Genomic DNA, 127,578 nt, shown 5'->3' with positions numbered 1-127,578 from the left:
ATTAGTGTTTAAGCCTAGCTTAACAGTTTTAAAAGCATGCAGTGTAAGTTCCTTAATAAATAATTCCTTAAGATGTAAAATACTTCCAATTTCCACTCTCACACAGGTTTCAGAGTAACAGCCGTGTTAGTCTGTATTCGCAAAAAGAAAAGGAGTACTTGTGGCACCTTAGAGACTAACCAATTTATTTGAGCATGAGCTTTCGTGAGCTACAGCTCACTTCATCGGATGCATACCGTGGAAACTGCAGCAGACTTTATATACACACAGAGAATATGAAACAATACCTCCTCCCACCCCACTGTCCTGCTGGTAATAGCTTATCTAAAGTGATCATCAAGTTGGGCCATTTCCAGCACAAATCCAGGTTTTCTCACCCTCCATCCCCCCCACAAATTCACTCTCCTGCTGGTGACTCTCACACAGTCAAATTAGGTAGATGTGGTATATCTTGACTTCAGTAAAGCTTTTGATATGGTCTCATATGACTTTCTCATAAACAAACTAGGGATGCAACCTAGATGGAGCTACTATAAGGAGGGTGCAAGATCCCGACGGGGGTGAAGAGTTGCCCGGCCTGGGACCTTGCTCGCACGCAGTCTTATCCTTTCCTTTGTGGGAGGTTGGAGATCGACCTAGCACTGTCTTCTTGGGCTTCTTGGTTGGAGCCGTATGGGGACCGGTGCTGGCCAGTGGATGGTCCCGGTGGGGCACTGTGTACTGAGGTCACAGTGCTTGGCATCAAGTGGGAGCATTACTTGCGAATTTTGCACTTTTGACTAATGTGCCCTTTGCCCAAGCAACGCAAACAACTGCTGTGTGGATCACTAATGGGCATGGGCCTCTTGCAGCAATCACAGGGCTTAAAGCCTGGGGACCAAGGCATGCCCCGTCCCAAGGCAAAGTCCCATTCAGGACCTATAAAGCCTCTTAACTATAGCTAAGGGATTTACAAATACTAACAGAAAACTATATACACTATAATTCAAGAATTAACTAGTTCGTACAAACGAGCAGCAACAGCACTAGCTGAAGCAGCAACGGTTCCAGCACCGTCACTGGCAGCAAGAAGGAACTGAGGGTGGGGCGAGCCCAATGGCGCCCTATATACCGCAGCATGTGAGCACCACTCCAGGGGGCGCCGGAGTTAGTCCCTTACAAATACTGCTGAGGAAAAAACTTCTGGCAAGGGTGCATATGGCAAGCACACCTAAGTTGAATGGACATGAGCAAGCACTCAAAGAAGAAATTGGGTTTATTTAGACTGGAAAAGAGAAGACAGAGGGGACATGATAACAGTTCTCAAGTATTTGAAAGGTTGTTACAAGGAGGAGGAAGAAGGAAAAACGTTTGCTTAACCTCTGAGAATAGGACAAGAAGCGATGGGCTTAAATTGCAGCAAGGGAGGTTTAGGTTGGACATTAGGAAAAACTTCCTCTCCGGGTGGTTAACCTCTTCCTTCTCTGGGTGGAATAAATTGCCCAGGGAGGTTGTGGAATCTCTGTCATTGGAGATTTTTTAGAGCAGGTTAGACAAAATGTCAGGGATGGTCTAGTCCTGCCACAAGTGCAGGGGACTGGACTAGATGACCTCTCGAAGTCCCTTTCAGTCATTTGATTCCATGATTACCCCAAAGCCCCTCATGAAATAAAGAGATTCAAACTCAAATATGCTTCATTCTATTTATTACATGTTAGAAATATTAACATCTCATGGTATCCGGTTTACCATCTAAATCCAGTCATAACCAACAAAAGAAAAATGTTAACCATGTTTCAAAATGAGCACTCTTACATTCATTTTCTCCCCTGTAACTTAAAGAAAAAATTGTTCAGCTGTACTAAATTCTTACGTTTGACTATTTGAAAAAAGGCATTAAAAATCTGCTTTAACAAGCAAGTATACTGGTTTGTTAATCAAATGTATGTTGGCAGTTGTAACCACAATCAAGCCCACAGGTTGTTTTACTAATTTTCCCTTCTATCCAAAACTGTCTTTTTGGTTACTTTTATTTTTATATCTGGTTATGTATGCAAGTTTGTTCAACTAAATTTAAATAGAAAAGAAATTTAGGGTTTGCTGTTTGAGAAAGTTCCTGCATTGTTTTCCTTATAACCCTCCTATGAACCCAAATAACTTCCTTCAGTTATTTTATATTTCAGAATCCTACTTAGCTAGAAGTCTAAATTGAGGTCTCTGTTTAATTCCACTTAAGCTGAAAAAAGTACAGAAACTCTTCATTCGATGGTGTGCATAAACATTACACTCCATATATAGCAAAAATATCTTTTATTTATAATTTACATTTCCACAAGTGAAAATTGTACATTTTTTTTTACATATACAATTCCATTCCATTAAATTTGCACGCATCTACAGAACTTTCACACAATCGACACCTGAAACTGTGCAGGCAATAAGAAATTCAAATACAAAAATGTATTTATTAACCAAATAATAGCTGGGGCCCTGCCCCATGAGAACATTTTATTTATATAAAAAGTATTTGCCTTCTAGAGTCAACACAGCAGCTCTTCTGTTCTGTAAAAAAAAATCATACCTCTCAGTTTAGTTAAACTGGTTCAACCTTATCAGTTTCTGTTTTAATATCTGTAGACGCAGGTGTGCTCTCTTCCATACAAGTAGCAGGGGTGTCGACAGGTTCTTCTTTGACTTTAGGACTGTTACAGGGCTCCTGTATTTCTTGTTTGACAATGTTCAACATAATATTTAGTGGGTTTTCCACAGGGGTCTTGCTGGGAGATGGTGTACAATCAAATGATGATGTCTGCCAAATGAAAATTAACAATAAATATACAGTTTTACATATCACTAAGACAGTTATTTCCTTTGTGACTAAAGGAGAGGGAGAAAAGTTATAAATGTTGCTTCACAGGATGTGTTAATCTGGTTATTGAAAATGCAAGTTTCCCCCCTCACCAAGATTCTTAGAGAGCTGGTTTGTTCTGTAATATTCTTACCTTAGCAAATATAGTTTAAAAACAAACCTAATGCTCCCTAAATTAGAATTATTACATCAAACAAATAAGGGACAAACATGTAGTACAGTGATTTTCACTCAAAGATCTGCAGACTATATCTAAGGGGTCTAAAAAAGGTTGTCACTACCATATAACAGTGGTTTTCAACCTGTGATAAGCAGACCCCTGGGGTTCAGAGACTATGCCTAAGATTTCCAAAGGGGTTCACACATCCGTTTGAAATTTTTTACAGGTCCGTGAACAAAAAAAGATTGAAAGCCATTAATGTAATATACTGCCATAAACCACAGTACACTCCTCACTAACCCCAACACAACAATTTGAATTCCTAAATTCGTAAACAGCTAATGGAAGTTAGAAACTAAAAACACATCCGTATCAATTTACTCCATTCAGCAAATTCTTCAGATTTAAAAGCTTTAACCCCATATACTTGACCTATATATTCTACTTATGGCTTCTATTTACTGCTGTCTGATATGCAAGATGATATGCTATGTCACAACATAAGAAATAAGCAATAAGCTTCCCAGCTAGTTCTGAATTATAACTTTTCCATTACCAAAAAGAAAAGGAGTACTTGTGGCACCTTAGAGACTAACCAATTTAGTCTCTAAGGTGCCACAAGTACTCCTTTTCTTTTTGCGAATACAGACTAACATGGCTGTTACTCTGAAACTTTTCCATTACCATCATTCTTGCAGTTCCTTGTCTAGCCACATGTGACAGAAATGGGTAGCATGCTCTGAATACATTCTCTCAGTACAAAACTATATATCACTCAACACAAAAATCAACGTCACAATAAAATATTTGAGCAGAAATAAAAATAGAGATGCACTTGCCTTTTGGTAATCTTCATAACATGATGGATGGTAAATCTAAAAAAAGAAAGACCATGTGACTTCTCTACATATTTGCACACACAAATGCATATTTTTTAGCAGTTCTACAGGTTATGAAATTAGGTTTGCAGAACAGTTTTGATTATGCATTTCATTGACTCATCCCCTAGCTTCCCTAAACATTCACTTTTGAACTAAAGTCTTCCATGCTTGGCTTCTAATGCCCCAAGGTAATCTGAGCAAAATATATTTTGTCCTTAATGCTGACCATAAATGTAATTTCTCAACCAAAACTTAATGGTAAGGTTATTAGATTGCATCTTCCACCAACACAAGGCAAAAACAGCAAGGAATGCAGTTTAAGCTGTGAATTCTCAAGACCCCAACTCCACTTATGAGCACCCCTTCTCAGCCTCAACTATCTCCCTTCCCCCATCCGGAGACTCAGAAAGTTATAATGATTAATACAGGGTTGGTGTGACTTTCATATGTTCTAACTACATATAAATTTAACTTAAGAATGGCCATACTGGGTCACACTAAAGGTCCATCTAGCCCAGTATCCTGTCTTCTGACAGTGGCCAATGCCAGGTCCTTCAGAGGAAATGAACCGAACAGGTAATTATCAAGTGATCCCGTCGCCCATTCCCAGCTTCTGGCAAACAGAGGCTCGGGACTCCACCATTGATGGACCAATCCTCCAGGAACTTATCTAGTTCTTTTTTGAACTGTTATAGTCCTGGCCTTCACAACATGCTCTGGCAAAGAGCTCCCCAGACTGACTGTGCATTGTGTGAAGAAATACTTCCTTTTGTTTGTTTTAAACCTGCTGCCTATTAATTTCATTTGGAGACCCCTTTTTGTGTTATGAGTAAATAACACTTCATTATTTACTTTTTCCACACCATTCAGGATTTTATAAACCTCTATGATATCCTCTCTTAGTCATCTCTATTCCAAGCTGAAAACTCCCAGTCTTATTAATCTCGCCTCATACAGAAGCTGTTCCATACCCCCAGTCATTTTTGTTGCCCTTTTCTGTACCTTTTCCAATTCCAATATATCTTTTTTAAGATGGAGTGACCACATCTGCACACAGTATTCAAGATGTGGGCATACCATGGATTTATATAGAGGCAATATGATTTTCTGTCTTATTATCTATCTCTTTCCTAATGATTCCCAACATTTTGTTAGCTTTTTTGACTGCCGCTGCACATTGAGTGGATGTTTTCAGAGAACTATCCACAATGACCCCAAGATCTCTTTCTTGAGTGTTATCAGCTAATTTAGACCCCATCATTTTATATGTATAGTTGGGATCATGTTTTCCAATGTGCATTACTTTGTATTTATCAACATTGAATTTCATCTGCCATTTTGTTGCCCAGTCACCCAGTTTTGTGAAGTCCCTTTGTAGCTCTTCGCAGTCTGCTTTGGACTTAACTATCTTGAATAGTTTTGTATCATCTACAAATTTTGCCACCTCACTGTTTACCCCTTTTCCCAGATCATTTATGAATATGTTGAACAGTTCTGGACATGGATTTATATCCTAGTGTAAGTGAGGTATGGTGTCAAAATATAAATGGTGACTGGATTTTTTTCATAATGTTTAGGAAAATTTATATAAAGGACTAAACTATGTTAGTGGTTATTGTAAACTAGTTACAATTTTTTATGTATAAGTTACTGAACTTATGTCTACATGTATTTTATTTATGGTGCTGCTGCATGGTGTGCTGAAGCCAAGTATATTTGTGCTAACATATCAGCACTTTAAGAGTACCCCCTATGGTGCTGATGTTTTGGTGCACCATGGAACCTAAAAAGCAGCAGAGTAAACTCTTCAAGAGTGAAGACAGACTGGGCTGCCCTCCATCACATGCCCCTTTGCATATTCATGCTATTTCCTCATCTACCCTGGCTTTTAGTAACCCCAAAACGTCACACGTACAAAAGTAATATGCTCAGAATACCTTTTCCTCTACCCTAATAGCATTCTTTAGATGCCACTCTTCCTCTTCTTCATCCCAATATTGTTCAAATTGCTCTTGGCAAATTTCACAGCTCTGAAAGATGGAAAAGACACAGTTATGTAAATTTACAAACACTTATATAACACTTTTGTGCTTACCAGTTTCTAGAGAAGCAGTTAACTACAATTTACTAAGAAAAGGGGACTTTTTAACAATCAAGGTAAATATACTGGAATACACTGCATTCCTATGTATGCACTGTAGAGTTAAAAGGGTAACATAAATGGACACTATTTACTAATTTAATTGCAATTTGCGAACCGTGGACTAATTGTAACTGACAACTAGATTCCACATTCTTGATTTACTGTTAGCATCACACAAAGTTACTATGTTTTCTAAATTAAAAAAACAAATCTCCAAGTTTATAAAGGCTTTCATTCAGGGGAAGGGTAGCCATCACAACAGTTTTCCGCAAGTCCTGTATGCACCCGGTAGCCAACTGTTATGAAATTCAACAGTGTCAGCTAATCCAGGTAACAAACTTTTGTCCATCTTTCTATTTTGCCAATTAAAACAGCTCATATTTGATTACATAACTTCCCTCCCTAAATAGAATTCAGAGATGTTTGTCATGATTTTGTTGCTATTTGGTTAGAGTCATAGGATATCAGGGTTGGAAGGGACCTCAGGAGGTCATCTAGTCCAACCCCCTGCTCAAACGCTTAGGTACTTAGTTCTTCTTACTCAGCCCTTAATAAGGCCAATTTCTATTGGCCTCAATGGAAATTTCTCCAAGTAAGACCTGAACGAAAACACAAGTTAGAGAGCTTGTGCTTTGGCAGACTGAGAATGTTTTTGGTTTGTTTGCCTCTATCATCTCTTCTACTGCAAGTCTGCTAAATACAAGCTTCAGCTTCCACACCGGTACATTTCTAATCTGTATTTGTTAGATATAAGGATGAAACTTTACAGTTTACATAAAATACTTAGGGATAAAAAGAAAAACTGCAAGATTGCTCAGAAATTAGACCATTCCCCTTATGTAAGCTAATCAAAGACAGTTTAAATGTGCAAATTTACCTCATCTACTCCTGCTGGTCCAGCAGGAACACTTTGAAACTCTTTTTCTTTAGCAGCCTCTTGTGTCTTCAATACAACTTCTTCATGTACTTTTTCAAAGAACTGGCTCTTTGCACGTTCCTCTAGATCAGCTATTTCTTCAAATTCTATCCAGTCCTAAGGAAGTTAACAAAAATAACATTCAAGCCTTCTTCTCATTAATCATAACTTTTACACATTTAAAAATACAATTCCCCAAATTTGATATTTGAGAAGGTGAGAGACCATTTTTAATAAAAGGTGTCTTTTTGACTGGTCTGGAAACTGAAGCTCTCTCATTACAGATACAGCATGACAAGTAGCAGTGTAAGTTTCCCCACACTGCTCCATTGTGCTTCAAGCCTATTCTAAAGGGACCACCCTTCAGAGCAACAATGTAGTTTAACATCCATCCCATTCTAATCACTGCTCTCTTCTGAGATCATCAAAAAAGCTGTCAACGGTTTTAGACTATATTAGTTCCCCCTATACCTTTCTTTTATGTTCTTATAGCCACTGTCAGAAAAAAGAGGAGGGAGAAATCGGAGAGGGTTAACTACCAAAGGCCGAATTCTGTGCTGATTTACATTCCATGCAACACAACTGAATTCAGTGCAATTGCACAGGGAATAATTTTGCCTTCTATTCATTCAGGCACATACAGAGAAAGATATTATTGAATTACTTACTGTTAAACTGTAGTACCACCTTCTGTGAGTAACTTTTCTGCTAATGTCCTTTTCAGTGCGATTTTGTCGGTAATGCCAGTCCAAATGATCTGCATATACATCCGTCTGTGAAGTTGTAAACCTCATTCCACAGGAGTAACACTGAATACCAGTGTACAGTCGATTTATAACACTATCATAACGCCTACAAGAGAAAAAAAAGCAAATTGACACGAATGCTAAAAATATTTGGCCCAAATCTGCAAACCTTTGTGCACATGAACAGTTCCACTGACTTTGATGTGCATTTAAAAATATTTGGTCCAATTAAAAAAATATGCATCTTGTCGAAGAATTAAATGTTTATAAATATATTTCACATGGAAGTTTTTATGCAAATGATATGACATTAATGAATACAATGATGAAACTGACAGTTGTATCCCTTCTCCCTCCTTACTCTATCGTGATGTCTCACAATCTTGTACAATTAAGTTCTCAAGTTGTCTTGAAACAAAGACAATTAAACTACCTACATATTAGTGTCATGATCACCCATAGTGCACATTGAGCACCCATTAGTACACGTACTGTTTTAGTTCTTCAACTGTAAAGTTAGTGAGGTCTGGGATGTCTTGATCCTCACTCTGCTCCTGGTCATCCTCCTCCTCCTCAGGAGCTGGCTGGGTAGAAGTTTCATTCACTTCTAGAATATACAGATGGAACACTGTCAGTTCCCCAAGATGTCATTCTGAAACAGTTCCACTTATTCAAATAATAAAATGAACATGATAACGCCAAATACAGCATTAACCAATTCAACCCGGTGCTGTAACAGCTTAAAACAAAGGTACACAAATTAATAACTAGGTGTACAATTTGAATTTGGGCAAGCGGTTTTCAAGTGACTTCTCTAATTCATCCTAACCCTTGGTTTGGAAAGTAATCTATGAAAGCTAAAGCAATTTCAAACACTGACATATTTTTAAAAAATTGTTTTGATTAAAGCAAACAATTGGGGGATGGCACCAAGGACAGACAGACTGATGTATCTGCAAGTCTGGCTATATTAGTCAGCTAAAATCTACAAAGTAAACTGGTCAATAGCGGAAATTTTAAAAGGAAGTTACCAAACAAAGTTCACTTCATCATGTGCACCAAGATGGTCACTCCCAAATTATGGGACTTCATATAAACACAAAAGAAGTTCTTGGTTTTATTTGCCATAAAAAAATCATTAAAACACCTATTACATAGAAAATTAGAGTACTTGTATATAAAGATTTTTACTGGGAGTTTTTCACTGCACTTTTGTGTTAAAATGGACGGTAAGAGGATAAATGCTACACATACGTGCTGAAGTGGAATCAGTAGTTTTTGACACTTTGAGGATTCCTGTTGAAAGCAGTTTAGAGAACAACTCATTTACATCAAGCTGGCCAAGGTGATTATCAGGATATGAAAGTGGAAGGGATCCTAAGGGAAGAAAAACAGCAATGCTACATTATTTCTGATGCATTTGAGAAAATCAAGCCTTAATATATGCCATCCTGTTTATTTTAATGATACTCATTTAAAATAATTTTTTTGAAAAGTTAATGCTTTAAAGAAAACAGAAGTTGCTAAATACAATTCTCTGTTGTTTATTTCTTACTCAACTATATTCCATTCTATACATCACCACCAAGAATATTTTATCACCCAAGCCATTCGCTGAGAGAAAAGAGTAGCCCTCAGATAGAATGGCAAAATAGAGGTGCTTCTATTTGTCTCATCTTTTTCTCTCCCCTCACTGCTCCCCCCATTTTTCAGCTTTTCATTTACCGAATTGTTTCCCTGTCTCTCCTCCTTTTGTTTTGTGCCTTCTTGGTCCTTTTTTGTTAGTCAGCTTTCCTTTGCAGTCCCTCCCTCCCCTCATAGTATTAAGCTTTCAAAGTGTTGATCTGTCTACCACCCAAGGTACAACCATGCATACATGCTCTACAGGTTTTTGGAATGTGTTATTTTCTTAGTCTGAATCTAGTAAATATTTACGCTTCATTATTTGACTTTGTTCACTTATTACATTCTGGAAGCCTTTCATTTTGGGCTCTGATTTGCAGGGATGAACTGCATAACTTGGCATATGCAAATCAGCACTATGGTGTTTCCATTTGTCTTCTCATACCCACACAAAGGCAGACCATTTTCAGCATCATAGCATACCAAAAAACATGTGGTTACATAAACTAATCAGGACTGGGCCTGATTGATACTTGAATGTGAGACCGCCAAAAGAATTAAAGTATTCAGAAATTTTGTATTTATTACAGTATTATAGAAAAGTATTACTGAAAAATTGTATTTATTAACAATTAAATGGCAATCTTTCTTGAGTTTGTACTGAACCAGGGCCCCAGAACAGTGCTAAGTGGCAACATGCTGTTGAAAGTAATGTGCTGTCCTTTAGATGAAATGTGGACAACCTGAGTAGCTAAATTCTGTGGTTTCTGATTAACAAAGTTTGAACACTAGTTTAAAATAGCCAGCACACAATTTCCGTACATACCTGCTTGAGTCTGAACAAAGCTTCCAGGATTTTGTGCAAGTACTGGTAAATATGTTTGTCCTTGACTGTAAGGTCCAGGTTGAGAAGACACAGATAGACCAGGAACCTGTAAAAGTAAAAAGTTATGTACTTATTTCATAGCTATTGGAATTATAAATTCTTCTTACATTTTACTATTAACTCCTAAAGTGTCCCCAGTATACAACAGAAATGTAGGACTGGAAAGGACCTTGAGAGATCATCTAGTCCAGTTCCCTGCCCTGAGGATGGACTAAGTATTATCTAGACCATCCCTGACAGGTATTTGTCCAACCTGTTCTTAAAAACATCAAAGGACAGAGATTCCACAACCTCCCCACGTAATTTGTTCCAGTGCTTAACTACCCTGACAGTTAGAAAGTTTTCATAATGCTCAACCTAAATCTCCTTTGCTGCAATTTAAGCCCGTTATGCCAGTAGTCCCCAAACTTTTTACCTCACGCCCACCTCTTACCTCTGTTTACCCAAGCTGGGGGCAGGAGCAAGGCCATGGCTTTGGGAGGGGAGGACATGGACGGGGTAAGGGACTGAGGCTGGGGCCACAGCTGGGGGTGGGGCCAGGGCTGGCAGCCAGGGCCAGGAGTGGAGTTGAGTGGCACTCACACCCTGCCCTCCATAGGGGCTGGCCCAGGTCCCAGCTGCCCCCCCACACCCCTAACATTGCACTCCACAGTTTGGGAACCTCTGCATTATGCATTTACCTATTTATATCCATGAAGGGGGAATGCCTCCGTACATTTTTGAAGGCTCCTTATAGTTTGACAACACAGCATTTCAAACTATATTTTTATTGCCAAGCATATGGGGAGGGGGGACACACAACTTAATGAAATGCAAAGGTCCTTCCATGCTTACTTGTTTAATAAGGGATACTTGTTTCTTTTAGCCATCAGGCCTGCACATTTTAAATTCATTTTCCAATACTGACTCACCATTGCTCTTTTAAATTGTTCCTTTTCACCCAAATTGGACATTAAAATATAGGTGAATGCCTACCCATCTAACTTTCAAGTAAACTCCAATATGAAGTAAATATAATCGGATTTTTAGCTGAAAATGTAAATGGTACCAGTTATACCAAAAAATAATGGAATCCAGGATGCCGCCAAAAAAGCAGTAAATGCTACTGAATTTCAGAGGGGAAAAGTAATTTTAATAATTACTTCCGCTATAACTGCCTTCTGCACACTGATTAATAATTTCCTTCAGCATATATTTTTGGATTCATGCCTGTTGGTTTTGGTGTTCTTCTTTAAAATTTTACCACTGTAAGTGGTATGAGGACACCTAACTACTGATATTCATTTAATTAGTAATTCTTCATATCACATTCAATTTATATCCTGAGAATGAAGAACGCTTGTAGAATTCAAATTTTCTAATCAATTTGTTATAGATGGCTTTGTTATAGATGTTTGACACCAACTCCAACTACTGAAGAGAATTTTTGCAAGACAATCATCAATACTGAAGCCAATTGACCACACCCACAGATGAAAGATGTCTGCTAAACAAGCACATTTTGTCCAACAAATAGTTTGAGTGTGCCAAAATCCTGTATTTCCTAACAACCTCCCTCCCTCCCTCCCTCATGAGGGCACTAAATTTTACAGCACTAATAGGGCTAGCTGAAATAACCCTGTGTGCACTACATGCCCTACATGTATCCACACCAGCTTTGTCCTACTTATCTACACCTGTTAAGTACCATTTGGCCTTTACTTCTCTTGCAGAAAGACCAGAATTGTTTATATGTACCTAAGTTTAATGTTTTCCATGGAATTCATTTTGTGCAAAGGGTAGTTAAAATACTGTATGTGATTTATAACTCCAATCATAGCTATTTTTGCATTCAAGTGGGTAGTGGAAATAGACCAGTTACATTATTGTTTTGATCAGGTTACACTTTCAGGTAACACTGCAGGGGAACTTTTAAAACATGCTTGGAAATACGTGAACCTATAAAAAACCAAAATTTTTCTTAATAGATTAGGATGTTTCTCTAAAAAAACCAATCGGGAACCAAAATTATCAGACTATGTCCCTTTAAAATTATGACTGTAGACAATTACTGATACACCTCTACCCTGATATAACGCTGTCCTCGGGAGCCAAAAAATCTTACCGCAGGTATAGGTGAAACCGCATTATATAGAACTTGCTTTGATCCGCCGGAGCGCTGCTTTACCGCATTATATCGGGTCACGTTATATCGGGTTAGAGATGTATATTCAAATTAAGATTTTTTAAATTTGAAACCATCTGTAGGGTTCCTGTCTCCTAAGCCCTCATAAAGTCATAAAATTTTGCTATACAGATGTAGACAAGTTTAATGCTAAACAATCTTACCTGCTGTGGTTGCTGAGTATTTCCTACTGACATAGAATTAGGCAAGGTATTAAAGTTTCCATATTGAGGACCCTGAAGATTCTTGTCATCAAAATAATGTCCAGATGCTCTGTTAAGTGGATTGGGAAAGTTCTGTGCTCCAGGGCCAGGTGGCCCATTAAAATTTGGTCCTTGAGAGGCATCAAACATTTCAGGTCTCTGGAACTGCATACCATGGGATGGTCCGTTGTAAGTCTGACTGGGATGTTCACTGTATGGACCAGTTTGCCCGTAAGATTCCAGTCTTGAGGCAGGAGGGTTAGCTACATTTTCAAACCTTGGACCTTGAAGACCAAGGGGCATTGCAAACCTTGAACCTGGCTGGTGTTGAGGACCATCAAACCTTTGAGGTATTGGTGTATCGAATCGTGGCTGCTGACCAGGTGGTCCATCAAACCTAGGAGGTGTCTGTTGACCAGGTGCCCTTTCAAATCTTGGGCCAGGTTGTCCATGTAAACCATCAAATCTTTGCAAAAGGGATAGCTGACCAGGTTGACTATCAAATCTGGACGAATGACAGCCATCGAATCTTGGACCAGTCTGACCCAAAGGCCCTTCAAATCTAAGTCCACCCCCAGTCTGGACTGATGGACCCTCAAACCTAGGACCAAGTCCTGGCTGGACGTGTGGACCTTCAAACCTGAGACCACCCCCTCCCTGGACATGTGGCCCTACAGACTGACCATGGGGCCCCTCAAAACGCAGACTTCCTCCCGGTTGACCATGTGGCCCCACAGGCGGACCATGTGGCCCCTCAAAACGGAGCCCACTCCCTGGTTGACCATGGTGCCCCATTGGCTGGATATGTGGCCCCTCAAACCTGAGCCCACTCCCTGGTTGACCACGAGGCCCCATAGGCTGACCATGGGGTCCCTCAAATCTGAGTCCACCCGCTGGCTGGCCATGAGGCCCCATAGGTTGACCATGGGGTCCCTCAAACCTGAGACCACCCGATGGCTGACCATGAGGCCCCTCAAATCTGAGACCACCCATAGTCTGGCCTACAGGCCCCTCTAACCTGCGACCACCCACAGGCCCCTCAAACCTTAAAGCACCCCCTACTTGCCCCAGCGGGCTTTCAAACCTTAGTGCACCCCCTGCACCTACTTGCCCAAGGGGCCCCTCAAACCTGAGGGTGCCTATCTGCCCTGGTGGCCCATCAAACCTCAGGGCACCCCCTCCCCCTGCCTGTCCCAGTGGCCCATCAAACTGAGAGGCAGGTCCTCCTCCCACCTGACCTAGTGGCCCTTCAAACCTCAAAGCAGCCTGTGCAGGTGGCCCTTCAATTCTAGGGCTTGAATTATTAGAAGGCCCATCAACAAAATGACCAGCTTGTCCATCTCCCCCTCCCCTTGCAGCAGGTTGTCTAGGTGAGCCATCAAATAGTGGTCTGTCTTCCATGAGTGCACCTAATCTCTTCTTTACGTCAATGCCTGCAAATCTTGATCCTGGACTCTCTATAAATGGTGTTTTCTCTGGATCTTCATATCTAGGTCTCTTGAAACGTTCACTGAATGGGGATCTTGGTTCCTCTCGAACACCTAAAATTTAAAAAAATAGTTACTTACTGAAATTCTGCAAGATACTTAACCTCAAGAGTATAAAAATAAAATATGTACCACTCTGTCCAACCATCTGTCTTTCTTCACGATTATCAAATTTGCAGAATCCATCTCCGTCAATTTTCTGAAATTCTGGTATACTTTTCCCTTGTTGCCTGAGTGCATCTCTAAATTCATCTGATTCTCCCCAGCTATCGTAAGGATCGAAGTTTTTAGAACTTCTTGTTCCTTTTGACGGATTTTGCTCATCATGTCTTCGCCGGCTCTCAAGTGGTGAAAGATCATCAGCATAAGGTCTACTGCCACTTATAGGAGAATGCCGTCTTGACCTTTCTCCAAATTGCTCTTTTCTGTCAAACTGTCCTCCACGTTTACCTTTTGTTTGCTCACATTCTATTCCAGAAAGCAATGCATCAGTCAAATCATACCCTAAAATATCATCAGGATCTAACAGATCAAGTCTTGGAAATGAATGCTGAACTTGTGTTCTTTTCAGTTTAGCTTTATGTTCATAATACGTTAATTCAGCATCAGACAGAAGGGGTTTCTTCTTCATACCACATTTTTCTTCTGTAGGACTATCCCACACATTGCATCTGTGCTTTCCTTCCTGATATTGGAACAGTTGACGAATCTGATGAGCCACAACAAGGAACTCATCTTGTGTTATTTCCCCAGATGTCAAACGTTCATTTGCCTACAATGTACAAAAAATGTAAACAAATTTTAGATTTAAAAAACTTTTTTTTTTTAATATAACTACACAAAACAGGTCTAACAAATGAAATGGTGTGGCATTACACATCAAGAATATAAAAACTTATTCTGAGGTACAGAAGGTGGTGAGAGGTAGACAGCTGAAAGTCTCCGTGTAAAGATAAAAGGGAGAAAAATTAGTGATGTCATGGAAGCAGTCTACTATAGACCACCAATGTAGGAAGAAGAGGTAGATGAAGCATTTCTAGAACAAACAGATATCCAACACTCAACACCAGACATCTGTTGAAAAAGTAATATGGCAAACACAAAATTTCCAGGAAGTTCTTGGAATGTCTTGGAATTAATTTCAAAAAGTAGGGCAAGTAAACAAAGGGAGAGCCATTTTAGACTTAATTCTGACCAACAGTTAAAATGGTGGTAAATATGAAGGTGGTAGGCAATATGTGTGGAAGTGATCATAAAATAATAGATCCAGAGGAAAGAAGGCACGAGAGCAGCAGAAAAAGGACAATGGACTTTAAAAAAAAAAAATCAAACTTTAACAAACTCGCAGAACTGGTAGATAAGGTCCCCTGGGAAGAAAATCTAAGGGAAAAAGTTGTTCAGGAGAGCTGGCAGTTTCTTTAAGAAACAATACAGGTGCAACAGCAAACTACCCCAATGAGAAGAAAAGACAGGAAGAATATTAAGGAGTCAATATGGCTCCATCTGGAGCTCTTTAATGACCTAAAGAATAGGAATAAATTGTCAGTTTTTAGAATGGAGAGAAGTAAATACAGGTGTCCCCCAGGGTCTGTACTGGAACTAGTACTAATCAACATATTCATAAATGATTTTGAAAAAGAGGTTAACAGCGAGGTGGCAAAATTTGCAGATGATAAAAAACTACTCAAGATAGTTAAGTCCAAAGCAGACTGAAGAGTTACAAAGGGACCTCACAAAACTGGGTGACGGCAACAAAACGGCAGATGAAATTCAATTTTGATAAATACTAAGTAATACACACTGGAAAACATAATCCCAACTATACATATAAAATGATGGGGTCTAAATTAGCTCTTACCACTCAAGAAAGATCTTGGCGTCAATATGGACAGGTCTCTAAAAACATCCATTCAATGCGCAGCGGCACTCAAAAAAGCTAACAAAGTTGGGAATCATTAGGAAAGGGATAGATAATAACATAGAAAATACCATATTGCTTCTATATAAATCCATGGTAAGCCCACATCTTGAATACAGCATGCAGATGTGGCTACCCCATCTCAAAAAAGAAATACCGGAATTGAAAAGGTACAGAAAAGGGCAACAAAAATCACTGAGGTATGGAACAGCTTCCATATTAGGAGAGATTAGTAAAACTGGGAGTTTTCAGCTTGGAAAAGACGACGACTAAGGGGGGATATGATAGAGGTCTATAAAATCATGACTAGTGTGAAGAAAGTAAATAATGAAGTGTTATTTACTCTTTTTCATAACATGAGAACCAGGGGTCACCCAATGAAATTAATAGGTAGCAGGTTTAAAACAAAGGGAAGTATTTCTTCACACAACGCACAGTCAACCTGTGGAACTCTTTGTCAGAGGATGTTGTGAAAGCCAAGACTATAACAGGGTTCAAAAAAGAACTAGATAAGTTCTTGGAGGATAGGTCCTTCGATGGTTATTAGCCTGGATGGGCAGGGATGGTGTCCTGAGCCTCTGTTTGCCAGAAGCTGTGAATAGGCAACAGGGGATGGATCACTTGATGATGACCTGTTCTGTTCATTCCCTCTGAAGCACCTGGCATTAGCCACTGTCAGAAGACAGGATACTGGGCTAGATGGAGCTTTGGTCTGACCCAGTACGGCCATTCTTAAGAGGTTCCTAAAATATATTAGAAGAAAGAGAAAAACGAAGGAAAGTGCAGGTCCTCTACTTAGCGGGGAAGGAAAGCTAATAACTGGTGACATCAAGAAGGTTGAGATGTTTAATGCCTATTTTGCTTCAGTGTTCACTAAAAAGGTTAATGGTGACCAGATATTCAACACAATTAATATTAACAAGAGAGAAGGAACACAAGCCAAAATAGGGAAAGAACAAGTTAAAGAATTTTAGATAAGTTTGATGTATTCAAGTCAGCACAGCCTGACGAAATTCAGCATGGGCTACTTAAGGAACGAGCTACAACAATCTCAGAAATGTTAGCTATTGTCTTCAAGAATTCGTGGAAGATGGTTGAGGTCCCAAATCACCAGAGAAAGGCAAACACAGCATCTATCTTTAAAAAGGGGAACAGACAGGACCCTGGGAAATATAGACCAATCAGCCTAACTTAGATACATAGAAAAATACTGGAATAAAAGTATTAATCAATCAATTTGTAAGCACCTAGAGGATAATAGGGTTATAAAGAAAAACCAGCATTGCTTTCTCAAGAACAAATCATGCCAAACCAGCCTAATTTCATTCTCTGACAGTGCTAATGGCCTAGCTAGTGGATGGGCGGGAAGCAGCAGATGTGCTATATCTTGACTTTAGTAAGGCTTTTAACAGTCCCAGATGACATTCTCATAAACCAATTAGGGACATGTGACAAATGAAATTACTGTAAAGTGGGTGTACAACTAGTTGAAAGACAGTAAGTACTCCAAGAGTAGTTATCAATGGTTCACTGGCATATCAAGTGGAGTTGCACAGGGATAAGTCCTGGATCTGGTACTATTTAATATTTTCATTAATAACTTGGATTATGGAGTGGAGAGGATACATATAAGATGTGCAGATGACAACAAGCTGGGAGGGGGTTGCAAGCACTTTGGAGGACAGGATTAGAATTCAAAACAACCTTGACAAATTGGAGAATTGGTCTGAAATCAACAGGATGAAATTCAATAAAGACAAATGCAAAGTACAACACTTAAGAATGAAAAAATCAAATGCAAAACTACAAAAGGGGGAATAATTGAATAGCGTACAGTACTGCAGAAAAGGATCTGAGGATTATAATGGATCACTAATTGAACAGAAGTAACAACGTGATGCAGTTCCAAAAAAAGGCTAATATCTGGAATGTATTAATAGGAGCGTTATATGAAAGACAAGGGAAGTAACTGTTCCTCCTTATTTGGCACTGGCGAGGCCTCAGTTGGAGTACTAAGTCCAGTTTTGGGTACCGCATTTTCAGAAAGATATGAACAAACTGGAGAGAGTCCAGAGGAGAGTAACAAAAGTGATAAAAGGTTTAGAAAACCTGACCTATTAAAAAACTGAGAAAATTTAGTCCTGAGAAAAGATGACCCAGGAGGAACCTGAAAATAGTCTTCAAATAACTGTTACAAAGAGTACAAGGATCAATTGTTCTCCATGTTCACTGAAGGTAGGACAAGAAGTAACCGACTTAATCTGCGGCAATGAAAATTAGATTAGATATTAGAAAAAAATGCTAACTATAGGGTTAGTTAAAATCTGGAATAGGCTTCCAAGGCTGGTTGTGGAATCCCCATCACTGGAGGTTTTAAAGAACTGACTGGACAAATGATCTAAGTTTACTTGGTCCTGTCTCAACATGGAGGGCTGGACTTAACCTGTTAAGGTCCTTCCAGCCCTACATATGATACTAATTATAACGTTACCTTTTTAAGTAGCTCTCGTTTGCTTGCAGAAGTCAATTCTTTGGGAATCTGCAAATTGGCATCCACACTTAATCGATGCTGTTGCTTTGGGGCTCGAGGTGACAAAATTCCTTTACTGGCCGCCCAGATCTCCCTGTGCCTCTGATGAGGAGATTTACTAGATACTTGATGTTCGTCATTCTGCTGTGGACTGAAAATAATAAAATCAGGTTACTTAAAATATACATTGTTTCTTTATACAAGAAACATTATTTACTACATTCACATTAGAACTGATTCCATCCAGATCTGATGTGCTACAGCCACAACAGAAACTCAGCATCAATGATTACACTAGTTTGCCAGTAAAAATGTTTAAAGGCCCCCGTTGCTTTGATATCTGAATACTGCACGCCAATCCTGCTTCTACTAGAGTCAATAGCAAAACTCCCACTGATTTCATCAGCAGGATCAAGCTCAAAATCAGTAACTTACTTTTTACTTTCCTCCCAACCAGATTTCCATCTTTTGCTTGATTTGGAACTTTGCCAATTTTCCACATTCTCCTTTGGTTCTGGAGTGGACTTTGTAGAATGCTGATTTGCAGTTTCCTGTGGTCTGTCTTCTTGAGTTTTTTTCAATCTCCTTGGATCTCGTGTATCCTGTTTAAGGTTCCTCTTATTAGAATTTCTTTCTTCCCTTGTAGTTAGTGTAAACTCTTCAACATGAGATTGCTTAGGCCCTGACTGACGGAGCTTTCCAATTTTAGGAGTCGAGGAAGTAGGAGACAAACTCCTCAGTCTTCTTTTGGGTGATCTCCTCTCTCTTCTCTTTGGTGAATGGGTAGATGGCGATCGAGACTTAGGAGAGCGTGATCGGGACCTTTTTCTATTACTTGATCTCCCAAGTTTTCCACCCTGTTTTTCTGACTCTTCTGTAATAGAGTCCTGTTTTTGAACAATGCCATTAATTACTTTATTTCTGCTGCCAACAGGTCTGTGTTCAGATGTCTTATGTTCCTCTTTTTCTTTTCGCTCCATACTTTTCCTCTTTTCCTTTGTGTCATCATCTTTACCATCTGGCTTCTCCTGAAGATGCTTTTTTAATCTTGGATCTCTTTTACTAATTTCAGATACTTTTATACCCTCACATTCTTGGCTTTTAGCATCTTTAGTATGGGATAACTTGCTTTTCAAAGGGGATGGTGATTTAGATTTTGCATCTAACTGATCAAGTTCTTTCTTCTGTGTTTTCTCACTTGATTTTAACTTTTCTTGCTTTGACAAATTTTGTTTTTCAGCCTGCAGTGTTTTGTTTGCCTTGATATCAGACTGACTTGTGGTAGACAGAAATTCTTTCCTATGACTTTGATCTTTAACATGAGAAGAATGTTGAGCCATCCTATTAAGACGAGGATCTCTGTTTACTACTTTGACATCATGAAACTGAGAAGATGGAGATGGTCTGTTTTTTTCAGATTGCACAGAAGTCTGGTGAGGAGCTTTGACTGTCATATGAGGAGTCTGTGAAACATGTTGTTTGGAAGATGCTTGAACTGAACCCATGGTGGTTGCCCCTTGTTGAACACTAAGAGAAACTGCCTAAAATGGGGGGAAAAAAGAGTTAGCATGTAAAATATAAGTCCTAAACCAGTGTTACTCAGCTGCACTGCACCTTGAAAATCAACTACAGAAGAAAAAGCTTCGAAAGTTAATGATTAAACCAGTTAAATACAAAATAATCACGCCTAGGACCAGTCCTCTAAGCACTTGTACTGAAATGCAGTAGCATTACAGAAAACAGAAATGAAGATCAAGTGGAAAAACAATGCAATATCAATGCTACATAAAAGACTACTTATATATATATCTTTCAAAACGTGATGTAAAGTTTTTCACTATTGTATTTCAGGGTTTTTCCATCTGATCCCAAGAAATCATGAAAAAGTAGAAATTCAGGATACGAACACATGATAGGCATGGTAAGACTGACACATTTGCCTTTTGGGAGACAAACCCGACATGTGTGTTGAAAATATTTATATAGGCTTCCTGCTCCAGTCTATGTTAGAAACAAATGTTTTGTTTTCAAAAAAAGACTGGGATAAAAATTGCTGAAAATACATGGTTTGTGTGCTTTTAACATGTATATAGTATAGTGACTACTACAAAAGATGGGAGGGTTGGCTCTGTGTTGCCAGACATATATCACTTTGGGAACGCAAAAACAACAAAAATTGTAAATTGTAATAAAAAGTCAAGTTGCAATAAAAAGCCTTCCATCACTCCAGTTTTGAATAAAAAAAACACTAAGATATTTGGAAGTAATACATATTTAATCCTAAAACCCCTAATTTTACAATTAGCTCCACGTTGGAAAATACCACTGCAGGAACATGGCCTTATTCTACGACAACTTGGCTTTCCCAAAAGGGAGAAAACTGCCATACTCCACTACATATACAGCGAACAGTACAGCCAAGATATTGTTTTATAAATACTTCAAACAACAAAAAATTTCTATTTGTTTTGTTCAAAATAAAATCCTCCATGTATGACAAAACTAATTCCCTACTCACCAACTGGGCTTTAGTCTGTTCTAGCTCCAGCTCTAATTTTTTCTGTTGAAGTTCCAACAACTGTTTTTGCTTTGCCAGCAGTTGTTGTCTTATTAGTTGCTCTTGGGTCAAATTCTTCTGAATTTCAGGAACAGCTGGAGGAGTTGAGGTACCAGATGAACTGACTGTAGAAGTAGGTGCAGGAGATTCCTCAGCCTACAAAGAAAAATAATTTGAAGGACATTACAACTCTTGGAGGGAGAAACAAGTGGAAGAGGTTCAAAATTGTAACCGAATCTCATTTAACTGCTGTATGGATACTTTATTTCATTTGTATTACAATTTACCAACGATAAATTAGTTTTTAGATTTCATGAAAAAAATCATTAGAACATTTTAAAATGTTGCGCAATTCAAATTTTCAAACAGTGATTGCTTAAAAACTATCATTTAATACAATTTATAAATAGGCAATGAATATTCAGCATTTTAGTTAAACTCCAATTTTGACATGTGAAAGATAAACCCAATTAATCTTTAAATAATTGAGAACTGTGTCTTACCTGGCTGCCTATACAGATCATCTACTTCTTCAAAATTCTTTAATAATGGCTTACAAAGTGTCAGCAAAATGGGACACGTAAACAATAAAAACTGTGTATCACCATCTGCTCATGCAGAAATCACATTAAAACTTACCGATTTATTTAAAAACTTAGGATTCACATGGATGCTAGAAGTATTCACATTTGGGGGTAGAGGTTTAATTGGCCAAGCAGGATCTAATGAGTTGACTCTGACATCAAGGGCATACAGTTTCTTCAAAGGGAAAATTTCATCCCATGTGGAGCGTAATTTAAATAAACTTTTCCTAGTATTTTCATCCACCTAAAAACAACAGAACAATTCTATGGCTTGTTAAGTTAATATAAAACAACTTTAGCACATGCTTAAAAAAAGATTATAATTTCAGATATTTTATTCTATACCTGCACTAACTTAGAAACTTTATCCTTTCATAAAATCTTTAATGAACACAGCTGAGTATTTAGAACTAAGCAAATTGTTCTAAGAAACATACAAATGTACCAACAGAACCAAGTACAGCACCTGTCCAATGTAGGTTTTAATTGAAGAGCATATGTCAGTTATTCTATGAAAACCTTAAAACAGCACAAATGTATATGTGGATTTGCTGCTTGAAAGGCATTTGAGGGTTTCATAGCATGTTACCATCCTCCTTAACAGGCTTTTCATTTTGTATATCAAGATGCTCAAATTTCTTAATTTTGCCCAATTTCTGTAAAAAAAAATTTAAATACTGACAGCCAAAAAACTATACAATATATAAATCTATAGCTATTGACAAAGTGGAAACTGCTAGCAAATCAGAGAACTGCCTTCTAAATATTCTGATTTACTGAGCTTTCACATCATTATTTAGACATTTGGCTTGTACATCACAACGTTTTGACTCTGTTTTTACTCAACTACAACATATCATTGGGAAACAATTTGAATAAATGTAGCAAAAATAAAATTACCTAGAAGTCAATTAAAGTTTTTGTTCAATTGTATAAGGACATGGATCCATAAACTAGAGTGCTAAATCTCTAGTGTATCTATCTTTTTATAAACGCTTTCAATAGTTTCAAATATCCTATCATGGGGTGAATTAGAAATTTATATTAAAAATATTCAACTCTTATTTGCTTTATTAATAAATGCTTATAATATGAAGACCCTTAACTCAATGTACCTCAACAGCTGTCCATAGTTCATGTTATTTAAGCCAATAAATTTTTGCTTTTTAGACAATTTTTACTGCAGTGCTAAATTTATCAATACAAATTGATAAAAAACATACTATAATTTGAAGTTTCAAACTAAATTGAAGCATTCCAAAGAATTCCCATCAATAGTGTGCTCTGTAATCCTTAAAGGAAAGATCTACCTATTTTTTCTTAAATACAGTAGTTTGAAATTCACAGCAAAAATAGCTGCAAGGATTGAACTGAAAATCTGACTACTCTTGCTAGTGACCATCTTACTAATAAGCAAGATTTATAACAATGACAACACTGGAATCCAAGACAGTATCAACTGGCTTCTATCCATTTTAATGCCAATTTAACTATTAAACGTGACATCCATTTAGTATTTAGGTATTAAATAAGCATTAAAACAGAATATAATTGGGAGTGGTTCAAAGTAAGGGATGGTAAACCTATGAAGCTCAGAAATGTCAATTATAATCCACAGTTCTAGATCCTGTTGCACTGGAAAAGCATGGACAGAGCTTTTACTGGTCACCTGTTATCATGATTTAATTCACAAGGCTTTACAGAACATGGAAATGTTCCTTTAAATAGTCTACGTTCATCAATTCAATCTGTTCAACAACTATTCACAAAGTAAAAATTAACATTTAAAAAGATACATATGAATTGAAGTGTTAAAAGAAACATTGAGATCCTTAATGGGATGTAAAACCTGAACAGAAAATGCTAAATATCCACCAAAAATTTTAATTAATTTTATCTGCTAAATTTATGGGATAATATTTTATCTTGATATTCAGAAAATTACATAAGGTAACTCATTTCCAGTTTGATTTAAATCCATTAAGACCCAATCCTTCAAAAACTTTACTCAGGTTTGCCTTTTTTCCTTGGAAGAATAGTCCCAATTATTTCTTGTGATTAAGGATGACAAACATGAACAAAGAGTTTGCAGCTCTGGACCCATAACTTGGTCACAACATTGAAACAAAACACTCATGTGTAACATGCTAGTTTTACTTTTTTAGAAAGCCTTTCACCATAGGCCACTAAATGAATGTCAGCGTGTCACTGACTTGCATTCTTCATAGTTAAGCACTCATTTTTGCCACTCCAGGTGCAAAAAATTTAAAATGAACAACAAAGTCAACTTCAGCTACAAAAGGCAAAAATAATCGCCCTCTCAAAAAAAGAGAGAGAGAGAGAGAGAGAGAGAGAATAATGTCCAAGTACTTTCTTTGCATAAAGGGCATTCACTATCTTTAAAAAAACAAAATCAAAACAACCACCATTTAAAATAGATTAACCTGTACCACAGCAATAGATCTTACCAGGTAAGTGTTATATTACATGACAGAAAAAATGCTAATATGAACTTCTTTAGTGAGATATACTACAGAAGTATGTTAATTTAGCAAAACTTCACTTCATAATCACCATGATCTGATAACCTCTATCTTAGGTACTTCTATCAGCTTTTCTTTTATGATATGTAACAGTGTAGTAAAAGACAAATTAAAAAACATATTCATTGTTATATTTCACCATGCAAGAAAACCCAACGCTGAAAGGCAAATATTTATTTATACAGGAGACAACTTTGATTAGACTACAGAACTTTCTGAAAGCATATGTACCTTTTCAAATACACAAATAAATGTTGCAACTAGGTTTTTAGTAAATGCAGTAAGATACTCTCTTCCAACGTTCTTGACAATGGAATCCATAAGGTACATAACAGGAAGCTTCTCTGTAGAAGGAGCCTGAAGTAATAAGAAGAAACTGAGAAGTTTAGTATTAAACACATTTGAACATTTTTAAGATTAAAGGATAACCAATCCCAAAAATACAGGTTTCTATTTTTGGCTGACATTACAAAACAAAGGATTATTTGGTACAACTGAACTTGGGAAGTTTATTATCAACAAGTACCGTGCTGTGTGTCTACCAAACAAAAACACAAACAGTTTAGTTATTTGTTTTAAGTTTGTGTATGAAATGACTTTGGCAAAAAAAAATTAGCACACCAGACAGTGTTACTATTAAGTGTTTGAACGTAACTGTTTCAGGTACATTTGATAGATTTTAAATTAACATGAAACCACTATTAGTTAGTGCTGGAACTTCTAATAATTGTGACTTGTAACTTAAAGCTGTTTATCTAAATTTCAAGTTAACAGAATTCAGACTTCTGGCAGAAAGGTCCCAAAAATGTAACTCTGTAGATGTAGATTATATGTTGAATACGACAGTCTTTTTGTAACCTACATTTGGAATAGACTAAAGTTACGTCACCGCAATCCAAACGAACGAGGAGTCTCGGCCTCCTATAGCAGTTGTAGTTATTCAGTCAGATTTTCAAGCTGTATGCAAAACATGCAGCTACAACAAGAAGTTCTAAACCCAAACAAAATTCAACTATGAGGTTGGTCATGGGAGTACGGATGAGCTTGTCTGGAAACCAAGATTTTCACTCAAGGTAGTCTTCAAACTCCGGACTCTCCATTGTCAAAGGAGCAGGAATTTTTTTTTAAGTTCATACACAAGATTGTTACTTAGTTTGTGCAGTAGGACTAGTGTGGTTGTGTTGAGACTGGTACAGCAACTTCCAAAGCAAATGAAGCCTTGTTGGCCTAACCCCCAAAAATGAATTTTAATGTCTACTATTGGCTTTCACAAGCAGAAGGCACAGCAAACTTCCAGAAAGCATCAGCAGGTACACAGACTTGTTGAAAGGACAACGTAAAAGGCACATGTTGTGTTAACTTTGCTCCTCTTCCACAGGAACATCCATTGACAAAACTTTCCCCATCTACCATCCCACAAGTCCATGTATAAATGTCAGTACATTTACTCATAGCTAAGTTTAGACGGGGTTATCCAGTGGGTCCATAAATCATTCGACACCTCACTTCACAAAACCCATTGTCCAGACAAGCGTGTGGAAGTGCTCTTGCTTTACAGTTTTATATTTAGTACCTTTCCCGTTAGAGTGGCTTAAGAAAACTGCAGACAAAATTAATATAGGTCATTTTGAGTCTACAAGTCTTGTATGTGGGTAAATCAGAGCCAAACTATGTTGTGTTTTCACTCTTAAATGTATTTTTATTTATAACATTTTCAAACCATTCCACTACCATGACCTGAAGCTTGCTCAAAGAGGCAAATAAGGGGTAATTTCTTCTTAAACATTAAATCTGGTAGCAGCCTAAAGTAATTTGTATACATACTGAAAAATTAAATTAGTAGATGGCATGTCTTAATATGTAATAGGAAGGTGCAGTTAAAATATACAAACTAATTGTGGTAAATGCACAATATGGCTTACATCATCAGTATACTCTCTCATCTGGGTATTGAAAATGTGCATATTTTAACACTATTGTGTGAAACAGATACACCTCTGGCCGTAGTAAGCCAAAGACTAAGTGTCCAATGCTGCTGGATATTAAAATGGCTGGGATGGTTTTGGTTTCTTCTTAAGGTAGCTTATTAAAAACCTTTTTTAATTCTGAATGGCTTGTTTAAAAAAACAGGAAGATTATAATAATCAAAGTCAGATTTCAGTGAAACACACAGCTGTCTGACCAGCCCTTATTCCCAAGAGCTACTTATACAGTAGGAGCTATACATTTTTCCATTTCATCACTGAGTGTGTTTGCACACAGGCTCAGTATACTCAGCTACGCTTAAAGTCTGAGATCTTCTGGATCCTTTTAACTAATAAAGTCATTTTAAAAAGTGTCACTTGCATTACACACCAGGTTGTGAAGTAATCACACGTGGAAGTACTTCAATCTGGTAAGGAAGTCAGCCTGTTTTAGCATTGACTCATGTAATTTAAAAGACTTATATAGAAAACCCAACGCTGAATACTTCAGTCATTCAGGTATTATATTTTAAGAACCAAGGCTTAGATAAGGCTGGAATTTTTAAGTCTTCATTTCCGGAAGTGTTTATTAGGTCAATATAGTTATCAAGTTCTCCATTAACCACAAGAGTGAATCCTAGTTTGGAATGTACTATGGTTTTCAGATGCCAATACAGTTAGAATACAGCACAGAACTCTTTCTATTAGCTGAAAGATACCCACAAGACACTACCCAAAAGCCAGGGGAGTGCAGCATAATAACCAGAACATTGAAGAATACTAACTATAAGCTTGTTTGCACAGTGGGGTTTGGCCTTCATTAGAGAACGCTTGCTGTTCTCTTTCAATGAATGTATGAAATTTGTTGCTGAAGATGTGCGTCTCTGTGGGGCTTTTTTTATTAGTTTTCTGAAGAATATGAACCTTAAACTCATTTTGATATCTGAACCCCCAGTCATGTCACTTTTAAACACTTAACAAATAACCATGTAAATAATATTGATTTTGGAAACAGATTCTGCACTAAACAATGGTAAATAAAAAGACAAATACATATTTCACACGTTTTATTTACAAATTTTATAATACCAGTCACACAGTTCAAAACCATTTATTAAAATGTAAAGCAAACCACTCAGTTTTACACTGAACAGAAACTGTCTCCAGGCAACACTTTTTTTTTTTTAAAGTGGCTTAGTAAAGGAGGTCAATTTCCCAGGAAGAACTAAAAACTTGCCTTATGTAACCAGTCACTAACAGTAACTAGGCAAAACTAACCATAGATACAGGATTTAAAACATCTTTAAAAAAACAGGGAGGCTCTAAAACCACCCAAAAAGGAAAAAATTCACAGCATTGGTATTTATGACAAATTATTTAATATGCACATCCATTGCCCCGTATTAGAAATAATGATGAAATCTATCAGATTGAGAAAGCACCCCCCCAAAGAAAAGGCAAAGCCCAGCCCCTGAAGACATTTAGAACTAGTCTGGACAACGGTCTGGAGAACCCACCGTAGATAGCCATCCTGCTCTGACTGTAAGATAAATAACTTTAGAGGCCTTTCCCTCCCCATCTAAATTTTACAATTTTCCCTATGATAAACCTCAATTTAAAGCCACAATACAAAAGCCCTAGACCACCTAATAGCGGAAGGAACAGGGGAGAAAGAGTGGGTTGTGTTGATGGGGGCGGGGATGAAAAGGAACTATTTTACTGGAATTAAATTCAGGGCTAGTTAAAATCCTCTGCTTAAAAAAAATGTAATAAACCCCCATGTGCCCATGGCTGACTGATGTCAGCAACTGCCTGGACTGGGCTTTGAGGAAGCATCCTCTTTCCCCTTTGTATCATGTGCTCTCAGGCGCCATGTTAGGATCCTACAAGCTGCATTTCTTCTCCCCTGCCCCGACCAATAAGCTTCTCTAACCAAGTTAGATTACACACACCCACCACACTAAGCTTCTAGTGAAGCAGATCGTCTATAGCCTGAACAGACTCCCCACACCAAAATAAACTTCTCTAAGGAAACAACCCCATCACCACCACTGGAACTTCTCTAACCAGAACAGATGTTCGCCCTCGCTCTGCCTAAATAAACTTTTCCTCATCAGAGCAGATTCTGCCCCACCCCCACCCCACGGATGTCTCAAAAAGAAGCAGGGGAAATAGTCCTGTCTTTCAAACTATGAGGGAGTTTCATTTAGAAACTAAGAAACGGGAAATCTTTCTTCTACAAAATTCCAATTTATTTTCATTTATTTAAACTACCCAGAAAAGCTACGATTTTGTGTCCCCCGCTCCACCCGCCCCAGAACGTGGTTATAATTGCACTACAAATGACTGAACTGATGGGTTTAAGCGTCAAAACAGAGCCACTGAGTATCATCCCCACAGCCAGGGGACCCCGGCTGCCGGGCGAGGTGGTCCTATGGCCCCGTCACTGCCAGGCCGCCATGTTGTCTCTCGGATTTACACGGGCCTTCGTTCCCAATATCTATGGTCCGCTCGGAGCGGCTCCGGGGGCCGATTCCCGACAGCTCCCCGGACGTCAGATTCCCTGTCACAATTATCCCCGTGCTCGACAGCACGCTAGTGTCGGGGCGGGGGTGGGGGGCTACTCCTCCCCTGCCTGCAAGGGGCCTATAGTCGGTGTGGAGAAGATGAATCCCCGGTGCCTCGCTCCCTGCCCGCGTTTGGCACTATGGCTCCCCGCCTGCCTGCTCTGGGCCCTTCCTTCCTCCCTCCCCGAACTCCCCTGATGCTGGCCCCGGAACCCTTCCCCAGTCCCCCCCCCCCCCCCCCGAAGCCGCCCACCCGCCCCCCCCCCTCGACTCCTGCCGCCTCCGATCCGTCCCTTCCTCAAATCCCCAGTCCTCCTGCCTGCCCCCACCTCCGTGGGCAGTCACCTGCCTCTAGCGCCCCGCCACCCCCCGCGTCCTGCTATCCCCGCCTCCCTGCCTTCGCCTAGTCCCCCTCCCCCGGCTCTGCCAGCCCCCCGCCCCGGGCTCCCCTCCACAAACACAGGCGCCCCCCACGCCCCGGCCTGCCTCGCCCCTGCCCGGCCTGTCCCCCCAGCAGTATAGGTAGGAGTAGTAGTCGGTGGAATATAAAAACCTTGGCGATTTGCGCCTCGATCAGGGAGACGATGTCCTTGGCGAAGGGCACGTTCTCCTCGGCCAGGATGGTCAGCATGTTGATGTGCGGCTTGCTGTTGAACGTCAGGTCCTCCAGCGACGACTGGTAATCGCGGCACGCGTCCTCCCGGGCCTCGGCGCCGCCTGCGCTGCTCTCCGGGCCCGACATCCTCCTCGGACCGGGGCCAGCGACAGGACCCGACCCACCGACCGAGAGCCCCCTCCCCGCGATCCCCCGCCGCTGCCGCCGCCGCCGAGCGATGCCGCCCCTCGCCGATGCCTTCGGGATCTTCTACCGCATCCTCCGGGCCGGGGCTCCCGCTGCTGATGGTGCCGCCGCCGCTGGTACTACTGCCGCCTCCCCAGCCGCCGCCGTCTCAATCTTACACACACAAAATGGCGGCGGCCGCGACTCGCGAATTTCTTCTTCCTCCAACCGTTGCGTCATGTGAAATTGTTCTAAGGGGCGGGGGGCGGGCCCTTGGGAAGCCCCTTTTGTTCCCTTACTGTGTTCTGGTTGGCTCAATGTTAGACCTCGCTTTTTCTGATTGGCTCCCTGTTAACGTAGCTACTTGTGATTGGCTATTTCTTCACGTGATTGGTTCTCGCACTAAACCCCGGGTCCTCTTCGCCGCTCTGTGTTACAATTGGTTGGTTTGTTTCTTCCCTCATTCCTGATTCGTTGTGGCTTTTAATCCCGCCTCTCTTTACTGGTTTAAATTTTGATTGGTTCTCTCTTGTAAACTCGCCCTTTTCCGAAGTTCTAAATTATGATTGCTTCTTCCACGTAACTCCACCGCCTACACCCGTACTTTTCTTCAGCTGCCTCGACAAGCGCTGTGTACCATCCGAGACCTAGTTTCCTATTGGCCAGTCCGTTCGCTCAGCTGTTGGCATGGCAACTCGGGCTGGTCTGAGGCCTACTTAACCACCCTGAAGCCTGGTGGCTTGCAAACAAGTCTGCTGCAGTTTCCACGGTATACATCTGATGAAGTGAGCTGTAGCTCAGGAAAGCTCATGCTCAAATAAATTGGTTAGTCTCTAAGGTGCCACAAGTACTCCTTTTCTTTTTGCGAATACAGACTAACACGGCTGTTCCTCTGAAACGCCAATAAAGGCAGCCAAGTTTGTGCCAGACGTTCTGTTGTCCTCACAACATCCTGCGTGGTGTCAGACACCAGTGCTAAGGGAGACCCAGACTATACAGCCTGCTCCGTCCTGTTGTTCTTTCAGAGCCCAAGCAGGCTGGGCTGGCGCCTGTACTGCTTCCATGTGGCACTAAGCACAACTCCTTCTTCCATCCTCATTCACGCCTTCCCAACAGCCCCTCAGGCTGGCCAGAGGTGCTGCACACGCCCTGCAGTTGTCCCTGTTTCAGATGGACAATCTGTTTTTCAGATCATCTTTTACTATAATAACTAAGCACTGTAAACGATCGTCTTTTACTGTAATAACTAAGCACTGTAAATGATTGTAAAAAACTACGAGAACAGCCCGTAAATGAATCAATTCTCATACAACTCTTGACCCCTCTCATTTTGAACATAGTTTTGAGCTACACTATTAAATCATCCGATGAAGTGAGCTGTAGCTCACGAAAGCTTATGCTCAAATAAATTGGTTAGTCTCTAAGGTGCCACAAGTACTCCTTTTTTTTTTGCGAATACAGACTAACACGGCTGTTACTCTGAAAACTATTAAAGTTATACAGCTATAACTTGGACCGTGTCTACACGAGCACTATACTGTAATGAGGTGGGTGAAACCTTGTTATGGGTTGAGTTAAAACCTCCTTCAGGGGCAGGCAGATGTATGAACGAATCCTCCATTTAAGATAGTTGTAAGAGACAGTTACGAACATAAGAATGACCATACTGGGTCAGACCAATAGTCCAGCTAGCCCAGTATCCTGTCTTCCGACAGTGGCCAATGCCACATGCTTCAAAGGGAATGAACAGAACAGGGCAATCATTATGTGATCCATCCCCTGTCGTCCACTCCTAACTTCTGGCAGTCAGAGGCTAGGGACACCCAGAGTATGGGGTTGCATCACTCATGGACTTAAACAAAGCCTAATAGAGACTGCCCAGGAACTAGCATCATAGGAGCAGACTCAGGGTTCAATGTGTATTGTGACCAGGAGGGTGTGTGTGTGTGATAGAACACACAGAAAAGAAGCTGGGAACACACAGGACTGTCTGGGAGAGGTAAAAAGGCAAGAAAGCCAAGCACCAGCATGTGAGCATGGTGTGACCCTGGAAAAACCCAGAGACTGAGGGCTTGTCTACACTTGAAATGCTACAGTGCAACAGCTCTTGGCTATAGTGCTTAAGTGTAGAAACTACCTACGCTGAGGGGAGGGTTTCTCTCATTGGTGTAGGTAATCCACCTCTCTAAGAGGTGGTAGCTAAGTCATTGGAACAATTCTACATGGGGATTTAGGTTATCTTAACTACGGCACTCTGGGGTGTGGATTTTTCTATGGATTTTTCACCTGGCCAACATACTTAAACCAACCTAATTTTCTAGTGTTGACCAGACCAGTATTACATTAAAGTTTACTGAGGCTATGTCTACTCTACCACTTATGTCGGTATAATTTATGTTGCTCAGAGGTGTAAATAAGCCACCCCCTGAGAAACATAAATTACACCAACCTAAGCTTCTCCCGCCAACATAGCTACCGCCACTCGTTGGGGGTGGATTAATTAAATCAATGGGAGAGCTCTCTCCCATCAGTTTAGAGCGCCTACACTGGAGTGTTTACATCTGCAGCTGTGGTGCTGTAAACTTTCTGGTGTAGCCATAGCCTAGGAACCTTCAGTCCTTAACAGCAGGATCTGCACATGGAGGGGGGGAGGGTAAATTTAAAGTGGATTAATTAAACCTCATTAAACCCCTGCGTGGATGCTATTATTCAGAATTAAAATGGCCTTAATTTGATTTATCTTAATTCACTGTTAAATCAAACTAAGGCCTAAAGGGGCCTGAATAACAGCATCCACATAGGAGTTTAATGTGGTTTAACTAATCCAATTCAAAAATTAGTTTGTATTAATTTTCCTGAGTGTCCATGTAGTATAGACAAGCAAGTGTGTCAACACTAGGAAGTAGCATATTAATCCAAAATTGGTGTGCTGACTAGTTCTGTGAGAGCACTGCATCGGTTTGTTCATAGTCTGAAGTTCAGCTTTGCAAGCAGATGTATTAGACATTTATTTTTAAAAAGAAAACTAACATTCTGTAGGAAACGTCAGAGATACCAAAAATTAAATCTTCAGACTGCAAAGAAATTGCTGATTTCTGGTTATGAATGATTCGTCTTTACAAGAAGAGGCAGACAGATTGCCAACAACCATGACCCAAGGTTGAAGGCTAACAAAATCCCAGATGGGAAAAGACCAGTTGGATTCACTTGTCCATGCTCTTGTCAGTCCAGAATTGTCAGTCCTACTGTATATTCTCTTCTCCAATCTCAGAACACTTAACATCCCTTTTTATTATTTCTGTCTTCACTGCTATGTGTTATATCTCTCAATTTAGCACCATCTGTTTGTTTAATTACTGTGCTATTTGCATTGTCGTCCAGATTGTTAATAGAAATATTCGTAAAATATGGTCTGAAAGTGATCTCTGTGAAACCTCACTGTACATCTTCCTTCTTGAATCCAAAGCAGCCCATCATTCATCTTTAATCACTTCTTTTTGGCTCTTGAGAGGATGGGGAGGGGGTCAAGCCAACATACATTTTCCCTTGGGACTTCTATGGAACTCCCAGCTGTGCATGTAAATATTTTTGGCTTTTCTGCATTACCTATGACAAGTCAGATGACGTTTTGCTGGGCAAGGATCTGTGTTGCTACAGAAACTGTCTTTACAAATCCATTCAATCAAACGAGGTTCTACTAACACCACTCATGCTTTCAGCAAGAAGGCATAAATAATTCACATTTTCCCTGAGCCGCTCTTCTCTTCACATTGAGGTTAAAGCCTTAGAGGAAAACACCAGTGGTTAGATGGGCACAGGACAGAACAGGTATGCACCACAGTAGTCTACCCTGTATTTATTGAAGATGCTTTTGGTTCACTTTCTAACTGTGAGACTGCAAACTTCAAAACAGTGCTTTGGGACACAGGAATCCAGGGGGCCTTGAGTGAGCTATTGCTGTTGCAAGGGGAAGAGTTGTCCTCCAAGATGTGAGGAAGGGCTATCAGGAGTGGAGAGGGTGGCATGGGTTAGGAATGAATAAATATTTTGGGTGGACTGAAAAAAGGGCCACATTGGAAGCATCTCAAAGTTACATAGAGGGAACACCATTTTGAACTTCTGCTTTGGGGGATCTTGAATGTTGAGTATGCTACTGAGTCAAAATTGAAAGGTATCAAGTTTGTAAAAAATTTTGCCAGGAAATAGTCAAAAGATTTCATTTTCCCACTCATTTTTATAATGTTGAAACACTTAGTGTTGATAAGGTAAAAAAAATGTAGTTTCAGCTTAATTCTTTAGATCATTTTCATTTCTACTTTTACACCATATTAAAATATATTAATACATTATGCTTATTTTATATAATATATGTAATATTTTACATTGTAACATTTCAACATTCCTGAAACAAAACATTTTTACATTATTGAAATGAAAAGATTTGACACTGAAACAAAATCTTTAATTAGAAATTTTGACATTTCAACTTTCCCATGGAACAGAAATTCCATTTTCTGATCATCTCTAGTCCTTACCTTTTTCTTATTTCTATCTATCATAGGCTGGTTGTCCCTTTAAGGCATACCTATTAATTTAATCAGGTGGCCTCTGGTTACGTGAAGGGGTAAATAACACTTCCCTATTCACTTTACTTTCAACATAATATTCATGATTGTATAGACCTCTCTCATATACCCCCTTAGTCATCTCTTTTCTAAACTGAACAGTCCCGTTCTTTTTAATTTCACCTCATATGGAAGCTGTTCCCTACCCCATATCATTTCTGTTGCCCTTCTCCATACCTTTTCCAATTCTAATATATCTTTTTTGAGATGTGGTAACCAGAACTGCATCTAGTATTCCAGGCATGGGCATACTATGGATTTATATAGTGGCATTATGATATTTTCTATTTTAGTATCTATCCCTTTCTGAATGGTTCCTAACAGTCTGTTAGCTTTTTTTGGTTGTCACTGCACATTGAGCGGATGTTTTCAGAAACCTATCCAGGATGTCTCCCAGATCTCCTTCTTAAATGGTAACTGCTAATTTAGATCCCATCATTTTATATGTGTAGTTGGGATTATTTTTTCCAATGTGCATTAATTTGCACTTATCAGCATTGACGTTCATCTGCCATTTTGTGGCCCAGTCACCCAGTTTTGTAAGATCCCTTTGTAACTCTTTGCAGTCAGCTTTGGACTGCACTATTTTGGGTATTTTTGCATTGTCTGCAAATTTTGGAATCTTGCTGTTCACCCCCTTTTCCAGATCATTTCTGAATATGCTGAGCAGCATAGGTCCAAGTAGAGATCTTTGGGGGACCCAGCTATTTACCTCTCTCCAGCCATAGCTTTGTGGAATCAGGGCTCTGTGTAATTTCAGGAGGTATAGCTGAAGAGCAACTACTCTTCGTGTCATTCTGCCTTTCAGAACTTGTGGATATCCAAGCAGACATCTATGCCTAAATTAATGCTCCTATGAGCAACTTTAACTTAGTCTCTGTATCTGCACCCTGCCCTTTCAGAGAATAGAGTTTTACACAGGCCTGGTGTGGGTGGCCAATGGGAAAGAGGTCAGGTTATGGCCAAGGGGAGGAGAGGAGCCAATGCAGGCCTGGAGCTTCTCTTTCCCACAGATCCCCGGTATTCTGTGACATTGGCAAGCCACACCTCCTAACTTTACTGTCATTCAGTTAGTTTGGAATGAAACTATGGGGAGAACCTGATATTCCCTCATGGACATTTCTGTGGGAAGGTTCACTATGGCTTTTGGTTAGACATTCTTCCCCTCAGTGCATGTACTCCTGGGAGAGCTAATTACAGGTTTGTGAGTGTGCTATGTTCTAAGAACTTTCAACCCTGTTAGAACAGACTCCGTTGTAAGCATGGTGGAGGACTATATTTTAACTCTCATTTTCCGCACATGATTATAACACACTTTCTTTCCTGTCCACACAGCCAAGAAAAACCCATGCTTGGGCCATAACCATGGATTATGACACTGTTGAAACACGTTTACTTTTGTAAAGGCCTGTGTCTGTGTAGGCATTAAGCAAACTGTTTATTATCTCAGTAGTATAAGAGCTTCTAAGAAACCTGATCCCGTATTGGGCCTACTTCTCTGCCAAGAGCCCTGATGATTCAAATTCTGCTGCTATTTACACATGGGTCACCCTATTAAAGGCACAGATGTAACTGAAGGCAGAATGTCTCTGTGCTGTCCCTCCCCTTGTTTTCCAGGATGGGATATTTACTTATTCATTCTTCAAAACAAGAGTTTCCTGTTACTCTGCCTATGCTGGAGGATTTAAGCACAGTCTGACTCTTCCTATTGCTATGATTGCAGTCGTCTATCATGGATGCAGAGACATACTTTTTCCAGATGAAACAGGATCAGACTCAATGACCTCCATGGAACCAATGGTCTTATTACAGGTCCTACTGGAAAAGCGGCCATATTACAAAAAAATCACTACACTAAAAAACATTTTTGACTCATCTATTTTGGATCTTTTAAGAAGATTTAAAAAGTCAAACAAAAAGAAGCTGGACTTTACCTGAAATGGTGAAATAATCTGTGACCTTTTTAGTAATAGGCTTGTGGCATATAACTTAGTCTTCATAGAATCAAAGAAGGTAGAAACATCAAGTAAGGATAATTGGCCAAGCTTATAGGGCTTACCCTCAACTCAATGGCATTCCTCTGTCTGTCTGTCTGTCTGTGTGTAATGCAATAACTTTTACTTGCTGCACTGATCCGTTCCAAAATTTCAGGGAATATTCTAGGCAACAATGGCCAGAACCCTATTCAGGGGACCATTGGAACATTGACAGAGGTAAAATGGGGGACACCTGGAGCCACTATCATCTGTTGATGGCACCCATTCACATTTTGCAGCATAACAATACCTCCACTCATCCTCCCAATAGAATGTAACAGGTTGATACTCTGAATGACCCAAGAAAAATAACAAGGAGTACTTGTGGCACCTTAGAGACTAACAAATTTAGTGATCTTGTTATAATGTGTATGGAAACACCCATTTTTTCATGTTCTCTGTATATATATATATATATCTTCCTACTGTATTTTCCACTGCGTGCATCCGATGCAGCGGGTTTTAGCCCATGAAAACTTATGCTCAAATAAATTTGTTAGTCTCTAAGGTGCCACAAGTAATCCTCATTCTTTTTGCTGATACAGACTAACACGGCTACCACTCTGAAACCTGTCACCAAGAAAAATAATTGGTCTCCCTACTGGGAGCCTTGGGGCAGTTACTCACTAGCAGGAGCAGCTGGAAGGAGAGGAGAGAGAAGCTTCATGTATTCCTTCTTCTTTCATAACATTCTGTTTTCTTAAAACCTGCTCTAGCTGGGGAAGAGAGGGCACCAGCCACCTGCCCTTTCCAATCTGGGGAGAAGAAAAGTACTTTGGTGGAGCATGGAGGAAGAATGCACACCACCTTTGGCATGCTATGGGAAATTGGGGGCACTAGTGTGGGGAGAAGAGAAATGTGAGAGGAACAAAGCCTCTGGCATGACAGGGAGAATGGGGGATCCTGTGAAGAGAGGAGGGAAGTGGAAGGAACAGAGCCCTTGGTATGGTGAGTAGAAAATAGGACCCTGACATGCAGGGAGAAGGGCATCCAAAACTAGCAGTGTGGGTTGAGGGGCCCTTGTACAGGGGATGGGGAAAGAGGGGCATGTGAGGCACCTTTAGTGGTGGTGGGAACTGGGGACCCTGGAAGTGGGGAATGGGGGCATACAGAACCCCTGGTAGGGAGTGGAGATTGAGGAGAGTTCCAGGGAGCCTCTGAAATAGAGGGTAATGGGAACATTGCACGCAGGTAGCTTGTGGGGTGGGAATGGAGGAATGCAAGCAGCCCTGGGTGTGTTCAGTAAATTTAGCAGCCTGCAGAAGCTATGAAGTATGCACCTGCCTGCTAATAATCCCTAGTATGATGAATTATAGAATAGCTTTAATTACATTAGGATCATCGGATGAATCTGAATACATTATTATAATCATAGTATGGATACATTCTAAATGAGATGGGATCTGGATACATTCCTAGCTGGATCCTGAGTATTTGCTACTTTGAGTACGTAGGGTTTATACTTGACCATATTTTATTTGGGTAGTTTGGGTTAACTTTTAATGTACATGAGTGAAGGATAAAATGGGAATTCCATCTGGTCTCTAATGAACCACTTCAGTGCTGTGGAACTTGCTAGGAGCCGTCCATGGAGCAAAATCTGCCCCCCATTGGTACCACATGCACATTACTACTGGAGAGCTTTTGGAGGATTTTTGATGCTTTAGTGGAACTCATCGGCAAAGCAATCACCTTACTATATTTTTAAAACTTAATCTCTTAATGTTGTCTATAGCTGGCTCTTCCTTTGGTTTACAGAAACTCTTGATTCTCCTTTTTACACTTTTTATTTTTACCTGTTTCTATTTTGATGCTGCCAAACAGAGATAAGCAAGTGCAGATATTTGGTCCACCCACACTATGTGGAACATGCACAAGTGAGGTACAAATACATTAGTAAATACATGGACAAGTACTATATTTGGCATCTTTGGGATCATCACTTGTAATAATGGGTCTAGTACCACACTTAACTTCCACGGGGACTTTGAATAAAGACTGCTGGATATAGCCCATTAACAGTAGGTAGCACTTATATAGCTTTATAAACATGTTTCTCCTCTGTCTTGCATCTTTTATAATCTTTTACACCTGTGCAAAGTGCATATAAATCCAAATGATAATGTTTCATGTTCTACAACTATTCTGCAGCATCAGTCTGTGACTACACAAGGTATAAGGCAGTGGCAAACCAGGCCCTACATTTTCAAATATTAACTAACTAGTCCTCACAACATCTTTATGAGGCAATTAAGGACAGGACAGGTCATTTTGCAGGTATTAGCATATCGGTACTTTATGGATATAGGTGGATGTTTGGTATATTTGATGTGTATACATATAACACTTTAGACAGGTAAATATAAGCATGCAGCTCTGTATGTATCACACAGTACAAGGGTATAATACAAATATATAACTGATAGATAAATCTTTAGTATTGCAAGAGGGATACACTATCTTTGTATCGTTTGTGATCAGTGATGGGTTTGTATATATTGTTATGGTAGGCTAGTCTTCCAACTTCTTTTCTTAGTGTGAGCAAATGTTCAGTCTTGAGATGACATATGGAGTTATTATTAATTTTTGGGAAGAGGGAGCTGTGTGAGCTGCAAGAGAGTTTGCTCTCTTCCTTGGCCTCTAATTGGAGTCAGTTGTTGGGGAAGAGTTGCTCCATAGGAACCAGGCACTGGCCTTGGGCTGAGAGTCCTGAAAGATGAGATCGCTCTGCATGCTGCATAAGATCACCACTGTTCCAGGACTTGTATATGTGTGTAAATAAAACAAATTACACTTAGAGCATATCCAAACTCTATGTGACTGATTTCTCCTCCACTTGGAAGACAATCTGCAAGGCCCCGCACATCTGCTAATGTTCATTATATAGGAAACTATATTTTAGATGTGTTTGTCATGTCACTATGTGTTTTTTCTCTCTTTTATTTTAGCAACTTTCATATGTGTATTGGTTGTTTTGCCCAAAGTCTATAATAGCTGAAAAGATCTATTGCAGAAGAGTACTTGAAAATCAGTTAAAACAAATGATCATTAGAATACTGAGAGACAAGGTGGGTGAAGTAATATCTTTTATTAGACCAACTTCAGTTGGTGAAAGAGACAAGCTTTCGAGCTACACAGAGCTCTTTGTCAGGTGACCTGTGTGTAACCTGCAAGCTTGTCTCTTACATCAAAAAAAGTTGGTCCAATAAAAGGTATCATCTCACCCACCTGGTCCCTCTAATACCATGGGACCAACATGGCTACAACAACACTGCAAACATTAGAATCCTGGTTTGTTGCATTGGGTGTTTTAGCTCTGTAATATAAAACTATTGGATTATAAAATATACACCTATAAGACATTTCTGGTTTGGTAAGTCCTCATGTGAAAGGCCAAGAAAAAGAGAAACATCTTAATTTTGAGGAAAAGGCATCAGCAGAGAGCATGAGAGAAGGGTAAAACTTGTTTTGGGGGTAACGTGGATAACAAATTCATTTTCTAAGCAGAACTAGCCCTTCCAAAATTCTATTCTATTATGTCATAAATCCCCTATTGCTAAAACTCACTCTTATGACTCCTTCCTCACTGACTTTGGCAGCAAGTTTCTCCAATCAAGTAAGATCCTGCTGTGAAAGTTGAACATGGCTTTTAAAAAGAAAAAGCACCATGTCATATGCCTATTTCCCGTTGTCAATGACGCTGAAACTTCCACATTTCAATAAAGTAATTTTGAATTGTCAGCATCTCTAGTGCAACCTATTCAGCATAGTGAAAATCTTGAGCTGCATGGAAAATTGCTGGCTCTTCCCTTCCAGTGATGTCACACTTTCCCCATTCCATCGTCTTTCATTTTTCCTGTGGGATAATTCCAACACAAAATGCGGCTCCCTGGAGCCTGTATGGAGGCCACATCTCATAACTGGCATCTGGATTATTCTTAAGTTCATACAGTATCAGTAACATACACTCCAATGATCAGCAAGACAACTGACTTAGTCATGGTATCATTCAAGAGATGAATCAGAAGGTCGTCCCTTGGCAGCAAGAAATTAACAACCTCATGTCTGCCATTGGGTCTCCAATGATTGCATCAGTTTGCAAAACAACCTTGCTGCCTGTGTTCACACTCTAAATGCAGCCCTAGAATCAGGGCACTATGGAAAGCATGATTTTTGCAGTGTTTAAGGTAAGCTGCAATAGGCCATTCTTGAACAGAGATGAGTACTGAAAAAAGGGTTTGCACCTGTTTTGTTAAATCAGTGTAAATGTGTGTGGAGATAAAGGATACAATTTTCAAAAGAGCATAAGAGTGATTTAGGAGCTTAAATCCCATTTCAGAAATCACTTAGGCACTTATCATTGATTTTGAATGGAAGTTTGGCTACTAGGTGCTTCTTGAAAATGGGACTTTGGTGCTTTTGAAAATATTACCCAAGGCCTTAATCTGCTAAAAAATGGATTTCGCTAAAATAACCTAAAAGCCTTTACATGCAAACTTGCACCAGTTAATGTGTAATTAAACCAGTGCAAAACCCTGGTAGACACCATTATTTTGTCTTTACAGTGGCTTATATTGAGTTAGTTTAAGTCAATTCCTTACCAATTTGAACTAAACTAAACTAAAATAAATGAATTTACATAGGGTTTTGCACAAATTTAACTAAACTTTTTAAAACTTATTTAATTAAACTGTTGCAACTTTCTCACGTAGACAAGTCCTTAGGCTTGCTCCAAATTGGTTTATAATAGATGACATGATGTTGACAACTGTCAGTGGCTGGTGACTCACCTGTACTTCCAGTGTTGCTAATAGTGGTACAGCTGATATCAACTATCAGTGTTATCAACTATAGGAATTTTTTCAAATGTTTCCCTGGTGCACACAAGGCCTTAGTGAAATGAAAGCCCTATACAAGGATCTGAAGTCATCTGGAACTTGCATCCCATTTTCCCTTTGTCCAAATTAATTATTAGTAATGGATTCCACAGGATTCAAGTATGGGCAAAATAAACTGTCACTGGAAATGAGATAGTGTGAGGTCCTGCACACTGCCAGGAGATCTAAGTACATGACTGAAGCGATCTTTCCAGGTGCTCTTAGCTGCTGTGCAGGTCTCCACAGGTGAATAGGCTATGTTGAATAGAAGGGTCAAGATATTACACTGCATTATAAAACAATGCAGTTTGTCTATGCAGATGGTACAAAGTCATGTTATAATCATGTTTTAGGGTTGGATTTCAATCCTAAGAGCAAGTTCATCATTGATATAACTCCACTGATTTGAATGAGTTTAGTTCTAATCTTTACAGGCCTGTAATACAATTCTGAGTCATAATTCCCACATTTAGCTTTAGCCCTGTCTACCAAGCCAAGACAATCTGTGCTAACATGATTGAGGTGCTAGAACACAATTCCCTGACACACTCAATCTGGCTGTGTAGAGGGATCTATGATTCCATGACAAAACTAAAACAACATCTGTAAACAAGAGTCTGCCTCCTGAAAGAAAGGGGAAAAGATAAAACAGTGGCATCATTTAACTTTGCTTGGAAAACTAAAGACCAGAGCTTGTAATGAACGCAAGTAATTAGTCACAAGAATTTAGTAATTCAAACCAAACTGCACACAGCTCATTTCTAAGCAATTTATTATAGTTAAAATCAACAGTAGTGTAACCCATACAATTTTTCCTGGGAAAAGGCAATCATTCATTCCAAATTCATAACACTGTGGCTTATTCAAGAAAAAAATTGTGTTCCATCATCATTGAATCAAATGTTATAGGTCTTAATGTATATAAGGAACAACCTGAACAGGGAGAACTAACGGGTTCAGAATTGACCATATAAGTCACTTCATAATTGCCAATGAAAAGCAGGAATTTTATAAATCACAGACCAGCTCAATAATCTGAAAGTTGATGTACATTAGCAAATCATCAGGGCGAGGGCACACAGAGAATATCCTCCAGCTTATGAACAGGGAACAAAAACAAAGCGCAGAACCAGTTAAAATATTAAATGAATACTGTAAATACTGCTGCTTATTTTCCATAGGTCTCTTTGGAAAACAATTCTGGAGGCGTCATTGCAAATTTGGAAGCAAATTATACCCAGTGTATCCCTGTCACACGCACTTGTCTCTACTATAACCTTGATCTCCTGTCTCCTGGTCCTCTCATTTGTCTATTTATTCACATTTTGTTGTCTAAATCTTTGATTGTGAGCTTTGTGGAGTGGATCTGTCTTTGTGTAATTTGTTTCATACAATGAGGCCCTAACCATTGATTGGGGTCACTACTACAACAGAAATGAATGATCAGCCAGTTATTTTCCTAGCTTACCTCTGCTTCCCATGTGACCATCTGTATCCCTATGTTCATCCTTTTTACAAGACTATGATACATTTTGTACAAAGTGTGCCTTGCGAGGTATCATTTGAAAACTCATCATTTGCTGATCATTATTGTCCTGGTAAAATATGTGTGGCAACACTGTATATAAAGTTATAAAATACTTTTGTATAACATTATTGAGACATGCTCCAAATTTAGAAAAGCAGCCATAAACCAGTTCCTTAGAGACAAAAGGCAAATTGACACCTCAGCCAGTCAACAAAATCAAATGGATCATCACCTTGTTAAGTGGCCATTTGTTGGCAGGAAAAACAGTCTGAGTAAGAAATCTACATTTTGGCACAGAAAAAGCTGGCAGTTTCCATTGTCACAGACTTGCTGTCTCCTGAACCCCAGCTGGAGATGATTCTCAAAGAAGAGGAAAGGATATACAAATGTGGAACAGATGCCCCAAATCACTCCTCCCTTTCTCTCTGCTCAGTGCTCACAGGATCAAAAACATCAGAAGGACAAGGAAATTAACACCAAATTGGGGGAGGGATCCTGGCTGAAAGGAGTACAGCCAGTAAGACTGCTAAAGCATGTGGTGAGAGAAACCTTTTCTTTGAATTCATTTAACTGTTAAGTTAGATATAAATTGCATTTTATCTTTTATTTTCTAGTAACCAGTTCTGACTTCTATGCCTTATTACTTGTAATCACTTAAAATCTATCTTTCTGTAGTTAATAAATTTGTTTTATTATTTTATCTAAACCAGTGTGTTTGGATTGAAGTGTTTGGGAAACTTCATTTGGGATAACAAGATTTGTGCATATCATTTTCTATTAATGAAATGACGGACTTTATATGAGCTTGTATTGTCCAGGAGGGTGCTAGGCACTATAAGATACACATATCTGGATGACAGTCTAGGATTGGGAGTTTGCGGGTGTTGTCCGACAGTGTAATTCATGGCTGGCTGGCTATCGCACCATAAAATAGAGCTGGGAGTGATTTACATGCTGAATGTTGGGTGTGTGTGAGCTGACCAGGAGTGGTTGCTGTCACAGTGAAGCAGTGTAAAAGGCACCCCAGAGTGGAGAATTGAGGGGACACTGCTGTTCAACAGTCCAGATTGTACCCTGGGGAATATCACAACCCACAATCCCAAATTGTGGTCCACTAACCATTGGCAGCTTGTGGAGCATTCACTGATGGTTGGCAGAGAACTAGGTAGTCACATGGGGCTGGCTTCTCCTCCTTGTTTCAGCTGCTTTTACAGGTGTCTGCTGTCTTTAGTGCAAAGACATCCCTGAGAAGAATGCAGGTCTTACCTGCACTATTTCTACCTGGTGCACTCTGTCTGTACAGATCTTCAACTTGCATATGAACCAGCAGTAGGAAGCAAGCAGAGCAACTGGGCTGCTGAAGAGATACAGCACAGGATGGCAGAGAGTGGAATGAAATGGAGACCTAGTGGGAGATTATTTCCAGTTACTGTGAATGAGATGCTGCCAGTGCACAGAAGCAATGGGAAACTGGGTGCAAAGGGGTAGAAATCCACTGAAGAGGGAAAGCAGTGACTGCATAGCTTGCTTCCTTTGAAATCCCATCCTTGTATAAGCAGTTGATGCTCCTCATGCTTTGTGGAATGCAGAGACAGAGCACATCTGCTGTATGCAACTAATGTGGAGGGGGCATTGTCGTCTCCAGTACGGTGCCTGAACTCTCTGTGTTGACGGACCTATTCCTGACAACTGATGTGAATGTGATCTGCTACAGGAAGTTTAATGTTAAGGGCCAATTTTTGCTATTATTATAACCGAGTCCATAGTAGTTGCACACAATGGGAACCACTGGATGCTCAGCCCTTTTGAAAATTAGGCTGCTTATTTAGATACCTAAATATGGATTTAGGAGCCTAACTTCTTGTATGCAGTTTTGAACACCTTGGCCTCAGCTCTTTGGGTAAGCATGTCAATCTTACAGCTTCTTCTGCCCCCAATTATAATGGATTTTAATGACCACAGTTGGCATCTAGTATGGAAAATTCTGCAAATTTATTGTCCCTTCCATGCTGGTGACTAATAACTAAAGTGCAATGTGGTGTAGGTATCTTTGAATCTTTGCTTGAACTTTATTAAAATACTTAAATTTTGTGGAGAAAAATCCTCAGTGGAACATAATACATTATATGTGATAAATTCTCCAGCAATGTTTCCTAATATAAAATGCTTTAAAACAGAAAACCCAACTTTCTAACAGCTCACTAGCCACAAGGAGCCAAATCCTAGAAACAGTGACTCATGCATGTGCAGTTACATCCTTCTGGAATCCCACTGATTTCAAAGGTGAATAATAGCAATATGGGCATGAGTAACTGTATGGAGGACTGGGCCCTTGCATGATAAATCTGGCCTCAGAAGATGATTTTAACAGTACTTCCTTTTGGACTACAGTAACAATGAAAAAGTATTTATGGTGATAGATCACCCAATATTATTGATATTATAGATGGGCTGTGTGTATAAATGATTTAATAATAAAGTACTAGTATCTAAGTTTCATTTCCTTATGAGCTGGAATACTGAAGATTTATTTCTTTGTTGCATGGACATATGTCATTCAGTTGTTAGCCTTGCAATAAAATAACTGATGAACTATATCACTGATCTCTCAACAATCTCTTTCTAAATTTTCAAGTCTAAAATGTTTAACTTGAGAAAGTTTCTATTCTTAGCTTAAAATGTTACTGTAACCATAAAGTCAAAAGTAACATGAATATTAGAAAAAACAACACTAAAAATGTTACACTTAGAAATAATTTTTTTTCCTTTAAAAGAATAAGTAAGGTAATGTGCAAAAACTTAATACATCCTTACAGCTCCACTCCGACAATCATCCGCTGGTGTAAAGTCCCAAAGGGACCATATACCAGTGGTGTAAGTTACAGCAACCACTAGACTATTCTCATGTCAGGGCTGGCTTAGGCTGGCTCCCTGATACCCGCTTCCATCCCTTGCACTGATCAGAACTCAGATGCAGGAAAGAAACTAGCATCATCAGTTTTAAAACCTAATGACACATCTCTGGGATGTGCTTTGGCCTGGGGAGTTGTAAAGCTCTATGGGAAGATATTAAAAAGAAGATTTATGACTCTTAAAATGATCCATGTGCTCTTTGCTCTGTGAGGCTGGAGCTGGTTCCTTGCCACTCTGTTAAGCAAAACAAATTTAATAGTAAACAACAGCCCTGGCCTTAGAGCACTGGCCTTGTAAACTAGTGGTCACAAGGTCAAACCTTCATCTTACTTGAAAATGCATCACCAGCATCCCTAGTTTTAAAATGTCAGGGCACATTTTACGAATCTTACTGCATCTTTTTAAGACCCCAGATTTAACAAATGGTGTGAAGCTATGCTATGCCTGTTCTCATACTAAAAGTCACATTCATAGTCATTGTCTATAGAAAATGAATTTTATGGGGCTAGGTCCTGTGTCTCAGTTGTTGGTTAACTTTTTATTTTGGTGAGGAAAAACACCATTGATCAAATTCATCCCAGGCCAGTTTGTCCATTGACTTGCCTGTAGTCACCCCAGGGGTGAATTTGGCTCTGGGGGGACATGAGCTGACTAATGAAGACGTTGACAATTGAGAGAAGGATGATACAACAATTTTAAGACCTTGAAAAAGCAAACACTATGTCTGTAGTGGTGCCACAAGCCCGCTCTGAAAATAGATCTCTGGCTAGTTAAAACTGTGACATTACAGGAAAAGCCCATGCAATACAATTCTTATTTGGGGGAATGGGATTGCTTCATGATAAACTTTTAATAAAAGGAGGAGCTGTAGTCATGTACTCTCATTACTGCATTACGATAATACCCAGTCATTTTATTATTTTAATTCCCTTCTCTTGGCAAATTATTTGAAAACATTTGTAAGGACTGCAGTTTTTATTCCTAATGTTGTTTGCCTGAGCCCACATTAAAGAGAAGCAACTACTAAAAGCAAGGCAGAATTTGTACAGTCTAGTGAAAACTGACGCACTGCATTGCAGCATCTATGGTTGGTGAGTTCCCAGCAAAGGTAGTTATACTGGATCTTGACATTATAAACAAAGGTTTACAAATCCTTTTTAATCAAGTATATGTAATATGTCATCTTCTTTCCTTTTTGGGCTGGTGGAGTAGGAATGCGTAGAATAGAATTTTGATCTTGCCATGTGTTTTAGTGGCATATTCATGCTTCATCTTTGGTAGAAAACCAGGCATCCAAAACCTAAATCTGAAATAATTACTCCCATTGTATCAAAAAAAACCCCACCCAGACCTTATTCAGCAAAGTTTGCCTCAGCATAGCTTTAGAAAAAGAACATTTAAATCTCTATAAACTGCCACTGATGATCAAGTGTGAAACTAGCTCTGAAATATAAGGCCAATTAAAATTCTCATGGTCTATGCAGAGAAAAGAAGCCAAGTGAACATTAGACAAGAAATATTGTCTTCTAGAAAAGTGGGAGAATGATTGAAGTATTTATAGTGGATGTGTTATGCCTCTGGACACTGGAGTGATTGTTCTACTTTGTGTTTGTCTTTCCTTACATGAAGCATTTGAAACAAATGGCACCAGAGTTCTATTTAACTTCAAGAAAACAAGCTGCTTCTCCTCACACAGGTATCTCCACTTAAAAAGCTGGAGATGCCACTATGGAATGTTTTTGATAGCCTGATACCAAAGATGCAAGGACTTAAGATACTCAAGTCCTGGTCTACACTACAAACCTATGTCGGTATAACTACGTCACTTAAGAGGCGTGGATTTTCCACACCCTGAACAATGCAGTCATACTGACCAAACTCCCAGTTTAGACAGCGCGACATCGACAGGAGGGCTTTTCCCATCAACATAGCTACCATCTCTTGGAGAGCTAGAATACCTATACTGATGGGAAAAGGTCTCCCATCGACGTCTTCACTAAGCACTTCACTAAGCACTACCATAGCAGAGCTGCACAAGCCCTTAGCACATACATAGCACTTTTCATCTCCAAGTTTTTTCAGTGTTTAAGCACTATTAGATCCAGTTTACAGAGAGGGTTAATGAAACCCAGAAGCCAAATTCTTCCATTAGAAAGACAGGTGCAAACTTGGAATAAAACAACTGAGTTCAACAGAGTAACTCTGGCTTTACATCAGTGTCACCAAGAGCAAAATTTGACCCAGCAAGGTTTAAAGGACTTGCCCATAGTTATTCTATGACAGTTGGGAATTGAATCCAGTTCTGATTACTCTCAGCTTTGCACTTCACTGCTCCTGTAATAGGAATGTTCAGTATCCAATTAGCCCTGATCAAAACTACAAATTTATGTTAGTATAACATCGCTCAGGCGTGTGGAAAATCCACACCCCTGAGCAACACAGTTATACCAACCGAACTCTGTGTATACTGCGCTGTGTTGATGGGAGGGCTTCTCCCACTGACATAGCCACCATCTTGGGGAGGTGGAGTACCAACATCAATGGGAGCTCTCCGATTGGCATAGGTAGCATCTTAGCTGTGATATAGAACATGAAACAAAAATGCCTAACTACTCAAAAAATCAAAAATATTACACAAACCCATTTGCATGAAAATAGCCATGTGGCAGGGTAAACCAGGCCATGGGGGCCCCTGCTGATGGCCTCACTGTCCTGCCACACCCTGCCCCAGAAAAGGGCAGTGGAAAGGGTCCTCCAAGCTTCCTAGAGTGGCTTTGTGGAACATAGCCAATCAGAAAAGGGTGGCAAGGAGCAACCAGTAAGAGCCTAGCTGGCCTATATAAAAGGAGTTGCAGGGGCAGTGTGAGATCAATACCTTGCTAGAGTTGGAGGAATATGAATGATGTGCCTGGCTGAGGGAGCCACAGGTTCTCAGACAGCAGTGTTGGCGGAGATTGAAGGGAGCAAGAAGGAGCTCTGGGCTGGTGGCAGGAACTCAACCAGGACAAAGCCCTGAGGTAAGGGTGAAGAATGTGCTGGGACTGTAGGGAAGTGGTCCAGGAAATCATAGCAACAATGTGCTTGGTTAAATGAAAATGGCAGATGGCTGCATCTTTAGGTTTCCTGGGCTTGGACCTGGAGTAGAGGGTGGGCCCAGGTCCTGTCCCTCCAGCCTCTGGGAAAGTGACCTGAATTTGGATGCACCCTAGAAGTAGAATTGAACTTTTAGTGGCACAGCAAGACAGCTGGGGCTTGAAAGGGCCAGAGCAGGTGAGGACTCCAGGGAGGGAGTGATGGAGTATTGCTCAATAACAGGGCTGAGACTATTTTAAAGCCTGCCAGACTAATTAAGGGCCTGAACCCTGGAGGCCTACAGGGAAAGAAAGGCCAACTGAGGGATACCGGGATAGGACCCCGGTCAGACAGTTTCCTTGGAAAGGGTTTTTATTTCACATACAATGTGTGGCTCAACTGGAGGTCTGAGTCACTGAAGACCCACCACAAACAGACAGTGCATGTAGGCACACACTCTGATGGGGGTACTCATGAGAGGTGAGTGTTTCCTGATTACAGGTTATAATATATTTGTAGAGCATGTAGAATTTATATTCCTTATAACATTTATAGTCTATAGGAGTCCCTTGGAGGAAATTAGTTAGCTGAAACTTTGGGAAATTTGTTCATTTAAAAAAAACAAACAAGTCTGGACATGGGTCAAAACCAAGCCCTCAAATTGAAACACCCCTTTGGGGACACTTGGATTCCAATTGAGATTCAAGCTCATTTCTGGCTTATTCATTGTCTAGTTTCACAAAGTGCTATCTAATCAGTCTTGTTTTGAAACAGGAATTACCCACCCTAGGTTTGCTATGGTTGGAACTACTTGGGGAATTTTATTGTCACCTCTTGCTATTATTCAAGAGTCTAGCAATTTAAGACTTTCTTCCACCCATCAAGCATTGGTTAGCAAAAGGAACTACTGACTGTTTATTGGATTTGTCTTTCACAATGCCACTGCCCCAACACAAAGTCTACTCCCAAGGAAAACTGCACCAGTTTTATCTAGCACTGTACTACTTAAAGTTCATATAGTTAAAAATCAGTGTGTGCTGTGTTCATATTTAATTACACAATAAGGCAAAAGGCCTGATTGTTACACCCCTTACCTCAGGGTAAAATAGGGTTAGCTCACCTGAACAAAACAGATGAATCAGGCTCAATTTTTTAAAATTACAATGGGTATCTATGCCCCTTAACCTCTGGAGACTAGGGGCAGATCTACCCTACAAATAACCATACCCCTAACCAATATGTCTATGCTGGTGCAAAAAACAAACCCTGTGTAGATTCAGCTATTACAGCAACACCGCCTTGAGCATAGTTTGTCATACAGGGGAGGTGGTTTAACTACATCCGCAAAATAACTTGTTTTGCCAGTACGTGTTCTCTTAGCCAGATAGCCAAAGCCCTCTAGCGATACTGGAATAGCTGTACCAGCAAAACCTTTGTAGTGTAGAATAGTCCTAGCGCTCATATCCCACTTCAGACAAGAGTGAAGCTCTTCTGGTTGGCCGAGGTCTTGTCCTCGGTCAACATTTTTCTGTCAGAGAATTACCCTACAATTGGCAAAATTGTCAGTCTCTTCCTGTTTTGGACTGGGACTTTAATACATTGGAGTGTGGGAATGCCTACACAACACAAGCCTGCCTGAACTACAACTTTGTCCAGTACCCACTTAACTTTTTAAGATTTAATTGTTCCTAAATGGAAGGCTTTTCACAACCCAGTCATTTAGCAGAGAAGTAAAATGCACAGTAAAATTGGATTATCCAGTTACTGTCAGAACAATATGTTAAATGTATAGTCAAAATACATAAAGAGACTAACAACCTTAATTCCACTACCTGCCAACACTTCAGCCTCTTAAGAGACACATTTTTCTGAACCAGAGTCATAAGCTCCAGCTGGCAATCTGATACTGAGGGGCCAAGACTTTTTTATCCAACCCCTGGTGGCAAGCATTTTCAGAGTAGACTTTCACAGCTTTCCTTTTACAAAAAGGAGTAAAAAGTGGACAGTGGCCCTTTGTCTACAACTTCACTAGACAATGGGGAGAAGCAGGTGAAGAGAAATAATACTTCTCAAACTCAGGTCAACTAACCCCTTCCACTCTTGGCCTTTCTGTGCCTGTCTTTTACATTATAAATTCCTTAGGAAAGCAACTGTGTAATAATAAATATCACTTAACACAATGATAATATGCTGCAAATTTTACAGTTTTAATAGTGTGCTTCAAATGGATCATTTCATAACTTAGTTAGGCCTAAACTTGGACCAAACAATGTTATAAATGCATTAAGGAACTATGCTGTAGGGGTATGCATTTAAAGCCCAGTTTGGTCCCATCATCTACAAAGTCAATCCATGTTGTAAAATGGCAGCAGTACTGCTATAGTTAAATACAGTACCATTTAGCACAGATGGGGCATAAGAATGGATGAAGATATTTCTTAGGGCCTGTCCACTCTAATGTCTTTGTAACCAGTTTAGGGCAAACTCATCTGACCCAAATTACAACAAGCACAATTTTGTTCACATGGCAGGCTTTCCCACAGCAGTCATATAACACACCTAATCAGGTAGTGCACAAGGACTGACCTAGGATCTCTGGATCTAAAGGCATGTACCTCTGCCTGAGCTCAACAATCCGGTCCATTAGCACAGAGCCAGTAGCAAACTCAAACTTCTCTGTGGCCTAGCTACAAGAGAAGGACAAAAAGCTACACTGATAGTCTGGATTACATGTGCACAAACCAATTTTGTAAGTTTGTAGCCCATGGGTGAATGTTATACATCCCCTTTGTGCCCAATTCATAGAGGATATGAGTAATTAAAAGCCCCTACTTACAGAACTTTAGCTCTATCTGGAGCAGCTCATGCTTTTAGTGCTGAAGTTCCCTGGTTCCATGCCTGGTGTCTCAGCTAAGAGGATATCCATCACATGGCCACAATTACATAGCTGCTGAATTATGTTTCTATCAGTGCACTGAGGAAAAATCTGGGCAGTTGTGCCATAACGCCTCAGAAAGATACAGACTGCCTGGAGGACATGTCCACAAAGCAACATCAATAGCCTATGGTTCAATGGATTCCGGGAAGACCTGCTGCACCTGAGAGCTGGGAGGAAAGAGGACTAGGCAAACTGGTTACACAAAAATGAGGGGGTCCAGTTTGTACAGCAAATTAGCAGTATAATGAACTAGTTTCAGGAAGATAATCCTATTCTAGTCCAGGACTCTAGAAAGGCATACCACGTAGCTACCAAGGCCAGTAACAGAGTATTCACCATGTTGCATGTAAATCCAAACATATTACTTAGCAGTAGTAGTAAGCTTAGTAGTACAGACAGAACCTAAGTAGTTCAGACATAGATTGCATTAACAGCTTGACTGGAACTTTACTATCTCTCCTGAATAAAGGGCAGGGTGTAGCCGCTCCGCTACGGGAGCAGACCTGAGCACAAACCATGACTCCTGATTTCTCCCTCCCCCTTGCTCTGGGGAAGGAGTAAGCTAATTCAATTCTTTTCATAGAGCCCTTGGTTCCTCCCTAGCTGCCTAAGTAGCAAAGGGTGGGGGTGGAGCCAACTCCAGGCTTCCTCTCCAGCTATCTATTTGCAGCAGGTTGTCTCACACCAGTAGCCATGGTGCTCCCCAGAGAGTGACAATTTGAGCAGGCTTAAGCAAGAGATTGAGAAGGGCCCTGTACCATTTTGCTCCCAAGAGGCCTAGTAAGGGCTGTGACCAATGTTCCCTCTAATTTTTGATGGGCCGTGCGAGCAAAAAATTTGTGCTTCTGTGCAAATTTTTATGCATAGTGTTTTGCCATTTGTGTGGGGCTTAGGATCTGTGTGCACGCGCACAGCTTAGAGGGAACAGTGGCTGTGACTACATAACCTTTGGTGCACAGTTACTCTAATTGATGCTCACTAAAATAGTAAAAGCAATTCCAAAGAATTTTATGTGTTTCATTCTGAAGCTGCTACGGCCACAGATCTGTATTTCCTCAGCACACTTGTTTTGCCAGACAGCTTAATTAAAGGAGTGTTCAAAACTCACCAATGTTAGAACCTGGGGGAGGCAAAATAATATTTGCTCTGTAAGTTCACAGGTAGAATCCTTCACACAAAGATGACAGGTTTCAGAGTAACAGCCGTGTCAGTCTGTATTCGCAAAAAGAAAAGGAGTACTTGTGGCACCTTAGAGACTAACCAATTTATTTGAGCATGAGCTTTCGTGAGCTACAGCTCACTTCATCAGATGCATACCGTGGAAACTGTAGCAGACTTTATATATACACAGAGAATATGAAACAATACCTCCTCCCACCCCACTGTCCTGCTGGTAATAGCTTATCTAAAGTGATCATCAGGTGGGCCATTTCCAGCACAAATCCAGGTATTCTCACCCTCCACCCCCCCACAAATACCTGGATTTGTGCTGGAAATGGCCCACCTGATGATCACTTTAGATAAGCTATTACCAGCAGGACAGTGGGGTGGGAGGAGGTATTGTTTCATATTCTCTGTGTATATATAAAGTCTGCTACAGTTTCCACGGTATGCATCTGATGAAGTGAGCTGTAGCTCACGAAAGCTCATGCTCAAATAAATTGGTTAGTCTCTAAGGTGCCACAAGTACTCCTTTTCTTTTCACACAAAGATGTAGCCCTTTGCCCATCTTTCTTTACATGTGACATTTCTTCTCCTCCCACCCCCACACTTGTGCAAATTCACTCTCTCATCAGGTGGAAAGTTACAGTTGCACAGAACCTAGAGGAAACAAAATACATAAAACTGTACTGAGGCCACAACACCTACACTCTACCTTGCTCATTCTGTAGATCTCTGGGCATATCTACACTGCAGCCCTAAGTTGACCAATGGTAGGTTGACTTACAGCCACCACAGTAAGTGATGTCCACACTACCCTCCCTCCTTCTGTCAGTGGTGCGCGTCCTCACCAGGAGCACTTCCACTGATTGAAGAGGGGCAGTGTGGGGGGCTGAGAGCTCATCTGCCCCCTAGCTTTCACATCTCCTGCCAACAGCACCGTCCACACCAGCGTTTTGTTGGCAAAACTTATGTTGGTTGGGGGGGGAGAACCCCCCCCCGACAAGTTTTTACTTTAAAGTGCTAGTATAAACCAAGGGTTCTAAAACTGGGGATCTCGGGGGTTGCAAAGTTGTGGGGGTCATGAGTACATGCCAGCCAGCTAGCTAGCAAGTCTGCTGTGAAAAGTGCTCTTAACAAATATAACTAAGTGTTAAATGTAAAAAAAGTTTAATTTATAAACAGAGGCTTGCTGTGTGAAAGCAGTTGCCAGTACAAAAAGTCTGAGAACCACTGGTGTAGACAAAGCCTTAAGTAATAGTTTCTACACACTGCATCACCCTCATTACATTGACATAAGCCCTACAACTCTTGTGGAGGTGGTGGACTTATGGCTGTGTAGTAAGGCACTTACATGGTCAGGACAAGGATATATTTTACGCTAACCTAACTAAATAGAAGCAAGCTGCCTTAGGTCAACTTGTGTAGTGTAGACCAGGCCTCAGACACCTTAATTTGGTAATGAAGTGCCCGTAAGTTCTCACTTAGTTATCTGCCTTTAATAGAGCTGGAGTACTTGTGGCACCTTAGGGACTAACCAATTTATTTGAGCATAAGCTTTTGTGAGCTTCATCGGATGAAGTGAGCTGTAGCTCACAAAAGCTTATGCTCAAATAAACTGGTTAGTCACTGAGGTGCCACAAGTACTCCTTTTCTTTTTGCGAATGCAGACTAATACGGCTGCTACTCTGAAACCTTTAATAGAGCTGTAGCCAGCAGCCTCCAACACTGCTTGCAGACTCAATTTTAAAAGGTGTAATTGCAGGCTTGAAAACCACCTGCTGGAAAAATGCTGCCAAACAGTCCACTGGCTCATGAGTCAGACTTACAAGATGAGCATTAATGAGCCAAGGATGGGTAAAATGTTACCTAGGGTAGGGCAAGTTCTCCTTTGCCCCTCCTCCACAGAGAGGTTTCTAAACCCTGGTCTAAACTAGAAAATTAGGTTGGTTTAATTGTGTCCATCAGACTGTGAAAAATCCATGATTAAGATGACCCAAATCCCTGTGTGGAGAGTGTTGTGTTGATGGAAAAATTCTTGTCAACCTAACTCCTACCTCTGGGGGAGGTAGATTATCTACACCAATGGAAGAATTCCTCCCATTGGCAGAGGTAGTACCTACACTGAAGTGCTACAGCAGCATATGTTAAGTGTAGACAAACGCTAAGTAAATATCCATCAGCATAACCCTACCAAGCAGCAGAGTTCAGTAGCTGTTCCAGTGTTTGCTCACATAAAGGAGGCTGTCACAGGTACAGAACAGCATTTTGCTGTAACCAAAAATCAATTTACCACAAAAATAGGGTTGTGAGAATTACATACAGCCTGCACTCCTTGAATAAGCACATGGCAAAAATAGCCATTTAGCTCTCTGCTCAAACTGTTAAGTGTTTCTTAGATTGGGAGAAAAAAAAATCCTCTACTAATGTTGATCAAAAGGCTAGTGCCCTAAGCCATACTTTTTTTTTTCACTTCTGAAACTTTTTTTTAAATTGCACGCTGTTTAAAAGTGTCAAAGCTTTACTCTTTTTAAAAAATGGTATATCTGCTAAAGGGCAGAACAGAAATAAAGGACCATTGTGCCTCAAAACATTGAGAACACCCCCGCATAGTATGAAAGCCTAGCCAAAACAGTTGAGAATCAACCCACATCATTGGCCTCCCTAGCATACACAGCCAACTCCTTTCCTCCCAACCTAGTGGAAGGTCTTCCTAGGGGAGGAGAGAATTGAAAATTTCTAAATCCCCTGCTGCAATGAGATGTGTGTGTATATAGCTCCTGACTGCGATCAGGGCCTGATTTTAAAGCTCATTGGAAAGACTCCCATTCATTTTAATGCACTTTGGACCCAATGCTTAGAGTTGGAGGAATAGCACGACACAAAAAATTCTAGGTCCTGCTGCTCAAATGTGAGAATATAGGGTCACCTTAGATCTGGGTAAACTATGGCTTTAAAACAGAGTTGGGATATTAGCTTGAGTAGGCCCAAAAAGAGACCAGGAGAATGTTAAACTTAGTGACCCTTCAGAATACCAGTGTTATCTATCTTGAGGTTTGGCCTGAAGTAACAAGTTAATTGGATACCAGGTGCAATAAATGACTATATAAAACTCCCATCTGATCTTAGCTAACACCTGATAATTGGCAATGAAATTACTTGTCTGTTTAAAGGATATAAAAAGCTCAAATTAATTCCTAGCACTGATCTGATCAAGTTGGAGCTGACCAAAATGGATCTAAGCAGCCCTGACTTTACCCAATTTAAGTATCCTGATCAAATGCTTGTTATATTACTGTTGAGGTAATTAATTACCTTTTTGGGGATATTTAGAGCAATTGTATAAATAACCATAAATTCCTTTATTAGATCCAAAGGCTAAATGGTAAACTAGTGTCATGGTAATATTCTGTATAAATTCCAAAATCAAGAGGTGGGGCAAATAAGCAATCCAGTTACTTCTCTCCCACCCTGTATTTTTTTTTTTCCAAATCTTTGCAAGGGCAGAACAGTAGCCCTCTACATAGAGGTAGTGCAAACTGAAACCGACTACTGTTAAGAGTAACTACTGGATAATATCCCTGTTATGTGATAGCAGCATGACCACATGTAAAAGTGACTGAAGTGAACTGGTGCCAGGAATTAGCCTCTTACTCAGTCCTCTAGGTTACATGCTATTACATGGTATAATACTGCCAAATGAAACCACCTGAACTACTCAGCCTGGAAGGGAAGCTGGCAGAGAACCCAAGGTAGTGTCAGCAGTGCTTCCAAGCTTTCCTGGAAGCAAGGTTTTTATAAAGAAAGCAGACTGGTGTGCAAAGAATCAAGCAAGGGAATGGAAGCAGAAGTGGAATGGTGGGAAATAAAGGAGTGCACAAAAGTAGAGACAATGACATGAGCCATAGAAGTCCTGTCTCCCTAGTCCCCTATAATGCAGAACACTAGAAGGTAAACAGAAGGGATGCACAGGACCAGCAACTATGTGTATCAGCCTCTTTCTGCAACCCCCCCATTGCCTTTCACTTGCTAGCTCCCACTCTTACACACATCCCACAGATATACTGAAGCCTGCCAGAAACCCACCTATTTTTTTCAATCTTACCTTTAGGGAGGTGGGGTTTTTTGCAATTTAAAAAAAAATCACTTTATTTTTTAAGTTAATGGCCTGACTGTCACAGGTGCTAGGATTCTGCAGCTCCCATGATCATTAGTGGGATCTGAGGGCAGACAGGACTTCTGTAAATCAGGCCATAAATGTGTAGTGAAGGTACCTAGTCTTATCAGGTACATGTCTTTTCTCAGTGTAATGTGCTGCTGGAGTTGAGCAACAGCAGACAGGTGTTATGTAATACGAGTTATGGTATTTTATGTAAGTGTATGGAGAGCATGCAAGTTTAAAGCTATAGCATATAGCAAGAAGCATATGCAGTTTAGTGGATTTTTTTTTAAAACATGTTGAGACCTGTGGCCTTAATCTGGCAACTGGACCTGACTAGGCTGAGCAATATGGAAGCTAATGGAACTTTGGCAGAGCCTGTGCTCTCCAAATGCAGATAAAGGATTCTTAGACTATATGGAAAGTTAATCCCTCGAATAGGAAATAAGATTAAATTTTTGCCTTTTTGTATACAGCTATCTTCCCCTTTACGTGAGTATCTTTGCAAATTTCAGGGAGCTGAGTTAAGTTCAGTGGGCAGTAGAGGCAGACTTGCACAGTAGTAGTAAAATGATTAGCTCTCAACAGTTCATTTCCAGACTAAAACATTTGGCTTTAAGTTGTACAAGGGGGTGGGAGGGGTGGGGAATGGAGGGGGGGTTGTTAACTGGAGTTCCATGGGTTACTTTCAACCTTCTTCAAAATAGCTTTGTGTTTAGGAAGTGTTTTGGGCTTGAAAATAGTTCTCAGCATATCAAAACCACGGAATAGTTATAAGGTGCTAGCTCAGGCTGTATCCATATCCTCTTGTGTGATCAGACTGTTAAAGAGTAAAAAAAAGCTCTGGAGAGTAACACTAGATTACTACTTGGCTAGGGGACCTTTCTAGACCAGTCAACTCCAAGAAATGTTGACCAGTCAGCATTTGGCACTCTTCCCGCTGCTTCAAATCATCTGGCTTGGAATTAAGGGAGGTAGAGTACAGATAAAGATAAGCCATGGGTCACGTGCTGCTATTTTTTCCTGAGGGCACGCGTTAACTGATCATGAAGCCTGCCCTCACTTTTAGAAGTTACATATTACCTCTATTACTCTCCCTGAAGTGTTTATTGGATAACATTGTAAGGAGCTGACTTGCATGTGCTCTGTTTGCTAGAGGGAAAGTAACTTCACTCTACAGGATAATTCCTCTACTACAAACATTCTCCTCTAGCTAAAGTGAGAGGGGCCTGAGTTCTAGATCAGGAAGATCTCCGTTGTATCCCCACTGCTGCCAGGAAGTTCCTAGTAAGGGTCTGCTGCAGCAGCAATAGGATTTCTAGGAACTTAATGGCTAAGATTTGCAGTATATTTTACTTCCTGTTCTGTCATGTAACTGGTATTGAACTGAGGAGAAAGACGTCCATGATACATGAAGAGATTCTTCTGTAGTTAAAGCACTGGTATCCTTAAGCTGAAAGACACAAGATAATTAGTTCAATTCCAGCAGCTGACAACTATAGTCAACTTTAAACATAACATGGGTTTTTCCCATGCAAGATAACTATAGTCAGAAACCAAAGCTTTTTCTGAAGTTTTACTTCAAAAATGATGCCATTTTTCATTGACTTAAAATGTCATAGTTCCATTTTTTTGTCACGTGTTTTCAGTATTCCCTTCTTCCACACTAGAAAAAGGGGGCAGGGGAGAGATGACAGGGAAGAGGCAGCAGCTAAAGAAGTTTGTTAGGATACCTCTTCTCAGTTTTACAACTGGAAAAGCAGTGTTGGGTTTGTTCTCTTCCCTGCCTTTTTCAGTTTCCAAAAACCAAACTGTCAGCTCAGGTTGATTTTAAAACTTTGCTTCAAAATTTCCGGGTGAGAAAACTGACACATTGTCCCTTGAACATTTTCCAATTAAAAATGTTATGGAAAAAATTGAGCAGCTCTAACTCCAAGTTCTATGTTCCTTTGATATCTGGGACTCTGCACTTTAGACTTGGCACACAAATGAGCTGATTGTATGTGGGTTTTTTTAAAGTAGCTGTACCTGTATTTTTTTAAACCTTTATATACCTTACAGCTGTCTACCATGACCATGTTGTAATTCAAGTAGGAACCACATCTCTGAATTTTCTATTTTTGTGCACAGTCTCATGTGTGAGCTATTGTTACATTGGGTGTGGATTTGCTTCCATTACATGAGCCTGCAGTGAATTGTTACAATTCACAAAACAATTTCCTGAAAGACAGACAATAAGGCTTTCATTCTGAAGAGCTGCAGTCTCATACTTGCATTTCTACAGATGAACTTGATTATGTAGATTTCTGCTTACTTTTTCATCTTAACCTAAATACTGTAAAGCCTGGAAGGAAAAGATTATACATGTTCAAATACCTTTGTTTCCTTCCCAGAAAGGGTCTACCTCCACACAGACCATTCTGTTAAGAACACAGTATGCTCACCAGAAACTTAAATTTTATTTTCAAGGACACTTTTTCTTCAGCTGCTCAGTCAGATGAGATATGGACTACCACAGTGGTTTTCAAAGTTCAGGTCACGACCCAGTCCTGAGTCACAGAATGCAAGGTAGCCTTGTTCAGCACCCAGGGACCCCAGTGGCTGGCCAATAAAAACTAGTAGTCCTTACCTGTTCTGACACCATGCTGTGCCCTGGAAGCAGCCAGCAGGTCCAGCTTGTAGGCAGGTGGGCCACAGAGCTCCGCGTGCTGCCCAAGCACCAGCTCTGCACTCCCACTGTTCCCAGAGGTGGGGATGGGGGGAGAGCAGGCAGGGAGTGCCTGCAGGTGAGAGCCAGACAGAGCCGCTTGTTCCTCTGCCTAGGACCTGGAGCTGCTGGCTACTTCCAGGGCACAGCGTGGTCTGCGGTGCCAGGACTGGTGGGAAGCCTGTCTCTGCACCCCAGCCGTGCTGCTGACCAGGAGCCACCAGAGGCAAGCCTGTATCCCAAACCCAGAGCCCCTCATCCCCAGGCCAGAGCCCTGACCCCCTTCTGCACCCATCATCTCCAGTCCCACCTGAGCCTGCACCACCAGCCCACAGCCCTGACCTCCTTCCCACACCCCAACCCTCTGCCCCAGCCCTGAGCCCCCTCCCATGTCCCAAACCCCTCATCCCCAGCTCTGCTGGGTCATGGGCATCAATTTTCTTCAACTGGGTTCCCAGAAAAAAGTTTGAAAACCACTGGACTACAGTCATTTTCACAATTGTGACAATCTAAAGTGTCTTCCTGTCATAAAAGGTTAGATTACACTAACAGTGCAAGTACAGGCAAATGTAACAGGGGCCGAGGTGTTTAGACACTGGAGTGTGTTTACTGACAAAAGCGGTATTAGACTAAACAAAGGATTCACCTCATTTTGAGAAGTGTCAAGCTCCATCTTCAACTACAGCACCTGAAAACTTTTAGCATGTTTACCAAAATGACAGCACTTCCACTATTACAGCACCATCTCTTGCAACACTAGAGTCAGCACTACAGTGTCTGCATGTGAGCCTGTTGTGTAACTTGAAATTATACCCCGTGTTTGAAAACCTAGAAATTACTTCAGATTCACAGTATGACAAAATGAAACTTCTGAAGGCCATGGCAAATTGTGATTAATGAACATCAGATGGCAGCAGATTGACAGTAATAAAGATTGGAAAGCTCCACGGGCGAGGGGGGGTGAATTATGTAATACAACAATCTATTCTATACCACTTCTCATGCACCAGACTTACAAGCCAACTTGATGTTGCAACTGCCCCCTGCTTAAGTTAGCCTTCCCTGGCAACTGCTGTGACAAGAGCATCAACCTTCTTTGTCTTCATGGGAAGAAGAAACCTATTTTCTTTAGGCAAACAAAACATTGGAATCAAAGTAAAACTGTGTATTCCTAAAAATAGGGGATAGCCATGAAGGTGTACAAAGCAGCTTCCCACACATCATCCATTGAAGAAAGTTGTTTCTAGAATCTGCACACCACACTTCACTGTTTGCTGGTCAGGAAGCCTGTCTTAAAGATGAAAAAGCAGTCTGATTCATCGCTGACAACACTGTTCTGTATGTTATCTGCTAAAATATTTTACAGAAGGAAAAAACAAACATTAAGTATTCCATCAAAATACTTACCACTTTTGCTTAATATGAAGAGGTTCCAGCTGCACAGATCTAGGCCAGATTTAATTTGAAAAGCTTAGTCAGCTGTTCTTCAATTATATATCCCAACCCTCTTAAAAAAACCCTTAGGAAACTAGGAAAAGACTGCTGCACTTGGTAAAACTGCTTTTTTGTAACATCCACATACACCTGAAAGAGGAACCATGAGGTGTAAGACATTTTTGCCATTTTGATCCAACAACATACACCATCATTTACCTTTTCTTCAGTGACTAACACAGCAATATTTTTATTTGACTCCAGCTAAAAGAAGGCCTAAAGTACATCCTCTCCATCAATCCCAACTGGTAGTTTTGTAGGAGGAGGGAGAAGGCAGAGTGTTGGCTCAAAACTCTGATCATGGGTACCTGCAGCTTAAAAAGAGGGGCAGGGAAGGAACAGTTGCATTCCATTTCCTCAATATCCGTATATCCTGAAAGAGAACAAATTTAATAAGTGCCTGATAAAGTTACTCAAGAAATCTGTTTTGTACAAAGACTTCATCATACCCAGTCCCTCCCACTGTAGTGCTCACACTATGGCAAACAGACAAGATAAAACTACCAGTTGCTACCATGAAGGCCTGTCTTAAACAGATGCTTGATGTACTCTATCTACTTCCAAGGGCAGCCCGAGTGTTCTTCTGGCCCCCCCCACCTTTTTTTTTTTAAAGCACTTTAACACCACTTTATATGGTTTGGTATGCCAACCTAAGAAGGGATTATGAATAATTTACAGGAGACCTCTACAACTGCCTCCCGCACCCCCACTTGCTGTGAGAAAGCATAGAGATCACCTGCATCCATCCCTGATGGCCTCTTCATCCACCAAGAACCAGCTGAGAGCAGGACCCAAAACTACTATTATCCCTTTCAGGAATTTGACAATCACATGTCATCACGAGTCTAAGTACAGACAGGGCCTCCTTCCTGCATGGTAAAAACAAAACAGCCTGGACCCCTAACTAACAGATGCTATAAACCCTGCCTTTGATGAGGGGAAGGAGCACTATCCACCCTAAAGCCTGCAACAGTGGGCCTAATATTAGAAGGAACCTGTGCTTGAAGCAGGAAGTCTCACAAATTACTACCCAACATCTAACTTCCCTTTCCTAAGCAAGCTAATAAAGAAGTCTCCCAACAATGCCCAACTGCAATCACCACCTGGATGAAGAAGAGCTGAATCCAGCCAAGACTGAGAGAATGCTGGAAGAAAGAGGAGAGAGTCTTCTGGGAACTGATCACATGCACAGCATGGGGAGCCTCTGGCCTCAGATGACGTTGTCCATTGCCTTGGTGTCTTGAGGGACTCCTCAGGGCTACTAAATGCCCACACAGGTACGGTGGGAAAACACCTACTTCCGTGGACGAACGGCAGGAACAGTCCTACGGGACACAGGCCTAGCCACGCATCTGTGGACCCCGCGCTCGATTAGTGCCGCTCATCAGACGCCAGTGGAGCCGCGCCCCCCGAAGACGCGGCGCAGCACCGAACGCAGCAGCCTTGAACCCCCGCTTGCCGTGCGCCCCCGCCCCAGCTCGAGGTTTCTGCCCCCACGGCCACAGCGGGCGCCCCCTGGAAAAGCCCCCCCGGCGCCCCAGGAGCACGGTCACGCGGGCGAGGCCCGGAGCCCGAGCGGGACTAAAGCCGGGGCCCGACTCCCGCCCGAGCCTCGCAGCGACCCACGCGCAGCTCGCGCGCCTTGGCCGGCCTGCAGACCGGCCGTTACGCTTCTTCCCGCTCCGCCACGCGGGCACCACCCTCCGGCGCTCCGCGTCGGGCTGCTGGGAGCCCCCGCGCGCCACCCTCCCAGCCCCGCCCAGCGGGGGCAGCCCTGGGGCTTGCAGGGGGGGGGTCTCCCACGCCGCTCGCTCGCTCACCCGCGGGCCTCGCTCTGATGGGCCAGAGGCCTCGCGCCGCTGCCGTCCGCGGGGCAGAGGGAGCCGGGCGCAACTAGGGCTCCGTCCGGGCCGTTCTGCGCACGCTCCTGCTCGGCAACCGCCCCCCTCCCCCTTCACCACGGTTGACCCCTCGCGGGGGGGGGGGGATTTAAGCACGCCGCACCGTCAAGGCTGGGGGAGCGGGTGATAACCGAACGCACTGCGCGGTCTACTGGCCGCCGCGCCCACCCGTCCGTCTGGAGAGAGAGAAGCGGCGCGACCCCCTCGCTGTTTCCTCCCTTTCCTTACTCGACCCTGAGCACTCAGCTCCCGCCCTCCCCTTGCCGACATTTTAATCCGATTTCCCCGGCCTTTCCTCCGCCCGAACGGCGAACCCAACACCACCAACATGGCCGCCGAGCGCCCCCTCTCCGTCTCTCCCCACCCCGTTTTCTCTGCGGCTGCGCGGCGCAGAACCTTATAGGAGTTGTAGTTCTCCGTGTCCCCGGGGCCTGCTGCGAGACATGGGAGCGAACTACAAATTCCAGAATGCCGCACCGCCGATCTTAAGGGGCCAATGGGAGGCTTCCCCCCCTTCCCTCCCACCCTGGCCATAGGGATGATGTCATTGCAAAACAGGCAGGGGAGGTTTCTGCACTGCAATTCATTGTGCTACGCTATCGCCTCCTCCCCCTGCTGCTGAAGCGCTCGGGCAGTGACTAAATCCCAAGCAAAGGGGAGGGGGACCATATAGACATCCCAAGGGAGGTGCAAGCCCTGCCCCATGTCTAGGTGATTGAATCCCACGTTGCGTCTTGTTTTATGGTTTCGCAGGGGAAGGGGGGAAAATCCCAAATCCAGGTGAGTTCTGTGATTTCTTGCTATCAACTTGTCTGTAATATGTATTTTTAAGTCAGAAAAGTGCAATTGATGGGGGAGGTTCTGTGCAGGGCTATTTTGGGGGGGGGGGGGGCATGGGTACCACTGGGGAAAAAATAAACCTTTTTTCTTCTTCTGTGCATTGAGTTGTCTATAAACTGGATTATTATTTGTTAGAGGGGCGGTTGCGTGTGGAAAATCCTTACAGAGCTAGACTTGCCTGCAGAACGATTATCAGACAGTGTTGATTCCCGTTCGTATACAGATGTTGGAGGGGTTGTGTGTCTGGTATGGAGAGGAAGAAGCAATTGAGATGTGGATTTATTCTAGTTTCAAACCTTTTTAAAAAAATGCTTGATGCATTTCAAAAGAGCTGATTTATAGGGGAATAAAGTAGTGACTTAAATTTAGTTTTGGAATACTTTATTGCCTTTTTTTCTTGTGTTTAAAAGAACAAATGGGTGATATATTTTAAATAGCAGACTTACTACTGATATGAAATGCTTTCTTTCCCTTTCTCTACACCTTCAGGATAACATATTAGAAATAGCCACAGTAGTAGGCTCAATCATGTTAAAATATGTGTGTAAAAATAAAAGCACAACACACACTTCACATTTCTGTGTCAGTATTCTTTTTAGCCAGTCACAGGATGTTTAAGTCTGACTTGTTTTTATTAAGAATATTCTCTTTTTAAAATATGGTTAATTCTGAGTGTTTGAAAAAGTGAACATCTGTCGATTTTTTTTAAAAATTTTTTTAAAACTCTGTTGCAACTTTAAGCACACAGTAATAAATAAGTAGTCATTTGATTATACTTCCCTAGGATACAGTTTTTAGTAACAAATAACTGGAGGGAATCCTGGTACAATTTGCCATCTCAATGTTGAAAATAGCAGCAAATGGGATTGACCTTAATTTGCTATTGCTTAATGGTGCCAAGGTGCTATGAGATAGGAGTGTTTCTGGTTGGTGAGGGACATGGGACTGGTGATGGAAAAGGGAAAAAATATTTGGGGGGGGGGGCCTGGGGCTATTGTGTGTGCATTGTGGATTTTTGTTAAATCTATTCCTTGTCTCTTTCAGGGGAAAAAGTCACTTGAAGTGTGTGACTGGCTCTTAGCTATTTCAGCTTTTTCAGATGTATTTTTGAGTAGTGTGAGTGAATATATACTTTTAAACCAACAGCTGGACTAAATGCTATAAAATTAACTCTAGAATCCAACACAGTTTCACAATGCAGTCCTCACTTTCTTTGGAGACGGTGCAGTGAAGAGTACAGGATTTGGGGGTGAGGGATCTGGGTTCTTTTCCCAGTTCTCTCCTTAGCTCTGTGGGGAAAGTCACTTGCTTCAGTTTCCACATCTGTAAAATGGGGTTAATGCCTGCTTTTGTTACGTGCTTTGAGATGTTTGCATGAATAGTGCTACCATAACAAGTTGCAATATATTATTTATTCTTTTCTAAAACTATATCATCACTGCAATTACAAGTATACTCCAGAGAAATCTACTTTCTTTTGTATAACACTATATTAGCAGCACACACACAGTTTTGCTTCACTGCAGCATTTGCAGCATCTCCCGTCTGGGTCCCTTCAAAGTTTATCTACTCCAGTGAGTGAACCCCCCCTGCCCCCCGCATATTTGCTTCTGCGTTACTCTTGTGTAACTGTGACTGTTTTGTCCTTTGGCAGACTTTCCTTGGAATTGCAATGCTAAGGGATGTGTGACATGAGTGCAATGTGGACAATGAAACTCCCTGTATCTTTTGATTAAAGTGGTTGTAAACACTAACACAATGGTTGTGGAGTCAATGTGTAATGCAGAACATTTTATGTGATCTTATCTTGCAACTAAATTCCTGAGGGGTAAACATTCCTCAGCTAAATCAAATCTCATATTTTTTTATCTCTTCTTTTTCCTTCCTTCCTTGTTGTTGCTAAGTTAAAGGAGAGGAACAGCAGTGCATGCAGTCCAGTTGCCTTTTGTTTTTTAGACTTTTATTTCCTGGAATGGCGTCCCTCTCCCCCTCTTTTTTTGGTCAAGGGAGTGAGTGCGTAATTTAATATACGACTTCTCCTGTTGGCTGTAAGAGAGGAACCTTTACAGCAGTGATTTTGTAGGCTATGAAGAGCAAGCGCTGGAACTGCAGTTTGAAAGTGTATTTGGTAAATTAATGATATGCAAAACCTATATAGTAGGGGATTCATTGGGGGGGATGGTGGTCCCTAATCTAATTACTGTGCCTGTATATTTATGCCCATCTTGCATTCTTATTCATTGTTTTCACATATGCTTGTTTAATCATGTTGCTGAATTAATGAATTTCTCTAAATAATAATGAGTTTGTCTAAAGTGTTAGCATTCTGGTCCTGTATAATAAAATAGCAATAATTAGCGTTAAAATGTACTTTAGAAATTCAGACACCAAGTAGCATGCAGGCAAATGCAATATTTACCAGGATGTGTTGCAGTTTTTGCCTTGGAGTAACAGAAATGTAAAAAGACTTAAAAGTTGGGCATTCAGGAGGTCATCTGTCACCATAAATGAGAAACAAGGTGAGTGAGGTAATATCTCTTATGGACCATCTTCTGTCGGTGAGAGAGACAAGCTTTCAAGCTTGATCCAGTAAAAGATATTACCTCACTCACCTTGTCTCTCTAATATCCTGGGGCTGACACTGCTACAACTACACTGCATGCAACCATGAATAAGCAAAGTCAAGAACTATCAGGTCACTCCTTCTAAATAGCTGGTTTGTAGAAACTTCACGTTTATTTAGTAACTTACATCCTGATCCCACAAAGACTTAGGTGTCTGCATTTACTCATGCAAATAATCCCACTAGATTTAATAGGACTACTTGTGTGAACAAAGTTATGCACAAGTCCACATAATTGCAAGATCAAGGCCTTATTTGCTAAGCATCAGCAATGAGGTATACACTGTATTGGAGGCAAAGTAAGATGGTCCTTCACCTGCAAGTGCTTTGGGACAGGGAAGGTCCCAGTCCCACACTGAGATCTACTGAATCCTACCCTGATATGGAATTGGGGTCTAAAATACAGACACAAATAAGAGAAAGCAGACTTGGAGACCCAAGGAAAGTGCTGAAATAGATTCGTTTCAAGTTTTGCTCTCTCCATCTTCTCCTCTGCTACAGTGCTGGGTGAGAGAAGTTATTTGACTCACTTGGGGGGACGGGGGACGACTTGTGGGAGACATGAGCCTTTAGGAAAGATTTGAATAAAGACAACTTGGTGCCCTGGGACTTAAGTGGTCATCCATATAGGGGCAACTTGGAAGAAGATAAGAAATCAGGAGTGGGAGAAAAATGAAGAGGGTGCTGAGTCTGGCATACCTGGTGTGCCCTTTTCTATTGTTTCTCCCATTAAACAGGTTTTTCCTCTCTCTTTTTTTTTTTTTTGGACCAGTGTAACTCACTTGTGCATGTGTATTACATTCCCCCCCTCCCCCCCCAGTTCACATGACATGAGTCATGTATGGCTTGAGTGAGGGAGCCTTGCCTCTTTAACTCAAGCAGTAGCAACTCCTGCTCTTTGTTCTGGAGGTCCCCAGTTCTGTCTTCACTGTGTTAGTCAAGATGGCATCTGTCATTGAGAACTTCAGTCATCTAGTGTAACTGTAAGTTGTGGTCTGTCTTACGCAGATTTATCTGTAGCTGTATTGTTTGTGTGCCAGGGAACTGCTTTTTTTTTTTTTTTTCCGTAAAATAAAATTAAATGAACAGTTACAACAGGCCTGATTCTACAGTCGAGATTTGGGTACAATCCTTTTTGTTTTTAGGGAAAGATTTGCTTTTTTAGTAAATGGGTCCTAAAATTTGAAAGCAAATGTTGCTGCTAATAGTTGCAGAAATGGCAGTCAGGAAACGTGTCTGAACCTAGCTGGCTTGCACAGGTGTGGTTTGTTTTTCTGTGTGTCCAGATTACAAAGATGTATGTGGCAATGTGAAAGTTAGAGAAAGTATGCATCATAATATAAGTGTATTGATTATAGGACAGGAATTGCATAGGATGGTACAAGGTAGGTTAAAACTGGGAGTAATGGGATAACATTTAAATCAGGGAAAATTGGGACTGGATATCAGGCAAAACCTCTGAGAGTGATACTTTTTTAGATTATTCCGGTCTCGTAAATGGTGACAGCTCCATTACTAAATCACTAACTCAGTTGGAGAAAGCATGAAAAGTAGATTATAGGAACCATTCTGCATTGGTTGGGGGGCATGAACTAGATGACCTAAAAGATCCTTTTTTAGTGTCCAATTTCTATGATATCATCCTGCAGTAAATAAGTTAGTCAATTATTGACATAATTGGTGAGAGAAATTGTGTTGGTTTTTAATGCATGTTTTATAGTATGAAAAATTGTTCTGTCATGTTTGTGATCTAAATGTTTCCTGGACTGTGATGCCTTTCAATTGGACCATGCTTTAAATTTAGGTGAAATCGAACAAATCGAGGCAAATACATCCCTGATAGAACTCCATTTAATTCGTTACAATTACATGAGCAATCAGTTTGGCCCATTAAACTCAATGTTACTATTTAAACATAATTAGACTTGGAAGGCTTTGATTTTTATTGGTAAATGTTAGTAGATGTAGACTTAACCCTCCCCCCCCCCACATTTCCATTGATAATTTAAATTTACAAATAGGCAAAATAAGAAAAATGGTGCTTGTGAACTTAGTTTGATTTAAGGCTATTTTCTTTGTGTATTGTGACATGATGTTGACAATATGTGTTTTTTAATGATTATGAAATTTTAACGTCTTAAATCTCACTGTCATTAGATTATCTGACCCCTTCTGTTTGACCCCTCCATAATTTTCCATAATTGTAAACATTTATATTGATAAAAATCAAAATAAATGCTTACAAATAAACATTGATATTATCCATCAAATTTTATTTAAAAAAATCACATTCTGCCAAGCTCAGATGTAACTGAGAGCAAATTGAAGTGTATCTTTATTTCAGTTGGTTCTTCACTGCTCCTCATCTACGCTACTAAAAACTGTTTATACAGCATGTCTACACTGGAGCTGAAGATGTGTTTTCCAGCTGGGATATACATATCCACACTAGCTGTGATTGAGCCAGCATACTAAAAATAGAAGTGCATCCATGGCAGCACAAGCAGCAGGATGAGCAAGCGGCTCCGAGTATGTGCCTATGGTTTCACATGGGATCATACTTGGAACAGCTAGCTTATCCTGCTGCTTTGTTTTGCCATGGTTCTGCTTCTGCTTTTCCATGCGAGCTCAATCAGAGCTAGTGCGGGTATGTCTACCTGAGCTGGAGATTACACCTCCATCTCCAGTGTAGACATACCCACAAATTTGGGGCCTGTGCAAACTAAGTGCCTGGGGATTGTGTTGTAATGTGACTTGGCCTTGCCTGTGTAGGTGGGACCACATGGTGGGATTAACAATGAACCGTGATACTCAATCATGCTTCGGTCCTGTTAAAGTTGTGGGTAACATACATCTAGTTTGTGTACTTTGCCGGTAGCAGAAATATTTTCCTCTAGCTTATTGAATTTAGTCCTATTAAATGCAACAATAAGTTTCCTTGCATAATGACAGGTTTCAGAGTAGCAGCCGTGTTAGTCTGTATTCGCAAAAAGAAAAGGAGTACTTGTGGCACCTTAGACTAACCAATTTCTTTGGGCATAAGCTTTCGTGAGCTACAGCTCACTTCACGAAAGCTTATGCTCAAAGAAATTGGTTGGTTAGTCTCTAAGGTGCCACAAGTACTCCTTTTTGTGAATGTTTCCTGTACTGAGACCCCTTTTTTCCTTGGAAGTTGAGGGGATTGGGGAAAGCTGTGTTGGCTTGGAAAGAAATGATCTTGCATGTGGCTTTTGAAGAGACTGTCTGTCTCCCACAGAATGAGTGCTGTGCAGGTAAAAAATAGCATCTTAGACACAAACATGTACAAGAGTCAAATAGGCCTCCAGTAACTCTGTCCTAATTAAAGGCAATTGCAGAATGGAGCATTGATGCAAGCCCCTTGTAGTTGGAGCCATCAATGAACATGTTTCAATTACAAAGTCACAGGCCCGTTCAGGAAAATTTTATAAAGTCCTTGTTAGTGCAGAATATGTACTGTGTGAAAAAGTCACTAATCCAAAGTGCAATGTGCATATATAAAAAGGGAGCAGAGTCTATCAATGTGAATTCATCTCTCCTGCATGGAAGCACCAAAGAATCCCAAAACCCTATAGAATAGTAATAGGCCTTGACTTAACTTTATTTGTGAATACTGAAGAAAATCTTGTCTTATGTATTTACCACCGCCACCTGATACTGGAGAGGGATGACTGTGTAACAGCCTCCTGTATGAACATTCTGTGAAGCTTGAAACTCAGACCTTCAGAGCCATAGAACAGACCTTTAACTGGTTGCAATAGTTAGGTGTTTATTGACCAGCCACAGGGTGGGGGATGTGACACATGCTGTGTCAATGTGTTACACCTTGATTTCCATTCTGTTTCTCTACCTTGCTTTGCAGTAAAGAAGCACTTTCCTATTTTCCTCTTAAATATTAACATTCAAGTAGCCAGATAATTTAAAATGTACTGGGGGCTGTGTTACAGAATCCTGAGAGAGGTCATGGAAAGGGACTTCTGGTTGAATATGTTTGAGTTAGGAGTGAGGATTGTGACAAAAATATACCATTTTAATCCCTCACCCCCCTGAAATACTGCTACTGAACCATATTGCTGCACTAATCTGGGGTGCAGTGAGGCAGCTGCCTGGGGTAATAAGACTGTCATGGAGGGTGCCACATCTGAGGAGTCACTGTTGGAACAGCATCATCCAAAATAGCTGGGAGGCCAGTATCAAACTGCTCCCTCCCTGTAGTGGAGTTTCACCTTCGTGATTCTTTCTTGTCCCCATTCTACTATAGTGTCATTGTTTATATAGTGATGTGTCTCAGGCTCCTTTGGGGCCTCAGATACTGGGTGCAAATGATTCTGTGTCACATTAGGAAATGAATGAGCATAAATGGAGACATCAGTCTGGAGGTAGAAGTAACACCAATAAGGAATAGGACGGGTTGCTGGAAAAAAGGAAATAATGTCTGACCAAAGAGCCGGTGCACCTATGCACTGCCCGATGGGTAATGAAATTAAGGCATAACGTCTTGGCAGGCACTCCGCTCCTGCTGTCAAACTCCGTTGGACTCTACAGAACTATGGAAGAGATCCTTATTCAGGTGTTAGACTAGCAACTACAATTTAAAGGTGAATTCCTTTCTTCAAATAGACACATGTTCAAAGAGTTAGTGATCGAGACCCTGTCAGGTTAAAAGTCATGATTTTATTTAAAAGCAGATTCTCTTAAAACCTAGGTTCTAAATAACCTCTTGGATTATAAAATTGGAAAATTAATAAAGAAAACTTACACGTCATTACATTATATCATTTATCCATTTTTGAGCTTGAATAATGAAATAAATCAATTAGTTTAATATTTTGTTTTAGGGTAAAGTGTAACAATTAATTTTATAGTACAAATCCAATTTCAATCCTAACTTGGGATAGGGTCAGATTCAGTGCTCTCTATAGTGGTACTCAGCTTTTGGGTTCTGGTACTCAGTGCTATAACTAGGTTGCAAAGATATTTTTAGTAAATATCTATGTAAATTTAAGGGTGCGGGGAGTGGAGAGGTAAGGCAAAAATTCTGTGGGTCTTATAAAAGTTTTCTTATAAAACCTGAGTTCTGGGATAGTGACCTAATGGAATCCCTTCATAGGTCTCCTGCAAAGATAAAATATTGGGTTTACCTTCTCTTTTGCTGCTTTCTAGTGAGTGAAGAGAGGTTTAAATTCAGTTTCTTTTTTCACACTAGAACTTCAGGCTTTGTCTACCCTGAAACACTGTAGATGACAGGAGAACTGATAGGATTGTGACATCTCAGATGTCCTAAAATCTCTTTAATCTGAATAATCAACAGGTGAAATGACTTTTCACGAAAGCTCATGCTCAAATAAATTGGTTAGTCTCTAAGGTGCCACAAGTACTCCTTTTTTTTTTCTTTAGATGGTTTAAAATTGTATCTTGTGAGGGTTTTTTGTTTTCCTTTTTTTTTGCTAACAGCTGTTTAAGACCTGAATAATAAGTGGTTGGGCTGAAAAAGCTTTCCTTACACATATTAAATCTTCAGTAGATCTTCCAGCAGAAGCTGTTGATTCCTGCTTTGACATTGCTGATACTTCAAGGTGAAAATCAAGCATGGTTTTTGTTTTTAAAATGTGAATTCAGGAGATAAATATTTCAGACTTTTGGTACCTCGTGAGAAAAAGTAGGAGAAATAACATTTCCCTTTTCTTTTGCAGCTCCTCTTTAAGTGCATGCTCATGTGTGTCTTCATAGGAAAAAAGATGCTGGCTAAAATGAGGTAAAATCCTAGTGAAGACAAGGCAGTTGTCGTTTTCACAAGTTGACAGGTTGAGATGAAGGGTCTGAGGGAATCTAGAGTTTACTTTGATCTGCTAACTCATGTTAAAAACTACAAACTTGTCTTTACTAGTATTTTACCTCATGCTAATTACCACTTGTTGGTAAAAACACTCCAACTGCCGCCCCCCCCGCCTTTCTCCCCCCCCCCCCCCCCCGCCCAGTGAAGACAATACCCTGTAGGTTGTATTTCTCAATAGTGCAACAATGGGCTAATTCTTGACTCCAGATCTTCTTAGAATCATAGAATATCAGGGTTGGAAGGGACCTCAGGAGGTCATCTAGTCCAACCCCCTGCTCAAAGCAGGACCAATCCCCAACTAAATCATCTCAGCCAGGGCTTTGTCAAGCCTGATCTTAAAAAATATCTAAGGAAGGAGATTCCACCACCTCCCTAGGTAACGTATTCCAGTGTTTCACCACCCTCCTAGTAAAGAAGTTTTTCCTAATATCCAACCTAAACCTCCCCCACTGCAACTTGAGACCATTACTACTTGTTCTGTCATCTGCTACCACTGAGAACAGTCTAGATCCATCCTCTTTGGAACCCCCTTTCAGGTAGTTGAAAGCAGCTATCAAATCCCCCTCATTCTTCTTTTCCGCAGACTAAACAATCCCAGTTCCCTCAGCCTCTCCTCATAAGTCATGTGTTCCAGTCCCCTAATCATTTTTGTTGCCCTCCTGGACGTTTTCCAATTTTTCCACATCCTTCTTGTAGTGTGGGGCCCAAAACTGGACACAGTACTCCAGATGAGGCCTCACCAATGTCGACTAGAGAGGAACGATCACGTCCCTCGATCTGCTGGCAATGCCCCTACTTGTACATCCCAAAATGCCATTGGCCTTCTTGGCAACAAGGGCACACTGTTGACTCCTATCCAGCTTCCCGTCCACTGTCACCCCTAGGTCCTTTTCCGCAGAACTGCTGCCTAGCCATCCGGTCCCTAGTCTGTAGTGGTGCATGGGATTCTTCCGTCCTAAGTGCAGGACTCTGCACTTGTCCTTGTTGAACCTCATCAGATTTCTTTTGGCCCAATCCTCCAATTTGTCTAGGTCCCTCTGTATCCTATCCCTACTCTCCAGCATATCTACCTCTCCTCCCAGTTTAGTGTCATCTGCAGATTTGCTGAGGGTGCAATCCACACCATCCTCCAGATCATTAATGAAGATATTGAACAAAACCGGCCCCAGGACCGACCCTTGGGGCACTCCACTTGATACTGGCTGCCAACTAGACATGGAGCCATTGATCACTACCCGTTGAGCCCAACAATCTAGCCAGCTTTCTATCCACCTTATAGTGCATTCATCCAGCCCATACTTCCTTAACTTGCTGACAAGAATACTGTGGGAGACCGTGTCAAAAGCTTTGCTAAAGTCAAGGAACAACACATCCACTGCTTTCCCCTCATCCACAGAGCCAGTTATCTTGTCATAGAAGGCAATTAGATTAGTCAGGCATGACTTGCCCTTGGTGAATCCATGCTGACTTTTCCTGATCACTTTCCTCTCCTCTAAGTGCTTCAGAATTGATTCCTTGAGGGCCTGCTGCATGATTTTTCCGGGGACTGAGGTGAGGCTGACTGGCCTGTAGTTCCCAGGATCCTCCTTCTTCCCTTTTTCAAAGATAGGCTAATGTAGTGCCCTTTTCCAGTCGTCCGGGACCTCCTCCGATAGCTATGAGTTTTCAAAGATAATGGCCAATGGCTCTGCAATCACATCCGCCAACTCCTTTAGCACTCTTGGATGCAGCGCATCTGGTGCCATGGACTTGTGCTCGTCCAGCTTTTCTAAATAGTCCCAAACCGCTTCTTTCTCCACAGAGGGCTGGTCACCTCCTCCCCATGCTGTGCTGCCCAGTGCAGCAGTCTGGGAGCTGACCTTGTTCGTGAAGACAGAGGCAAAAAAAGCATTGAATACATTTAGTTTTTTCCACATCCTCTGTCACTAGGTTGTCTCCCTCATTCAGTAAGGGGCCCAAACTTTCCTTGACTTTCTTCTTGTTGCTAACATACCTGAAGAAACCCTTCTTGTTACTCTTGACATCTCTTGCTAGCTGCAACTCCAGGTATGATTTGGCCTTCCTGATTTCACTCCTGCATGCCCGAACAATATTTTTATACTCTTCCCTGGTCATTTGTCCAGTTTTCCATTTCTTGTGAGCTTCTTTTTTGTATTTAAGATCAGCAAGGATTTCACTGTTAAGCCAAGCTGGTCGCCTGCCATATTTACTATTCTTTCTACATATTGGGATGGTTTGTCCCCGTAACCTCAATAAGGATTCTTTAAAATACAGCCGGCTCTCCTGGATTCCTTTCCCTCTCTTGTTGTTCTCCGAGGGGATCCTGCCCATCAGTTCCTTGAGATTGTCAAAGTCTGCTTTTCTGAAGTCCAGGATCCATATTCTGCTGCTGTCCTTTCTTCCTTGCGTCAGGATCCTGAACTCGACCATCTCATGGTCACTGCCTCCCAAGTTCCCATCCACTTTTGCTTCCCCTACTAATTCTTCCCAGTTTGTGAGCAGCAGGTCAAGAAGAGCTCTGCCCCTAGTTGGTTCCTCCAGCACTTGCACCAGGAAATTGTCCCCTACATTTTCCAAAAACTTCCTGGATTGTCTGTGCACCGCTGTATTGCTCTCCCAGCAGATATCAGGGTGATTGAAGTCTCCCATGAGAACCAGGGCCTGCGATCTAGTAACTTCCATTAGTTGCCGGAAGAAAGCCTCATCCCCCTGGTCCAGTGGTCTATAGCAGACTCCCACCACGACATCACCCTTCAGTCATGCCTCCCATGTTTCTGATAGTGGAACTTCAGAAGGGGAAGTGCTTTCACTAAAAAGGGGTTATTTTCACCTGCTAACGGAAAACGGCTTAAGTGAAGCAAATTTCAGCAGCATCAGTTATTTCTTCCCTTAGGTGGAATAACTCTGTCTCTCTAGCCTTGTCACTTGGTAGCAAGTAGGGAGACAACTGGGTGCCTGTAACTTTTACATATATATCTGGAATGTAAAATTCCCCAATGAAAATATTGGTGCTTGAGAACATTATGTAGATTTAGGGCATTTCCTGGAGGATTTTGGATCTGTACACAAAAAATTACTTTGGTGCATTGAGACTGTGTCTGTGCTGCACATCCAAGAAGCCTGAGATTTCAAGAGTTGGCCTATACATTTTGTTTAAAAAAAAAAAAGTGTAATGTATGTTTAAAGGGGAACTGTGCTCATTTTCTTTATCCAAGCATTTTTTCACATTTCCAAATCATGGTAATATCTTTCAGCATGAATAGAGGGGTGTGTGTGTGTGTGTGTGCATACAAAAATTTGCATTAACTATTGAACTTTCAGACTAATGAACAGAATGAGTAGAAATTTCTGCTAACTGTCTTGCAAAGAAAAGTTTGAACACCTAACCAAATGGAAATTGCTGTATCTGAACTGAGAGACCGGAGTTGCTGCTTGTGACGTGATTTGTTGTAATATGTGACTTGTGTTTAAAACACTTTTATACCCCATGCTCATCTCTTAAAGGATAATTGCTCCCATGTTAATTCCTGACTCTCTCAATGTGAGGTACATTGTGGGTCTGGGTAATTAATCACCCCCAAATTGTATTTAAAAATAGCATTGGGGAGAAACTGCCAGGGCTCCACTTCTCTCCACCTGAACCCTGCTTCAGTATAATAACTTAAGTACAGACTTAAACAATAGATCCATATTCAGGTGTTGCAAAACTCCCCTTATACCTTCAAACCCAAAGACGAAACTTCTTAGCGTGGGCCTTGTCTGCGCTAGCAAGTTGTACCAGTAAAAAATTCTGTTTTCATAGTGCCACCACAAACCTCGTTCAGCAGAGCACATATGCAGTTGGCCACTTGTGTGGGCGTATTGTGCCCACACGGTCTCAAAATGTATCAGCAAAACTGTTGCTGATAGGTTGCTGTTGTGGGTCGGCATCTAGTGTCCTACGCCCTGCCTCCAGGTCCACGACCTTGTGGGAAATCACCACTGTGTATAGTGGGGCAGCCGCTGCTTAATGTCAGATACCCCACTGTCCTCTCAGGGAATTGTGGATCAAAAGCCCACAATTCCCTCTCTTCTATCTTAGAATCAGCTGCTCTTATGTACCATTTACAAACTTGTCCCATGAATAGCATGAGCAACAGCACTAAAAAATACTGTGCTGCCATCAGAAATAACTGACCCTTAACCTTCTGCCCCTTTCTCACGCCTCCCATGTGAATCGGTTTTACCTCCTTGTCCTTTTTTTTTTTTTTTTTTTTTTTTCAGTGTTCCTCTTCTCAGCCTGCTCCCCAGGCTTTCTGCTTGCCCTTGTGAAGAGGATTTTCAAGCCATGCACATTTTGGACCATTAAAGAGCCTCACTTTATTACAAAGGGCTGGATTTTCTCCTTGCAATCCAGCCTGAGTTCAGGGCAACACTTAGCCACGCTGCCCAGGGCTGGATTTACATCCTACACGCTTCTAGGCACAGCATCGTCAGTGACCCTGCTGCCTACAGCTGACCTTGTTTTCCGTAAGACATGACACTTTTAACCCACTTTTAACTGTTAGGTGCCCCATGGCACATGTCTACTGTCCCTAATTGGAATTCCACCCCTGACACTGCCCCAGGTACAGGGCAGGGAAACAGATTGTGACTGAGGACCCACTTCTGCAAAGCACCTAAGCAGGTGCTCAGCTTTAAGTACGTGAGTGGTTTTGACAGGTATTTAAACTAAAAACTATTGCTTCCTGAACTAATATGCAGTTATGAAGAGAGACAGTGGAAGTAATGCACTGGCAATCATAAAAAGGTAGAACGTCACCTTAAGCATGGAAGAAAATAAACCTTATTCAAAAATGGAGTAGTTTTAATTATTCTCCTTGTTGCAAGTTTCAAAATTGGAATGATTAAATCCAAAATAAATTGAGCACAGACTCCCACAACACAGCCAACTAACAGAAAACAAACAACAAAAATCCAGCCAAAAATCCATAATCACTTTGGCTAAGATAAATGAGGATGATGTCTAAATAAATATTAAACGCAGTCTCTCCTTAAGGTCTGCATTTCTGCTGAATTGGTCTCTGAAGCAAAATAACAAAACCGGCATTAATTGTTGTTTACTTTGACTGTTGCTCATCATATCAGTAAGTCTATTACATCAATTCCAAAAGTAGCTATTAAATAATCAGGTCAGCATGTTAAATGTCAGACTCTGTTCTGAAAATTAAAATTAAATTTAAAACTTAAAATGTAAACGACTTCTTCTTTTTGACCTGTTAATATTCCTTTTGATAATGCTCTTCATTTAGCCTCATGACTGATCTTCTGTGGGCTTGGTTCTGCAAACAGATGTGCCTGGAGTTCCATTATCACTGGGCTAGTTGAGACCTCTGCAGTCAGAGGTGACTCCTTTGTGAGTTATACAGTTACTGTCTATTTGCAAAATACGTATTTTGTTAAAATGTGCTTTTGGCCAAGCTGTAGCTTATTGGGTAAGAGCATGTTTTTGGCTTGCTAGAATAGCGTGAATAAAAGATTCACTCCGTTCTAATTTTTGGTATTCTAGGTACAGAGAATTCAGGCATCAAGAAAAACAAATGCTTTTTCTCATTTAAAAATACATTGACAACCAATGGCTAAACTAATGCTGAATTTTCAGCGCATATTTTTCAGCATCTGACTCTTGCTCATTTATTATTGTAATTGATTCCTACCAGAAAGATTATGATTTATTTCTTTAAAAGTTGTTTTTCAAACACTACTGTGACATGTACAACCAACCAGTCCCATTCTAATCCTTTTATTATTTGTGCTTATGACTTTAATTGTGTGTCCTTTCAAGTAGGAACTGTTATTTGTGCAGTGAATGAAATATTGGTGTGAACTTTCCATGTACATGTTAATGAAGCTTTGCCTAGTAAGGTGTTACTGGGACTTGTGATAACTTAATCTAATGCTAATATGTTGGGACACATATGCTGATGAGGAGCACATTGTTTTGGAAAATGTTGCATTCTGAAGCTGGCTATGGTTATCAAAGTGGTATGATTCCTGTCTTGCAGGGAATACAAGTTACTTGCGAGGTACAGTAACCAGAGTTGAGTACCGATGTGCAGGATCTTCTCATAGTCTATGCTCAGCATTTTAAGATTCAGTATTTTACTTTATATTTGTTCTGCTACCACTTTTAACAGATCTCTCTCAAAATCTTATCTGACTGCCAGATGCTGAGACTGGATGCCAGGGGATGGATCACTTGGTGATTGATACTGGGCTAGATGGACCTTTGGTCTGACCTAGCATGGCCATTTTTAAGTTAGTCAGTTTTTACAGAATGACAGACTGAGGCTTTGGTTTGCCCAGGAGACTGGTTAGGAGTAGAAAGATAAATCTGTGAGTCCTCAGTATATTTGTGAATGAGATCACCTACAGAGTGTGTGTGTAGAGGGAGAAGAGGAGGGGGCTAGGTGTAGGACCCCCCTGAAGAAGATCATGTAAATGAAATGTTGAGGGAATGATTGGAAGTTGGAGGAGAGCTAGGAGAGGACGGAGTTATGAAAGTTGACAAAGGACAAAATTGCCAGAGGGAAAAAGCATAGTGGCCTGTGGGGTGAGTTGGAAGATTTCCTGGGGAGGTGCCATCAGCTTCTTGAGAAACCAAGCTTTTATTTAAAACCAAACAAAAAAAACATCTAGTGGCTATGGCTGTGAAAGCCTTCCAAATAGGGTGAAAACCAATGCAGTACTGCCTTCCAAAGCCTGCAGACAACTCCAGCTGCCTCTGCTGTTCAGAACTTTCCCAAGCTATAGTACAGGAAAAACTGACTAGCATCTTTCCCTTCATCTGCTGCTATTCAGAATCCTGTGGACAGCAGTGGGGCTAAGAGTCGGAACAGTCTCACTTTGGTGCTGTGTGGAGAAGGAAATGGCACTATAGTTATTCACTACAAAGGAGGATTCAAACTGCAGCTGAGTTATGAGTAGAATCATGGAGATGTGTGACACTTTTTGGGGTGACCCTAGGTGTCGGGTTAATTTCTACCACCTGCTCACAGTGGGAAGTAGCCTGTCTGTGCTCGCTAGGGGAAACACTCTCCAGTTACTGGCAACACAGGAGCTCCACTCCAGGCTCCGCAAGCCCTGCTCTTTCCCTCTGCAGACTAGGAATTTACACACCCCATTTTGTTCAACTTGAGTGCCCAGTCCCTTAATCGTCTGGATGCTCACAATGCACATAGATCCACTGCCTCAGAGAAAGCAGTGCACCCAAGTGGACAGGTTTCATCTCTGTTCAGCATTCTCCTTAGCACAAGGCACTTAAATAGGTTTATAGTCAAACCAGATTGAAGTTTATTTACCAGAGCTTGAGTTGAAGATTCAATGAAAAGCATGTATAAGGGTTTGGAAACAGAAGGTTACAGATAAAAGAAGGATATAACGTGCAGTTGATAGCCTATACTTATTCACAAATTACTTTCCTGTCTAATGAGATCTCTCACACGAAGGTCATTCCTTGCAAAATGGCCCAAATTTTCATGATAGCCCCATGCTGTTGGAGTCCCTGCTCCTATAATGGGGAGGAATTCTCTTATACAATTCCAGCCCATTGTCCCCTGGGATGGTGCATGCCCCATCTCGATCAGAAGACTAACCAGCTCCTCTGGGCTCAACCCATAGGTGCTAACTCTGTGGGTGCTCCAGGGCAGGAGCACCCATGGGGAAAAATTAGTGGGTGCTCTGCACCCACCGGCAGCCAAGCTCCCCTCACCACCACCTCCTCCCCTGAGCGCACTGTGTCCCTGCTTCTCTGCCTACCTCCCTGTGCTTGCCGCCGTGAAACAAGCTCCAGGGGGGAGGAGTAGGAGTTCCGCGTGCTTAGGGGAAGAGACGGGGCTGGGGCAGGGATGTGGGGAAGGAGTCCAATGGGGCAGGGAGGGGGCGGGGACTTTGGGGAAGGGGTTGGAATGGTTGCGGGTCAGGGGTAGAGTTGGGGAGGGGGGCAGGAGGTAGAGTGGGTTAAGCACCCACTGACACCAGCAGAAGTTGGCGCCTATGGCTCAACCAGTACTAAATAGGCACACCTATAGAGCCTGCTTCAGCTTAAACTTAAAAATGAGAGCTTGTCACAGGAAGGGGCAACCAAGAGGAAAGGCGCTGTGCCTCAGAAGTAGCTGATTCTTGCTACAGAGCCATTGAGTGAGAAACCGCTGACCATGGACAAGCTTATCACGGCAGGGCAGGGGTCAAAATCAACCCTGACTGGGTCAGCCAAACCAGACCTTTATAAGGGGACGTTCAGTATGAGTCTCCTTATAAAGTGGAAAGGCTGGAGTAAAGTTCCCAAGTGGGGAAAGGGAATGAGACTCTGAAACTGCCTGAGTGTGACCCCAGAGAAAGGCTCAGCCTATCACATCCCCTGACATGGGGTATCCTGTTCAGAGATTTTTATTGGGGGTTCTTTTGTCTTTGCAAATGCTGAAGCCTGCATCTTACTCAGTCACTGGGGTCTGTCTCCACAGATGTTCATTATTCTTACGTTGGTTGAGTCAGCGCTCAGACTGCCTCCTCTCAGGTGATAGGTTTGACTCCGGACAGCTTTGGAACATAATATCCTACATGTTACATAACTCTAGAACTGACTTTCTATACAAACATCTCCCAATAACCATGATAATCAGCTACACTTTACCTTTCCTCAGAAACCACATACAACCCCCTTTGGTGAAACACTGAGAAGATGGACTGACACAGGGCCTGTCTGTCATGAAGTGAGCTGTAGCTCACGAAAGCTTATGCTCAAATAAATTTGTTAGTCTCTAAGGTGCCACAAGTACTCCTTTTCTTTTTGTGAATACAGACTTACACGCCTCTCTGGGTTTGTCTGTGTCGTAACATGCACTGCCTACCTCTTGAGGCAGCCAGAAAACAGATGGAGTGCTACAGAATGGTGAATACTTCCCCACCTCCCATTCTCATCCTGTTGCCTCCTACCTCCTGGCATGGGAAGTGAAGAGAATTTTCCTTCTCCATTCCAGCAGCTATAACTTCATCTGGCACTTACAAGTCAAAATACAAAAGCTGGATCCCCTGATCAGGGTCCAGGGACAACATTCTAAAAGGAATCCCATCCCCTGTGCCTTTCCTGGCAGTGCGGAAGAGGTGGGAGAATAAAAGAGGCCAACTATAGAGGAGGAGGTAGAGGATGTAGTACAAGGACTGGGCATCACAACATGGGGAATAAATGGCCAGCCCTCTGTGGAGAAAGAGGTGGTTAGGGACTATTTAGAAAAGCTGGACGTGCACAAGTCCATGGGGCCGGATGAGTTGCATCCGAGAGTGCTAAAGGAACTGGCGGCTGTGATTGCAGAGCCATTGGCCATTATCTTTGAAAACTCGTGGCGAATGGGGGAAGTCCCGGATGACTGGAAAAAGGCTAATGTACTGCCAATCTTTAAAAAAGGGAAGAAGGAGGATCCTGGGAACTACAGGCCAGTGAGCCACACTTCAGTCCCCGGAAAAATCATGGAGCAGGTCCTCAAAGAATCAATCCCGAAGCACTTACATGAGAGGAAAGTGATCAGGAGCAGTCAGTATGGATTCACCAAGGGAAGGTCATGCCTGACTAATCTAATCGCCTTCTATGATGAGATTACTGATTCTGTGGATGAAGGGAAAGCAATGGATGTATTGTATCTTGACTTTAGCAAAGCTTTTGACACGGTCTCCCACAGTATTCTTGTCAGCAAGATAAAGAAGTATGGGCTGGATGAATGCACTATAACGTGGGTAGAAAGTTGGCTTGTTGGGCTCGACGGGTAGTGATCAATGGCTCCATGTCTAGTTGGCAGCCGGTGTCAAGTGGAGTGCCCGAGGGATCGGTCCTGGGGCCGGTTTTGTTCAATATCTTCATTAATGATCTGGAGGATGGTGTGGATTGCACTATCAGCAAATTTGCGGATGATACTAAACTGGGAGGAGTGGTAGATACGCTGGAGGGGAGGGATAGGATACAGAGGGCCCTAGACAAATTGGAGGATTGGGCCAAAAGAAATCTGATGAGGTTCAATAAGGATAAGTGCAGGGTCCTGCACTTTGGACGGAAGAACCCAATGCACAGCTACAGACTAGGGACCGAATGGCTAGGCAGCAGTTCTGCGGAAAAGGACCTAGGGGTGACAGTGGACGAGAAGCTGGATATGAGTCAGCAGTGTGCCCTTGTTGCCAAGAAGGCCAATGGCATTTTGGGATGTATAAGTAGGGGCATAGCGAGCAGATCGAGGGACGTGATCGTTCCCCTCTATTCGACATTGGTGAGGCCTCATCTGGAGTACTGTGTCCAGTTTTGGGCCCCACACTACAAGAAGGATGTGGATAAATTGGAGAGAGTCCAGCGAAGGGCAACAAAAATGATTAGGGGACTGGAACACATGACTTATGAGGAGAGGCTGAGGGAACTGGGATTGTTTAGTCTGCAGAAGAGAAGAATGAGGGGGGATTTGATAGCTGCTTTCAACTACCTGAGAGGTGGTTCCAGAGAGGATGGTTCTAGACTATTCTCAGTGGTGGAAGAGGACAGGACAAGGAGTAATGGTCTCAAGTTGCAGTGGGGGAGGTTTAGGTTGGATATTAGGAAAAACTTTTTCACTAGGCGGGTGGTGAAACACTGGAATGCGTTGCCTAGGGAGGTGGTGGAATCTCCTTCCTTAGAAGTCTTTAAGGTCAGGCTTGACAAAGCCCTGGCTGGGATGATTTAATTGGGGATGGGTCCTGCTTTTGAGCAGGGGGTTGGACTAGATGACCTCCTGAGGTCCCTTCCAACCCTGATATTCTATGACTGAGGGAAATAGATATGAGGGGGCTGAGATGGACCTGTGAAAGTGCACATTATGAGGCAGGAAAAAAGTGAAATAGAGCCAGGAAGAAAAGGGAGTGGTCTAGTGGAAAGAGCACTGAAGTGTAGGGGACAGGAGATGTGGGTTGCTATTTCCACCTCTGCCAACAACCAACTCTGTGACCTCAGCAAGTCCCTTTCACCTCTGTTTCCTCTCTCCTTTCTCTGTTTTGCCTATTTGGATTATAACTGCTGTGTGTGGCAGATATTGACTCTCGCTATAAAACATAGGATGATACAGACCCTTCCTCTATGAGCTTACAGTAACTTCACCGATCATGCCTGCACTGTGTAAGTACTTATGCAGCCCTTGGTATATTCCTCAAAATCTGCAGATCAGGTGTTCCACCTCAGTAGTCTCTTTCCATGGTTGCTCCAGTTTTAGTCAGGAATCTGCAGGGAAGTTATTACTTGCCAACAAAAGATATGCAAACCAATTTCAATGAGAATTTGGGAGCCACCAGCTTCACCCGTAGGCGGTATGCGAGGCTACTACAGAGAAGCACTAGTCAACCAAAGGAGCAGGTTAATGAACAGATAGCAAGAACTTTTTCTTCAGTAGAGATGAGGTTTTCCATCCCTACGATTACAAAAATGCCTTTTTCATGTGGAGAGTTCATTTGGGCTTCATTAGGTAGGCTTATGGCAAATATTGTATTTAAACCTGTCCTCTGTTATCACTACATAAGCAAGGCTCTAACATGAGGAATATAAAAGTCAACTGGGATGCAAAATACCTGTGACACTTGACATTTAAACAATATATTTCCATGACTCATCCTCTCTTCACTGTGACTATCCTATGATGTTTCCTAAACTCAATGGTGAATCCAAAGGCTATGTGTAGTCGATAAAAGGATGTTTTTGTTTCACAGTGTGTGTATGAGATAAAATATTTTTATGTATTGTGGAGGCGTTGGTAGTGACTCCCTTGTCGAGGTTGCATTGAGATTTGTATTAAAATCTTTCTGATTCATGCTTTAATAATTGAATTGTCTCCTGGCTTTAGCACAATTATTCTTCAGAAGATGACTGAATTTTAAAATATGCACTAACTTTGTGCAGAAACAACACTTTTTTAAAAAATGTTCTTTTGAAGTTTTATACTCTTTTTGCTTGCTTTCCAATATCTTGGATATAAGCCAAGTCAAGTATAGCCATAGAAAATAGTTTGCACTAGTCTACCCTGCATTCTGTTCTTCAGCCTCTGCTCACTCTCCCATTATTACCTTCTGTCCCTTGCTACTCCACACAGTTTATACCCTCCCAACTCACTACCCTTGGCTCATCACTTGCTGCCCCCAACATCCCCTCCATAGTCACCACTACCCCAAACGTTCCCCTGTCTTCCCATCCTTTATTGCACCCCACTGCCTGACATGTTTTTTAAAAAAAACTAGGAAATTCCTATATGAAAAATTTTAAGTTTGAGGTAAGGCTGTAAAAGTGTTTCTTTTCAACACAATCCAATAAAAATGAAGGAATCACCAGTTAAGACTACGTGAACACCCAAAAAACCTCTCAGTTCACCAGTTCACAACCTACATCTTGTCATGCCATCATGCACTCTTGGACTCCAGGATAAATGATAAAACAGAATCATTGAGGAGTATTTTGTTTTATCACATGAAGATGACTTGTGATAAATTTTGATATAAAATTCTGCTGTAGTTATTGTGCATAGTATTATAGAATGCAGTTTAAAATTGCATTGTACCCTTCTTGGATAAATACTATTACTTTGAATTCATTTATATGAAATAATGGTACTAAAATAAACAATGCATAAGGATGTTGCACTCTGAAGTTTTTCTTCGGGAAAACAGCTAGTTGTGGAAAACTCTTTCAGAAATGTGTGTGTGTGTGTGAATGTTTTAAGAAGCTGCTGCTGCTGTTTGTATTATCAGAGTGTCTAGGAGCCTTGGTCATGGACCACGACTCCACTGTGCTTGGTGTGGTACTTACAATTTGTGTTAACATGTTGTTTTTGTGATTGATGCAGTTAAAAGCTATTTCAGCATTTTGTCTGAGTATAACTGACCCATATTAGCCTGAGGATTAAGTAGGGTTACCATATGTCCGTATTTTCCCAGACGTGTCCAGCTTTTTGGTTTTTATATCGCTGTCTGGGAGGAATTTTTAAATATCTAAAAACATCTGGGATTTTGCCATTATTATTTTTCTCCAGAGAAGAGTTGATCATTCAAGAAAGAGAGAATGTCGATCATTCGAGAGAGTGCCCACTTATTCTCCCAGCGCTTGTTCTGCAAAACGGCTGTTTCACGCAGTTGGAAGGGAGGGGGGAGGAGGGGGAAAGCGGCGCACTCAGGGGAGGAGTGGGGGGCTGGGGAAGAGGTCCAATGGGGCAGGGAGGAGGCAAAGTTGGGACTTTGGGGAAGGAATTGGAATGGGGGGCGGGGAAGGGGTGGAGTTGGAGCGGGCCTGGGGGGTGGGGGCACAAGCAAATACCACCCCCCTTGGAGTGTCCTCTTTTTTGAATGTTCAAATATGGTAACCCGAGATTAAGTCTACTAGCCAGGGTGAAAAACAGTTGTTCTGCCACGTCACCTGTACAATAATTTAAAGGAATAGAATAGTTGTGACGTTTACGCTGCACAGCAACGTTGTCAATGGAGTGCTCTAATGAGGTAACAACACTAATCTCTCTTTTGGTTTTGTCCCCTTCTTCACCTGGCTTCATTTCCTTTCTTTCTCTCTCTGTATCAGAGATCACAATATATTTTCCTCCTCCCTTGCCATTTCTCTTTCTCCATCCCCATTCTTCCCTGTCCATCCCCAGAATCTCTAACAGTTCCTCACCCCCCAACAATGCATCTGCTCAGGTAGGTAAAATGCACCAGACACCACACCGCCAGAGGACTAAATGTACTAGCCAAAGACTTGTGTGGAGGAGGATGGTGTACTCTCCTGGGGCCACACCTAGGGAAGAAGTCAAGCCCACCCTCCCCTGTTGATAAGGGAAGGTTTGGGGATTCCTATCAGCTTCTGTCTTTGGACCCTCCATGGGGACTCAGTCTTCTCTAGCCTTTGACTAGCAAGTGTCCAAAGCCCCCCACCTCAACCTCCTCTGAGCCTAACCCCTTCTGTCCTTCCAGTATCCATTCTCTCAAGTCTCTGCTTCTCCCCTCTGTCTCCTGACCCCCCCACCTCTCTTTGCTGCCTTCCTTACCGTCTGTGTTTAGATCCTTCCCCCAGTGAATCTTCACAGTCTGCCTCTGTTGCTTTCCCAAGTGACAGCTGTGTGAAACTGACAGATTTTGAGTAGCAGCAGTGAAAACTGGCAAGGATCTGGTAAAAGTTCTGAACAGCAGTAGAGTCCCTGGAAATTTCCTGGCTGCAGACTCTGGCAGAGAGCTCTGCATTAATTTACACTTGGTTCCACAGATTTTAAGACCAGAAAGGGACCGTTGTGGGCAAACAGTATGATTTCTGCTATAACACTGTCCATAGAACTTTGATCCAATAAATTACAGGCCACATAATTTATGGATGAACTAGAGGTGGTCTTCTAGAAAAGACATCCGGTCTTGATTCAAAAGACTTCGACTGGTGGAGAATCCACTCTTCCAGTGGTTAATTACCCTTGCTATAAAAAAAAAGGGGGAAATATTTTTAGTTGGAATTTTTCTAGCTTCATGTTCTAGCCATTTTATATTTCAGAGTAGCAGCCGTGTTAGTCCGTATTCGCAAAAAGAAAAGGAGTACTTGTGGCACCTTAGAGACTAACCAATTTATTTGACAATAAATATATTGTTATGCATTTGTCTGCTATATCAGATTGTTCAACTATCAGAAATCTTCTCCCTTGCTTAGGGATTTATAGATCATGATCAAGTCTCCTCTTAAACTTCTCTTGGACAAGCTATAATGATTGAGCTCCTTAAACCTTTTTTGTTTGTTTCTTTTGTATTCTCATCTTTTGAAGATTACTGTTAATTTCTCAGTTACTATGTGATCTGAAGAGTCAGTAAAGCTCTCTGGGCCTTAGTTTCATTATCTATACAATAGGGATAATATTACTACTTGATCTCACTGGTGTTGTGAAAATTAATTAATGTTTTCGAAGTGTGGAATGTGCTGTAAAATGCGTTTAATACTTGATCTGTTTGTTGCAAGAATGCTAGGACTCAGGAGACGTATGCAAGTCATTTTGTAATCGCTTTGGCTGGTAGGACTCTTTTTTGTTTTGCTTTTAAATTTTCATAATGGGCTTGGAATTGAATTTATGCTGTAACTCCTGGTTTTCTGAACCCTGCAGTAATCTGGCAGGACTCTGCATTTGTATCTCTCCTTCCCCACACCCTCTTTATAGTAGATATAAAAACACTGATGCTATAAGGCCTTATTTATAAGGAAGAAAAAAATCTTGTGTAGAAAAAACAGAGCATAATAAAATGGGCATATAAGGTTTGACTTGGAGAATCAGGGTATTTCATGCAAGTGCAAAAAGCCTTTTGTCCCAAGGAATCCCAAAATTTATTTGTGAACTGTATACAGAGAGTAAGTAGCACTGAAATGTAGTAAACGGGATGCCCAACAATAGATAAAATTTTGGCCAAGAAAACAAGGTTCAAAGCCTACTTGCTCCCTCCAAAATTCCCAAAGGATTTTGAATGTCCGTGTAGAGCAGGAAGGAGGACCTTGTGTGTTTTTGTTGTGGGTGTTTTTTTGTTTGTTTTTTTAAACGATCTCATGGTAAGCTGCATGTTACTTATTTTATCTCTGTTAGGATGAAGGGCCGAGTTTTGACATAGCCAAGGTTTGTAGCTATAGTCTCAGGAAGTCTAGGGATTCCAAATTTATCTGAGATCCTCCAAGTCAGTAATGGTTGCAGATGGGAAAGGGGGTCACGTATAAGGCCCTACCAAATTCGTGGCCATGAAAAATGCTTCACGGATCATGAAATCTGGTCTCCCCCTGTGACATCTGGTCTCTTGTGTGCTTTTACCCTATACTATGCAGATTTGACAGGGGAGACCAGCATTTCTCAACTTGGGGGTCCTGCCCAAAAATGCATTGCAGGGGAGGTCAAAGGTTATTTTAGGGGGGGTTGTGGTATTGCCACCCTTACTTCTGCGCTTCCTTCCAATCTTGGTGGCTGGAGAGCGGAGGCTGCTGACGGAGGTCCCAGCTCTGCAGGCAGCGGCGCAGAAGTAAGGGTGGCAATGCCATGCCAGGCCATCCGTCCTTCTGCGCTGCTGCTGGCGGCGGCTCTGCCTTCAGAGCTGGGCTCCCGGCCAGCAGCCACCGCTCTCCAGCTCCCCCACTCTGAAGGCAGCGCCGCTGCCCGCAACAGCGCAGAAGTAAGGGTAGCAGTACTGCAACCTCCCTACAATAAACTTGCAGCCCCCCCCCCCAGCTCCTTTTTGGGTCAGAACCCCTGCGTTTACAACACTCTTGTACGAAATTTCAGATTTAAATAGCTGAAATCATGAAATCTATGATTTTTAAAATCCTGTGACCGTGAAATTGACCAAGATGGGCCATGAATTTGGTAGGGCCCTACCCATGTACAAGGACTAGAATAGGATTCAGTGTGGCTTTACACTGGAAAAAGATTGTGCAGAAATTTTTTTTTTTCACGGAGCTTCATATTTATTACTAGGTGACTCGAGATCAAATGTGCTCACTTTGCAAGGGAAACAGTGGTTCTAAGAAGCAGGCCTGCTAACACCGGTTAGGCCCTGAGAGCCTAGCAGGGCGGGCTCTTTCCTTTTTTGTGCATCATCACAAGTAATAAAAGGTCACCAGGCCCAGTTATGCTGTTAATTCTAGCTGTGGAACCCATTGTCTTCAGCACCAAGTGTACCTGATTGGAACTTAGTAAAGAATTTTGTGTTCAATAAGGAATAGCTCACTTCACATCCGATGAAGTGAGCTGTAGCTCACGAAAGCTCATGCTCAAATAAATTGGTTAGTCTCTAAGGTGCCACAAGTACTCCTTTTCTTTTTGCGAATACAGACTAACACGGCTGTTACTCTGAAACCTGTCAGAATAGAATACAGTTGGCTTTCTCTAGTTAAGTGAGCTCTGCAGGACTAGCAGGAATGTATAGCAGTAAATGCTTACCCTTGGTTATTCAAGTCTACAGAGAGGATCCTAAATGCATGCACAGAGCAGATCTGCTAAGTGAGATGGTGCTGTTTTGTACATAGTTGCTTGTCACTGCACTTTAAGTGGAGGAGCTTGTGTTTCTCATTAAAGCACTGATTCTTTCCAGCCAATTGTGCGTGTGTGTGGTTGTGAAACTTCTGCTGGTCTCACACGTGCAATAAAGAGGGGGTGGGGACACTTGCCTGAAGGAGAAAATTAACCATCCAGAGGAGGAGGAGTATTGGCGACTCCATCATATAATAAACATTATTCCTTAGGGCTTTGTTGTTCCATCAAGACAAAAGGCCTTGAATTTAAGCCCAGTAGTGGAGAGAAGGTTCGCAGAGGGGGCAGGGCGGAGAATGAAAACAACTGAGTACGTCCGTGTGGTGCAATCACTGACATAAATCTGTCTTTTGTGAATATCCTGAACTTCCCATGCATTCAGTCTGCAGCCAAGGAACAAAAGGCCAGGCAGTTTCATTGGAAATAATCAGCTCTCTAGACACCTGCAAATGAAGTTATATCCCAGTTACCTCAAACATCTAATCTGAAGGTCTGTGCTGGGGAAGATGTACAGATATTTACCATTCTTACACTATTTTCTATTGCCACTGCCATTCTAGTGCAAGTAGGGTTGCAAGGCAGAGTAAAGGAGCAATGGCAGCAGGGAAAGCTGTATGTCCCCACATCTGCCCCACCCCTCAACTGGAAAAGTCTTCCTGCAGCTGCAAGTAAAGGGAAAAGCAGCCAACAGTGGGAACGGCTCACGCGGACAGGGCTGCGAGCTCAGGCAGCAGCAGCAAAATGACGAACAAAGCCTCTTGTCTTGTCTCTGCTTTCATGGCTTTCCGTTCTGTTGCAAAAGCATCATGTGGACCTGGCTCCATGGCACCACCAATGGACCAGTCTCCCACTGTATGGGGAGTAGAGGAGATAAAAGTAGAAATTCACAAATAAGATAAAACCAGAAAGAACAACAGACAAAAGGGAGGGAGAGGAGAAAATAGCGCAGTGGTGGGCGGCCTGCAGGCCACGCGCGGCTCATCAGGGTAATCCACTGGCGGGCTGCGAGACAGTTTGTTTACATTGACCGCCCTCCACTCCCAGTGGCCTTGGTTCACCGTACTCAGCCAATAGAAGCTGCGGGAAGCGGCGCAGGCCGCAGGGACATGCTGGGAGCTGTGGGTGGCCGTGCCTGCGGACGGTCAATGTAAACAAACGGTCTCACGCCTGCCAGCGGATTACCCTGATGGGCTGCGTGTGGCCCACGGGCCACAGGTTTCCCACCACTGAAATAGAAGGTAGTAACTGTGCCTGGAGGTAGGACACTGAGTAGCTTCCATTGCAGGGCATGTGAAGGGCTTCTGACTTTCGTTTTTAAGCGATAAATACTGATTTGGGGGTGTTTTAATAAGAGAGAGAAATCTGTGTCTATCCAACAAACATTGGAATTGATTACTTGTGTCTAAGAGCTTGTCTACACGGAGCAGTAATGTAAACTGCGGGAATGTGATTTCTAAAGTGCGCTAATATGTTGCACATTAACTGGTCCATGTAGACCCTGTTGTGCACACTAAAGGTTCCCTAGTGCTCTTTAACATAGCGCTGTTTGAAACAGTACTATGTTAAAGCGCACTAGGGAACATTACAAAGAATTTACTCATTACAGCAGTGCATATTGTATGTATTCTAAATTACTCATTACAGAATATACAAGGAGAGAGCCCTGAAAATCCCCAATTTCTGGAAATCTATATAAAACTCAAATTACTAAAAATAAACCCTGAAAAATGAAATTAATAACTCCCCCTCCCCCCAAAACCAGAAGCCCTAGACAGATGCCAGGAACATACGGGGAACACTGCATTAATACACTGACTTCATGTGGGTGTATTAGTGATTCATGCAATATATTGGAATGTGAAATAACACTTATAGATCACCATCTCTCTTGGTGGTACCGTCTCATCGGCTCCTTTGGTCATCCAGTGATATAGCCCTAATGTAGCATAGGTCCGTCTGATTAATTCAGCACAGTCTTTCTTTGGCAGGCAAGAGGTTGCTCATGATTTCCATTACCACTGCCTGAATGTCTGCTCACGCTGAATAGCCTGTATTCTCGGACTCTCAAATAGTCATTATTAAGTCAATCAGAAAGAATATGAACATTTTCACATGGAAGGTGCAGGGCTTTTTTTTGTAAACTATCTGGTGGTTTCACCAGCCGTTATTAGGAAATGTTCCCCTCTAGTCCATGAAAAGAGGTATTTTGTTCTGTCTCTCTCTCTCCAGAACATACACATTTGAGAGCGAGGGATTTTCATTTACCATGACAACCAAAGAAACTGCAGAACCATGTGGTTGCTTTGTCCTTCATATGATTTATTCTTTTATTTTAAAAATTCATATTGCTGATTGAGTTAGGAAACCTCAGTGGTTTTTTCACCCCTCTCTCATGAATTATATCCCTGTCTTATCTACATGGTATTTTGTAGGGAGCCGTAGAAAACTTGGTAATGCTAATATTTTCATGATCCCTTTTAAGAAAGTGATCTTAGCTAATAACCATACAACAACAACAAAGTATCACACTGAAATAACAATCTTAGCACAGAGCCTAGCACAATGGAGTTCTGTCCCAATATAAATAATAGATGGTAATAACAATGAATCACATTAATCTTGTTTAACAATCAGAGTCATAATGACTCCAGCATGGGAGGTAATAGTCTTTTAGTTCATGGTTTCCCCCCACCTCATACAGCAGTGATACTCCGACTGAGGTTTGGGAGCTGCAAGTGGCTCTTCAATGTCTCCCCTGCAGCTCTTTGCAGCACATGATATTAAAACACCATGCCATTTAATTATTAACCAGTCAGGATGCTTTTACTATATTATTAACCAATTGTAGAATACTTGCACAGTCATTTTGCTGTGAGAATATATAAATAGTAAATGGAACAATGAATTCACACTGCTGTGGCTCTTTTGGGTAATATTGATCTCTAATTTGGCTCCTGGACTACTGAGGTCTGAGTGTCACTGTTATAGACTGGTGTTTCTATAGAATCTTAGTGGCCAAGAGATAGAAAGATCTGTTGGGTCATAAAGCCTATTCCCATGCCAGGGCAGGCTCTAGCAAAGACAGAAGATGTATCTGAGTATTAACAGATAGTACTCTTGGTAGGGCCTGCTCCCATTGAAATCCGTGGTAGAGCTCCCATTGACTTCAGCGAGAGAAGGCTCAGGCCTTCAATCTTAGCTGAAAGGCAAGAAGAAGCACTGATACTGTCAGCCTGTGTATAGCACCAGTATTAATCCTGCCTCTGAAAAATTGCTGTAATCTTAAAACAAAAACAAAATCAAACACTTCTCGGTTATTAAGGCATAAAAATAAATGGCCACCGGTATGGTGCTGACACGCCAACTTCCACCCGCAAAGCTGTGTGTTAACCCCCATCTCTAGCTCCGTAGCTGAACTGTCACGGTTCCCAGAGTTGTGCGCCGCATGCTGACATCAGCGCTCGTGCCCGGGGAGAGGAATGAATTGGGTAATGTTGGCTGTTTGGGTTAAGTAAACAAGATGGAACCATTTAATTTTGGCCAGGCAGCTCTATAAATGCTGACAAATGTTTCCCAATCTGGTGTAGGCTACTCTAAAGAATGCAGAATTAGATGTTCTATTTATGTAATGCTCTTCATCCAGGAAAATCCCTAATACCTCAATATGCATAATGGGTATTTGGACACCCAGTTCCGTCTCCTATCTAATGAGAATTGGGCTTCCAAATCCGATGGCTTAGAAAGCCTCAGCCCTAGTTCATAAGGCCAAATATTGGCACATTGTGAGGACCACATAACATGGGTGAATTTCAGTGCCATGAAAGCAGAGCTATTGTGTCCCTGTGTTCCTGCCAGCAACACCCATCAGTAGACTTATATGTATAAATTAATCCTACCAGGAGTGTAAATTAATCTCTGTGTATGGAAATGCATAATAGCTGAGCTAAGAGTATAAATGCACAAACGTGAAGATGTGACTTACTTAGATTGTACAGCCTCTGGGGTAGAGATTATTCTTACGTGTTGTGTGCGTGTGTGTGCACATACAGTGCCTAGTGCAGGGGGGCCTCGATCCCCGATTGGGGCCTGTGAGTGCTACTGCAGCACAAATCCTAAATAATAAAAATGATCGCTGCCCCATAGGCCCTACCCTGGAACATCTTTCCTCTACTCCTCTTATGAGAGTCTATAGAGTAAGATTTCTGCAGCGAGTTGGACCCAGAGTGGAAAGCTTCCACCCTGTGCTCCCTCTTTGCCCTCAAATTTTCTCATGTGCACAAAGGCAACCAGACTTTGACCCATAAGATACGCTGAAATGCAGCCATCTCTGAGCTGAAGCAGGACAGCTGTTTCACAGCACACAGCAGCACTACATGAGTAACAGCACAGTGGGTTAGGACAGAGTGAAGAAGGACCATAGCAAAGTGAAATTATAAGGGGGGATTTAAAATAACACAAATATAATTACCTGAGCTGAAATTTGACTAGAACATGAGGAGGTTGGGTTAACTTCCTTTTGCTGTTGTGAAATGAGCCCTAGCATCTTTTATAACTAGCACCATTAGATATCGCCTCCCACAGTAACTGTGATATGTAATAACTGTAACAGAAGTATTAAATATAAAATTCTGGGACACAGTAGTGTAGATCAGAAAATGCAAAGTCAGGTATGACTCTGGCTCAAATCCTGCTCTGGATTTACTCCCACTGAAGACAGTGAAGTCACTCTGGATTTACACTGGTATAACTGAGAGCAGAATCTTCTCTCAACCTCCATAATTTACACTGTTTGTAAAATTAACATATATGGATACAATATGACTTATGGATCAAGACTCTGCTTCAGCGTTTAATTTCCTAGTTTTTCAGTTTGCATTGCACCCAGTCTATTGGGTATCATTCAGTTACTCTTTCTCATTTTAATTTGGTTTTTTTGGAAGACTATACAGCGTGTGCTTATTTGAGAGATACTGACAGTTGCAGTTCTCTGGCTAAATATGTACTTAGATACAGCTTTGAAAAAAGTGGCTACTCAAATATTCACTGGCAACTCAATTTCTATAAGAAATGCTGGCTTATTGCCAATAAAGGCTTTCCTTTCAAATAAGACCTTTGGATATAAAATATAGTCTCCTCTCTGCTAGTAGCAGATTTTAGAAGTAGAAGAAAATCTGCTTCTTGTTGAGGGAGAAATCAGTGGTGAGGAGTTTGGAGATTATCTTGGTGTGTAAATACGAGTTTTAGCAGTCCTTGAACAGAAGTGGTCACAAACAGCACCCAGGTAATCCCCTCTTTCAAGGATTTCAGCCAAATACCAGTGCCTGGTTCCCGAGGAGTAACTAGTTAGAATAAGGCAGTGATCAAACTTGTTTGCAACAGCTCTACCCCTTGAAAAAGTGCATCACAAAACGAACAATGCATACTTTTTTTCAAAGACTGAACAGTGCTAAAACACTCAGAAAAAGATCTTGGAAACTGTAACTGTGCTATATAGTGACTCACCATAACTATAGAGTGGGGGGGGGGGAGAGAGAGAAAAGAGAGGGGGGGAAAAAGAAGACCTTTTTATGGTTATTGAAGGCTTCATAGTTCTTGCTGTGCTCCACAAAATAGCTAGTTGGAATGCCATGGTGACAGCACAGACAGAACTCAGGACCTCCTGCTCTAAAAACACAGGCCCTTCCCACTTGAGTTAATGGAGAATGCTCGTTGCAGTTAGCAGTAAAAGGCTGATGACACCCAAAAGTCCATATTGCAACCAGTAGAGGAGAATGGTGCACGTGCACCAACCAGTTCTCTGAATGTATTATTTCTCGCTCGCGCTCTCTAAATTCCGAGAACTAATCTGACCATTTAGCGTGTTTGTCAAGAATAGTCGAAGAGAGGCCAATAGGCCATTTTAATGCACAGCGTGAGGCTGCTCTCCTTTTCATCATTGACAACAGATTCCAGTACGCAGTGTGGTCTGCAGGTCCCAGCTGTAAATTCCTCTCATCTCTTGAAAAACATTGTGCTAGCAGACTTGACTAAGCATATTTTAACTAGTGCGATGTTAAACACAGTTTTACCCTTCGTGTAGGCAGGGACATTTAAACACAATGATTTGTGTTTAAAATCGTTAAGGTTAACCATGGCCTGCTAATGTTTTTAAATACAACTGTCCCTATTTACCCAAAGGGCAAAATTGTGTTTAACATCGCATTAGTTAAATGTGTTTAGTTAACACGTTTGCTAGCATGACACTTTTCCCCAGCATAGACATGGCCCAGATGCTGCAAAGGTGGGCAGGGGATGGATATGCTGCTCCATTTCCAGAGGAATGTAATGATTGGCACCCATCTCTTCATAATAACCCTTCTTTGCCATTATTGAGCAGCCTTGATATGTTATGTAAAAGGAATTCAGTGCTTGATGGATGCCCATGATGCAGCCTTGCATCTGCTCAACAGAATGTGAGTCTGAACACAACACTGTTCTTGGAACTTGAGTTCAAATCCCATCTGTTACAATGATGCTCTGTGACCTTGGCCAGTTCAGTTAATCTCCTTGCCTCTGATGATGATATGGGTTGGGGTGCTAGTACCTATTATTTGTTAGGTTTAATTTATTATTTGTATTTCACTAAGTGTGTGGGGTGGGGGGGCTAATGAAGGATCAGAGACCTGTTGTGCTAGATACTCGGTAAAAAGACAGTCCTTTCTCCAAAGGAGCTTGTAGACTAGGTTATAAGAAAACACAACAGGTGAATGATACAGACACACACAGGGCTGCAGAAAGGAGAGGATAAGTTAATAATAAAGCGAGCAAATTACCATTCAACCAAGTATCATTCAGTTACTCCATTTGCCTCTGCTTCAATTTCTAAATGCAGGAATTTGAATGCCTCCTTCCCTTACAGGGGGGTTATGAGGCTGAATTAGAACTTCAATAGCTTTTCTCATCTTGGAAGCACTTTACATTGTCAGTTGTATTCTTCTCCGAACACAGAGTGATGTAGGAGAGCTCTCATCGCTGAGAGAGAAACCTAGCTATGAAAAATACCTAAATATAGAACAGAGATTGAACAAAGCCCTGGCTGGGATGATTTAGTTGGGGATTGGTCCTGCTTTGAGCAGGAGGTTGGACTAGATGACCTCCTGAGGTCCCTTCCAACCCTGATATTCTATGATTCCTTTTTACAGGATGAATGAACTATGTGCTATAAATTGCCATCCCTCCTATCCCAATTGCAAGGAGATGGCCTATAATTATGGTTGGCTAATTTCCTATAGTTGCACTGAGGGAGGCTCTTGTGTTAAAACATAGCCTTGTATCTCTGTTTCCTCACACAAGAGAATAAGGCAGTGATTTCCCTACCATTACTGCCTCGACACGGCATGTTGTATGCACACCTGAATTATAGTATTTAACTAGTAATAGCATACATGAAGCTTGCTTTTTCCTTCTTGTACAAACTGTAAAAGCAGATACAAACAAAATATAGAAACAAGTTTGAGCGATTTTTAAAAGTGAAGTACATCTTGAACTAGTCACTATTGTTCTCTGTCCACTGTAGTAACCTTGGACCAGCCCACCTTGCAGATTAAATACTTTGCATCTCCATAGTGTCTGCCATTTAGGAATCTCAGAGAATTCTACAAACATCCTTATCATTTACCAAGCTGTAAAACCATTGTTGTTCCCCCTTTCATGGATGGATTATCAAAGTTCAGAGCAGTTTCCCAAGGTTATGAAGTGAGTCAGTGGCAGGACTTGTGTCCTTATTTCCCGTTCCTGTTGTTCCCACCAGATGTTCCTTCTGTACATGCAAATGCAAGAGCCTGTGATTCTCCGTGTTCCTTGTGTCAGAATGCACTCGCATTGACACCTGTGCTAGTGAACGCTGTGCTGATCCAGAGAGAGAATTTCCCAGAGGGCTTGTCTTGGGAAGGAGTCATTGCTGCACTTCAGGCTATGTTATAAAATGTATGTGAGTGCTGCTAATTAAGGGGTCCAGTTCTGCTCTCACTGAAGCCAATCACATAATCAGACTGAACATTTCAAAATAAAATGGCTTTTTTATTGTACAGTGCACCTATGGTTCTTACAGCTGTAGCATCTTGGCTTTTGCAGTTTCGACTTTGATTTTTGTTTCTGGAAGAAAACTTAACACACGTGCATGTAATCCTCTAATAGGGCAACCTAGGAACTCTATTAAAGCCAATGTCTATTTCTCTTTGGAGAACTAAAGATGCAGGAAATCAGGCCGCATTTGGTGTCAGTGAATAAGAGGTATTCTGGCTACTCTTCAGGAGGTGCAGCTGTCTAGACACTCTTGTTATTAGCAAGATCAAATAAGGAGATAAGATGTCGTCTGGAAGAATCAGTTACAACGTCCAGAAGGGTGTTTTAAGGCAGGGATGCCTCCTTTTACCTTGCCTGTTCACTCTCCTCCTTACCAGGGGCCACAGGTTTGTAGAAATTTTGGTGGTGCCCAGAAACTCCCCCCCCCCCCCCCCAAACTCCACACACACACCAGCCTAAGGCTCTGGGAGGGAGTTTGGGTGGGGGAGAGGGTCTGGGGTTCAGGTGATTGGGGTGCACGAGGGGGTGGGGATGCATGCTCTGGGAGGGAGTTTGGGTGCAGAGGGTGCGAGGGGTCGGGCTCTGGGAGGGAGTTTGGTGGGGATGGGGTCTGGGGTGCAGGCTCTGGAAGGGAATTTGGGTGCAGAAGGGGTGAGAGGTCAGGCTCTGGGAGAGAGTTTGGGTGGGGGGGGGTCTGGAGTGCAGGCTCTGGGAACAAGTTTGGGTGCTGGGTGCAGGCTCTGGGCAGGGGGTGGGGGTGCAGGAGGGAGTGGGGGTGCAGGCTCTGGGAGGGAGTTTGGGGAGAAAAGTAGGTGCAGGAGAGGGGTGGGAGTGCAAGAGGGAGTTAGGGGCGGAGGGGGTGCAGGGTGCAGGAGGGGGTGAGGGGTGCAGCCTTTGGGAGGGAGTTCGGGTGCCAAAGGGTGCGTTTGCGGAGGGGGTGTGGGTGCAGGCTCTGGAAATGGATGCGTGGGTTCGATGCTTACCTGGGGCACCCCCTCTGGCAGCGGCTCCTAGGCGGGGCAGGCCGGGAGGTCTCCTCACGTTGCTGTCTCCAGGTACCACCCCAGTAGCTTCCCATTGGCCACAGGGGCGTTTGGGGCGGGGGCAGCGCGCAGCGGCACAACCCCCTCACACGGGCTGCAAGGACCTGCCAGCAGGCAAGTGGAACAAGCGTGCAGGAAGCCGCTCAGCCCTGCTGCACTGCTGGGTGGTGGCGGGAGCCCCAGGGCTGTTTTAAATCGCCCGGGAGCGGCAGGTGGGGCCAGGGGGAGTGGGGAGGGGAGTGGGAAACGTTGCTGGAGCCGGGCCCCTGGGACAGGAATATTCCTGGTGCCCGGGCATCACAGGCCCATAGAACTCGCCGCCCGTGCTCCTTGCTGTTATTGCTAAAACTAGCCAGTAATGTTTGTCAGGCAGGCTCCAACCTACAGTCTGTGAAAAGTAACTTCTTTGGTTTAGCAGGCCTGAGAGCAAACTGATGAGCCTCAGCCAGGACCTGTTTTGTTTTTTTTTGTTTTGTTTTTCTGCCACTGCTCCTGTTGCTCATTTTGAACAAATGGCGTCTCACCTTAATATAGCAGCTGTGAATTTTAACCTCTCGGCCCATATAAAAAGGGCAGATTGATTGCTGGTCTCCACCTGGCCATCCATTTGCTGATGCTGAATTTTTAGTCTATGACTAAAAGATCAGGGTGGTGCCGCATTTTAACTGCTGTCAGAGAGTTGCAGCGGTGATGGTGAAATCTTCCCCCTGAATTACCAAAGGTCAGTGAAGTTAACTGCAAAGACCATGGCCGTCCTACTGCTCCAAGGCTGGTGTTTGTGTAACTCACTGTTCAGTGTCTGTGTCTGTCCCGCTATGTGCCCAATCCACAGATACCTGCTACAGAGTGTAGTCCTTTAGCTCCAGTTGTAGAGGGTGACACTGTTTGTTCTGGAAGTCCCTGGCTCAATGCCTGTTGTCATGACCAAGATGGTGGCCATGCTATCCATCTGACTTCAGGAATCTGATGTTCTGTCTCTGGAAGACCGATACCTTCCGCATGCATTGCCTTGTGGGCCAAATTTCTCAAGGGCATACGCTCCATTGACATAAGCTCCTTCTTCTGTGGGGTGAATTTGGCCTTATGCCAATGTTTGTGGTTAGTGCTTGCTATTAAGTTCTGTTCCTGATCTTCGGAAAACCCCGTTGTACTGAGCTGGGTGCATTATCTAATTGAGACCTCCCAAAGAGAGTCTGCCATGGTCAGCTATGATGGTCCTCATCGACACAGGAACAAACCACCTTCACTTGGAAGAGAGTCTGGAGTGTTTTTTTTGTTTGTTTTTGTTTTTTAAAGATGTGAATGCTGCCTCAAACAGCCAGCAAGACCCCAGCAGCTACTGGAGTTGAAAGGAGGATTGTAGTCAGAAAAGGAACGTCCATCTTGGAAGAGACCAGATGCGAGAATCTCAGGCAGAAGATTTTTGTTCATGTTTGGGCATACCCGTATCCTTTTCCATCCCCTTTGTGCCATGCCTAGTAGAACTATAGCACAAAGGGGTGTCTCAGTCCAGTGTATCTTGGAGGCAGTGGACTTTGAGTAGCTCCTGTGACATACTTCCCAAACACCAATAGGGGAATGGAATCGAGAGACTGAGGAGATAACAGTAGTAAGCAATGGCCGTTTCTCTGGCTCATTTACGTGGGGCAGCATGATAGCCCGTATTCAGAAATCTACACCTTTTTAACGGAAGTTTTACTATTTGTTGAAGAGCTGCCCACATGAAATTCTGCTGGCTTTCCACACAAGAGACATTCCAGTTAGCTTATGCTCAAATAAATTGGTTAGTCTCTAAGGTGCCACAAGTACTACTTTTCTTTTTGCGAATACAGACTAACACGGCTGCTACTCTGAAATCATTCCAGTTAGTGTTTTTGGCTGTAGTTTTTGAAACTCTCATAATTTTTTTCCTTTGGGGAGGAGGGAACAGCTTTTGAGTAGATTAAAAGCCATTTTTGGCTGGCGTTTGGCAACACAGTTTTTCCACAATTTTAAGGTCTGTCCTTCTGACATATGGGTTGGTTTCTTAACCCTTTGCTATTGCTGTACAGCGTACAGCCTTGTGACTGTATTTTTGATTGTGTACTGTACATGAGTTGGGTATTCTGAAAAGTCTCACTAAAATTCCCACATTTGTGACCATCTACCCAGGGGCATCATATGCGGAGTAGGGACTGAACCCTGGATCCAAAAGCATGAGCCTGTTCTCCCTGAGCTAAAAGCCAGCTCTGATAACTCAAAGGCCTTACTGACTTATGACCCTGTATATGGTCAAGCCACTAGAGGGGGACAGAGTCACACTGTGTAGGGTTACATAAATAACAGTTATTGCTGGTTCAAGACTTCTGGAAGTGCTGGCTCCTGACCACTTTGCATTCTGCCACACTGAACAATAGTAATTTACTTGTATTACTAGTAGCTGAAAGCTCATGTTGTCAGACAGTTGTAGCAGTTGGACCAAGTAACCCACCATCTGTGCAGTCTCCCTCATATAACCAGTGAAATCGTTGCATGCGAATTAGCTGTTGCCTAAGGGTGGTGGTTGGTTGAATTACCTCTGATATCACAATGGGACTCTTGGCATGGCATAAATACATGCTATACTCTAGCTGAAAGCCAGTAATGTTGCACAGGTGTAATTTATAAAGTCAAAATGGCTGAGAATGTAAAAATTGGATGGTAACAGACAGTAAATCCCAGTGATGGTTGAACCTGGTGATATTCTAAACAAAAAGAGCTCTGAACCGTGCTGGTAACTGTTTTGATCGCTTCACACTGACTCAACAGATATTTTAGGCTTCAGAGTGACACACAGAAGGTGACAGTCCTGGAATTTTATTATATAGATGCTAGAACCTAGAGGCTTCTGTCATGGATCAGGGGCCCATTGCACACAGCACTGTGCATAACAGGAATAGTAATAATAGTGCTTTCCCTCAGTAGATCTCAAAATGCTTTACGCGGGAGGTTAGTATCACCCCCATCTGTAAAATGGGGTTAACTGAGGCATAGAGAGAGGAAGTGACTTACCCATGATCACTCAGCAGGTCAGTGGCAGAGCTAGGAATGGAAGCTAGGTCTCCTGAGTCCTTCTGCAGTACTCTGTCCCCTACAGACCCCACACTGTCTCCCATAAATATAAATAAATGCATTTTATTTTATATATCCGATGAAGTGAGCTGTAGCTCATGAAAGCTTATGCTCAAATAAATTGGTTAGTCTCTAAGGTGCCACAAGTACTCCTTTTCTTTTTGCGAATACAGACTAACACGGCTGTTACTCTGAAACCTATATACAAGTGCTATCAAATACATAAGTTAAAGAAACTGGTGCAGGGAAACAAGAAAATGTTTGTTCTAATCTTTCTTATAATGATATTAGGTTTCATTTGTTATAAAAATGGAGAAAAATTTTCAGGTAGAAGTTAGATTCTTCCCCTCCATCCCTCACTGTGTTGCTTTTATAATTTTATATATATAATAGGGTTTTGAAAAAGTTGGCAGTTCTCCTTAAAAAGATTTAATAAGTTGTAAAGCAAAACATCTGTGCTCCAGAGCAGAGATTTGAGACACCAAGTTGCTGCCTGGAACTAGTGTTGATTGAATTACATCTTCCTCAATGTAGTGGGGGTTCTAATGGAACTGCCAACACAGCATTTGACTGCTATAATAGAAGAAAAAGGGTGTGTGTATCAAGAGGAGGGTGTGCACTGACATGCAGAGAAATGGGTGCTGATATGGCAAACGCTTCGGCACGCACTTAACTTTGTTCACATGCATAGTCCTGTTGAAGCTGGGCTCCATGTAGGAGTGATTGCTGTTGTTTTTTGATACAGATACTTAAACATTCTGTGACTAGATTGTAATTGTGTTCCAACTAGAAGGTCAAATTTTGTCCTCCCAATTAGTGAGGTTTTCTGTAGTCAATACATATAGTCTACAGTGTAATATTATAAACCCTTGAAGTCCCTTCTGATCCTATGGTTCTATGATTCTAATATTGGACAGATATAATGTAAATGTGCATCTATAACCTTTTAATTTATATTGTCTATCTGTTTAGCTGTGCTGTATTGTTCAGCCCTTTGTCAGTGGTGGGGGATGTTTAATAAAATTACTTACCCATGACACTTCTGTCAATAGGACCTCTTAATACTATTTAACGGACTCTGAAGAGTGATATTTATCTTTTTCCTGCCCTTTGCCTGGCAGTGCCTCCCTCCTCTTGTAGGCTGTGCACCATCACCACCCTCTTTCAGATCTCCCTTCATAATTCACTATCTCTGTGCTACAGCTGTGCCATCTACTCTACTTCAGCACCTAATCATCTAAAAGCCAATGTTACAAAAAGGTACTAAATAAAATAAAACAGCTAGTATGATTGGCTGGGCCCACAAGGAACAGCCCTCCTCAAAGCTGTGACAAAGCGGCCTTTGGCAGGACACTACTGAGAGTATCAATTCAGGACAAATTGCTTAGAGCAGGGCAGTCTTTCACTACTAGGACGCACCAAACCAGCCAAACAGAGAGGACTGCGGTTTTACCCCACTGGCTAACCAGAAGTCATACAAGCAATTCCCTCAGACACTCCAGTTTCCCAGTATCACCACCAGCACCACTCCTTATGGGGATGAATGGTTATGAAAACCAATACCCCAGTAAAAGAAAAAAGGTTCTCCTGATCCCAAAGGACTAAGCCCCAGATCCAGGTCAATATACAAGTCAGATCTTACCCACAAATTACGCTGTTGCCAATCCTTTAGAATCTAAAATCTAAAGGTTTATTAATAAAAAGAGAAATATAGACGAGAGTGAAAATTGGTTAAATGGAATCAAATACATACAAGAATTGCAAAGTTCTTAGTTCAGGCTTGTTTGAGGCTTGATGGGATTACTGCTGATTTAAACCAATCAAGTCTCTAGAGTATAAACATCCCATCTTGGATGGGTTGTTCAGTCCTTTGTTCAGAGCTTCAGTTTCAAGCACAGTTCCTCCAGAGGTCAGAAGCAGGATTGAAGACAAAATGGGGACGTCCCCCAGGGGCATTTATATAGTTTCTCCCATGTGGAAGATCACCATTGTTCTTACTGTGGAAAATCACAGGAGCAAGATGGCATTTGGAGTCACATGGGCAAGTCACCTGTCCATACATGACTGACTTTGCAGGTAGAGCAGCCATTGCTCACATGCTGCCTTGAACGTTCCCAGGAAGGCTCCTCAGATGTGGATTGGAGTCTCCCATGAATCTCAGTTAAGCGATTCTTGATTGGGCACTTAATCTGAAAAATCCTTTCTCAAGAAGCTGACCAAATACTTCATTAATGCTACTTAAAATCAAACACATTGAGATACAAGTACATAGCCAATATTTATAACTTCAAATACAAAAATGATACATGCATACAGACAGCATAATCTTAAGCAGCGAATTACAACCTTTTTATAGACACCTCACTTGACCTCCATTGTACAAGATTTGGTGCAACTATAGGACCTTGGTTGCAACAATGATCTGTACAGTCACAGTTCAGGTCAGTAACGTCGCAAAAGCTCAGTATTCCCTTCCTTTTGTTTTCCAGTGTATTTGCGCACTCTCTCCTGCAATCCCTTTACCCATCCTGGAGATGGATCTGTAGTTCAAGAACTACAGATTATTATGTTGTCTAAGGCACCCCAATCCAGCAGAGTGATCCATGCATGTTGATTCTTAAGCCTAGGTTGAATCCTATGGATTTTAATTATTCTCTATGTTGGCAGATCTCTCTGCAGGATCAGGGCTTAGTTTTTGGGACCCAAATCTTTAGCAGTTGAAATATTATACATTTTTTGATTGAGGCCTATGGGAATTTTGCTATTGAAGTTCTTTAGGACAGAGACCTATTTTATTGTCTTGTCTTAAAGCTCTGAGAACATTGTTATTGAGGACAAGTTCATTGTTATTGAGGACACTTTCTGTCTTGATTCCTGGGGAAAATTTTATTGCCTGATCTCCAGAGTGTGTAAAGCTTAGGATAACTCCTCTTCTAGCTGATCTGAGAAATGCCTGGCCTTTGAACCTTGGTATTCTCTTGAGGCTTCCTTGGGAAGAGTAGTGGGTGCAAATCATTGCCAGTGTACATGCTTACACCAGGTCTGAATTTGGCCTCAAATATAAACCCTGCCCCAAGCAGAATTGCTGTACCTCAGAGAGGGAGAAGAGCCAGAGGCTCCATGACGTCTATTCGGGACCCTACCCTTGCCTTACCCATTTTGCATGGGAGGTGCTCAGGTACTACAAAGATCAAAAATTGGTGTTACCATAAAACTCTAGGATAGGAAGATAATGTGAAAAGCCCATGGGGCAAATACGTGAGTGTGAGGGCATGTCATGCTTGCAACGTCACTCCTTTTAAAACGAGAACTCAATTGCCCAAAGCAATTAACATTTCCCAGCTGGCTTTTGAATCGTTACCCTGAACTTACGGTGCTTGTTCTGTTACCCTGAGTGACTGCACATTGTATGTTCAGTCGTCAGGATGTCAAAGATGAGGAGGAATCTTCTGTCTGCACTGCTCTTCCATGTGTCTGTTTGGATGCGAAGAGCAGATAAAAGAAACTATCCAGGTTGTAGGAAGCACAATGGAAAACTACTAGAGTGGGAAACCAGGCTCAGCTTGGGAGAGCTAGTATGTGAAGTGAGTCAGATTCAGGGAGAATAAAACTCACTTGGAAAGAAACTAAATAAAACTGGAAATTAAATCCCCTGGGGAATAAATCCCAGGGCACTTACATACTGCAGATAAATTCTTTGCCCATAGCACATGCCGAACAAAATACTAAACCAGAAAAATATCTTAATCATCCACAAACTCTGCTGTGCCTCATGCAGACTATGCGGGGGGGTAGGGGGAGAGGAGATTCTGCTGACTTTACTCCCATGAATAAGTCCCACTGAGGTTCCTGGCAACAGTACCAAGCACAGAAATTCCCACAGGAGGTGGGCAGTAGGTCCCTGTCAGAAGGGAGCAGTCTGGGGGGCAAGCACACCATGCTATCTCACTAATATGTTTCGGAGACGATAGAGCTGCCTGTGGCCCCATTGTGCTGGGGTACCCCCTTTAAGATATTTCTTTGGGAAGTGGAGGATCTGGTTTGGAGAGGGTGCATGGAGGGTGTTAGAAAGAGATGCATGCACTGGTACTTAAAGCGAGGAGGCCCATAGATTTCCCCAGGCATTCCCCTACACCCAACCAGCAGCCTGACCCCCTTGATCCATGAGCCCCTACGCACACCCTCTCCAAATTTCAGTGAGTGGCGTTGCGACTTGGTGCATGGGGTCCTAGTGCCACTCATGTCTGGCTAGATTCAAAAGTGGTTGGATCATGGTACCAAGTGGTACCTCTGCTCCCAGCTTCATGGCTCTGGCTATCTGTAGATAACCCAAGGGTCCAAATGTGCTTCTCTGGGAAGAAATAAAGTCTCTCTCTCTCTGATTTGTGGGGCTTTTTTCTTCCCTTTGTGCCTCTTCTGGATTTCACTATGGGTGAGTGTGATCCAACTCCTACTTATTAATTTTAAGTAATAATGCTTAGCAGATCACAAGTGAATAATGAGGAGTTATGTTACTCTGAATCAGTATTTGTTTAGTTACTAAGTGCCGTGTCAAAGTTCCTTTGAGCTCCACTATTCCCTGGCCAGTGAGAACAACAATTATAGTGGTTAAAATACACTTGCTCGGTTAAGAGAGAAAGAGGAAAGAAAAATTTATTAATATGCGACTGAGTCATCCGAAAAAGTCCCTTGGCTAAAAGTTGCAGAAGCAAGAAAACTTTATAAGAGTAATGTAACTTTTTGATTAGTCCAGTGCTGACAGTTTTAGGATCTGTGCACTGTGTTTATATATAATGTGCATAATCGAAGGCCCCAGTCCTGCCAGGAGCTCTGTGCAGGTGAAACCCCACACCATGGGGACCCCACTGACTTCAGGGAGATTTGGTGCAGAGGTCTGCATTCAGAGCTCATTGAAGGTTGTGGGGGTTGGAATTACTTAAGGCCGTGCCTAGGCACAAAAGCTGTTGTACTACTTTAACGAGTTCAGTATCGTTAAATGGTACAACTTCCCTAGTGTGGCTGCAGCTATTCTGCTATAAAGGTGCTTCGACTGGTATTGCTTACACCTGTAAGGGAACAGGATTAAGCTATACCAGTATTTTACCTCAGTACAACTGTGTCCACACTAGGGGTTGTACGAGTATAACTATTCTGGTAAATCATACTCGTAACCAACATAGTTATACGGTACAAAACTATGTATAGACCAGGCCTAAGTGAGTTAGGAGTACAAATCCCATTGACTTGTTTTCTTAATAAAACTTGTGCTCCTAATTCATTGAGGCACTTTAGAAAATTCCACCTAGGGCCTAAAAGTTAGTCAAGTTGAATTCAGGACACACTGGGAAACCTAGAGGTGCCCTTCTGATTTTTATAAGTGGGAAATGAATGAAGAGAGAAATGGTTTGATAAACTGAGAGAAGGCCAAGATTTTTAACTCCTCACGTTTTGCTCAATCCATTTTATTTTTTCTGTATTTCTTGCTTGTTCCATCCTTGCTTATTCACACCCTTTATGTTTAGTTTTAGTTCTGGTATTTAATTTCTTTGTTTTGTTTGTTTATGGCTTTGGCAACTGGCTTGTCGTCTTGTTTCAGTTTTGGGTCATTATCTCATACGATTAGTCCTGGAGTCTAACAAAGAGGATCAGACATAACTCTAGGGTATGTCTGAGCTGTTGAGCATTCATAAATGTAAACACGAGAAAGCTACAAACAAGTTTAAGTTTCCTGAGAAGTTAAGTTTGAATGTTGGATGGCTTCGGGGAACTGGCAATGGGCATCAGATAGGACTGGGTGAAAGTATATCCCAGGTTTTGAAGGACCACAGAGATCTCTGGTCCAGAACCAGTGCTAAGGAAGTTTTTACTGGTCCGAAAAGAACTTGCATTGGTTGACCAAAGTTTTCTAGCTTTGGCAAGTCATGAAGCATGAAACATTTTAACAGTGGTGTCACTCATTTAATTTTAAGAGGGATGTCAGTTTTTCTTGGTTTTGTTGCTGTTTGTGACGGGGTCTGCTTACCCTGCACTAGGCCAGACAGGGTTAAGCCCATACTATTGACAGCGGAAGTCCCGCTTCCCAGGCAGGACTGGGCCTGCTCCAAATGCTCTAGCAGTATAAAGGGAGGGAGCCCAGCTCATTCTGGGCTGGAGGCTGCAGGGGAAGGACCTGTCTGAGAAGCTCCTGCAGAGGACCAGCCACAGCCCCTGACTGTGCTGGGAACCAGAGCCTCCCTGGGCCTGCCTGTGACCAGAGGAGCCACAGGAGGCGATCGGCACAACAGACCATGGAGAATCTGAAGCCTCGTTGTGGGAGACATCAACGCGGATACTGATAGGAAGTGACCCAGGGAGGGTGACGGAATGGTACCTCCCACTTGGGAAACCTCAGTGTGTTTTGTTGGGATACCCCGCACCACTAATGAGTGGCAAATTGCTCTGCCATTGTTAGGGCCCTGAGTCGGGGCCTGATGAAGTCGGGTGGGCCCGGGCCCCCCTACCGGGGCCACCAGACCCCTTGGTGGGTGTGCCCCCCCATTGAACTCTGGCCGCTAGGCCACTTGCCCTGCACCCCATACTGCATTTGTTTTTTGACGCAGCCCCTCCTCTGGGTCCACCCATCCAGGCCATATATAAGCGTTGCTATTTCTACCTGCATAATGTTTCTAATAGTCAAGCTCTTCCACCTGTCCAGATTCCCAAGATTCTTGTTCAGACCTGCATCTCATGCCTTGATTGCTGTAATGTCCTCTTCTGCTGCCTTGATGCCAACCATGTTGTCCACTGAAAAAGTAGGGGCAAGAATCCTCTTCCTGTCTCATTACTCTGGCCACATCACCCTCCTGTTTGCATCCCTCCACTGGTTCCTCCTTCTACCCCACCAGATACCATTTAAGGATGCTTATAAGGCCTCTCCCTATTTGGCCAATGCAGTCTCTGCTCTACTAGCTTATTAGGCTGTCAGCGTTGCCTTCCCCTTGCCAGTGAGGGCCGGCTTGATTGTTGGCTTCTTTGCTGATTCCCACTGTCCCCTGTGCCTGGGGAAACTCCCTGACAAACATAAGAAGTCATCCGTCCTATCCTGTTTTTAAAACCCTCTTTTAAAATGTTTCCCCAGCCATAGTGCCACCAAGTTGCTACCTTCTGGAATTACTTAGGCAGGTTGTGAGCTAAGATTTTGGTTTTATGCCAAACCATGTTCATTTTATTGTGAGGTCATTTTCCTATTTACTAATCCCCCCGCCGCCGCCACATTCTCCCATTTTTTTTTTTTCCATTTCATCCACTTGTTACATCCTGCCAGACGCAGATAATGCACTCCATGGGGCGGGGACACCTCCTGTGCCATTGGTCTGCACAGCACCTAGCACAATGGGGCCCCGTTATCAGAATATGAACATTAACATGTTCTCTTTAGAAAGAGAAAATTAGTGGCTTAGTCCAAACCAGATGCATTGGGAGCAAAATGTTTAATGAAACCTAGGACCGGTCTCTCCAAGGCTTATGACGTAGTACGTATAAGGCTCCTTACGGAAACTGAGCAAGGCAGGCTCATAAACCAACATTTGTAATTCAGTCCAGTTGGCAGCCTGAACACTGAGGACCTCATTGAATGGAATTAAAGTCCACACTCAGTCATCTTTTTACAATAGATTTTTTTTTTGCCAGGCAGGATGGCAAAGGTTGAATTGGCTCTGCCAGCTTGTGGTCAGGTTTGTGAGCATGCGAAAGGCCTTTGTGTCAGGAAGATAGGAGTTCTCTCACCTTTGTAAGTGCAATTCCCTTATCTTATCAGCAGTGCAAACTCTGTAATGACCTTTGTCCTGAGTATTTGGAGAAGTAAAGTTCAGCAGTAACTAAACTGATCCCAAAGGTGAGTACTGGTTTCCCTGTTGCAAGGGAATCTGAAAAACGCATTGATTTGTTAGTGGTGCCCTGCAGAAATATCACATGCCGGGCTCTTGAGAGTAAAGCGACAATGCAGAGCTAACACTCTTACCAGCTGGTTGAACCTCAGCTGATGCTTCCCCTTTGGCTTATTTATATTTCTCTTTCCCTTGCAGCTGTGTAAATGAGTATGGAAGATTATGATTTTCTGTTCAAAATTGTTTTAATTGGCAACGCTGGCGTGGGGAAAACCTGCTTAGTCCGACGCTTCACTCAGGTAGGATGTTTCTTCTCTTAATGGGGAAAATACTTCTGTGCATATTGGGGAAGTTTTTGGTTCGTGTGTGTAAATCCATTTGAACGAGTAGCTGTCTCTAAAATAGCTTGGAATCTGTAGCTATGAACTGAGGTGCACGCCCACAACGCAGATCAGCTAAAGCACTTTGTTGTGATATCAACATCCCCAGCATAAGTCCTGGTGCTGTAAGTGTACCTGCAAGGGGTGATGTCCTGCAAAACTAGCCCCCTTGTTGGCAGATCTAGCTGAGAGAAAAACGAGGAGACTATAGATGCCCATGATTTTGATGGGCTCTGGATCAGGCCTGAATGGGTCACAGAGACTGAAGTACCCTCTTGCTGCATCCTGTCCCTCTTCTACCCTGAACCCTGCAGAGGGCTGGGAAGCTTTTAAAGCTGCTGGAAACTGCTATCTGGATAGAGAAATTCAATGTCTGGGGTTGTCAATGCAGCACCTTCCATCACACTCCCTTTAAAAATTAGGCTTTGCAAGCGTTATAAAGGCCATTTAATGATGACTTAAGAAGACGGGGGAATGAGACCATATGTTGCTCAGCAAACCTCTCAACCTCCTGCTTTTGTTTTCTTCTGTGACCCATACAGCTAAATCCTTAAAATAGAAATGGGGGTTGGGCAAGTCCCTGCTTGCCTTGCAGAAAATTAAATTACAAGTGTTGGGCACTTAATCTGCACTTTTCTGCGCAATGATACTGGGGAAAAGGAGGAGCAGGATTTCTGTAACCGAGGTAAAGGGGAAGTTTGCATGATACTGTATGTAACACCAGTTATGGTTTCTGGGCAAGTTTCACTTTAAAGTCTCAGCACTTTTTCTCTGTGATTGGTTTTAAAATCAAGCCTCTGGAAATCTTAAAACTCACTCTTTTCCTCCCACTCCAGCAGCAAGCAAATAGCTGGCAGCACTAGAGCTAAACCCAAGGGGCTAAACTGTAAAATCGGCAGCCAATTCTGCTGCTTTCCAAGCTTTGGCTTGCTGCTACTGGTAGCAGAGGCAGATATGGACAGAAATCAGTGTGGCTTTGTGTAGGTCTACAGGCCTGGAAACCAATAATTGAAAAGCTATTATTATTTTATTGTTGCTTGGGTCCCTCTATTTAACTATACCAAGATATAATACTACCACGAAACGTAAGTTGAAGCCTCTTGACGTTGCTACTGTCAAGATAGCAGCTGACTGTCGGTTCGCTCACAGAAACCTTTGTACAAGAATGTGAGAGGATTGCTTGGAAAGTGGCTTTCAGAGAGTTACACAACAGTGTTGGGGAAATGGAAAGCTGTGATGACAAAATGTTCTCTTCTAATGAATGTTCCTAAAGCTTTTGCCACCACTCACTCCTAGGAACTGAGAAATTTGACATAGTGAATCAGCTAAATGGCCAATCTAGTCCAGTGCCCTGTCTCTGACATCAGTCAATACCAGATGCTTCAGAGAAGGGTATAAACATCTATAGTTCTTTTTTCTTTTCTTCCTCCTCTTTCTCGATCCCCCTTTTCCTCTTGTTTGCCCTCCCCATCCCTGCCTCACAAGTCCAGTTGTCATATTCCTTACTCTATGGAAAACAACTGGAGTTGAACTGGAGAGACCTTTGTACAACAAGAGACATGATCAGTTCTTTTGTCCCAGGTAACGTAAGAGTTGATTTTGCTGCCACTCCAAGCATTGGATTCCCAGTGCAATCAATTGGAGCTTTGTATATGGAGTGGGTGAAGAGTCCAGTCCTCCAACAGCTAGGGCAACAGAACAATTGATTGCATTTCCTGTGGTACAGAGATCTCTATGAATTCGTAGATCATAGATTCTAAGGCTAGACTGACCTTCTGTATAGCATGGGCCATAGAGCTTCCCCAAAATAATTCCTTCAGCATGTCTTTAAAAAAACCTATCCAATCTTGATTTAAAAACTGCCGATGATGGACAATCCACAGCAACCCTTGATTATATTGTTCCAGTGGTAATTACCCTCATTGTTAAAAAGTTGCACAATATTTTCAGTTTGAATTTGTCTAGCTTCAACTTCCAGCCATTGGACTGTGTTAGTCCTTTCTTTGCTAGACTGAAGAGTCCATTATTAAATATTTATCCTCCATGTGGGTACTTATGGACTGTGATCAAATCACCCTAAATTGACTCTGAGTTGTTTCCCCATCAATTGATACTTCTCTCTGATGGGAAAACAACTGTTTTGGGGAGAGGGGAGTAGAATTAGAGGAGGCAGGATGGGACAAAAGCCTGGAGGGGATTCATCAGCAGGTGAAATCTTCTTTCTCATCTTACTGCAGAATCTGCTTTAACCAAACTGCTTTCTTTGTAGGGGCTTTTCCCACCAGGTCAAGGAGCCACTATCGGAGTTGACTTTATGATTAAGACTGTGGAGATAAATGGTGAAAAAGTGAAGGTAGGAAACTTCCAACTTGCTTTGTTGTGTCCAGGAGCGGATTTACCATGAAACAAATCATGCAGTGGCACGGGGCCCCAAAATGCAGAACAAATCTCATCTGACACCCTGCACCTAGTCCTGGCCCCGGTGACGCAGCAGGGCTCAGGCAGGCTGCCTGCATGCCATGGCCGGTGGCCCCACACTACTCCCGGAAGCGGCCAGCTGCTGGCACATCTCTGCGCGCCCCTGGTGGGGGGGAGGCAGCTCCGTGTGCTGCCCCCTCGGGCAGTGCATGGAGACCCGCTGCCTCCTCCCCCTAAAGGGCGCGAAGAGACGTGCCAGCAGCAAGGCTAAGGCGGCTCCCTGCCCACTCTGCTTTCTTCCTGGGAGTGGCACATCGCAGAGGAAGCGGCTGGCATATCCCTGCGGCCCCTGGGGGAGGTGTGTCTCTGCGCGCTGCCCCCGCCCCAAGCACCAACTCTGCACCTCCCATTGGCTGGGAACTGCGGCCAATGGGAGCTGCAGGGGCAACATCTGCGGGCAGTGGCATGTGGCGACCCCCTGGCCCTCCCCGCCTAGGAGCCGCTGCCAGAGGGCTGAGTATGCCAGTCACTTTGGGAGCTGCGCTGCCTGAGGTAAGCACTGCCCCCCTCCCGCACCCCAGCCTCCTGTCCCAGCTCAGAGCCCGCACCCAAACGTCCTCCCAGAGCCCGACCCCTCCCTCACCCAAACTCCCTCCCAGAGCCCAGCTCCTGCACCCCAACCCTCTACCCCAATCAAGGTACCTCACCTTTTCATTTACTTCCCATTACTTCTAATATAGGAGGGGGATGAAGGAAAAAAAGAATGAAAAATTTGGGGGGGGGATAAGAGAGAATGTTCTTTTTCTTGGCTGGGTCCCAAGGGGGGGCCCCCAAAAATGAAGCTGTGCACAGGGCCCCACTAACTCTAAATCTGCCACTGGTTGTGCTACTGTCCAGGTTTAGGTGAATTAGTGTTAATTTTTCTCTTTGTAATCTGTGATGGAAGCAATTGTCAGGTGTTTGAAGCTCTGTGATGACATATAGGAGAGAGAGAGAGCGTGCTTGTAGCCTTATTGCCTGGAAAAGTCTGGACTCTTGAGTCCTATTCCTGGCTCTGACTTGTTTAGACCTTGGGCATATCATTTCAGTGCTGTGCCTCTGTTCATCTGTGAGGATAATAATAGTCTACCTTTGAAGAAGGGTGTTGCAAAACTCAATCCATATTTGTACAGTGCTTGCGTATTAGGGTTTATGGATGTGCAAAGAACTATTTCAGTTCAACCTCCATTTACTGAACTCCTGTTAATTCGGATGTGGAATGCTCTCTCCTCCGCCAGCTGTAGTCATTGCAGCTCTGTCCCTACAGAGCTCCTAAGGTTCACTGGTGTAGACCTGCAGGCTTGTGGAGTTCTGCAGGACTGAAGGGCCCTAGAAATACCTCCAGTTTTGGTTGAGCTGGCCGGCCTTGGAGAAACTGGATGACTCTAGTGTGACAAGGTGGGTGGGAAGTGTGGTGATCCGTGCATTCAATGCTGTGAAAGTTTCAGTTGACCCGTGAAGTTTTCCTAGAGTTCAATTCCCTGCTATACTAGTACAAGCTCACAGATGGAAATGAAAAACTAGTTGATTTCTCTTCTCTCCCTTCTGGTATTCTAGTGGGTACTCAGATGAGAGAGCCAAGGTGGTGCAAATTACTTGCTGTGTGGATTAAACACACAAGGCAATATTTTCAAATGTGGGTGCCTGAAGTCGGGTACCTAAATCTATTTAGGTGATGAAAAGTGGCCTGATTTTTATCAGATATTCTGAGAACCTGCAGCTCCCTTGGGGTCCTCAGGTCATCTGAGAAAATCAGGCTATAGTTTGCCTAAATAGGGATTTAGGCACCTAATGATTGACTTTTTTTAATTATAGGAGTGTCTAGAGTCCCCAGCCACATTGTACTAGGGCTTGTACAAATCTGTAGTAAGAGACTGTCCCTGCTATAGGAGCTTACAATCCCTACAGACAAAGGGTGAGAGAAAGGAAGTAGAATTGTATTATCTCCATTTTATAAACTGGGAAAGGAATTGCAAAAAGACTAAATGACTTTGCCCAAGGTCACACAGTCGGTCTGTGGCAGAGCTGGGATTTGAGCCCGGACCCCTGAAGTCTGATGCAGTGTGCATCAGCCACAAGACAATCCTTCCTTCCTTAGTTTGAAAAGTTTTGGCCTTGATGTCCTGTCTGCTCTCTAGAGGGATTACAGTTCTCATGGCACATTTTAGAAAGAGGAAGGGCATTTTACCACTCACCTCCTACCATGCAGAGGTGTCTTCATTCCTACCCTCAAACTATGGGTGGCTGCAGGCCAGTGGTGGTCTATGTGTATAATTTGTGATTTGGGTTCTTCATAGGGGTGCTGTATACATGTACATTCATCCTCTTAGAGAGACACAGAATTCATGAGTGGGGCTGAGTAGACTCTTTGCTCATATAAGGTGAAGGAAAAAATGGAAATCCACAGGAGCATCGATCAGAAAAATCAATTGATATACTTGGGGAAGGGGCACCAGGCAGCTCTTACTCATGTAGCTTGTACTTCTGTGTCAATAAGCCCAGCACGCACTGACCTTGGCTGCATTAGAAGGGACATAACCTTTATGGCAAGATAACATATGGGAAGGAGTTGTTTGCAGACCACACAGAAAGAGGGGTTTTTCTTCCACTTTAATTATCCCAAGGACAATTCCAGGCCAAAACTTTCTTAAAGTGGGAGTCTAATGTTAGGCTGCTAATGCAATATTTAGGCATCTAAATAAATGGCCTGCTTGGAATAGAAATGCTGGCTGCTTAGCTCTCTTGAAAATCATACCACTTATGGATGCAGGAGCCTAGTTTTAGGCAACAGATTTTGAAAATCTTGGGCCCATTCTTCTCTAACTTGGGAGTTTTCTGTTTCTCTCTTCCAACTTCTTTTTATACTGGAAAGTCACTCTGAAGGTTGTCAGTGAGGTGCTCGTGCAAACCTGTATCTTGTGGAGGTTCTTTAGTAAATACTAGGCAGCTGATGATAGCAAAATATGATCTGAGCACAGGCTTGAGAACCAGCAATCTCCAGAGTGCTAATTCTGGCCTTGGTGACGCCCCCATTTTGTGGCCTTGATCAAGTGACTGTCCCTTTCTGTCTCCATTTTTCTATCCTTAAATGGGGATAACACTTACTTACCATAACAAGTGCGTTACCACCAGGATTAACTCAATGTTGCTCACAGTGCTTTGAAGTTAGGGAGGGAGCAACAGGAGAGAAAGCATTACGTACTAAGGTCTTGCCTGCATTTGGGATTTTTGCACCGTGGGTTAAGTGACACAATCCTTGCTTTATACCAGTTTGGCACACTGTTGCAAAAATCCTTTAACGTAGACCAGCCCTAAGTAGCCACCATTGTACAGTGCAGAAGGCTTATAGGCCGAGAATCTTTACAAAGCAGACACAGCCCTGTCTATCCAGATAGGGTCACCTGAAACATTTGAATGTGTGCGTGTGAGTGTGTGTGAGAGAGAGAGCGCTATCTACCTATCTAATCAATCAACCCTTATTTCAAGCAGCCTACAATTAGATAGGGTTGTATTATATTTAGCAGTGCTATTGACAGGTGACATTTAGGAGTGAAGAATTTTCATGTTCATTCTCTATATCAGTGGTTCTCAACCTAAGGCCACCGCTTGTTTAGGGAAAGCCCCTGGCGGGCCGGGCCGGTTTGTTTACCTGCTGCATCCACAGGTTCGGCCGATGTGCAGCTCCCACTGGCCGCGGTTCGCTGCCGCAGGAAGCGGCATGGGCTCAGGGATGTGCTGGCCACCCTTCCTGCAGCCCCCATTGGCCTGGCATGGCGAACCGCGGCCAGTGGGAGCTGCGATTAGCCAAACCCGCGGACGCGGCAGGTAAACAAACCAGTCCGGCCCGCCAGGGGCTTTCCCTGAACAAGCGGTGGCCCTAGTTTGAGAACCACTGCTCTATATGGTCCTGATCCAAAGATGCTGAGCCAGATTCTTCTCTCACACTGGTGTAAATCAAGAACAACTACGTTTAAGTCAGTCAGTGAAGTTAAACCAATGTGAAACTTGTGTAAGTGAGAGGGAAAATGGGCCCTGCAGATTTAACTGCCAGTCACTACTTGGGGTCTGAAAGTCAAGCTGGGTTCTTTCTGCCTCTTGCACCAGCACTGGTGGTGAGAGATTCTGCAATCGGAACCTAATTGATTTTTCTTGATGTGTGAGGCAGAATAGAATCCACCTTACTCTCCCACAGGTGTATTTGCTCAACAGTGCTAACAGGAGTAAATACTTGTATATTAGCAAGCAGGTGTGACTCAGGCATGCAAAGTTGAGATATCAAAATGACCTGTCACTCAAACTAGGGACTTCTCTGCCTATAAACTCATTGCAAAGCTCCCACATGGTGACTCCATCCACTCCACCCACCGCCTGCACCATGGTTAAGGGCTAAGATGAGAGAGCAGCACTATTTATGGAGTAGTTCTTGGTATTCAAGACTGCTTGGGAAAATGTCCTTAGAGCTTTTAGGATTGCATTCCAAAATCTATGCAGACAGACTTGCTAATGTGAGACGTCTTTGCAAGTCATCTCAGTTTGAAGAATAGTGAAGAAAACTCAGGGAGAGACCTCAGTGTAAAAATCAAGACAAGAAAGTTCTGAATCTCTTCATATCCTTTTGCATGATACAGCATATGAAACTGTGTGATCCAGGGCTAGTTTTTTGGTCTGCTTGATCTTTTCTGACAAAATCAAAATTAAAAAAACACTCAAGCCACAGCTACTCTATGTAGATCTGATTAATGCTGTCATAAATATAAAGGTTTCAGAGTATAAATGTAAAGGGAAGGGTAAACACCTTTAAAATCCCTCCTGGCCAGAGGAAAAACCCTTTCACCTGTAAAGGGTTAAGAAGCTAGGATAACCTCGCTGGCACCTGACCAAAATGACCAATGAAAAGACAAGATACTTTCAAAAGGTGGGGGGAGGGAGAAACAAAGCCTCTCTGTCTGTCTGTGTGATGCTTTTGCTGGGGACAGAACAGGAATGGAGTCTTAGAATTTAGTAAATAATCTAGCTAGATATGCTTAGATTCTGATTTCTTTAAATGGCTGAGAAAATAAGCTGTGCTGAATGGAATGGATATTCCTGTTTTTGTGCCTTTTTGCAATTTAAGGTTTTGCCTAGAGGGATTCTCTATGTTTTGAATCTAATTACCCTGTAAGGTATTTACCATCCTGATTTTACAGAGGTGATTCTTTTTCTTCTATTAAAATTCTTCTTTTAAGAAACTGAATGCTTTTTCATTGTTCTTAAGATCCAAGGGTTTGGGTCTGTGGTCACCTATGCAAATTAGTAAGGATTTTTATCAAGCCTTTCCCAGGAAAGGGGGTGTAAAGGTAAGGGAGGATTTTGGGGGAAAAGACGTTTCCAAACGGGCTCTTTCGCTGCTGCCACCAAACGTCTAACCGGTATTATTATTATTAGGAAAGTCCAAGGGCAAAGGGTAAAATAGTTTGTACCTTGGGGAAGTTTTAACCTAAGCTGGTAAAAGTAAGCTTAGGGGGTTTTTATGCAGGTCCCCCCATCTGTACCCTAGTGTTGAGAGTGGGGAAGGAACCTTGAGAAATGCCTAAAAGGTTACAAAAATAAATTCAAGCTAAGTGGATAGCAGTTGAAGGGGTAATCGGACATAATCCCAATCCTGCAATCGTTTAAGGATGTGCTTAACTTTACGCACAGGGGTGGTCTCATTGAACTCAACAGAATTATTCCTATGTATGAAGTTAGAGATGTATGTGAATTTTTGGAGATTGAGGCCTGTAGCAGAGGTGCCGACTTCCCCAATTCCAAGGGGGTGCTCGACTCCTGCTCCGCCCCAGATCCCGCCCCGTTCTGCCCCCTCCCCCACCTTTTCCTGACTCTGTTCCACCCCCCTCTCCCCGCCCCAAGCACCTCCTGTATGCTGCTGAACAGCTGATTGCAGAGGGTGGGAGGCGCTGGGAGGGAGGAGGAGGAGCTGATCAGTGTGGCCCAGCAGGAGGGCTCGTGGGGATGAAGGAGCTGATCCACGGGGCTGCCGGTGGGTGCTGAGCACCCACAATTTTTTTCCTGTAGGTGCTCCAGCCCCAGAGCACCCACAGAGTCAGTGCCTACAGCCTGTAGGATAAAAGAAAAGGAGGACTTGTGGCACCTTAGAGACTAAGAAATTTATTTGAGCATAAGCTTTCGTGAGCTACAGCTCACTTCATCGGATGCATTCATGATGAAGTGAGCTGTAGCTCACGAAAGCTCATGCTCAAATAAATTGGTTAGTCTCTAAGGTGTCACAAGTACTCTTTTTCTTTTTGTGAATACAGACTAACACGGCTGCTACTCTGAAACCAGCCTGTAGGATATTTCCCCAAGAAATAACATCCAGATAACTTTGTGTTCTCATGTGTAAGTCAGGCAACATCCTTTGACTTCCCTGGGAAGACCATAAAATGGAAAAGTATAGATGGTAAATTCACTTACTTTGGCAGAGAGAAGCTGAACTGTGATTAAAAACAGACACACACTTTGTCTGAAAGCATATCTTTATCAATGAACACAAATTCTAGGGCTTTTCTTCTGACTTAAATATCCAGCAAGTGGGTTGAATGACGGCTAAATCCAATCACAGAAGCTTCTGTCCTGTTGTTCCCCAAAGCAGTTTCTTCCAATTTCAAAGTTCATCATGTTGGTGTGATAGAACATCCTCATCAAAAAGCCATTTTGAGTCCAGAGAGATCATCCCTAGAATATCCTGCAGAAATACAAAGTGTGTACACATCAGTAAACCATTATTAAAGTAACAGAAACATCAAACCCACAGAAACAAAAACAAATTACAGAGACCCTGATTTTTAAAGCAGATTCAACCTGACACCTGACTTGCACCCACAAGGAATTGTGCTTACTATTTTGCAGTTCTAAATACTTAACCATCTAAACACCATGTGCCAACAGATCAGGCAGTGTGATGCCTGAGTTCTGGGAACTGATACCACAATTAATTTTCTCTCCACAAAATCAGAGGCAGCTTTTCAAAGTCGGACCCTAAGGCCTGGAATCAGATAATGGGCTAAGTGGGGCTCTCATCTCTCGGAAGCTAATATAATATAGATTACCTGTAATGTCATGATTGACACAATTTAACTTTCATGTTCCCCTTGAGCTAGAATATTTTAAGTTTTGTTCACTCTGTCGTGATCTGCTGAGAACAGGGAAAATTCCCATTGACTTTAACCTTTCCACCAAAGGTTGCCAAAATGTAGTAGTTCTTTCTAATCAGATTTCAACCATTCAGATATTCAGATAGGCACTTTAAAAACCAAAGCCTGAAATAGAGAAGTGCCCCTTTGAGTTAAAATATTGAAATTTGAGACATTCCTTCATTATGAATCATTGACCACATTTAAACAAAATTGTCTTTTATTCTAGATGACCAAAAGTTCATCATTTTAACAACCGACAAAAGTTTTATACATTTTTGTTTCATGCAGCAGTTGTATTTAGGCATGAGACCAATGATTTGGAGAATTTTTAAGGTCATCTGATATCTCTAGATGTACTTATTAGAATTTAGTCAAGAAATATGTTGTAGGTGGTAGACAAATGTGCTGCAAAGGCAGATGTTGATGGCCAATTCCATCCAAAGGATATCCTGTAATCTCAGTATATACAGCAGAAAAGAGCCCACTGTGGGCTAGGGGTGGCAAACAACCAATGCGCAGTACCCTGCACACCAGTGGCGGAAAGGAAATATGGCCATTAGCACTCTGGCACTACTTCTATGAAAAGTGGCAGGAGATCATCCTTGTTTGTGTAGAGCGGACAGGACTTCCAGTGTTTTACGTCTCTTTGCAGGAGAACATACTATAATCGTGATTTCTACAGGGCCTACAACGTCTCTTCTTTCAGTAATAATGTGGCTTTGCTAATGTAACCCTTCTGCCAGGCCGAGTTGATAACAGCAAGGGCCGGGTTCAGTACATAGGGGTTCCCTCTCAACAAAGCAAATGCAAAACCGGCTCGAGTCCCCACCCAGTGACCTGGGAAAATCTTACACACACCCCTGGGCGCCTCAAAGTGGCAATACTTCCCCTCGCACAAGCACAGAGTCTCGGTATAGTAGAAAATCTTTAATAACATGAGGTAAATGACATCAGCATTAAATTGGGAAAACACCACAACTAGGGTTCATCAACCAAACCATGAGCAAAGACCCACCCCAGCAAATTGAGCCATGTCCTTTCCCTTTGGTTCTTGAGTCCAACAATCCAAAGGTCTCTTGAGTCCAAAGTCCCAAAAGTCTAACAACCCAAAAGTCCAGCCCTAGAGTTCAAAAGTTCATCTGCAGAGTGTTACTCCCCAGTCTGGGTGAAAATGGAGTGTGGGGGGGAAAGAGGTAAAGGACACCTTACATGATCCAAAGCCGACTGATGATCCAAAGCCGACTGCCCCGCCTCTCCATGGGGCTTCACTCCGATCCGATCCACCAGTTGCTCCGCTTTGCCAGCCGTCCTGCGAGCTGCTCCAGCCGTCCCGCGAACTGCTCCACTTGGCCAGCCGGTCCGCTCCGCCAGCTGCCCAGCCATATATCTTCAGGCTCCCCACTACTTAACACAGTGCTCAGTGATTTCAGCTCTTAGTAATTTTTAGCTCTTTAGTGATTTCAGCTTGTAGTAGTAAGAGCCTCAGTGCTCATGCACCGTAAGTGCAAAGCGAATTCCGCTCAGCACCTGTAACTAGATTCCTAATAGACCCAAAATTAGCTCTGATATTCCACAGTGGTGAGAGAAGGAGGTGCAACTGATGATTCAGGCCCTTACAAAGGGCCCACACCACCAGGTACAACTTAAATAATGTTTTCACTTCAAGGTGTAAGAGACACAGACAAGGTTTTCATCTCAAGTCCAAAAGACCCAAAACATCAAGACACTTGATCACAGCCTTAGATAGGCCAAGAGACTACCTACACTTGATACCTGTCCCAAGCCTCTCTCAATTCACTGAGTTTTGGAACCCATGTCCCTTGCCTAGCGAGTGCTACTTAGTTGATGGCGAGTCCCTCCATCATAATAAAAGGCCAAGTACAGTTCCACTGTCCTTGATTCACATAATCAGGATAACAATTTATTCTTCCTGCCCCAATAACAGAGAAACTGGGGATCCCACAGCAGCCAAAGTGACCATTTGGGCAGCTATGGGCTCATCCTAGGTGGGGTGGGTTTGCCTATGCAAATGAGATCAGCCCCTGAAGTTCTTTTCCTCTTGCCACAACTCACCACCAGATGTCAGGGTGGAGTTCATCCTGACTCTGCTTACACTAACAAAACCTTCCTAAATTTCTGCTAAGCCATAGGAAATTCTTTGTAGCTCTGGCTGCATCTACCGTTCCACATGTACTTGTTTGTTTTTTTTGAGCTCCTTCTTGCCAATGGCATCTTGCTACAGAGCACTTAAGAATTCAGAATCTTAAAAGCTTTGCATAGAGTGGAGAAGTAACTTACCCCAAACTTCAGACTGGTTTGAACGTTGGTTCAGCTGTAGGCTGTATTGATTGGTACCATTTTGATTAGACTGGCATTTCAGCAGATTTACTAAACCTCTGTGAAAATGGTTCTGTCATCTGAGCCATGTTTACATACCTTTTCCCCAATTTAATACCAGATTAGCTGAACCACAAGTTAGAACGATTTTGAAATTGTTGGTTAATTCTCCCAGTGTAAACATGGGCTGCAGTGTGTCCTTTTTGGTCATGTTCCAGTTAAGCACTTCTCTGTTTTAGTATGGATTGAGGTCACTTGTTATCTTTGTAACTAATCTGAAATGCCATTGACCAGTGAACATGATTTTAGGGACCCAATCCTGTAGTGATTTCTATGTAGGCAGACGCGTGGTCGGACACAGAACTCCCTACAGGATCAGGGCCAATGTTATTTTAAAAGCTCTCTCTCCTCCCGCACCCCTGATATGATGGTGTAAATGATAGTACTTTGCACTTCTACTCTATATTGCCTTTCAAGATCTCAAACAGCTTTAACAATCCCTTTGATGTAGGTAAGTGGGTATGTACCCTTCCTTACAGTTCCAGACTGGGGACAGAGAGCAGTGAGGTGACCTGTGCAAGGCTATGCAGAGCAAGAACCTTGAGATGCTTGGCTGAAAGTTCACACATAAGTCCAAGCTGTTGATTCTTTCTTATGGTTTCTCTCCCCACCCTCCTCCCTCGCCCTCTTCATTTGAAACAGGGTAACTTCATTTGCAGCTGGGGGAGATGTTTTGTCGTCGTCTTTCAGCTGTTGTCATTGTCCTCAATGCAGGGGGCATTTGTTTTCTCCCTGTAATGCCAGCATTAGAATTCCAAGCCAGCATGGCTTACTTCTTCCACTGCTGATTGAAATGCTCAGTCACATGAAAGCTTACAGGCCTGCTGCTTCCAGGGAAATCAGCTGGAATGCCAGCTGACTTAGTGCCTTGAATTTAAATCTTTAGATGCAAGAAGAGAAACAAAACGGGGGGGTGGGGTGGAAGAGAGAGCCAACGGGATTAAAAGTTACCTGATTTCCCACCATTGGGTTTCCCCTGAAAGCATTTAGGTGCTGCCCTGATGCTAAGTAAAGGATGGTTTTTATGGGGTTTTTTTTTTAATATGTATTTTCTCCTCCCCTTTCTCCCCTTCCTGTTGTGCCAAAAGCTGCAGATCTGGGACACGGCAGGGCAGGAGAGATTCCGGTCCATTACGCAGAGTTATTATCGCAGCGCTAATGCATTAATATTGACCTATGACATAACCTGTGAAGAATCCTTCCGATGCCTTCCCGAATGGCTGCGAGAAATAGAACAGTATGCCAGCAATAAGGTCATAACTGTGCTAGTGGGTAAGTGAGGACTGTGCTTTTATAAGAGCTCATTTCTCCAAGAGAGAATAATCAGCCATGTCCGTCTGGAGTTTGACTAGGGTCATTGGCAGATGGAGGCATTAGCAATGGAAAATACTGCATTTATTTTATCTCATAGTGTCAGGATCTCCTTCAAATATGCTGGACTGGACACCCCTTGATGCCAGTAGGTTCTGAACCTGTATCTCTGTAGCATCTTACCATAAAGCCATTCATCTGAGTGAAATTGTCAAGACAAAGACTGTATCTGAATGACTCCTCCAATACATAAAGCCAATGCACTAAAACACAACTCAGAATAGCAACTGCTGCTTCTCAAAGTGTTGGCCATCTTAAGCCATGTAAGGTTGTTCAGCATGGAGGGCCGTATTTAGGTAGAAAGCCCAAACAAACCAGGAACCATTTAATGATTGTTTCACTTTCCCTTCCACTGAATGAATTATGTATTTGGTTATTTGGCCCCATGGCTTTGACTGTGCAGTTGCAGTTTAGAAAGAGTAACTGGAGCTTTACACCTCTAGGTTCCCAGTTCATATCTAGATCAGGTTGGTAGTGGCTGAAAGTTATTATGCTTTGATGGCCTCAGTCCTGTTGCAGTGGCATGTGTCAGCATCACAAAAACTAGTTGGCATTCCAGTTGGCATTCTCAGCAGAGAGGTCAAGGACTCAGTGGGCATATGGAGCCTGGAGTGTCTTCCTCCTCTCCCTCATTAATAGGCACAGTGCAGGGCCGTGGAGAAGATCATCTGCTGCAGTCTGTACCATCCCTGTCCTGTGAATAAACAGAAGGTTTCTGTCTCCAGGGCCATGAGGCTACACCTTTCACTGGTACTAAATCAGAATTTCACATGGATTTTTAGAGAATTAAAACATATTTAAATGAAGAAAATGCCACGTTGAGTAACGTCCTTTGCTTGAGATGAAGCAAATCCAGCCATCAGTTTGCTACCAGAAGAGTGCACCAAGGTATACACAGTGATGAGGCCCATTAGCATTCTGCAATGGTGGACTTTGTTTTCCAAATCGGGTAGTCAAAACATCACTTTTCAGGGACTTGGTCAAGGGACTAGGTCTCAGCATAGTCGAAGAATGATGGACACATAATTTGAGGAAAGCGTTAGTCAGATGGTTATTCAACAGAAAGATCTCTCTCTCTCTCTCTTTTAAATAGCTTAATATTTAAAGAGTAGATAGTACAATTCTACAGAAGAATCTGGTGTATTTAGTCTTTATTTGGATTTTAAAATTAAAAAGACCCTTATCCCAGACTCTAGGTGCCCTAATGCACACTAACAATGCAATCTAAAATGCTTAGAGGTTCTGTGACAAGAAACCATTCACACTGTAGATTAAAGGTACAGTATATTTTATAAATAGTTTATAAAAGATTAATAAACAATAATGTGCTAATAAATTGCTAGAATCCAGTAGGTTGCTTATATCCATCTGTAGCACCTTCTACTGATGTGCTTCTTACCAAGTTATAGATGGTTATATGCTTCTATACTCCAATAATTGCTTATTAACTTTCTATAAATCTAACTTCATATAGAGTATGTCCATGAACCATTACATTGTAAAGGAGAGGTTGTTGGATGGAAATGACGGCAGTGGAAAGGGATCCTTTTCTCAACTCCCACTTCTTCCCAAACCAACTGCAGTTAATATCAGATTAATCATTAGTCGGTTTATTCCCTACACAAATGTTGATCTGTTCTGCCATAAGCTGAAAATGACATCTCCCTATGGGGGAGGGTTCCTCACCTCACCTAGTTCTATCAGCTTTCTTACACCCATTCATTCCCCGTGTTCAGTAACCATATAATGAACAAAAACATGTAATTAAAACTGGAGAGCAGGTTTCTTTTTAAAGCTCATAATTATGTGAAAAAAATATTGTATTTGGCGCCCCCACATGCAATAATTGACATTTTAAGTGCTCCTTGGAGCAAGAACCAATGATTGTTCAATAGACATTAAAAGGGAAATCCTTTAATGCCAATTGATATTAAACAGGTGCATTAGCACAAAATTAATGCTAAATGGCTTGCATGTTCCTGGGGAAAATTCCATTAAGCGAGCTAATATTAAAAAGCCTTGGTTATCTATCAGAGAATCCACTTTTTGGGGGGACAGGAGAGTGAGCATTTAGTTTTGTAGCTTTATAAGATGAATAGTTTGTTTAAAATAAAGAACCTAACGCGAGACACATGGTGACAAATGGTTCCTTTCTTCCAGATCAATTTCTGTTGGTTTTGTCTTACAAGTCAAATTAATTCCCTTTCTTAAAATATTTTATTGATGCAGGTAATAAGATTGATTTAGCCGAGAAAAGAGAAGTCTCCAAACAAAGAGCTGAAGAATTTTCAGAGGCCCAAAACATGTACTATCTGGAAACTTCTGCTAAAGAATCGGATAACGTGGAAAAACTCTTTCTGGACTTAGCTTGCCGGCTGATCAGTGAGGCAAGACAGAATACGCTTGTGAACAATGTGGCATCCCCGTTACCAGGAGAGGGGAAAAGTATCAGCTATTTGACTTGCTGCAATTTCAATTAAGGGCTGGCCCAAGATCCACCCCAAATGGGCCAAGAGGTTTTTTGCAGAGATATATCTCAGTGAAGGCAATTCCTGCCACTTTGACCCATCTGACTCACACCTAAGTCAGGTTCCCGATCTTAAAGCATGGCAGGCTGGCCGCTCCACCTGCAGGTCAACATAGCAGAATATAATATGGTTTAATCTTTTTTGCAGTCTCTGGAGTTGGTTAGCAAAAATAGTTTGCACAAGGCGCTCATTCAAATCCAGAGCATGGGCTGCTACATCACTTTCCGTTGGAGACTAGAACAGCCTCCCTGGATGATACAGAAGAATGCAGGATCTCTTTTGCAGCACGCCTTTAGTCCTTTTGAAAAAAGATGAACTTTAAGCCTTGGACTATACAGTACTGGCATTGTTCCAGGCTGCCAGCCAAATGAATGCTTAGGATGTGTATATGCCCACGGCATCCTGATGCAGGACTCAATTGTATGTTTTGAATTAGTGTTATATCTCTCATCTGCAGGCACTTTCATGAACTTGGAATTAAAAACGTATATATCAACGTTTCCAAACAAACAACAATTTGAAAAAAGATATGGATACTGGCTTAGTCACTCCGTTTGGTGCTAGCACTCCGGCTGAATATTTCATAGACCAAACCTAGTTTTATTACATTACTGTCCTCTGAATGTGTAACTTAGAGTAAATAGTGAAAGTATGCTAATAAGCACTGTCCATAAAATATCATTACCTCTTTTTCTCAGCCTGAACATAGTGGGTAAGGACTGTGCTTCTTTGATGTCAATTGTGGGGTGCAAAGACTTTTTTTCTTGAGTCATAAAAGCTCTGTAAACAGTAATTTCCTAGTGTAATGAACTAGCTTTGAGAATACTGACTGATGGAGTTCTAAACAGATCAGATCTGACCAAAATATTGTGTTTGCACTGATCATGTATAAGGGTTCAAAGGCAGAGCACAGTTTTAGATGGCAGTCCAGTGTGTTTGAGTAATGAAAGCTTGTAGTTACAGGTCTTACTTGAGAAGCAAGCATACAATTTTGTATGTTTTTTTTTAAGCTTAAGTGAAAATGGCAGCAAGTGTTGTTATGAATCATTTTGTGTCTTACTCATCCAATGATCATCTTATGAACCTGTACCTTGGAGAAGCAATTCAAGGTACCAGTTTGGCATTGACTGTATTCTAATAGCTTTTGGATCCATGACCATAGATTCATTTAATTTTCTTGTTACTTTGTACTCTTAAGTCTCAGACACCAATGTATGTATAATTATTTGCTTAGGCAATTTCTTTATATAAAACCTCTAATGTGGAAGCACTATGGTATTTGTTATATTACACCTCTAGTGCCGTGTTCTAATAATACATTGGACTTTGCACACTGATGTTAAAGCAAAATTGGAAAAAGAGGTTGGACGCATACGTAGAAAATCATTCTTAAATGTTTGGTATCCGTTTTATTGACCTGAATGAGGCTAAAACTCTCGGTAACTTTGTGGCTGTGATACATTGTAACTTAGCATTAATCAGCTCGATATCATGTATTATTTGCTGAAGATGTTGACTGGCCTTTTGTATTAACATGAAAAAAGCTGCCAATAAGTAAATATTGAAAATAAAAATGGCCTTTTAAAATGCTTTGTCACATTTTCCTAAACAGATTTTGGGGTCTCTCTTACTGTGCCTTTGATTTTCAGTGGGAAGTGTGTGTGTTGTGGATCAAGAGTGTAATATAGCCACTTTGTAATACATATTTCCTGCCGTAGCATGTCAGTTTTTTCCCTTAGAATGGGAAAATTTTGTTTGACTCAGCGGTTTCTCTTGTGCTTGGTAATACAGTGAAGCCAGCACTAAGGAGCATCTCCAGTACGGAGGATTTCTTTCTTAACTGACTTCCTTTAAAAATACCCCTTAAATTTCCAGTACAGTTTTGTTTGACCTCTTAAAGACCATACAGCTCCTACATAGCTGAT

General features: G+C 42.1%; 2 protein-coding genes and 1 long non-coding RNA gene across 10 annotated transcripts; 1 reads left to right on the top strand and 2 right to left on the bottom strand.

The window, feature by feature from the left end:
* Window positions 1-2,272: 2,272 nt before the first annotated feature.
* Window positions 2,273-29,821, bottom strand: PCF11 (PCF11 cleavage and polyadenylation factor subunit). The gene is made up of 16 exons (XM_048840850.2): window positions 29,274-29,821; window positions 24,421-24,546; window positions 21,702-21,890; window positions 21,024-21,218; window positions 18,941-20,046; window positions 18,467-18,656; window positions 14,190-14,829; window positions 12,532-14,111; window positions 10,144-10,249; window positions 8,949-9,071; window positions 8,187-8,301; window positions 7,617-7,800; window positions 6,910-7,065; window positions 5,827-5,919; window positions 3,848-3,883; window positions 2,273-2,788 (listed from the first exon to the last, which is right to left on the bottom strand). Exons 1-16 carry the CDS (start codon window positions 29,460-29,462, stop codon window positions 2,573-2,575), a joined length of 5,244 nt encoding a protein of 1,747 aa, XP_048696807.1. The 5' UTR covers window positions 29,463-29,821; the 3' UTR covers window positions 2,273-2,572.
* Window positions 29,822-53,683: 23,862 nt separating this feature from the next.
* Window positions 53,684-63,220, bottom strand: LOC125632733 (uncharacterized). 2 transcript variants are annotated; one of them, XR_007355397.2, is made up of 4 exons: window positions 62,832-63,220; window positions 62,115-62,363; window positions 60,534-61,384; window positions 53,684-58,263 (listed from the first exon to the last, which is right to left on the bottom strand). It is a non-coding gene; the product is annotated as an uncharacterized LOC125632733 (long non-coding RNA). The 2 variants fall into 2 exon arrangements; XR_007355396.2 differs by having other exon boundaries at window positions 61,171-61,384.
* Window positions 63,221-63,453: 233 nt separating this feature from the next.
* Window positions 63,454-127,240, top strand: RAB30 (RAB30, member RAS oncogene family). Of its 7 annotated transcripts, XM_048841350.2 has the most exons (7): window positions 63,454-63,692; window positions 99,687-99,835; window positions 109,279-109,353; window positions 109,544-109,644; window positions 111,995-112,078; window positions 122,843-123,026; window positions 125,355-127,240. In XM_048841350.2, the coding sequence occupies exons 4-7, from the start codon at window positions 109,552-109,554 to the stop codon at window positions 125,603-125,605; spliced, it is 612 nt and encodes a 203-aa protein (XP_048697307.2). In that variant the 5' UTR covers window positions 63,454-63,692; window positions 99,687-99,835; window positions 109,279-109,353; window positions 109,544-109,551; the 3' UTR covers window positions 125,606-127,240. The 7 variants fall into 7 exon arrangements, with proteins under 7 accessions (XP_048697307.2, XP_048697326.2, XP_074982491.1 ...); XM_048841369.2 differs by lacking the exon at window positions 109,279-109,353 and having other exon boundaries at window positions 99,687-99,999; XM_075126390.1 differs by lacking the exons at window positions 99,687-99,835; window positions 109,279-109,353 and adding an exon at window positions 76,493-76,909.
* The last annotated feature ends 338 nt before the right edge of the window (window positions 127,241-127,578 follow it).

The sequence above is a fragment of the Caretta caretta genome, chromosome 1, assembly GCF_965140235.1.
Source record: "Caretta caretta isolate rCarCar2 chromosome 1, rCarCar1.hap1, whole genome shotgun sequence".
Lineage (NCBI taxonomy): Eukaryota > Metazoa > Chordata > Testudines > Cheloniidae > Caretta > Caretta caretta.
This window is presented reverse-complemented; position numbering and strand designations above follow the sequence as displayed.

Coding starts and splice junctions, on each gene's coding strand:
- RAB30 (XM_048841340.2), top strand. CDS start 109,552: ATGAGTATGGAAGATTATGATTTTCTGTTCAAAATTGTTTTAATTGGC. Junction 112,079..122,842: donor TAAATGGTGAAAAAGTGAAG/GTAGGAAACTTC, acceptor TTGTGCCAAAAG/CTGCAGATCTGGGACACGGC. Junction 123,027..125,354: donor GGTCATAACTGTGCTAGTGG/GTAAGTGAGGAC, acceptor TTATTGATGCAG/GTAATAAGATTGATTTAGCC.
- PCF11 (XM_048840850.2), bottom strand. CDS start 29,462: ATGTCGGGCCCGGAGAGCAGCGCAGGCGGCGCCGAGGCCCGGGAGGAC. Junction 21,891..24,420: donor TTATTTGTGTATTTGAAAAG/GTACATATGCTT, acceptor TGTTGTTTTTAG/GTGGATGAAAATACTAGGAA. Junction 7,066..7,616: donor GGTGGTACTACAGTTTAACA/GTAAGTAATTCA, acceptor TAACTTCCTTAG/GACTGGATAGAATTTGAAGA.